The sequence below is a fragment of the Schistocerca americana genome, chromosome 3, assembly GCF_021461395.2.
Source record: "Schistocerca americana isolate TAMUIC-IGC-003095 chromosome 3, iqSchAmer2.1, whole genome shotgun sequence".
NCBI classification, from domain to species: Eukaryota; Metazoa; Arthropoda; class Insecta; order Orthoptera; family Acrididae; genus Schistocerca; species Schistocerca americana.
In genome coordinates, this window is record NC_060121.1 from 571,488,261 (window position 1) to 571,632,439 (window position 144,179).

Below are 144,179 nucleotides of genomic sequence, written 5' to 3' on the forward strand. Positions count from 1 at the left end.
TCTGGTTCACAGATTGGAGGCACAAAGCACTCGCCTTAAAGCATTTGTTAATTCAGCTACACTTTTACCTCCATTACGCAGGCGACTGCTCGTAGCGATTGACCGTGGTCAAAAGAGCATCGAGAAAGGGTTTTCCGATCACATAAACACTATTCCAATCATGAGTTATGTAAAACGTTGAGTAGCATTTATTTTCATCTTTCAGTAAATGTTGGATAATTATTTGTACTGAATTAATCTGCGTAGAACAATAACTACTTATCCACAGCTGGAGTTGTAGTCATTTTTACATATTGGTAACACAATACTAGGCCATCAAACGATACTATGTAATTATGATAATAGAGTAAACATTTTGTCTCATGTCTCAGGAAGCTTTAGGTTGTCTAATCTCTCCATATTTTTCTAGAAGTTGTCAGCGTATGGTTGCAGCGGAACGTTCTGGTACCAGAAGTCCATCCGCTCTGCGTCTTTGTTGTGAGCGAGGGAGAAGTTGGACTGCATCAGCATGTAGCTGCGGGTCACATTGTCGTACGGCTCCCAGATCACAGGATCCGCCTCCGGGGTTGGATTTCTGCGGAAAATCAAAGTTGATGTAAATCAGCTGACGCTTAGGAATTACATTTTTAAGGTACATGATTTAGGCAACTATAGTTTTAAGAAAGCGTTTAGAACGAAAAGCAGTTGCTGGAATTTTTAGCAAACAGCCGAAACTGTATTTAATGTCCTACTTCAGACTGTTCAGCTAACGACAGTGAAAGCAAAATTTGAGAAATAATTTTTTAAATCTGATTACAGAAGAAGAAAGAACTAATCATGTCTGTACATACCCATACTTAGCGAAGTTGGTCCAGTACCGAACCATATTCCTGCGCACCTGATCCTCCTCTGACTCTGGATCCAGGTTACATACAGTATCATCTCTCACAAAGAGCACGAATATGTCACCAGCGTGATTCGTCCCTGAAAGAGGAGATTATGTTAAAACAGTAGGTAGTATATTGTTAATACTGTGGGAAATTGTTGATCTGGTTCTGAGGTGGTTATGACTTTAGATAATTTAATAAAGAAGTGAAATTACCTTGTCATATTTCTGTCTCTGATATTATCTTGCATTATTTTAGTATTGTAAATACGAGTGCCTCTAGTACTACCATTACTATGATGCTTCATACAAAGTAGTTACTGGCGTCATTGTTGTATCTTTGAAACCAGGGATGGTCAAGATTTCGGCTTATGGACCATGCCTCGGCCTAATTGCCAAAGCGATCAGCCTCGCTTCACATTTCCTGCACTGCCACACTGCGCTGTCAGAATGTAAGTGGTAGTGCGGTCGCACTGCGTACTACTTGGTTTTCTATTTCACATTTCTCAAGAACATAGAGGACGAGCAAAACAAGTTTTCAGTGTTAATTAATTATTTTTGGCACGCTGAAGACATGATTTTTATCTCTTACAAACTGTCGGCATATGGACAAACGCAGACAATTTTACAAAGTTTTACACTCAAGTTGCCAAGTAATCGTGACTTACTTAGTTCGTAATTCAAAAGAAGTCTTTCACATAAATACGTCGACTGAAATATTGTAGCACTTTTGCAACCTCATTATGGAGACTTGGAAAATCCACCTGAGAAAAGCAATGAAGACATCCTGGACACTTAATATTAAAGGATTTATAATTAAAACTGGAATCGTCTTGGAGGCCAGTCAGTTACATTTGCACATGCATAGGGTTCCTTTCAACGGTAACAGATCGAGAACATATGTCATGAAAAACCTTTATGAAACTATCGCTGTAATTCTTGCTAGGTCACAATGAATTCTTCAGACAAATGGTTCAAATGGCTCTGATCACTATGGGACGTAACATCTGAGGTCATCGGTCTCCTAGAACTTAGAACTACTTAAATCTAACTAAACTAAGGACATCACACACATCCATGTCCGAGGCAGGATTCGAAGCTGCGACCTAACCGTCGCGCGGTTCCGGACTGAAGCGCCTAGAACCGCTCGGTCATCGCGAGCGGCTAATTCTTCAGATCTCGAGTTTTCTTTAAAGCCTGTGAGCTTAGGGAACTGGATTGTCTTTGTCAGACTGTGTCCATTCTACAACGCGACCTTTTTTAAACGCATCCCCATAAAATCAAGAAGGAGTTACCTCGAAATGTCTTAGTGTGAGCAGTGTGCAGTCAGATCTACTTAAGATGTGAAGACTGCAGTCTATTCCGGATGTTCTAATTTTCACTAAATGTAATCGTTGTCGCGAATATCGATAACCAACAGCTGCATAATGGAATGATGGCAATGAAAATCTGTTCCGGACCGGGACTAGAACCCGAATTTTCTGGTCATCACGAGCGGTCGCCTTACCACCTGGCTATCTGAGCACAGCTCACGGCCAGATCCTAATCTCCACATGTCGCCAACCGTTTGTCTACAACCTGTATTCATACATCCGTCATGTATATTCCCGTACAGGAGAGGAATTTTGTTTGAAAGTCATTTGCTGGTGTCGGCGGTTAAATACAATACTGCAGTGCCTGTGTTATTCCGAATTACGTTGCGGTGTACCTTCACTGCAATATCGTGTTCTAATTTTCTTTCCTGCTCTCCTTTTTCCTTCATAAATTGAAAGCCGGCCGGAGTGGCCGTGCGGTTCTAGGCGCTACAGTCTGGAGCAGAGCGACCGCTACGGTCGCAGGTTTGCATCCTGCCTCGGGCATTGATGTGTGTGATGTCCTTAGGTTAGTTAGGTTTAATTGGTTCTAAGTTCTAGGAGACTGATGACCTCAGAAGTTAAGTCGCATAGTGCTCAGAGCCATTTGAACCATAAATTCAACAGCAATATTTAAATCGAAAAATAGGCCCAGGCATGTCCCTTGTCTCAACCAACGGACTTCGCAGTAATATATGATGCCTCCATACTCTCCGTTCATTCCAAGTTAAAACTGTTGAAACTGGAAATGGAATAATGTGCGCGACTTCAGATAGTTCACTAATCGTACCGCCAATTCCTTCAAGTGCTCCACGCCTGCAAATTTAGCACAAAGTGCTTGTTAATGTGCAGAACAATGAGTCTCGTCTGTCGACCTTTCGGAGTTGTTGCTCTTTCATTGTCGTCTAAAAGTTTTAATTCTATCCGCAACGTTATAACGCCGTTTCCTAGCAAGCAAGCAGTATCCGTCGCTTATGCAAATTGAGAATTCTGGTCCCTCTCTTCAGTAATTCCCATTCATTTTAAGGGATTGAGACAACAGATTGCTAGATTGCCTCTTTTTATGCAAACAGCAAATGGACCTATGAACGTCTTCATAATACGAACAAATAGCGTGGAGTAAATAGCACCGACACCACGATTATACCGACCGCAAAATGCCGCACCGCAATGCTAAATGAAATATACTACCGATAAAGACCGAGAAAAGCCCAGTGACAGGAGGTGCCATGGTCCGCACGCAGCCCGCACAGGTTGCATACGTGAAGTTTGGCTCGCCATGGCGGGCCCTGCTTTAAACCAGGAGAGCATACACTTGTGTTCATAATCGCGATTAATACCAAAGAACAGTTTTTCGATGGCAATAGGTCTTAAGTTCTCCCCTTTGAGGGCGAATTACTAGTCTGAGTGTTTTTAGGAAATACATAAGGAAGATGCACTTTGTTTTGAATTCACAAATTATTACTTTATAGCTCTATGTGACCATGGTATAACCCTGAAATTCTCTTCTCTTTTATGGATGAAAATACATCAAGTGTCATCTACATCGTAACAGACATCATAAAGTATTGTGTGTTATTCTGGGCGATCACACTTTGATAATTTATATTGCAATGACAGGCACTAAACAAAAAATTGTAATCCCTCTAACAAGGAGATAAGAATCATTCTGATAATTACATAACTGCAGAAACCATTCCATAACGTAACTGAGCTTGCTGAATTATAAAAAGCATTCTAGACTGAATTTCTCTTCGAGCTGATCTGCATTATTTTGTTGAAACACCAAGATGGACGAGGAAAAAGCTGTTCAAATCACGCAAAGGATCTTCATAAATTCATATACTGTTATTATACGGATTGCTTCGACCGCTCAGAAAATGACGGTCTTACTTTACCTTAAAGTTTTTAAGTTTTTATTATTAATTTATTCTTCTCCTCTCATATTAATAATCATTTCACAATAATATTTCCTATCTAAAGTCTTCATACTCCTTACATTTTCCTTTTAACGAGGGCATTCATCACGAAGAAATAGTAGTCAACACTATATAGAGTGTATAAGGCTGTAGTGAAGTTACAACGAGAGGCGCTATATTGTTGTGCAGTGATAGTAATGACACAAAGCAAGATTAAAGCCACCTATTTGAGGGTGCTGCCATTTCTTCTAAATCATGAAGGATGACGCAGAGATGAATGACGTGGGATACGGATTTCGTTTATGGACGCTCTTCAGAATCCTGCGTTCGCTGTTCATGATAGCACCTTCTTGGCAGTCGATAATTTTCACTGGAGTGGCTGTATCTGAAGCCATTCTTATCAGTCCATCAGACACTCAGTACATAATTTATTTGTTCCTTTTATAGCTTTAAGTATTGTCTTGAGTTATTCAACATCCATGAGTACCATTTCATTTACGTCCTCTAGAAGGAGCATTATTACATTAGTATGGCCCTTGTTTACACATATGTTATTACTTGTTGTGGTTTTACGACACTTCCTACATTCTTCAGAGTCTCTTCTATGGATCTATGGAACAAGAGAATATCTAATGTAATTTTATCTAATCTACATATTTACAAAATTAATGACGAGGAAACAAGAACTTCAAGTGAGAAAAACGAAGTGGTAAGCAGAGACTCACAACAAGAAAAAACATTTTGAACGACAAGGACAGTATCTGCAACAAGTAGGATTGAAACAACAGCAGTAAACAGGAGAAGAAGAACACCGACATCAGTTGGTGGAACAGTTTCGTGATCAACAGCATTCGGAATTTCAGAGTTTCCATAGCCCCTAAATCTATAAAATAAACGTAGGTTTGCCTTTCTTCAACGCATCTTCTTAGATACGTCGTAGGCTCAGTATTGCCTCACGTGCTGTAACACTTTCGCAGAACCTAAACTAATTTCCGATGAGGTCGTGTTAAAGATCTACAAAAACTACGATATAGGACCTATGACGACAGCAGCAAGTCCAGCGAACTCCTGTGCTGTGTTAACAACAATTCACTCTCTCTCCACATAAGTCTGTGAGACAGAGTTCCCGTGAAACCATGGTGAGTCACTCAAGTGATCAACGTTTTCTGAAGCGTGCTCAGTGTAAGTGCTGCATGTTAAATCTGCTATACGCAATTAACGACTCCGACACAGATCGCAGAAACGAGTACGAGTGATTTAATGGTAAGGTGTGTATCAATGAAGTGTTTGCAGAGATGGTTGTGTGGGACGCAATTTAAACTCTATGGTACAATAAACCGCCAAAATTCCGTCTGCTGAACCGCCTCAAATCTATACGTTAATGTGGAGAAAGTCGTGAAGTAACTTGGAGGGAACGTGTGGTGTGAGTTACATTATCGGGGTTCGATTTGGCTGTTCTTTGATGGCACAGGTATGGGTGAGGTGTACCTAAAGAAGCTAGAGAGATTAATTTTATCTGCCATCTGTGAGATGTATGGAGACGAAAGGTTTTACTGTCAACAAGAGGACGCCCCACCACACTGCCACAATCGTTTCACGGAGTACCTCTACGAAAATGTACCGCGTGATGTGGAGGATGAATAGGTGCCGTCAATTCCACTATTTTCTCCAAATTAAGGTCTCTGAACTTTTAGCTTTGAGGAGCACCAAAGGATTTCTTTTTTTTCGACAAAAACCACGCACATTGGATTAGCCTCCAGAATGCATCGAACATTCCCGTGCAGGAATCCAGCTGGACACACTGCAGTCAGTAGCCGGTGCAGCAGTTCAGCGGCATCGCCTATGTGTGGGTATTAATGGTGGACACCTCGAACACCTGTACTGCTTTCGATAATTTGATCTTTAGGCTGCATTTTCAACGAAAATGTGACGTCAATTAATCAATTATTATCGGAGTTATGGGCAATTAAACAGTTTATGTATTTTTAGGTCCCTCTATATTCTTTCAATTTATTCATCATCTGCGGAGATAGTTGGCATATAAACCTTTACTACTGCAACAGGTGTCGGATTAGTGTCTATATTGTTCACGATAATGCTTTCACCACGGTTTTCTTAGCAGCTTATCCGCATTCCTATTTTCTTAGAGACCTAGTCCTGCATTATCCCTATTTGATTTTGTATTTATAACAACGTACTGACCTAGCAGAAGTCATGATATTCTTCCCACCGTCACTAATACTCACTATATCTATCCTTACCCTATTCGATTCCGTTTTTATATTCTGTAACTCACCTTCTCGAATAAGGGATTAAATATTCCACACTGTGGCCGACATAATACAAGCTTTGTTTTACCTGATGATTAAATACTCCTGAGTATTCCTCGCCCTGTGATCCTACTGGTGGGACTATTTCACTCACGGAGTATTTTGCTCATGAGGATGTCATCATCATTAAGCCGAACAGTAGCCTTGCATGCTCTCGGGAAGAAATAACGATTGTAATTTTCCCTTGCTTTCAGTCGTTCGCAGTACCAACACAAGAAGGGCATTACCATATCAGTCAATAATGCCGTTTGTTGCCTCTGCCACTACTGAAACCTGCGTCCCTCTTCGCACTTACCTCTCCACAGTTAAACCAACTGAATCCGCGATCATTTTATCGCACTTTATTTTTAAAGGTCGGTCTAGGTCACATAAAATCACAAGTACCGGTTTCGGTCGTCGCCATCTTCAGATCTGTTTCAAATAGTAGAAACGCTGTCTTGTAACAGCACAAGTCGTATTAACTGAAGCAGTTTCTTAAAAAGTTGGTGATAATTTAGAAAAACAAAAAAGCACTAAAATAATTAACGGCCATATGTACCAGAACAGTAGTATGATGTAGTTATCAACGTCAATCTATATGTCTAGGTGTATAGTAACTGTTGGTGATGGGATGGAGGCCTGCTGTATTTATACAAATAACTGAGGCCAGTAGAAGGCACTAATTCTAAGATGAATGAGTAACAAGTATTGTAAATTGAATGGTTAAAATACGATGTATATAGTCGTTAAACAAAATTATTTCAAATACCAAAAAGTGTTGCGTAAGGTGCCAAAAAGACTGTTATTGAACCTACTAGAAGAATTGGAAATTTATGTACGAAGGAAACAGCAACAGGTATTACTGCTGAATGAATAGAATGAGCCGGCCAATGTGGCCGAGAGGTTCTAGGCGCTTCAGTCTGGAACCGCGCGACCGCTATGGTCGCAGGTTCGAATCCTGCCTCGGGCATGGATGTGTGTGATGTCCTTTGGTTAGTTAGGTTTAAGTAGTTCTAAGTTCTAGGGGACTGATGACCTCAGATGTTAAGTCCCATAGTGCTCAGAGCCATTTGAACCATTTTTGAATAGAATGAGACTAAGCTGGATGTTTATTTCGATGTATTGGGAGCAGCGTCGCGCGCCGCAGCAGTTCTTCCTGTGGTAGAGTGCGCCGTCCACCAACGGAAGGAGACTGGGCTTCTTCCGCAAGCTCCGCCGCAGGAAAACATAAACTTCTTTCAGAGAAGCCATAAGGCGGCGCCACTGAGATTCTACTCCGAACGTCTCATCGACTATCGACATTTCAATTAATAGTCACTGTCCTGTTAATTATCTCACACTTACCGTTATACTTGCTTCTTTTGTCATACTAAATGTTTTGGGTTTATAGGTGTGATGTTTACTTTTAAATTTTTTAATCTGACTTTTATACAACTAAGTGTTATTTATTTTGCCGGACTATGAGGTCCGTATTATTATTCCTTACACTTTTTATGCGGATATTTAGTTTGCATTTTATTTCCACACATTGCATGTCAGTACATGTTTTATTGTGAGACGATTTCCTTTCGCCGCAGACATGGACTGTGCAGCTGGTCCCGGCGGAGGTTCTAGTCCTCCCTCGGGCATGGGCGTGTGTGTTTGTCCTTAGGATAATTTAGGTTAAGTGGTGAGTAAGTTTAGGAACTGATGAAAAAAAATGTTCAAATGTGTGTGACATCTTAAGGGACTTAAGTGCTAAGGTCATCAGTCCCTAAGCTTACACACTAGTTAACCTAAATTATCCTAAGGACACCCATGCCCGAGGGAGGACTCGAACCTCCGCCGGGACCAGCCGCACAGTCCATGACAGCAGTGCCTGAGACCGCTCGGCTAATCCTGCGCGGCTAGGGACTGATGACCTTAGCAGTTAAGTCCCACAGGATTCCACACACATTTGAACATTTTTTTTCCTTTCGCCATGTGAAATAATTTTAATTAATGACTATGTTTACTGCCTTTCAACTGTTGAATTTACAATTCTGGTTACTGATGTACCCTCACATGAGTGGCCTGTACTGGCCACAGTTATCTGTATAAACACAGGACGCACCCAGGCCATTAGCAGCACTAATTATGCACCTAGTTATATAGACTGACTTTGGTACTTACATCAGTATATTTTTATGATATGTATGGCTGGTAATCATGTTAGTGTCTTCTATTTTTCTGTCTTCTACTTTTCTTATGTATCACTAGACCCGTTGCACAAATTGTTTCAAAATGAGGCTGCTGCACAAATGTTTTTCTATTTTTACCAGATCTGAAGAACGCAATAGCCAAAACCGATGTTGTGCAGTTTATGTAATGAAGATGGAATTTCACAAATAAAACATACGTTGATACTAATCTGTTGTGGTTGTTATGTTTATCACCCACCTAGGCCATGTTTATTCTTAATGGGGGACTTGTCGAGTATCTGGTGACCATCATGGAGGAGCATAGTGTTTTTACTCTGTATTACTCCTACGGAACCATGACAATGAGCTGGTTTTATCAATGTAGCCTGAAAGAAATATGTTAGAAAGGCGTTTGAAACAAAATTTACTCGCAGAGTTATGATTCACATGCGTGATACGAAGACTATATTGCCCATAGCTTCGTTTGCTAATGCAGTCTTATCTTTGGTTATGCAATATACCTACAAGCAATAGTTCGAGCACCGAGCTTTGTCAGCCGATCAGGTAGCCAAGCGGTTAAATTGGAGTTCGCATGGCCATCGTGTGTTAGAGCAAATCACTTACTATTTCTTGTTTGCGCGCTTCATTCGCAGCTGGAGACGGTGTTTACATCGCACTGTTTGAGAGCAACTTAGTAAAAGTTCACGTACATTGTCTTGTGAATAATTTTACATGGCCATTACTCAGCTGCGGTTTCATGGAATTTTTGTGAGAATGTTGCATACTTGCGCTTCATTGGTGTGGTTACATCTTACACGGTTTTCCAGTGCACTTGAGTACTCAGGTGTGTTTGGATCGAGAATTTTTCAAAATGTGCAAGTATCAATATCTATCTTTCAGTAAGTCATCAGTAAGTCAGGACTTTGGTGAGACGTCACGTGTGCTGCACTGCTATTGAAATAGCTTGTTAATATTTTATAAATTTCAGACATCATTTACTTATTTTAAAGTTTATTTGTTTTAATATTTTCCGTAAAAGTAACTTATTAGTGGATTTTCATTAATCTCAGTCTTTCTTCAGTCGGCCGCGGTGGCCGTGCTCAGAGCCATTTGAACCACTTTTTCAGTCTTTCTTCCTGTGTTATTGACTCGAGTGGTCTATTATTTGTGAGTCGGCTTTCGTCGTTCGTCGAAGCCTCGTCCCTCAGTAGTGTGTTTACATTTTGCGGCGTGCACTGCAGCTGTAGCGGATATAAGCTAGGTACTGACAAACTTATTTGTGCTCTGTAATACAATTATTAAATTTAATAGATTTCAGCGGTGTTGCGTGCCGTTTGTGGCGAAATAACGACTTAATAAACTTTTGTAATCGTCGTTCGCTGTGTTTTATAGTTTTCAGTGTGTTGAACTCGTTAGTAAATTTCGTGGTTTAGTTTTCAACTGACGTTTATTATTCTTTCTAGTGAAATATTTCAGTAAAATTTTCATTTAGTGTGTTAACTTCGCTTAGTGTTACAGTGGTCGTTTTAATTTTTTTGTGTTAGCTAATAATTTTGTGAAGTTTTGCTGGTATTGGTATCGGCTGTGTTGTAGTAGTATTAATACAAGTAGCTGCTTTCTTCGTAGGCAGAGGATTTCGAGACCATTATTGTTCGTTCTTAAACAGTTCTAGTTTTTTGAGTAACTGTAAAATTTTTACCATTAGTGAAAAGTGTGTGCTCTGTCGTAGGTTTGTGAGTAGTGGATTACGGTGTGGGATTTGTTCAAAGTATTTTCATTGGGGGGAATGCAGTGGGGAAGGCAGTGGTCATTTTAGGGAGATCCTCTCCTGGGAATGTAGAATCTGTAGTAGAAACAAGTTAATAGAGGAGCAGGAGCGCAAGATCTGTGTCCTTCAGGTGCAGTTACAATGCGCAAAGGAGGAACTAGATAGGTTGAGGAGGGTGAAGGGTGGTGGGGAATGGGAACTGGCAGTTGGCAAGAAGGTAGCTAGGAAGAGGAGGTATTCAGACAGTTTTACTTTGCATACATGCAATAGATACGACCAACTGTCAGAGTTGAGTGGAGAGGAGCCTCGTGTAGCCGTAGATGTAGGTAACTTGCAGCAGTCCTCAGCAATTAGCAGGCCTAGGTTAGTTGCAAAGTCTAGCAGAAAGAAGGTGCTGCTGCTAGGTAGTTCCCACGGTAGAGGTGTGGGACAGCAGTTGCAGGAAGTGTTGGGGAGTGAGTACCAGGTCACCAGCATCGTGAAGCCCAGTGCAGGATTGGCTCAGGTGACTGAAAGCATAGGGGAGTTATGTAAGAATTTTACGAAAGAGAATCAGGTAGTGACAGTGGGTGGAGCAGGGAACAGTCTCGATAAGGACGGGGAATATGATGTCAGTGGTGACTTGGTTAAGATAGCTGCTCAAACTGGTGGCACTAATGTGCATTTCGTGCAACTGTTTCAGCGTCATGATCGGCCTCACCTTAATGCGGCTGTTAGGCGTGTTAATGTGGGGCTGGGGAGGGCACTGATGGCGGAGGGCATCGATCACCTCTCAGTGGTGCCAGTTGGGTCTATCAGTAGATGGTGTTTCACTAGGCATGGCCTGCACCTCAATAGGTATGGGAAGGGAAGGCTGGCTAAGCTTATAGGTGACAGTGTAGTGGGTGGTGGTGGTGGTGGTGGTGGTAGTGGTGTGACTCATGGAAAAATTCCTGTAGTAGTTGGTGTTAGAACTGCATCTTTTTTAGACTGAAGTCAGCTGATAGGTATACCTGCTTAAAGGAAGTGCCTCTAACTAAGGGCTCACTTCCAGAGGATGTAATGTTTCCAAGTAGAGAAGGAATTAGCATATTTCATCAAAATATAAGAGGTATTAGAGATAAAGTTAGTGAACTGCTAATAGATGTTAACTCCGAAATTATTGGTATATCAGAGCACCACTTAAATAATTTGATAGTTCAGAGGCTTCCTTTACCAGGCTACGGATTAGCTGGCTGTTTTTCAAGGAGTTCCTTGCGGGGTGGGGGAGTGACTCTGTACGTAAAAAACAGTATTTCATTTGAGTACATAGACGTATCACGACACTGCACTGAACAGATATTTGAAAGTTGTGCAGCGTTAGTTGAATTTAGTGAAAGTAAACTTCTAATTGCTGTTGTTTATAGGTCCCTTAACTCCGACTTCAGAGCATTTTTGCTTAAGCTAGAGAGGGTTCTTGATTCACTTTGTAGGAAGTACCAGAAAGTAGTTATATGTGGTGACTTCAATATTAATTTTGTACATGATTGTGCAAGGAAAAGGATGTTGGTAGATCTCCTAAATTCATATGATCTGATGCAAACTGTGTTTTTCCAACTAGGGTGCAGGGGAATGGTAGCACAGTCATAGACAATATTTTTATTCATTCTTCATTACTAGATGGGCATTCTGTTAGTAAAAGGGTCAATGGCCTTTCAGACCATGATGCACAAATTTTAACATTAAAAGGTTTTTGTACTCAAACCAACGTCGTATTTAATTACAAACTACGTAGGAAAGTTAATCCAACAGCAATAGAGAGTTTTTCAAAACTTGTCAAGGAACAAGAGTGGCAAGATGTTTATAGTGCCGATAATATAGATGATAAATACAATGCTTTCCATAACACATTTCTCATGCTCTTTGAGAGTTGCTTTCCATTAGAACATTCTAAACGGGGTACTAGCAGTAATGGACAGCCCTGTTGGCTGACTAGTGGGATAAGGATATCATGTAGAACAAAGCGGGAATTATATCAAAATGTTAGAAGTAGTCACAATCAAGCTATGGTGGCCCATTACAAACAGTATTGTAAGGTGCTTAAAAATGTTATTAGCAAGGCAAAAAGTATGTGGTATGCAAATAGAATAGCTAATTCACAGGATAAAATTAAAGCCATATGGTCAGTTGTGAAGGAAGTGTCTGGTCAGCAGCACAAGGTTGATGATATAAAGTCAGTTCGCAGTAATAATATTTCTGTTACTGATAAATCAGATATATGTACAGTATTTAACAACCATTTTCTGAGAATTGCTGGTGAATTAAATAAAAATTTAGTTTCTACAGGAAATCATATAAATTTCTTAGCAAATGCCTTTCCGAGATTGTTGTCTGAAATACTCCTCTGTGATACAGACAAGAAGGAGAATGAGTCAATAATAAAATCACTGAAGACTAAGGACTCTCATGGTTATGATGGAGTGTCTAGTAGAATATTAAAGTACTGTGCTGCACATGTTAGCCCTGTATTTAGCCATATTTGTAATTTTTCCTTTAGGCATGGTCAGTTTACTAAGCGATTAAAGTACTCAGTAGTAAAGCCGCTTTATAAAAAGGGAGAAAGGGATAATGTAGATAATTTTAGACCTATTTCTATGCCATCAGTGTTTGCAAAACTTATCGAAAAGGCTGTGTATGTAAGGTTAATTGATCATTTTATATCACACGATTTGCTATCAAATGTACAGTTAGGCTTTAGAAGTCGTTTGACAACTGAAAATGCTATATTCTCTTTTCTCTGATATACCAATAATTTCGGAGTTAACATCTATTAGCAGTTCACTAACTTTATCTCTAATACCTCTTATATTTTGATGAAATATGCTAATTCCTTCTCTACTTGGAAACATTACATCCTCTGGAAGTGAGCCCTTAGTTAGAGGCACTTCCTTTAAGCAGGTATACCTATCAGCTGACTTCAGTCTAAAAAAGATGCAGTTCTAACACCAACTACTACAGGAATTTTTCCATGCGTCATACCACTACCACCACCACCACCACCCACTACACTGTCACCTATAAGCTTAGCCAGCATTCCCTTCCCATACCTATTGAGGTGCAGGCCATGCCTAGTGAAACACCATCTACTGATAGACCCAACTGGCACCACTGAGAGGTGGTACTGGATGGGCTAAACAAAAAGTTTCGAACGCTTGGCGTATTTTTTGATTTAACCAAGGCATTTGACTGTGTTGATCTCACAAAATTGCTCCAGAAGTTGGATCATTACGGAATAAGGGGAGTAGCTCACAATTGGTTCACCTCTTACTTTAGCAACAGGCAGCAAAAGGTCATTATTCACAATGTTGATAACGGATGTGATGTGGGATCTGAGTCGGGTACTGTCAAGTGGGGGGTGCCCAAGGGATCAGTGTTGGGGCCGCTCCTGTTCAAATGGTTCAAATGGCTCTGAGCACTATGGGACTTAACTTCTAAGGTCATCGGTCCCCTAGAACTTAGAACTACTTAAACCTAACTAACCTAAGGACATCACAAACATCCATGCTCGAGGCAGGATTCGAACCTACGACCGTAGCGGCTGCGCGGTTCCAGACTGTAGCGCCTTTAACCGCTTGGCCACCATGGGGCTGCTTCTGTTCCTTATTTATATAAATGATATGCCCTCTAGTATTATGGGTAACTCTAAAATATTTCTGTTTGCTGATGACACTAGCTTGGTAGTAAAGGATGTTGTGTGCAACATTGACTCGGTTTCAAGTAGTGCAGTACATGACCTCAGTTCATGGCTTGTAGAAAATAAACTAACATTAAATCACAGTAAGACTCAGTTTTTACAATTTCTAACAAACAATTCAACAAAACCCGACGTTTTAAGATTAGTGAAACTGAACAGTTCAAATTCCTAGGTGTTCAGATAGATAGTAAGCTGTCGTGGAAAGCCCACGTTCAGGATCTTGTTCAAAGACTGAATACTGCCATTTTCACTATTCGAACGGTATCGAAAGTGAGTGATATTTCGACACGTAAATTAGTCTACTTTGCTTATTTTCATTCACGTATGTTGTATGGTATTATGTTTTGGGGGAACTCTTCCCATTCTAGAAGGATATTTTTGGCTCAGAAACGGGCGGTTCGGGCAATAAGCGGTGTGAGTCCATGAACCTCTTGTCGACCTCTGTTCACGAGTCTGGGTATTTTGACATTGGCCTCTCAATATGTATATTCCTTATTGACGTTTCTTGTTACCAATATTAGTTTATTTCCAACAACAAGCAGCTTTCACTCGGTTAATACTCGGCAGAAATGAAACCTCCATTTGGATCGGACTTCCTTAACTCTTGTGCAAAAAGGTGTGCAGTATACTGCTGCATCCATTTTCAATAAGCTGCCACTCGAATTCAAAAATCTTAGCAGTAATCCACGCGCTTTCAAATCGAAACTGAAGAGTTTCCTCATGGGTCACTCCTTCTACTCTGTCGAGGAGTTCCATGAAAAATTAAGCTGATTCTCATTGTAATGCTGATAGCATTTGCTTAAACTTATGGACTGATTTTCTTTCAGGTTCATGAACATTTATTTTTATCTGTTATTACTTTTATGTTGTAAGTTCATGTACTGACACGTTCCATGACCTTGGAGATTTTCTCCTCAATTTGGTCCTACGGAACTTGACATGTAAATAAATAAAATAAATAAATAAGCATATAGGTAGAATTAAACGTTGATTTCCCACTCATTTTATAGTATTACAGGAATATGAAAGTATATTGGGATCTTGTCTCTTTTTGTGAACGTGTGGTATTTGCGCAAACACTTTGGCCCATTGTGGACATTTGTATCTATGGTTGAAGAATTTTCATGATTTTAATAATAATTTAAATTAGTCTTAAATGTCCTATGCATTATTTTCTCCCGAGATCATTCTCAAATTTTGAGAACTATTGGAGTCAGTGACATATGTTCGATTAGCCCTTGTTCTGTAAACGATCTGCCTTCAGAAAAATCCAGGCTAATATTAACTGCCCTCAGAAGATAAAATGTGTATTAGTTTTCTAGACGATTTTCAGTTCAATTAATGTAAGTTGCGAGTTCCACAGAACTTCGGTACCGGTGGTGCACTCATGAAGATTTTGAGGCTTCCAGTTATTAATTCTTTTGGTTGTTCGCTATTAGGCCATACTAAAAGCAGTACCATTTACGCTGTACACGTCTTTTAAGTAAGGAAAGATGCATACATACTGACGGATTGTATTTGGACAGTTGAAAAGCATGTATGTAATTTTGCCTTATTTTACACAAAATAAAAGGCCCTTTTATAAAGGGTGTTAAAAAAAGTGTCGAATACTTTGCCAGGTGGCAGAACTCATCGAAATGAGAAAAATAAGTGCAATAAACATAGGTCTGGAATTGCGTAGTTTTGAGATAAGTCCAATAAACATGGGTCCGGAAATGCATACTTTGTGCGGTAAACAAGTGTTTACAGTAGATGTTCAACGTGGCGTCCATTCACGACAGTGCACCCTCTGCCCTCCGGCGTAAGGAATGACGCACCGTTTGAAGTATACCTGGTTGTTGTTGTATCCGCTGGCAAGTATTGAAGACGTGACCCTGTAGTGTCCGCACATCGTTGATCGGAGTGGCGTAGAACAATTCCGTCAAATGTCGCCATAGCCAAAAGTCTACTGGAAGCATTGAAAATTATAAAAGTCTACGGGATTGAGGTCTGGGGAAGGAGCAGGCCAAGATGTACAAGTCCAGATAATGCGCCCCAGTTTACCTTAAAAAATGGTTCAAATGGCTCTGAGCACTATGGGACTCAACTTCTGAGGTCATTAGTCCCCTAGAACTTAGAACCAGTTAAACCTATCTAACCTAAGGACATCACACACATCCATGCCCGAGGCAGGATTCGAACCTGCGACCGTAGCGGTCTCGCGGTTCCAGACTGCAGCGCCAGAACCGCGCGACCACTTCGGCCGGCCCAGTTTACCTTAGTGGTAGCACGTATGGCCATGCAATATATCGCCAAGGACGCTTGCCAATACATTGGTTAGGAATCGGTGTTGATGCCCTCTTTGCTGAGTTTCATGGGGATTTACATCTTCCCATACATGCTGGTTATGGAAATTCACATCACCATCTCTTGTAAACACTGCCTCGTAGTGAAACGTCCCCTTTCAACAATTTTACATACGACTGTGCATAAACTGACACACAATATTTTGTTAGCGCAACGCAATCTGACTTTCAAAATTCCCTACAAAAGAATGGCCCTGACTAACATTAAACTATACGTTTCACAAATCACTTACCTCACAAAAATCTTCCCTGCTCAAGCTACTGCAATACAGCGAGCGCCACTACTGCCAGCTAAATAAAAGATTCAAACTATGGAAGGCACTAACTATAAAGGCCATTGTCATTCCTTTAGAGAAAGCATCGCAAATCCGACACGCTAATTACTTGGAAACATATCGTACTTTCTGATATTTACTGAAATGCCTAATGAAATGACGAGAAATATTTTTACATCTGCACACCTGATTATGACAAGCGTCTTTCTACGAGAATTGAGAGCTACTGACTTACGAAATGCCACATAGCTATTGAATGATGTTTTTATGCTTTGGTTTGCGTAATTGCTTATTTCATTTGATATCTGGTTTCCAGCTGTGTTGCAGCATTGGTTTCATAAAATAAAATTAAATGCATTTGCTAATGTGAACACTTTCTGTCAACAGATTTATTAAATAATTATTTTCTGATCCACATTCTTCGAAAAAGGAGCTCTTGGAATGGAGAGAACAATAAGAAAGGACTAATACCAGTAACTGCATCTATAATTTTCTTTTCAAGTACATGGTAATACTTTTTTTACAATAAGTTGTTGTGGTGCACCACTTTAATTACTTAGACATTAAGATGTGATTATACATTTGCCTTATCTGCATTGTTGTTTTTACTGTAATATTTTTTCTGCTTGCGCTATGTCATGTTTAGGTATAAGTTGCTGCTGTTTGCCAGGCATAGTGTTATTGAATTTGACTTTTGCTGATTTATGCTGCTAGCTTTGCCAATTTGCATTTTTTGCATTGCTGTTTGTGATAATTTGTTATGTGATGCTGCATTGCCTCGTCCCTTAGTTTAGCATCTGAGCTCAGTAGATTTAAGTTAGCTTAAGAGGGGGTAGCCTCTAAGAGAATGAGTTGCGATGAATTGGAAGAAATGCATTGAGAAAACAGGTTTAGGTAGGATTTTCTTGGAAATAAATGTTGAGGTAAGAAATGTGTGAACATATAAATACAGAAAGCATGCTTAGATAGAATTTTTTTGGTGGAAACAAAGGATGAAATAAGAGGAAAGATATATGAAGTTTTGGGTTGGACTGCAGTACCAAATGTTACACTGAAAACGAACCCTGTCCTTTCCTATTGGTGTTATCCCACTATGTGTTTGTGTACCCTTGTGTATTTGTTTTCTTCCTGTCTCTGTGTACTGTTTCATAGAACTTTTTTCTCTTCTAATACTAAGTTACATTCACTATGATGAGGAATACTGTTATCCTCAAATATAATTTGCATTAATAATATGTTATTTACCTTGTAAATATGCTTAGACATTATTTATTCTGGTTTGTTGCTCACATGTGAAGGTGATGTTTCAAAAGTTCTTGTGATCTTTATGTATTTACTTATGTCATAATTCCTGTAACACTGACGTATATGTCTATTTCTATTCTTTTGTAACGCCTGTTTTACTACAAATGTTATCTGTATTGTTATGTTCTTTAATGATGTATTTTGTACCTTTGTAATTGTATTCTCATGTTATAATATTGTAATTGACACCAGTTCATCAAATGAAGTAACTTGTAAGCATTCCTTTCACTGCACACGTTTCTGTTGGTCATAGTATATGGACAATATGTGAGAAGTAGGGACTGTTAGTGTTTGCACGTGTGTTCATAACTCAGCAAGGGACTGGATAACAGCATTGCTGGTTCTAAGGACAATTTCAAAAATTTTGTGAGTGCACAAGTGGTGGTTTATGGACTTGCTATATTATCCGCAAGACTCTTCAATGGTGATTGTGCACCTGCACAGTCACAACAGATGGCTGCTGGCTATCTCTACAAGGACTACAGTGGGTCTGCATCTTTGATGACCCACCATGCCATTATTTCTACAAGGACTGCAGTGGGTCTGCACCTCTGGTGGCCCACCAATACCATACTCTCTACCAGGACTACAGTGGGTCTGCTCTGTGATGACCTACCTACCAATATTCTTCAAAACTTCGAGTGATTCTGCTGTGGGTTTGTTCTGTTGTGACCCATTACTTGTCTGCATGTCAAGAGTCAGCACTGTCTTTCCGTTGGAAGGACAACACTACTTCTTCAAGACTGCATGGAAATCCACTACTTCCGTATGCATTTTCTTTTACTGCTCAGACTTTGAGAAAAACACTGTTATTCTACTGTTATGTACGATCAAGACTGTCTTCATAGACTGTGAGAAAATTTTAGCTTTTGACCAACATTGTATCAATAAGTGTGTGCATTTGATATCTTTGTTATTGTAATTATGAAAAATTTTACAAATTTTTTTGGGCAGTGCCCAATAATGATTTGATAAAATTTTTCATAATTTTCGAAATGCGCTGTGTTATTATTTTGTGGCTGTTCCGTATTTCTATGTCCCTCTTCCCGTATTGGGGCGCGAGTGTCCTCTGAAACACGTAATTCTTGTACTACTTGTGCCAACTGATCTTGCACTTCCCGGATTTCTCTTTTGTGCTGTGTATTGATTTGATTTTGATTCTGTTTGAATTTTCTAATTTCTACATACTCTTCAGTGTCAGTGAAGGCTACAGGTCTTGTGTCATTCAGATCATCATCTACCTTTGTAGATAAGTTAGTAACCTGATCCAAAAGTTGTGCTACTTTATCCGATAGTGAAATTATTTGCTCTGTATGTTTTTCTGAACCAAGTTTCAGAGTATCTACTGTGTCCTTTAAGTTTTCCTGAGTTTTTGCAAGTTGCGTTACCGAATTGGTAGATGCAACTGAGTCAATTTTAGCTTGCAAGGTGTTGTGATTTTCATGAACAATAGTTTGCAGTTCTTTTATGGCTGCTTCATGATTCTGTAATGCATTTTCATGACGCGAAAAAATAGGTTGGAAATGCTCACAAATTTGTGTTTTTACGTCATTACAGACTTTTTGACATTTCGATTCAATGTGATGTAACTCAGTAGTTAAATCCTCACGTGTTTGTTCAAGAGTTTGTTCCAATGAGTCTAACTTTTGAAGATTTTGTTCCATTGCGTCTAACTTTTTAAGATTTTGTTCCATTGAGTCTAACTTTTGAAGCTTTTGCTGTGTTTGTCCCATTTGTTGTATTAATTGTAATAACAATGCATTGGTGTCTGAAACATGTTCCTCAGTGCTTTTCGGCAGTGAATTTGCACCGGAAACATTCACATTTTGACAAGCAGGAAATGTGTCTTGACTTATTTGAGAAAACGGTGAGGATCCAAAATCTGAATCTACAGTATTTGCCAGATTGTTTCCTGTCATTTCGGATTCCTGAGGCGAGCTGTTGCCGACCGATCGATCGATAATGCTTCCCTGTTCTCTAATTGTTTCACTGTCTACACCATTGTTTGCCGTCCGCTCCATTTCCCTATGCACAATTACCAAATTACTACTTTGAACATCAGTTAATTCATTACTCGGTGGCGCTAACACACTGCTTTCGTCTTCACTGTCATTTCTCAGTTTACTTTGGAGCCTAGTATTACGTTTTTTACACGCCATTATTGTCAAAATATTTCACACGACAACACAGAAAAGCACAATTTGAAGAGCAAAAATAAGAGAACACATTAACATAACACTGAAAATAATATCTAGTTAATTGCAGCTGCGAAATACTTGGTGCAAATCTACATGCATGCCACAACTGTTTTACTGTACAACAATGAAAGACTGCAACTACAAAGGAGATTCTCTCTACAGTTACGCGCTAGCAATAAACAAAATCTACACTAATTACACAAACTACAAGAAAAATCAGAAGATTCCAGTGAGGTATACTAGGCTAAGGGTCGACATATGAAACGTCCCCTTTGAACAATTATACATGACTGTGCTTAAACTGACACACAATATTTTGTTAGCGCAACGCAATCTGACTTTCAAAATTCCCTACAAAAGAATGGCCCTGACTAACATTAAACTATACCTTTCACAAATCACTTACCCCACAAAAATCTTCGCTGCTCAAGCTATTGCAATACAGCGAGCGCCACTACTGCCAGCTAAATAAAAGATTCAAACTATGGAAGGCACTAACTACTGATAGGGATAGTTAGCAAATGAAAGATATTAATAGAGAACAAACAATGTATTTACTATTTACCTTGATATCATCATATATAAATATAGCAGTTCATGACAAATTTCAAAACTCCGCCATCTCTCTCCCCACATCCACCACTGCTGGTGGCTCACCTCCAACTGCGCAACGCTACGCGCTGTTCACATCCAGCTGCCTAACACTACAATGGCGAGAATTACAACAATGCAAAGCAGCCACAGACTGCACACAGCACAGCCAGTGATTTTCATATTGAGCGCTACGTAACGTTGCCAATAAGAAAACATAAACAGCCTACTTACATAGTCCTTGTAGAAATAATGATATTGATGGATCATCAAAGATGTAGACCCACTGTAGTCCTTGTAGAGATAACCAACAGCCATCTGTTGTGACTGTGCAGGTGCACAATCACCATTGAAGAGTCTTGCAGATAATATAGCAAGTCCATAACCACCACTTGTGCGCTCACAAAGTTTTTGGAATTGTCCTTAGAACCAGCAATGCTGTTATCCAGTCCCTTGCTGAATTATTAACACACGTGCAAACACTAACAGTCCCTACTTCTCACATATTGCCCACATACTATGACCAACAGAAACGTGTGCAGTGAAATGTAACTAACAAGTTAATAATATCATGAACTGGTGACAATTACAATTTTATAACATAAGAATACAATAACAAAGGTACAAAATACATCATTAAAAACATAACAATTCAGATAACATTTGTAGTACAGGCTTTACAAAAGAATCGAACTAACATATACATCAGTGGAATTATGACATGAGTACATACATAAAAGATCACAATAACTTTTGAAACATCAACTTCACACATGAGCATTAAACAGAATAAATAATGTGTAAGCATATTTATAAGGTAAATAACATATTATTAATGCAAATTATATTTGAGGATAACAGTATTCCTCATCATAGTGAATGTAGCTTAATATTAAAAGAAGAAAAAATTCTATGAAACTACACAGAGACAGGAAGAAAACAAATACACAAGGGTACACAAACATATAGTGGGATAACACCAATATGAAAGGACAGGGTTCGTTTTCAGTGTAACATTTGGTACTGCAGTCCAACCCAAAACTTCATATATCTTTCCTCTTATTTCATCCTTTGTTTCCACCAAAAAAATTCTATCTAAGCATGCTTTCTGTATTTATATGTTCACACATTTCTTACCTCAACGTTTATTTCCAAGAAAATCCTACCTAAACCTGTTTTCTCAATGCATTTCTTCCAATTCATCGCAACTCATTCTCTTATATAGTCTACCCCCTCTTAAGCTAACTTAAATCTACTGAGCTCAGATGCTAAACTAAGGGACGAGGCAATGCAGCATCACATAACAAATTATCACAAACAGCAATGCAAAAAAATGCAAATTGGCAAAGCTAGCAGCATAAATGAGCAAAAGTCAAATTCAATAACACTATGCCTGGCAAACAGCAGCAACTTATACCTAAACATGACATAGCGCAAGCAGAAAAAATATTACAGTAAAAACAACATTGCAGATAAGGGAAATGTATATTCACATCTTAATGTCTATGTAATTAAAGTGGTGCACCACAACAACTGATTGTAAAAAGAAATATTACCATGTACTTGAAAAGAAAATTATGTGTTACTGTTACTAGTTCCTTCTTATTGTTCTTTCCTTTCCAAGTGCTCCTTTTTTAAAGAATGTGGATCATAAAATAATTATTTATTAGATCTGTTGACAGAAAGTGTTCACATTAGCAAATGCATTTAATTTTATTTTATGAAACCAATGCTGCAACACAGCTGGAAAACAGATGTCAAATGAAATAAGCAATTATGTACAAAGCATAAAAATATTGTTCAATAGCTATGTGGCATTTCGTAAGTCAGTAGCTCTCAATTCTCGTAGAAAGACACTTGTCATTATCAGGTTTGCAGATGTAAGAATGTTTCCAAGTTATTGTTAGCGTGTCGTATTGCGATGTTTTCTACAAAGGAATGTCAGAAGCGAGGTTAATGGCCTCTTTTTTTTTTTTTTTTTTCTCCACCTAATGGCTTTTTCTCCGGGCGGCTGGCCCAGCTGGGCGCCACAACGCATTACGTGCAGGTGGTCACTTAACTTTCGTACGGAAATATTTACGACAGCAGTTTCCGCTACAGTGACAGTCTCACATAGAAATATTTCACAGGTCGAAAATTTGCGTAACAAATGTGTAGAAAAAAAATCCTGTAAATATAACAGCGTCCAAAAAAAAAAAATTCGTCAGCATTGTGATACAGTCACACATTTACACACATATTTCATAACTCTTAAAGTACGTTTCTTGGTTTCCAACATCCTTTTCATAAATCAGAGTCCCTAAACACTACTCATTACTCCTTACCTTATTACACATATACGTATCCATCGACACTTCTTCAATATTTCATCGTGAGAAATACGTAGCATAATAAACATTCCTCAACAACATAATACACATCGTCGTCGTAATAATAACATCATAAAACTTCAGTCAAATCTCAAAATCGTCGTGACTTCCTCCAGTAATTTCTAAGCCTAAAAAGAATTCTCTGCTCATTTAAATAGTGTCATCTACCTCAAACATACTTTAAAAATCATGATCCCTTACCAAATATATCATTCAAAGCTCTCATAGTATCACAATGGTTCCGAAAAAATATGAACAGTTTACAAAGTACAGACAAAATACAGTTTCATAAGTGTGAAGTTACCCAACTGTGTATTGCGTAAACATGTGTCACTGATGTAGTAAAAAAAATGTTTATCTCTCAGTTAAATGATCAGATAGCTGTGTAATTTGTGTGTTAGAGAAATATGGTACCGATGTGTAAAGTTGTATAAGCAAATACCATATTAGCTAGGGTTCCTTGTGCTTGCCAAACACATGGTACACAAAGTAGGCATGTACCCCCCTGAGGATAAATGTAATTATACCCTCAGGTGTTACAAATTACAGCAATGGAATGAAATGTATCACGGAAAACTTTCTTTGTAATTAAAAAATCTTTGAAAATAAGTGTTTTAAGTATAAGATTAATCACTCAAATGCGTGTCCTGTAGCGCTAAATGCGCGTCTTGCTGTAAGATAATTCTGTGGAACTGTCGTAGTTATCGTCCTCTGTAAGCAAAGTTCTGCTAAAGTCAATGTACTTACCTCATGATACACAAAAGTGAAATGCTTTGCGTATAGATATCTTAGTTATTATGCTTATTGCCGTGATGAGGAAAGTACTGTACAGTAATGTATTGTTATGCCACGAAAAAGGCTGTCTCATTGTTGCTATACCACAAAAGTTACTACTAAAACATGTTTTTCTTCCTAGAAGAATTCAGAAAACTGTGCAGATATAAAACAGATACACTGCAAAAGCAACATTGTAAATTGTCACTCATTAGTAGCGTCATGATAAAATCGTGTGGCTGTCACATAAACTAACCACTGTGTCCTCTGGTATCTCACAGAAAGTACTTTAAACCCAGAATGTATTTTCAAGTAAACCAAAATGTTGCATTAAAATCTCATTAGCAGTACTGGTAAATGTTCTAAGTATGTAAGCCTTATAGTCGTTCCATAATCGTGCAACTAACAAGCAAGAATGTACACACACAATAACACTGTGACGTCTGTTCACTATAACAATGCATTCGTCATTTCTGTTTAAGTAAGTTCTCTTGGTTCTTGATTGGATATTTAACTTCAAACATTGTTGTATGGTAACAGTTTCTAAAGCATACTAGTAACGTGAAGTGAAACTTTTTATGCCAAAGACAAAGTTAAAAAGCAGATTATCTTTCAATAAACGGTTTTACATGTGAAATATGGTGTAAACCTTTACTCTTCCTAGTACGCAGAATTTCAACTTGAATGCAATTATCATGCGGTATTCGTCCGTAAAGAATACTGGAATTTTGCTCAAGGTTAGCGTCAATGTTATTTTTCTCTGAGCCAGCCGGCGCACGCGGCTGCCTGCGGTGTGAGTCATTGTCTATTTCTTTGTTGGCGCGCGTCGTTACTGGGATTAGGAGACCTAACTTCTACAAATTCATTCTGACGAGAAGGCCCAGCTCTGTTAGAATCCCGCCAGTTCTGATGAAATTCACGTCTGTCGTTTTGTCGGTGGTTTACATAGTTTCTTGTTTGTCGGTCATGTGGTGGAGAATTTCTCCCTGAATCGTAACTCTGCGCCGAACTGTTGCGTCTGAAGTTATTCTGCCTCCCTTGATAATACTTGTTTTGGTTCCCATATTGTCTGTTTCTCTGATTGTCTCTGTGATAGTCATTACTACGGAAATGCGATCTTTCTGTGTAACTATTATTACTCTGCCAACGGTTGTCGTACGGGTGGTGTCTATTTTGGTCACGATTTGCGATGTAAGAATAGACCTGTCGTGTCCAGTTATTGTTTCTGTCGTCACGGAATTGTGACGGATGTGACCTGTAATTGTTGTGTCCTTGTTTTCGCGTTCCGCGATTGTCAGTGTCAATTTCCAGTTCTTGTAACAGTCCCTGAAAAGCTTCAATGTCGTCTTTGCAACGTCCTGCCAAAATAATATGTCGTAAATGTTCAGGTAATTTGATTAAGCAAATGCGGATGAGTTCTGAGGGGCTGTATGGGTTTGTCAGGTACTGATTCTTGTGCAACATGTCTTCAAAATATTTCACAAGACTGGAGAATTCAGATTGTTCAAAGTGTTTCATCATCATGATGCTATGTTTTACACGGTCTTGTGTGGCTTGAGACCAATATGCTGAGAGGAAGGCATGGTAAAATTCTCCTTCACTGTGGCAATCGTGAATGACCGATCGCATTCTTACAGCTGGTTCATTCTCTAAATAGCCACACATGAATTCTAATCTGCGTTCTAACGACCAGTTGGGAGGAAAACAATGAGAGAATTGATGGAGCCATGCTTGTGGATGAATGTCGTTGCCAGAATTCTTAAATGTTTTGAATTTACGTGTAGTAATAAACAGCTTATAGTCAAAATCATCATGTCGGCAAGTCGCATGTCGGTCATTGTTACGTCGTTTCGGCGGTTCCATCTCAAAATTCGGCGTACCTTGCCAACTTCTTTCACAATTTCCGAAGTGCCCTGTGTTGTTATTTTGTGTCTGTTCCGTATTTGTATGTCCCTCTTCCCGTATTGGGGCGCGAGTGTCCTCTGAAATACGTAATTCTTGTACTACTTGTGCCAACTGATCTTGCACTTCCTGGATTTCTCTTTTGTACTGTGTATTGATTTGATTTTGATTTTGTTTGAATTTTCTAATTTGTTCATACTCTTCTGTGTCAGTGAAGGCTACAGGTGTTGTGTCATTCAGATCATCATCTACCTTTGTAGATAAATTAGTGAACTGATCTGAAAGTTCGGCTACTTTATCCGATAGTGAAATCATTTCCTCTGTATGTTTTTCTGAACCAAGTTTCAGAGTGTCCATTTGTGTTGCAATCGTGTCTACTGTGACCTTTAAGTTTTCCTGAGTTTTTGCAAGTTGCATAACCGTTTTGGTAGATGCAACTGAGTCAAATTTTGCTAGCAAGGTCTCATGATTTTCATGAACAATAGTTTGCAGTTCTTTTATGGCTGCTTCGTGATTCTGTAGTGCATTTTCATGACGCGAAAAAATAGGTTGGAAATGCTCACAAATTTGTGTTTTTACGTCATTACAGACTTTTTGACATTTCGATTCAATGTGATGTAACTCAGCAGTTAAATCTTCACATGTTCGTTCAAGAGTTTGCTCCATTGTGTCTAACTTTTGAAGCTTTTGCTGTGTTTGTCTCTGATTTTGTTCCATTGTGTCTAACTTTTGAAGCTTTTGCTGTGTTTGTCCCATTTGTTGTATTAATTGTAATAACAATGCATTGGTGTCTGAAACATGTTCCTCAGTGCTTTTTGGCAGTGAATTTGCACCGGAAACATTCACATTTTGACAAGCAGAAAATGTGTCTTGACTTATTTGAGAAAACGGTGAGGATCCAAAACCTGAATCTACAGTATTTGCGAGATAGTGTCGTGTCATTTCGGCTTCCTGAGGCGAGCTATTGCCGACCGATCGATCGATAATGCTTCCCTCTTCACTAATTGTTTCACTGTCCACGCCATTGTTTGCCACCCGCTCCATTTCCCTATGCACAATTACCAAATTACTACTTTGAACATCAGTTAATTCATTACTCGGTGGCGCTAACACACTGCTTTCATTTTCACTGTCATTTCTCAGTTTACTTTGGAGCCTAGTATTAGTTTTCCACACGCCATTATTGTCACAGTATTTCACACGACAAGACAGAAAAACACAATTTGAAGGGCAAAAATAAGAGAACATATTAACATAACACTGAAAATAATATCTAGTTAATTGCAGCTGCGAAATACTTGGTGCAAATCTACATGCATGCCACAACTGTTTTAATGTACAACAATGAAAGACTGCAACTACAAAGGAGATTTTCTCTACAATTACGCACTAGCAATAAACAAAATCTACACTAATTACACAAACTACAAGAAAAATCAGAAGATTCCAGTGAGGTATCCTGGCAGGGTCGCCATATGAAACGTCCCCTTTCAACAATTTTACATACGACTGTGCTTAAACTGACACACAATATTTTGTTAGCGCAACGCAATCTGACTTTCAAAATTCCCTACAAAAGAATGGCCCTGACTAACATTAAACTATACGTTTCACAAATCACTTACCTCACAAAAATCTTCGCTGCTCAAGCTACTGCAATACAGCGAGCGCCACTACTGCCAGCTAAATAAAAGATTCAAACTATGGAAGGCACTAACTACTGATAGGGATAGTTAGCAAGTGAAAGATATTAATAGAGAACAAACAATGTATTTACCTTGATATCATCATATATAAATATAGCAGTTCATGACAAATTACAAAACTCCGCCATCTCTCTCCCCACATCCACCACTGCTGGCGGCTCACCTCCAACTGCGCAACGCTACGCGCTGTTCACACCCAACACTACAATGGCAGACAACAATGCAAACTAGCCACAGACTGCACACAGCACAGCCAGTGATTTTCATACAGAGATGGCGTTACCAATAAAAAAAACCTAAACAGCCTACTTACATACAGAAAACATAAACAGCCTACTTAACGTTGCCAACAAGAAAACATAAACAGCCTACTTACATAGAGAAAACATGAACAGCCTACTTACAGTAGGTAATTAAAATCTTGGCTGTGGACGGTGGATCTGCAGCACACTTCTACAACAGCCACTGACAGAACCGCCGTTATGCCATGATGATCATGTGGCCTTAGGGCCTGAATGCGCTGTGGATGATATGGGTACAGCAATTGTTCATGAAGCTCCCCGTCCTGTCCAGATAAAAGAGTGAGATACGCCTTCTGCTGCCGCTAATCATCGCAAGCAGAATGTAGCATATACTCCTCCATGTCAGGCGTGAAGGCTGTACGGGACTTTCCACTGTCAGTCTTCCGAAGTGCAAAGCTATCTGTGTCCTTCAGGCGCTGGAAAAACCTTCCGCTCAGCTTCTCAGAGATCGCTCTGCGCTGTGAATATTTTTCAGCGTAGACGGCACAGGCTCTTAGCCTACGTCCATTTGCTAAACCATAGCAGAATATCATATCCACCATTTCACTTGTCGAGTAGTAGGCTTACATTGGTAACAGTGCAATAACAGTAAACACATAAATGAATCCGCCTTTAGAAGAAGGTAAAACACCACGATAGGTAGGTACCCAGGGTTGACTGTACAATAAGGCACAGAAACACGACGAAAACTAACGTAGCCTACAAGACGACTCGAGCTCCACAACTGACTGCAGATCACCTAAAGGTAGGTAGAGTACTGTAAGACATCATAATACCCTGCCAACACTTTTGACGGACCACCAATGCAACGCCTATGCAACCAAGCGTCGCGCAGCGCTTCCTGTATACACGTGTTTATCTCGGAATGTTTACGTTTTCGGACCCATGTTTATTGGACTTAGTTTTCTTGTTTCGATGAGTACTGCCACCTCTCAAGGTATTTGACACTTTCTTTTGAACACCCTGCATATTCCTTTACGCTATGAGAGTTTGCTCACAGTGACTTGTTACATTAATGGTAGTCATATCGCAATGTTTGTTAGTTTACGGGTACCAATCTTATGAAACGAGGAATATTTTCAGAGCATTAACACCAGAGTCATAACGTATTTACACTCTTATGTAGCTAAAAGCTTTGCTAAAATCTGTATTTCTAGTTGTGTCGATGGCATTATCATACTACCCCTATGTTAGTATAAATTAAAATATAACTGCCAAAAGTAATAAGAAAAGCCTTGCTCTCAGAAGCATTATCGTTTACTGTTGTGTCAGACGGTTTCATCAATCAGTTTCAGGTCATTGAAAGAAATTCTCCGAATTCTATTAAAAGACGCTTATGAAGGGGGGTCGCAACACAGGGATCCAGTCGTCATATATTGAAGCAAAGGTTGAACATCACACCAGATAATATGCCCAAATATTTTACCGTCAAAACGGAGACGTTCGCCTCACGTTGGCCTCATTCCATCCACAATAACTGCGGGCACGGTGCGCCTTTTTAAGACTTTCAAGTAGCATATGTTGAAATATTCAGCTGTAGCATCTTGTAAGTCGACTCTCATTCACTTTATGAGCACATACTGGAGAACAGCAAACAAATAACAAGAATCCTGCGTATATCTCAGATGCTCTTGTCTTTGATGGCTCACCATTTCAGAAACTTCACCTTGTGGCGGCATCCTGACACCACTATGTAGGCCAGAAGCTTTGGAATTCAACCCTGGTGGATTGCAGTCGAAGTGGAGGCTACTCACAGTTGATCAAATGTCGTCACTCACCACCAGCAAAGGCACCTTCCAGCATCACCGTAACAGTTTCTGCCCTTGCTAGTCTCATCAACCATTTCTATCATCATAACAGATCATGATCAAGCCGCACCATCGCTGACATTGCTATCGCTGCCTTCGACGTCACCAGTGGACTTTCAGCGTGTCCTGGTCTGTAGCATTCTGTTTCATGGCACACTCCCAGAGGTTATGTTTCACATTCATAAGTGTCTCTGGAATACGGACCATATCCCGACAGGTAGCTGTAGCTACCTTGGTCGGAAGGAGGTGTGATACTCTTCATCTTTCAGTTATGTCAGGAAGCTACTTGTAGGTTCTCCTCCATATTTCTGACCTGTCGCATATTTCTTGCCTTTTCTGTTAATTACTGTCTTTATTTCCGTATTTCATGTAGCTTTTGTGAACAGTATCTCTTTTATGTAAACGTGCTCTCCCTTTTGAGCCAATTTTGTCCACCTCTCTTTCTTACGGCCTAAGATCACACGCAGCACCTCAGGCAGTGTTGACCTGTACACCACTATCAGGCGAAGAAGTACACTTCTCCCCAGAAAGCCTGTGCTGTCTTTATCTTTCTGGCTCTATGGACCCTCACACTCGACCTTTAGCTCACAATACCTGTTACGATTGCGTTGTGATATGTTGTTACTGCAGTCAGAGGCTATTTTGCTGAGTATTTTAATATCTCTCTCTGGTAACTATTCCTAAGTGTGCATGTAAGTCTTGATTTTCGTCAATGTTTATGACGTGGAACTCACATTTACCTTTTGTTTTCAAAGATTGGTCATTTGTTCTGATTATGGGTTTTTCTCGAGGGTGACCACGTTCCTTTTAGTAACGTGTAAATTGTTTTGTGTGCTGCTATCCTTAATTTATTTTCTATTCACCAGTTTCTAAGAGTTACAAGAACTTCCCTATTACCTTTTCTACTTTAATCTTTGTGTTGGCTGATACTATAATTAGCAGATCATCTGTGTAGGAGGTGCCACCCTACTATTTGTCATATTACGAAGCTGGTTCAGTAATGGCTCTAAGACAACATCCCAGGCCTCTGGACCACAAATTGCGCCCTGAGGGCGTCCTTGTGTTTCTCACATATTTCTTTCCGGAGCTTTCCAATTTCACCTGTCTGACTGCAATATCTCACAGGCTATTACATAGACACCGGGGGGGGGGGGGGGGGGGGAGGGGGGGTTTCATCTGCTTTAGTCTTTTGAACAGGGCAGGCATAATAAATTATAGAATGGCCTATCTATATGAAACATTATGCTTCTCGTCTGAAGTGTTCACAGTAAGCGTTGTGTGATGTACCGCATCCTCGATGCATTTCGCTTCACTGAAACGGTACCAGAGGCCACTCATGCCAATTATCTGTCTTTGACCCCTCAGGCGGTGGCACAGACGCTTTCCCCTTAGCCTAGATCTAACAAACAAATCGGTATTTAGGACTGAGGTCTTCTTGGGTCTTTGTCTTCCCCTGGTGTCTCCTTGGAACACCTCTGTCACGCCTCCTGACGGTGAAGCTACCCCTTCTCAAACCCGTTGTGTAATTTTGGCGAAAAGGGTAAGTGATGAAGTCGGACGTTATGGAGAACGATCCTGATGAAGGCGACGAGCAGCTTCGCCATTCAGAAGGATGAAGTTTTAGTAGTCAACCGTGTTGCTCTAACACTCACAGGCGCGTAAATGAGGCTCGAACCAGGTCAGAGAGGTAGAATAAACGTCAAATGGCATAAGCTGAGCCGGCGTAACCACGTATACGCACGACATGTAAAATTTAATTTGATGATAGCAGTGTAACGGTGTACACAGGCCCGGTAAAAATTTGTATCTGTGGGTTTTAAAGTAGCAACTGTAACTAATTTCTCGACTTGTTGTGTATACACTGATCATCCAAAATATTATGACCACCGACCTACTATCGATACAAATCCGTCCAGGCGATACCAGCATCACCTGGCGAGGAATGGCTGCTAGCCAGTCACACGCACGGTGCATGTAGTATCAGTGGGCGTGCTGTCCGTGTGTAGAATGGGGAAGGCGCACGATCTATCTGAGTTTGACCGGGGGAGATTGTGATGGCCCAGAGGCTCGGTCCGACCGTTACAGAAACTGTACGACCTCTCGTATGTTCCAGGAGTGTTGTAGTGAGTGTCTTCAACACGTGGCGAAAACAAGGAGAAACCACGTCCAGAAGTCGTGGGGTTGCGCGCTCTCCACTCATTACAGTTGTCAGACGTCGTAGGTTGGGTACAAGTGTGTCTGAACACACATTGCAGTGAACGCTCCTAGCGACTGGCCTCCGCAGACGACGATCTATGCATGTGCCAATGTTAACACCACGACATTGCCAAGTATGACTGAAATGGGCACTTGACTATCAGCACTGGACGTTGGCACAGTGACAGAGCGTTGCGGGGTCTGATGAATCCCGATACCTTCTTTACCACGCCAACGGGACGGCGCGAATCCGTCGCCTTCCAGGGGAACAGCTCCTTGACACCAGTACAGCAGGACGGAGACAAGCTGGCGACAGCTCCATTATGGTCTGAGTGACATTCACTGGAGTTCGTGTAAGGCACTGTGACGGTGAAGGCGTATAGCTCGCTGTTTGCAGACCACTAACACATCTTCATGACGCCGTGCGGAGTGGCCGCGCTGTTGGAGGCGCCATGTCACTATTCGTGCGGCCCCTCCCGACGGAGGTTCGAGTCTCCCTCGGGCATGGGTGTGAGTGTTGTTCTTAGCGTTAAGGTAGTTTAAGTAGTGTGTAAGTCTAGGGACCGATGACCTCAGCAGTTCGGTCCCTTAGCAATTCACATACATTTGAGCACATACCTCTTCATGACGATCGTGTTTCCCGACGCCAGTGGCATTTTTCAGCAACATATTGTGCTATGTTATAAGGCCAAGAGTGTGATGGAGTGGTTCGAGCAACACAGTTGCGAGTTCTGATTGATGTGCTGGCCCCCTAACTCGCCAGATCTGAACCCGATCGAATGTACACTCCTGGAAATTGAAATAAGAACACCGTGAATTCATTGTCCCAGGAAGAGGAAACTTTATTGACACATTCCTGGCGTCAGATACATCACATGATCACACTGACAGAACCACAGGCACATAGACACAGGCAACAGAGCATGCACAATGTCGGCACTAGTACAGTGTATATCCACCTTTCGCAGCAATGCAGGCTGCTATTCTCCCATGGAGACGATCGTAGAGATGCTGGATGTAGTCCTGTGGAACGGCTTGCCATGCCATTTCCACCTGGCGTCTCAGTTGGACCAGCGTTCGTGCTGGACGTGCAGACTGCGTGAGACGACGCTTCATCCAGTCCCAAACATGCTCAATGGGGGTCAGATCCGGAGATCTTGCTGGCCAGGGTAGTTGACTTACACCTTCTAGAGCACGTTGGGTGGCACGGGATACATGCGGACGTGCATTGTCCTGTTGGAACAGCAAGTTCCCTTGCCGGTCTAGGAATGGTAGAACGATGGGTTCGATGACGGTTTGGATGTACCGTGCACTATTCAGTGTCCCCTCGACGATCACCAGTGGTGTACGGCCAGTGTAGGAGATCGCTCCCCACACCATGATGCCGGGTGTTGGCCGTGTGTGCCTCGGTCGTATGCAGTCCTGATTGTGGCGCTCACCTGCACGGCGCCAAACACGCATACGACCATCATTGGCACCAAGGCAGAAGCGACTCTCATCGCTGAAGACGACACGTCTCCATTCGTCCCTCCATTCACGCCTGTCGCGACACCACTGGAGGCGGGCTGCACGATGTTGGGGCGTGAGCGGAAGACGGCCTAACGGTGTGCGGGACCGTAGCCCAGCTTCATGGAGACGGTTGCGAATGGTCCTCGCCGATACCCCAGGAGCAACAGTGTCCCTAATTTGCTGGGAAGTGGCGGTGCGGTCCCCTACGGCACTGCGTAGGATCCTACGGTCTTGGCGTGCATCCGTGCGTCGCTGTGGTCCGGTTCCAGGTCGACGGGCACGTGCACCTTCCGCCGACCACTGGCGACAACATCGATGTACTGTGGAGACCTCGCGCCCCACGTGTTGAGCAATTCGGCGGTACGTCCACCCGGCCCCCCGCATGCCCACTATACGCCCTCGCTCAAAGTCCGTCAACTGCACATACGGTTCACGTCCACGCTGTCGCGGCATGCTACCAGTGTTAAAGACTGCGATGGAGCTCCGTATGCCACGGCAAACTGGCTGACACTGACGGCGGCGGTGCACAAATGCTGCGCAGCTAGCGCCATTCGACGGCCAACACCGCGGTTCCTGGTGTGTCCGCTGTGCCGTGCGTGTGATCATTGCTTGTACAGCCCTCTCGCAGTGTCCGGAGCAAGTATGGTGGGTCTGACACACCGGTGTCAATGTGTTCATTTTTCCATTTCCAGGAGTGTATGTATGATATGATTGAATGTGGGGTCAGAGCTCATAGAATCCTCCCGGAATGTACAGGAATTAGTCATCTTATGTGTGCAGATGTGGTACTAACTCCTTCCAGCGACCTACCAATGTCACGAGGCGTCCCCACTGTTATCCGTGGCAGAGATGGACATACTAGCTGTTAGGTAGGTGGTTATAATGATCTGGCTGAATTGTGTAGTTCCTACATCTGCGACTAAATAAATAAACGCTACCGTTACGGTGTATCCCATTTTCCTGCTGACGAGTCATACGTCGACGCAGAAAGAGAATACTGTTGCGGCATCGGCCACAGGCACGACATTACAACCGGCCGAAGGATGTGCAGTCTTGCCACCGGCGAGATGCTCCAGCTGGGTGCTGAAGGTGTACTGGAGTAGCATCCTGTAACACAGCCGTCTGCCGTGGCGGTGGCCTGTGTTGCTTTATGCCGAGGCGCAACGCCGCACTTCAGCTACCGTGATGGGAACCAGACTACTGTCACAACATACTCGGGACAGCCAGGTATAAATGTCCGCCCCCGCTCAGCCATTAGCAGCACTGGTGTTTTGGCTTCCAAATTCCACCATTACCGTTTTACCGCGACAGTCTCCACAACAGCTCTCAGTGCAACGTTTGGCGAACCCGCAAAAGTGTCAGTGAGAAGTGTCATCAGCTATGAAAATTTGATGGTCTTCGAGCCACTAGCTTGACTTCGGAGGTCGAACTGATACCACTGACAAGAGGAGTCGTCCTGTGTCATCGACTGATACTCTGGCCGACTGCAAATGCCTTGTGTTCAACATGGAGCACCTGCACGGCCCTGTCTACCCCGCAAGCCGCATGTAGTGTACGCCAGTCAGTTGTCTCACTACACCGCTGCAAAGCAGACAGCTGTTCAGTATCATTAAGGTCACGCACACTGTCAGTCGCTTTTTTGAGTGAGCATTTCTCACTCCGCCCTCGCTACAGTAGTGAAAGACCACCACCCGCCGAACCTACGCAAGCCTTTCTGGGGCAGAAGTGGGCATCCTGGCTGGTAAAGGTGTTGGTGTCGACTGCTACTCTGTGGCGCAGACATATTATGTGAGAAAACTGATTAGCTTTTGGACGGCATTCACAGATGAGCGCGACTGCTCTCATTTTTAGCAAACTTTACTTCGATGTCACTGCATTATTTCAGCAACATGAGATATTTGACAGCCAAGAGATTCACTTAGGTGCGTTACTTTCTTTATACTCACCCCACTTAGTTGATTCGACGATATCCCCACGATAGTCGAATTCATAATAGAACACTGGTGTGTCACTTAGCTCGGCCACTTTCTTAACCAGCGCGTCCGTTGGCTCGAAAAACATCATGTCGTTGTTGAACTATAAGAAAAGAAATGATTTGTCTGTTAATTTGATTGATGTTGCTGCAGTTTCATAATTTATGTGTCAAATTGTGATATATCACACTAGTTTAAAAGGTAGCTATATCAACCGTTATATGAATCAATATAGTAAGAAAAAATTACTTTTATCAAGTACAGTCTTTTTTCTTTGAAATTATGGAGTTATATTCTTTGAACACAATTTATCAATTCGATTTGTTGTGTAACAGTTTCCTGTACTGCTTCACAGTAACGATCGTCTACTTACTCTTCCCAAACGTAAGTGGATAAACTAATTTGCCGCTAACAAACTCTAACTCCTAGCAAGTTTCGCGGTTAAACGTTTTTTCACCTATTGACTTCACTAATTATTTCCGACATTACTTTTCCACTCAGTTGATATATGTGTCTCCAGTGCTAGATTTTCCTTTTTCATTTTTTTCGTTTCATCTTTAATTATAAATCAATGGCATCAGTACTCTTTCCATTTTCAAATATTCTGTGCGTAGTTCTTTAATGTCTTGTCTGTTATCTACACACAACTGCTTCCTTCTTTCTGTGTTAGGCTTAACTTTCTTTTTTGCATATATTATTCATTCTAGAATTTTGTACACCTTGTGTTTAATGCCCCCCTCCCACCCCCTGTACAGTATTTTCATATGTCACTACATTACAAAAAAATTACAGTTTTCACTGTGAAAGGCTCTTCTATATACCATTCAGACGAATTTTTCCAATTATTTGCTCCGGTAGTAGGCAAAATTGGAATTCCGTCGCGAGTGCTTTACTGTTTCGAAATACAAAACTGTCATGTACTATTTTGTAATCTTTCTTCTTTCTCCTTGATATATTAAAGCTGCGAACATGTTCTACAAAGAAGATCTTGAACAATAGATTTAGCTCATCGCCCGTCATTCTGTCTTTGGAATTTGATAAGTACCAGTAAAACCTTTGAAGTATTTCCAGTGGTATAAAAAGTGGTGCGGCCAGACTCAGATTCTTATAAACCGTTCTCCCTTGGACTATTATTTCATGCTTTTACATTTCAGCTTTTGTATTTTTTCTTTTTATTTTAGTTTCCTGTTCAACTTTATTTGATTAATATCCGAATGTGTATCTGTGCTGGAAGTGATTGAAGGTGGGACAAATGGTCGTTTACGCACAGTACATTAATTCTCATCTTCACATGTAGTTACGTGTATCTTGGTCTGTGTTGAAAATTAATTCTAGTGATTTTAAAGGAATGTGATTACCTCACTATCTGGAATCTGTTGCAGTACTATCCCTTTAATTCCTCACAATTCCATTCTCGGCCCGAACTATACTTACAAATAATTTAGACCACTTTTGCGTGTTATTAACAATCAAAATTATTTTACTATTTGCGCAACTAAAATTCAACGAAGTCTGCACTAAATTTCGAAGCTTGAGATACCGTCCAGAAAAGAAATGTTTCACATCTACGTTTTGGTATTGACCAGAGGGTGACATAACAGACCTGACATGTCGTCAGCTCTTTTGTACTGAGACCTGAGTTAGCAGTTGCGGTAACAATAAATCTGTTCAGCAAACAACCAGACAACGGATAAATGCTGAAAGAAGTGAAGAGAACTAACAGACTGCAGCAAAACTGTGTACTACGATTTAAAGATGCTTATACGGTCCCATTTAAAGTAATATTAGAGAAATTTTGTTGGAGCATCTCATATGAGGAATACAACGGAATGGCCGAATCCGATATGTCGAAACCTATCATGAAACTTTTTACACAAGAAGAATACACCGAAAGAAATGCATTGTCAAAATTTTAGCTGAAGTATTTAAAAAAACGTTAAGGGTACTAACTTTTGGCGCATGAAGAACCACTTAACAACAGCGATTCGTAAGTCCCTTCCTGCACAGGGCGATCGTCGAATAAGCGGAGGCAGCCGTGATACGAAACGTAGTGTCGCGTAGCGCGAAGTCCATAGTGCACACACGCAAATCTGGAGCATTCAGACCATACCGAAAGTGTATCAAATCATTAATTTTTTTGAATAACTTGCAGTTAATATCGACAGCTTGACTGTTGCAGAAAGAACAGAAAACCTAGGGAATGTACGGTGTTATATTACAGACGTCTTCCATCAGTCGGGACTTTAATTTTTGGCGTTAATTATTTTATAGCAATTCATGTAGCATAGTTCTTATGATAATTTTTGAGCAATGTATGTTTTACTGACAACAAAAACTTCCTTCCTTGTCCCCTGTAGTCTTCACAAAAGTGTGAAGTGTCTCTTGGATGATAAAAACTAACATTTTTCTTACACCACGTGCCCCAAATAAAATATTGGTTCATTCAGTGAATTCACGGTAATTATTAGACTTATTTATCAAAACTGGAATGGAGTAAGAAACCATCATATCCGTTGTTCTGCAGATTGTGCTGTGTACGAGTCATACTTGATCAAATTCGACAAATGTGGTGATGCAAACTGCAAATGCAGAAATGACTCAAGTTTAACAATACTGTCCCACCATAAACCTGAAATGACAATGAGCTATTGGAAATTATATTTCTGACAGTCTGGTGAAAAATCACCTATTATGTCGAAAAATTAATTTATTGAGAGGCTGAATCTTTTCGGCATCCTTCTAAAGACAGATGTGTTGTTATGTCCAGGTCAAGAGTCCAACAAAAGCAATGAATTATTTTCTGCAAGTGGTAAGAAGACGTTTCAGATGTAACATTACTCCCTTTTTTTTTCCTGATTTTGCTATGTAGATTACAAGATTTTGGCTAGTAAACAGTATTTTTTAAAAAATGTTGTCCTAATTTACCTTTATGTTCCTGGAGATAGATATATACTTTTTATCTTCTCGAAAAGATAAATTGAGGTCTGCTCGAAATTTCTGCATGGAACCTGATTTATACACAGCAGTTTAGGGGAATGAAGGACCTCCGTTTCGAAAACAGCTACGAATTTTTCTATAGTATTACCTATTAATGACATATCTACAGGAATACTCGAGATAAAATTCGAAATTTTGCGACTTCCATTTCGTATAATTTCCCGACTCTGTTTAACCAAGTCAAAGTAGCCTGGAAATCAGTAATATTCATCCATTTGTAATTCAGAGCGCCCACTCCTGTAGATCTTCTTCGGTAGCAGTGCACTAATTCTCAAGAGCAGTTCTAAATCTTTCGAAAAGTTTTTCTTTCGTGCTTTTGAGAGTTTTATTTTGATGGATATTACGTACTTTCCGGTAAATCTCTTTTGTATTTATAGAATTCGTGTTCAGATATTACGAAATGAAGCTGGCTACGCAAACTCCCTACGTTTAAATGTTTTCTCCCCCCACTGTGTAAGAAAAATTCACTTCCTTTAGTTTGTCATTGAAAACTATTATTGCACATGTTCACCTTCGTCTTGGAAGGGTAGTTTATTTTTGTTCGGGGGTTTTATTAGCACAACAGTCATAGTTCGAACTACAATTAACAGAATCGCCCAAGTTATGTTCCTTCTAATATTTGTATTTCCTCAATTTGTAACGAAATGTCAACAACATTCGAGAGAATTTCCAAGAAATTAACTGATAAATAACCAATACGTAGGTCTTCAGGAGAAATGGGAGATTTCGACAGCGCATCACGTTTTTCGTATTTAATCTTTGCTAGGTTGAAAACTGAATTTCATAATCCGCGAAGCTCTGGAACCTCCACAAAGACAGATGTTATTACCAATCATTGCTAATTGTTATGGATATTAAAAGAGTTTTGAATTCTCATGGTTAGTAACTGTGTAAAATTGTGACAAACTATCAACAAAAACTGAAATTCGGCTTACAAATTACAGTTGCATTGTGCCTCGTATTCTATTTGCTAATGCGCCATCAACGAAGTGTATGTGACTGCCGTGTTGCGCATGCGCTGTAAAAAAGGGATACATATTCCTCCAGCGATCTGGCGGGCTACGAATTTTCCAGTTTTCAAAATTCTATAAAAATACCTGTAGTGTGTCTTGGTAGCTAAAATTTTGACGCTGTGATTCTTTTGGTGTAATTGTCCTGTATAAAACTTCACAGCAAGTTTCGAGATGTCGGACTGCACCATTGGCTTGTGAGTCACATGAGATTCAATAGATTAAAGGCATGACTATAATATAGACACGTTTGACAACTAATTTCTAGTTTTGGACGAACGTGAAAGAAAAGGACCGTTCATTTGACACTTGAGAAGTCGAACTCCGTTTTCTTATATAAAATCCACATTTAACTTATATCTAATATACACACATCAAAAAAAGTTTTCCATCACCCCGATTCCCAGAACTCCTGAAGATAGACGTTGACTGTGGATACTGTATCACAGACACAGTCCCTTCGACTGCTCAGAGATGTCACCAAACCCGCCCAAAGATGTGAACAACCATACATGAACAGTGCCTATTAGACGGAGGGGGTCCGACAGCTCATTAATTCCAGTCATTCCACCAGAAAGGAGGTACACGGCTCGTGTTGTCTGTAGTTCAACCATATCTAGACGGTCAGTACTGCGGTTTGGTCACGCCCGCATTGTTACTTTGTGCCAGGAAGGGCACTCAACACGGGAAGTGTCCAGGCGTCTCGGAGTGAACGAAAGCGATGTTGTCCGGAAATGGAGTAGATACATGGAGACAACAACATACCGCATAGACCGCTCAGGATTGGCATCACATTCTCTTCACCGATGAGTGTTGCATATGCCTTCAACCAGACAATCTTCGGAGACGGGTCTCGAGGCAAACCGGTCAGGCTGAGCGCCTTAGACACACTGATCAGCGAGTGCAGCAAGGTGGCAGTATGTGGGGCCGACGTACGCTGCTGGTGGTCATGGAAGGCGCCGTAACATCTGTACGATACGTGACTGCCATCCTCCGACCGGTAATGCAACCATACTGGCAGTATATTGGCGAGGCGTTCGTCTTCATATACGACAATTCGCGCCCCGATCGTGCACATCATGTGAATGACTTTCTACAGGATAACGGCATTGCTCGACTAGAGTGGCCAGCGTGTTCTCCAGACATGAATCGTATCGAACATGCCTGGGATAGATTGAAAAGGGCTGTTTATGGACGACGTGACCTACCAACCCCTCTGAGGGATCTACGCCGAATTGCCGTTGAGTGGGACAATCTGGACCAACAGTGCCTTGATGTATACCGGGACGAATACAGGCTTGCATCAATCCAAGAGGAGGTGTTACAGTGTATTAGAGGTAGCAGTGTGTACATCACTGTCGACCACCACTTCTGAAGGTCTCGCTGTATGGTGGTACAACATGCAATGTGTGGTTTTCATGAGCAATAAAATGGGCGGTAATGACGTTTATGTCCCTCTCTGTTCCAATTTTCTGACCAGGTTCCGGAACTCTCGGAACCGAGGTGATGCAAACCTTTTTTTGATGTGTATAAAAATGTTAGTACTTGTTTGTTTGTTTATTAGTCTTTTGTGTGTTCCTATATCACATATTTGATAAAAAACGTTGTTGGGTGTTAGTGCACACGCCTGTGTATGGCTAAGATCGACCTAACACCCATGCATATGAGGTTGATTGGATGTCATAGAAAATTAACTCAGGAACGTCTGGAACAAATGCAACCAAATTTTTTATATCCATTATATTATTTGTAAAATTATCTGTATAAAAATATTGTGGGGTCAACATACTGTAAGCAGCCCTAGAGGCGACGTAGTAGTGAGAAAACACGACATGTAAAAATATTCGATGCTGACCGATGCTGGTCTCAAATCCATAGTTTTTGGCGTCGCTAGACTTACTAGTGAAACTCAAGACGCCTCTAGCAAGCCTACGACTGAGGTTTTGGGGTTGAAAGATGTGTAACAAACGCATAAATCAGAAACTACTGGAATCAAATTTGGTGTACACATGACCCCTCCTGCTGTTAAGGGCCGCAAGTGAGTATGAGGTGGAGTGGCGTGTAGAAACGTCCGTAAACAATCTTTCCTATAATAAAGTTGGTTCGAAGGAAACCCACATCTGAGCACCACAGCAGAGTCAGATAAATATCTGATTCATTTGTATTTACTTTTACTAGTTCAAAATCACGGCCGGTTTTCGGCTAATTATAAGTCCATCTTCAGGTGTAAAGGTACTATGAAGCTTCACGTGCGGCTGTCACCTGCCAGCAGCCCAGGGTTCACGGAGTGCGGCTGCAAGGCGTCTCACGGATCCTGAAAACCTGAATACGGACTTAACAAGTGATTTCGAACCAATAAAACTATATACAACTGAACCAGTTATTTGGCCGGCCGAAGTGGCCGTGGGGTTAAAGGCGCTGCAGTCTGGAACGGCAAGACCGCTACGGTCCTGCCTTGGGCATGGATGTTTGTGATGTCCTTAGGTTAGTTAGGTTTAACTAGTTCTAAGTTCTAGGGGACTAATGACCTCAGTAGTTGAGTCCCATAGTGATCAGAGCCATTTGAACCATTTTTTGAACCAGTTATTTATCTGACGTTCCTGCATTGATTTGGAACACTTCATAAGTATGAATCCCAATCTCATTTATGTTGTTCAGTGCACCTCTGGAGACGCTTGGTGATAAACAGAGGAGAATAGATATTTCCTTACGATAGTTTTCTTCTCGAAACGACAATTTATTACTGGCAGAATTATAAGTTTCTTCCGAATTCGAATGAAACTGCAGTAAGAAATTCATTAGAGGCGAAGTATGTGTACAGGTATGTGTGATATGTGTGTATCAAATATAATTAGATTATGCTGAAAAATAATTCTTTTGAAACTATTAATAAGTTGCGCCATTTGCAAATTAATCAACATTGAAGTTAGCCAATTATTATGGCTGTTGCGAGCGCTAATTCAAGCAGCCCGCCAGATGCAGTTTGGTGTCAGTTATTCTCTTAGCGTAGGTAATAGCGCAAGAGACTGCTCAGCCTTTGGCTCTGGTTCGATCCTAACTACCGTCCCTTGTACAATTTTTGTTTCGCTCTCTTGTTTGGGTTTAGAAAACCAAACGAAGAATCCGTTTGCCGACGCCGTGTCTGGCGGGTCGCTTGAAATCGCGCGTCGAGCCAGTTGGCGCACTGGTTAGCACTCTAGACTTGGGAGGACGACGGCTAAAACCCGCTTCCGGACTTGGCTTTTTTCGTGATTTCCCTAAATAGCTCCAGGCAAAAGCCGAGATGGTTCCTTTGAAAGGACGCAGCCGATTTCCTTCCCCATCCTATACACAATCCGAGCTCGTGCTCCATCTCTAATTACCTTGATGTCGAAGGGACGTTAAAGCCAATCTTTCGTCTTTTCTTCCTTGAAATCGCTCACTAAACGGCCTGATTGGCTAAATTCAATTATAATTTCCAAGCATACAGAGCAATGTATCGAATTTTTTCTTAACAATTATCCCTCAGCAAAGCCTACCCTGCAATACCCTTACAACCTTTTCAAACTTTTCCTGACAACACTGTACATAATTGTTAAATATAAGTCAGATATAAGTGCGCAGGCGAAGCCGCGGGTTAATAGCTAGTCTTAAACAATTGCAATCTGTAATTTACATTATATGCAGAAGAATGTATGTAGATCTCTGATGTCCTCACATTACCCCAACGTGAATTTAGGTGGTAACTCGAAACAGAAACAGATGTGAATGACTGTCGTACTTTTCGACAAGCTAAAGCGGAAATGTGAGGAGGAGGGTGATATTAATCGCGAAATTCACTGTAATTCTATATTTGTAAAACTGTTATAGGTCATGAGATTTTTATAAGTGTGTAGTATTAGCATCAACTGGTGGATGCAGTATTAAGACAACTCTCAACAAATATAACCTTACGCACACTCAAACAAATGTACATGGCTTACTCGTAGAAAGGACCTTAACACACTACATTGAAAATAGACAAGGTTTCCTTTATCAGTGAACTAGCGTTCGACTCGGGAGACTTCCCTACGAACTGAGAAAAAAGGTTCTGGATTACTTACATTCACAAGAGATTCAGCATCGTCCGTAGAGATAGTATCGTTGCCGAAGTAGAACTCCCTCAGCTTGAGAGCTGCTTCCTGTTGCTGCTCTGCAGTCGAAAGATGCAAACAGGGTGCCACCGACTCGACGAATTGGCTGTTGAGTATCTCGATTTTCTCTGTGCTGTTCAGTATTTGGTAACCTGTCGGACAACGATAGATAAGTATTTTCAGTAAAATAGCGGTAGAGATTTAACGATACTAAAATTCTCCTTATGCATCCAAATGCTGAGAAGAATAATATGTACGAGAATAGAAAAGAAAATGGAGGATGCTTTAGATGACGATCAGTTTGGCTTTAGGAAAGATAAAGGCGCGGGAGGTGAAGTGCTGACGTTGGGATCGATAATGGAAGAAAGACTAAGAAAAAATTAAGACATGTTCTACGATGTCTAAAGGTGTAAGAATTTGAAAATGGGATAAAAATAGGGGTAAGCTACAGGAAAAGGAGGGGAATATACAATATATACAAGTGCCAAGGGGGAAAAGTAAGAGTGCAAAACAAAGTACGAATTGAAAATCGTGTAAGACAGGGATGTAGTGTTTCGCCCCTGTTGCTCAATTTGTACATCGAAAAAGCAATGCCAGTAAAAAAAAAAAAAAAAAAAAAAAAAAAAGATTCAAGAGTGGATTTAAAATTTAAGGTGAAAGGATATTAGTGATAAAATACTTTGATGACATTGCTAACCTCAATGAAAGTGAAGGAGAATAAATTTTCTGAATGAAATGAACAGTCTAAAGATACAGAATGTGGACTGAGAGTAAATCGAAGAAAGACGAAAGTAGTGAGAAGTGGTAGAAACTGCGAGAAACTTAACATCAGAATTAGTGATAACGAAGGAATTATGCTGCCTAGGCAGTAAAGTAACTCATGGCAGACGGAGCATGTGGGGGACATAAAAAGCAGACAAGCACTGGCAAAAAGAGCACCCTTGGCCAAGATAAGTCTATTAATATCAAACACAGGCCTTACTCTCAGGAGAACATTTCTAAAAATTTATCTTTCGAACACGCATTGAACGGTAGCGAAACATGGACTGTGGGAAAATCGGAGCAGAAGTGAACCGACGCATTTGAGATGTGTCGCTACAGAAGAATTAGGTGAACTGATAAGATATGCAGTGAGCAGGTTCTCCGCAGAGTCGGCGAGGAAAAGAATATATAGAAAACAATGCCAAGAAGAAGAGACAGGCTGGTAGGACATCTGTTAAGAAGTCAGGGAATTTGCCGGAAGGCAAATAACACTGTTGTACACACAAAATCGAATGGAAGTCAAATGAGCTACACATCTTCAGAAAGCCAACACCAGAGAAGCAATTATACGTGCCACGTACAATCACTCAGAAAATAAAAAACCATTGCCCCTACGGGACATGTTACAAAGACTAAATAGTATCCCACTAAGCAAAGAATATTATGAAAAAGAATTACAAACCAAACAACTCATAGCCTCAAACAATGGTTATAACACATATGTAGTACAAAGACTCAACCACAGAATGAAAGTATAACTAGAGAAAATGAAAACAGTTCGAGAACACAAACGCAACCGATCCCCACAAACAATAGAGACACTACAGTACACACAGAAACACAAAAACTTATGACATGACTAACAGAATGAAATGGTGGACTTCAATATACATACACAAGCCAACACACAGAAGAGTAAATTGACTACAGAAACAAGGATTATATGGAGCTCTACGCATCTGTGCTTTTTTCACCTCTTGCATACGGCTTTGGCTTGTCTGGCAAATGGAAAACTCAACATTTACCCTCTCCCCCCATATCTACATTATTTTACTGATTGTAAACTACTAAACCTGAGATAACATCAGTCAATTTCTTTCACAAAATGAGAATTAATGATAATTCTATTAACATTTATTGCATTACGTATATTCATTCAGGTATGTTTAATAACGTCGTTTGCCAGTTGTGATGGCTTCTACCGAAACGAGAGTACAGTTGGTATGAGAAATTTCTCACACAATTCTTTTCTTCTATAAAATATGAAAAATTATGAACCTAAATTTAGGTCAGGTTACAAGGTCCAGGGTTATTGCATTCACTGCTGCGCCTGTGCGAAATTGTAGGTCATCTAAAGTTGTTGCAGTTGGAGAAAATCTTTCACAAACCTCCACAATAATTACACAGCGCAAGATACGGCCACATGGGAGCATTGGAGGTAAATGGTAAAATCTGAGAACGGTTCTCCACTTATGGCTGATCCATCGTTGAGGCTGTACTGTCGACAAAACATGCGCACCACGTATTGATTGAATTGGAGCTGTTGAAACGGATGCCGCAAAGCGGCTTTTGTTTCTTTCTAATCGCCACCTTGAATGGTCGCAGATTGAGTATGAATGCGCTAACTGCACTAGAGAGAACACCATTGTGAACAACATGAACCGGCCCTTTACAGCTGGCGCCGAGGGAAATTTATAGTTTCGCTTCAAGTTTCTATCTTCATTCATGTTGAAGATACGGTCTTGCGGAATCGGCTCAAGCTTTTTGAAGGCCCTTTATTCAGTACGCATGCAGTCACTGTGTTGGCCTCCCTGAGTCAGATGTCATACATGTTTTCCGACGGGGTCCTATAAAACGTCTGTAGTAAGCTACCCGTCCACTGCCACTGGGTTAATTAACTATCGTGAAATATGTGACAGCGTAGAGGTCAGAAAGCAATAGCTAAGTAATTCAAGACGGTTGATAGTAACTTGGCAACGCCAGGAGTTTTGTTATTTTTCTTGTGGTAATGTAATGTAATGTGGTAAGTTCATGTGGGACGAAACTGCTGAGGTTATCGGTCCCTAGGCTTACACACTACTTAATCTAACTTAAACTAACTTACGCTAAGGACAACACACACACATACACACACACACACACACACACACACACACACACACACACACACACACACACCCATGCCCGTGGGAGGACTCGAACCTCCGACGGGGGGAGCCGCGCGAACAGTGGCAAGGCGAATCTGACCGCGCGGCTTCTCTTTCTGTCAGACACTGTTTGCACAACGCTTACAGTTGCAGAGTTTAATCTCTGTCATATCAGCAACATGTAAAATCAGTTATTCTGCAGCCCACAATCCATTGTTTAGTAATTCAAAAAATGGTTCAAATGGCTCTGAGCACTATGGGACTCAACTGCTGTGGTCATAAGTCCCCTAGAACTTAGAACTACTTAAACCTAACTAACCTATGGACAGCACACAACACCCAGCCATCACGAGGCAGAGAAAATCCCTGACCCCGCCGGAAATCGAACCCGGGAACCCGGGCGTGGGAATCGAGAACGCTACCGCACGACCACGAGACGCGGGCTTTAGTAATTCAGATAGGAGAGATGAGTGAATGGCCATCGTTTAAATTACGCTTCTAGATATTAGTAAACATTAATCTAATAACCTGAACAGTTGTCTCACAGTGAAGTAATGTAGATTGCCATTGTAACATTAAAGTACGAACCCAGCTCTCCGGAGGTGACTCCTGTCATGACGGGCACCCTGTGGAAACGGCCGTCGATGAGCGTCTGGATTGAAGACTCTGTGAGGAAGGCGCCTTCGAGGTTTGGTTCGACGTGCGGTGACCACACACCGTAGCTAAATAAAACCTTCAGCTGTAACAAAAAATAGCGATTAACACAAAGTATTCTTTAATTCTTTTATTGGTGACAGGAAATATGTTTTATTTATTGGGAAACAATTTGTGGCATGAAACGTGTTTATGAAAAACGAACAGTCATTTGCGGATTAACGTTGTAAAGGAACATGGTTTTGTAACAACTTCACAATGAACAACATCACTTCGGTTTTGTTGTGGCCCGATACTATATGTTAAACGACATGAGTAGAGAAAAGCAAAGGCGCATGGCATTATTGGTTCAGAGATTCCAGGTTCAGTCGATAAGTGGGACGGTTTTTATTACTGCACATTGGCACAAATTGTGATTATTGTTCCATGTAAAAATCTCTCATAAATATCCTAGTGAATGTTCTACGTACACTTGTTGCGTTAATTCTATATGAAAGTCAGACCTTTCGCGAGTACCTACCATTCTCATCGTCAAGTGAGCAACAGACTGTCTAACAAGTAATGGAACCACATAGATGTAACCAGTGTGTAATGTGGCGCTGATCACTAGGTGTCACGGGAGGCTGATCCGAAAGTTCAAAAAGAGGCGTGACGTAATGTCTATACAGAAGCAGTTACAACAGAATAGGTAGGTCAGGAGAGCTCAGCGACACGGACTACCCACTGGATGTCACCTGAGTAGCAAATCTATAACGGACATCTGAAACCTTTTAAAGTTGTCTAAGATGACTGAGGGTGCTGCAGCTGTGAAGTGGAGATGGGAAGGAACAACCAGAGCTAAACCAACAGCAGGCAGGCTTCGTGTACTGACGAGCAAGGAGTGTCGAGCAGTGCGGACGGTGTTTGTAACACTGGTACGAAATCAGTGGAAGGAATCACTCTTGAGTTCTAAAGTGCTTGCTACCAGCGGTCCAGTTAATACAATGACTGTGCATAGGAAACTGAAAAGAGTGGGGTACACTGGTCGAGCAGCTCCACAAACCCAACATTTCTATTGTCAATGCTAAGTGACATTTTAGGCGGTGTGAAAGAGCGACGCCATTGAACAATGGATGACTCCAAACGAATGATTTGGAGTGACAAATCGCGCTGTGCCCTGCTGTAATCCGATGGTTTGGGTTTGTCGAATGTCTGGAGAACGTGGTTATAACGTGGTGCTCTTATTGTTCTTGAAGATGGTTAAATGTGGAATGATATGAATATGTTTTACAGCATTATGTACTGTGAGCCGTAGAGGTACAGTTCGAAGACGATGACTGTATTAGCATGACAGTGAACCCTGTCACGAAGCAGGATCTGTGAGGCAATGGTTTGTGGACAGTACACTCCTGAAGCAGATTAGCCGGCTCAGAGTCTAGACCTGAATCCATTTGCGACATCTTTGGGATCAGTCAGAACGTCGCCTTGGCTCTAGACCACTGTGTTCAACATAACTACCTTCTCTGGTTCCCTCTCTTTAGGAAGAATGGGGTGCCATCCGTGCAGACACCTCGCTGGAAATGTTCCATCAAAGTTCAATCCGTTTTAACTGCGAATATTGGATACACCCCATATTAATGTCCACTAACTAGCATCTGGATACTTTTGCTCGGAATGTGTTTGTAGTGAATGTTTTTATTATTGTTGTTGTTATCTTAGCGACGCAATCCTGTGGATGGGTCACCGTATACGGTCTGAAGTGTCCTCACTTCCAAGCGGCACTATGAAAGCGTTTAGGTGACAACAAACAGTATATAATCTGACAATGACGTTTATCTGTCACTTGTACTCTATTTATCGGTAAAATAGCAATGATTATAATTTTTTTACCGTTATCACTCGAATCCGTCACCTCGAATTCAGTGTTAGTATAGCGCATGCATGCACAGACTACTTTAGCTACTAAGCTGAGTTAGGATATCACGTTTTTGTTTTATCTGATATGATTTTGGCATAAATGTGTGATTAACTGTAAGAATGTGTAGACGGAGAGTCACTCATTGACAAGAATTTTTCCTGTAATACTAGTAATGATAGAAATAGTAATTTTATTCAGTTTATCTTGGATCACTCTTACAGTGATACTGAACATGTCATCTATTACAGTTTAAGCAGAAAGAAAGACGTAATTCATTCAAACACCTATTTACATTCTCACAATTTAGTGTATGGGACATGTAGTTGGTCGTCGCCTTAGGTTAGAAATATTTTTGAAATTTGTCTGAAATCATTTAAAAAAACCATGGAAAACGTAAATGAAGATGGCAGGATGGAGACTGAATCTCCAATGTCCCGAATAAAAGAGCAATTTGTTTAAAACAGCATATTTATTTACTGCCCGCATGAGAAACAACAGTAGAATGGGGGAGAAACGTAACATCAGAGCATTTGATAGCAGCCAAATGTTGAGTTGGCATGGTTTGGGACATGATATCTAACAGACTGCGCAACCATGAGGATCTACACATGCTGCTATCATCGGGAGCCATGTACCGCTGACACATGTCGCCATTGACAAGTGTAGATTTTAACAGGCGAAGAGCAGGCCACAGTGCAACGAATTACCAGCCCATTCAATATTGGACAACCACAATCCACCGAGTAGCCACACAATCCTCTTCCTAGATACGAAAGCTCCTGTCATAAGCGTGTATAATACTTCAGTATGATATATGTATCAGCGTTGTTAACATCCTCCTGGTTTATAGGCATATAATTAAAGCAATAGCCATACAGAAAATTACACCCGTAGACAAACTGTAGATTTTACACTTGAAACCTTTAACATGGAATGTTTAAAGTCTGCCCACCCCTTAGGTATTACCCATCACAACACAGAATTTCAACTGCATGTTGTGTCTTTTTATCAAAGCCCTACATTCAGAAAAAATATGTTTCCCCACCTTTAATATAGTCGCTAATATAGCCGCTCTGTGAAACCACCAAGTGTTAGATTAATGTAGGAATTCTGATACCATCTAAGCAGAAGTCTTCGCGCAAGCAAGGTAAAGATGTTAAATTTTTATGACTCTCCTTTTGCTAACGCGTTAGTGTAGATGAGCTGACAGATAATTTGTAATTGTTGAGTAACCCAAAAATGTAAATAAACAAATTTGATGAAAAGGCTAGGTAGATATTTGCCTTCAGGTCATCGGTCCACGCTATGGACAACACTCACAGCCATGCCCGAGGGAGGACTCGATCCTCCGACGGGGAGAGCCGCGCGGACCCTGACAAAACACCCTAGACCGCGCGGCTATCCCGCACGGCGAAAGCGCTATGAATGAGAAATACATAGAGTTGAGTTACAAAGTTTTTAACAGCGCATTGAAGGAAACGCTCCAGTGGAATAGGAATACTGAATAGTCAGTGGATGTTTTTGGTGTGAATGACTTTCTACAACGCCAGAATCATCAAAGTGAATGCATTCAATACAGCAACTTATGTTTTCCATTGTTTGAAGATGAAAAATTAAGTTCTTTTACGATCTCTTATATTTACTGGAATGGAGATTACAAGTGGCGTACCGTGGCACGACGAAATTTTAGGATTTAATAATCTCTGAAAGGGACTGTATTGAATCATGCAAGGCAAGAATATGGTATGTACCACATGTACACTGGTGTCTAAAATTAAAGCAAGAAATCGCTATTTCCCCGTCCTGTGTCTATTTCACGATATAATCATACAAACTGTCAACCAGGTGTCCATACGATCGTGTTCTGCACCCCGGTCGACCATGTCAATGATGACGTCAGAGCACCTATGAAACGATGTAGTGTTGGCCGGGCAGCCCCACATCCAAAATCGCTGTGTACACAGTCACAGTCGATGCAATATAGTACAGAGATTTCTACCAGACTCTTTGCGGTGGAGGGACAGCAAAGAAAGGAAGCAGGACAGTCACAGAATGATTTGGCCAGATGGCTTAGTGTGAATCGTTCTGTTGTTTCTCAGATATGGAGAGTGTACACAGACGGAAACTGTGTCCTGAAGACCAGGGCAGAGCCGACCACGTGTGACTTCAGAAGAGAGGGCCGTTATTTGGCGGTAAGGGCAAGGCAGTACCGCCTTTGTACTGCACGGCAACTGGCATGTGAGTTCGCAGTATCCACTGGACGTGTTATATAGAGGCAAACGGTCTTGAGAAGGCTTCAGCAGAGTGGTCTTTATTGTCGGAGACATTCTGCATGTCTTCCTTTGACGGGTATTCACGGAGGGGTACGTCTAGAGTAGAGTGATCAACATGCCACCTGGGCGCTCGAACACTGGGCCAATTTTGTTTTCATAGATGAGTTCTGATTTAGTCTGGAGAGTGATTATCAATGGATTCGCATCTGGAGGGAACGTGGAACACATTGCCTAAAGAGACTGAATATTGTGGGCAAGGATTACGTCAACCTCTGGGCCCTTTCTTCGTGAAATTGTATGGGTGAATGGGCAAGGTTTAACTACTGACACCTATGGTGACAAGATCTTGGGACCTCATTTGCGGTCGTTACGAAGTGTTTTGGGCCCAGACATCGTATTGATGGATGGTAATGCTCGACCTCATAGAACACGGGTGGCTGATGTTTTCTTGGAAACGGGATATATTTGCACGCATGGCGTGGCCTGCTCACTCTCTCGATTTGAAACTCGTAGACCATGTCTGGGGTGCACTAGGGAGACAGCTTGCATTACGTCAGTATCCACCAAAAACTCTCCAAGACTGCCAGCAGTTCTGCAGGAAGAATGGGCGTTATTGCCTCAACATGAGACTGATGACACAATTCACAAAATGCCCCTGACAAGACTACAATGCTGCCAGAGGTAGTCACTCCACACACTGATCACATTAACCAGTTGTCGGAATGTGTGTGCAAACCCATTAAGTAGGAAAGAAACGAAGAACATTTTTGAGCACCGTTTTGCTTTCTACTTTACTATTACCTGTTTATACTATTTCGTGGAAAAATAAACACAACTTTGCAAAATTTCCTTTTGTTGCTTTAATTCTGGAGATCAGTGTACGAATTACAACTGAGGTGGAAATCGCGAAGGTCAAGACGGAATTAACAAAGGCTGCTGGCACTGTGGGAACTAGCAGCAATAACTAGGGTGACTTCGTGATAGATACCTTAGAGAAAGAAGCGACGACCCTCAATACACCCCGAGTAAACAAAATAGTACTAATTAGTTTGGTCTAAGTAAAAGCTTTCGACAGGGATTGGTACAGATTCCGACAGGAAAGAAGACTGCATCCATTGGCGTTTTTTCACTGGCTGAAATGGCCAGACATAGAAAAGATAGATTTTGCATGGAGGCAGATGGAAGAAGGAGCAGCCAGCTGGGTAGATTCCCTGAATTTAGGGTGACATACGACGAGTTTGAAAGTGCTTTCATAAAGAAATATTGGTCACAGGAAAGCAACAAGAGGTGAACCATGAACTGAAACTACGAACATACAATAAACAGACGTTAACACACAGTGCTAACTACCAAAGCCGATTCTTTTATGCACTAAAACACCATACAGATGAACGTATAGTGATTCTTACAAAACCTGTTACCATTGGATTGTTCCTCTTAAAGAAGTAGTGTGACTATTTCTTTCACTCTCCTACTTCTTTCCTGTTAGTATTTCGCCTCTACCGAGCACGATGACGACTAGACGTTGAATTACATACCAGTTCACTTGTTTACTATATTAGTTCGAAATTTCACTAGTCATTTGAAATTTTTGGTAAGGAAAACTTTCTTTCAGCTGTTGAAGCAAGTCTGTCGCTGTTGTGCCAAGTTGACGCTTTTCAGACTTTCAGCTTTCAATGTATTTGAGTAATGTGAGCGTGTGCGCATCTGTACATGTGTGCGTACGTGTGTGTGTGTGTGTGTGTGTGTGTGTGTGTGTGTGGGTTATCGCTTGTGCCAATATGATACGTACCTCATCCGTCAAGAAGACGGAGTGATCAACGCCCAGGTCCGCTGCGTCGCGAGAACGCAGGAATTCAACCAGCTCCTGTGAGTCATTCGTTTCCAAGCCAAGTATGGATCCCAGTCTGAAAGCGTTCCAGCGGGCCTGCTCCAAGGTATTTGGACGTCCGATGAAGTTGCCGCTCTGAATAATGATCCTTGAGAAGAGTCCTGTACGAATTCAGGCCTATGTCAAACAATATTCATGAAAATCTTAAAATGAGAAGTAGGAGATAGGTACAAGGTGAATGATTGTTACATCTTATCATCATCGTCATTGTCATCATTATCAAACCGTCCTTAAGGATTAGGCCGTTTTGTCTCTTCTGCGTTAGAATTGTTGACCCCATGTCTTTAAGGGACGTCTAACGTTTTTCTTTCCTACTCGGACACATTGTTTTGCAGGTTTCTTATTCTATTATTAGACATGGGTTGGACATGGTATTTCCAAAGTTGTCTCGTGTTTCTCATTTTTAGCTGGAATGGGATCAACATTTAGTTCTTATCTGATCCAGTAACGAATATCACACACCAAGCGTAGGAACATCATCTCTGATGATACGATTCGTCGTAATTTATCACCAAGCAACAGCAAAGGCAAAGCTATTACTTTCTAACATTTAATTACTATTTATTTTAGTGCGTTATGTTTCAATGTAAGTTGTGTTGCTAAATAAATATCTGAGCAATTTTAGTTCTCCATACTTTTACTTGGGAATTCTAAAATTGCCACATACGTATTTAACCTCTGTTACTCGTTCAATTATTTGTTTAGCTATAATAATTTTAGTTCTTATGGGCTCCAGTTCTTGAAATTCCATCACATTTTTCACATTTTTTTATCTGTCGATATTCTCATTCCTTATTTAGTGGCTATTTCATTCAAATTATGCACCGTAATTTAAACCTTTTCTTCAGAGTCTTCCGTTGTAAACTGATTATAAACAGTAGCAGCGCAAATTAAAATTATTGCCTCTTAATGTGTCAATATAATGAGCCATTTACGAATGAATTGCCAATGTAAACACTGAAAAAGATGTGGGCAGTGGGCAGCCTTTTTCAACTACTTTATTTCTATTGGCAGATTCTGTCCTAGTTCTTACAGTGAGGATCCTCATTTTCGTATTTTTTTTTTTAATGGCTGAATTACTGTAATCAGATGCGCAGAGATTTCGATAACATTTTCAGTCTAACCTTGTCAAACACCTTTTCATAATCGATAAAAATATAATGTTGGTAATCTAAATTCTGTTCTTTCTACAGTTACCTGCGTCAAAGTGAATAGACAGTAGATGATCTGCCTTGTGTAAAACCATGTTACGTCTCAGATATACGTACTTCTACGAAAGGTATTAATCGCTTTTCATAATTTCAGTGTACAGTTTGTAACAGAACGTTTTTGGACTTACTTCTCGGTAATTTGCGCATTGTGATTTATTGCCTTTGTTGTAAGCGCATATCAAAGCTCCATTTCTTTCGTCCACGATGTATTCGCGAAGCCAGCGAACATTCATAAAGTTTTAAGGTCAGTCCTTTAGTTGATCAGGTGCATATTCACCTAGTTAAATGTTTATACTACCAGTGCGCAATGACTTTTTGTTTTTTGCTTCTTCGGTCAGTTTGTGAAGTTTTTTCATTAATATCGTACTTAAAGAGTCGTTGACATTGGTGGTTTTTTTCCTGAAACTTGTTCAGTATCAGTTCACAAGCATTCAAAGTATTACAAACTTTCTTTTCCGAATATTGTAGTTAAAGTTTGGCTCTGAGCACTATGGGACTTAACATTTGAGGTCATTAGTCCCCTAGAACTTAGAACTACTTAAACCTAACAAACCTAAGGACATCACACACATCCATGCCCGAGGCAGGATTCGAACCTGCGACCGAAACAGTCGCGCGGTTCCAGACTGAAGCGCCTAGAACCACTCGACCACACCAGCCGGTACGTGAGCCAGTGTGACCAAAAATTTCATTTTCTGATTTTGTTTATATTCAGTAGTAAAATTTACTGACAGCTATTTCCCAAAATTTCGTTTTCGAAAAAACGTGGGAAGTGATGGAAAAAATATATGTTGTTTAGTGTTTTCTGCCCACGTTTCCTTTCCCAACTCTTTGATGAATAAAAGTTTCTACACCGACAAGAAAAGGGTTCCTGAATGTTATCTTGCCCCAAGAAAACATTTTCATCATCAGTTGTAAAACTTGAAACGTAGACGCCGTAACATATGACTGGCGCATTGACTCTAACAATTATTGAGAGAATTGATCTATGTTGTGTGTCTAGAGCTGAAATGTTCAGGACCTAGAAAAGGAAGATCTTGAGAGAAAATTATGAGCACAATTTTGGAGTATTATGAGAAGGTGTAATTGAATGAAATATGGGGTTAAGCTTTAAATTATTTTCTCGGAAACTACTTTTTCTGACCCTTCTGTACTTTTCCACAGAACATTTGTGCTATAATGGTTTAATATTTGCCCCATACGCTTCCAATGTGCAACAAACAAACACACAGAGCTAAGATTTATAATGTTTTGTTTAAGACAAATTGTGTAAATGAAGGTGCTGAACTTGTACCGATTCCCATCAAAAATATACATAGATGTATTGTACACCATCAGCCATTTGAATGGGATCGCATTGTGGGCTTCCGGGAAGCAGACTGGAAGTATTGACGGAATGCTGCACATGCTGGACGTAATGTATTGGTGGAGATTAGCTGCCCTCATCAGTGCCCTGTGGAACATTCCCACACATGTAGACAACATTCTGGACGTCCGCATAGTACAGGTGCAGGTCAATATCGACGCAGAATTCGAGATGTGGCCGACCGAACATCATTCACGGTCGAAATAGGGGCCCGTATAGCACCTGCTGTGCCACTAGGGATCATTGGGAAGCGTCGACTTGCAGCAGGGTTTCGATCACACGTCGCTCTGGCTAGGCTACCATCGACACGACGACGCCGCCAGACATGGCACTCTGGTGCCATGAAAGAGTTAACTGGAGAGTGGAATAGCTCTCCATTGTCTCTAGTGATGAGAGTAGGTTATGTCTGTGAGCGAGTGACAGACATTTAAGGGTATGGTGGAAACCTAGTGAGCTACACATTACAGAGTGCATTCAGCCACGATGCTCTGGTCCAATTTCAGGGTTCGTGTGGGTGGAGTCATCACTTGTGACTGGTGGTCACATTTTTTGTTTCTGCAGGGTAAAGTAACCAGTGCGAAGTCTCTTCTCTCCCTGCTACTGCCATTTATTCGACAGTACAGTAATATACTTTCTCATTAGGACAGTGCAATTCCCCACATTGCTGATGCGACATAACGTGTTCTTCACGGTGTAAAACTATTACCCTGGCCAGGAAGATCACCAGATCTCTCGCCAATTGAAAACGTAGGGCCTGCAAGAATCATTACCGAATTTCAAGAAAAGGAACAGGATGCTTGGACAATCTATATCAGGCTACCATTCGGGACGTGTATGTGTATACGAAAATGCACGCCGGCTTTGCCGCTAAAAAGGAGTACACTTCGTATTGATGCGACTATCTGGGAACCATTTACTGTGACTTATGTCCTTCATTTGGTGCGAACGGAATTAGTTCGTGCCTCAAGATAGGTAGCCCAATGAACAGAATTCCAAATAGGGTTTCTGTCCCTCTCTCCCAGGAAGTTCATGTGTGCGACTTCTATGAATCACACACTCTTATTGACGTTTGTCGATTGATAGCCTGAGCGTGGTGAGATGCCCCATCCACCGATGTGTCTACTTTCTGTATGTCTTACGGTTTTCACACACAAGGTACTAACAAATAACCCTATGTTTAAGAATGAACTGCAGTAGTTGAATAAAATCAAAATTTTTTGGTGGACGTACTCTGTTGGCCGAGTAGGTTGACTGTAATTACTTGAAAGGCCTCATCAACACATACATTCACGTTGCATACCTTTCTTATGTAAGTAATAACGCTGATTAGTTTTACTTTTAGATACGTGTATTGTCGTATTGCATGAAATAATGGCAACAAGTAATTTCAGGTACCAAAAAATTAACCTCTGTTCTAGCTTTTGTACTAAATTTTCTTTTCAATAAAATTATATATTTTCAGTTTCATAATTTCATAAAAAATATACCAATTTGCTTCTGATTTTTAAAATTTTATACTGTACAATTAATGTAGTATTATTTATAAAATGTTGAAGCCCACAGTGGAGGCAGTGGAAAACTATTAACCCTCTTTCTAAGTTCTTTCAAAACGGGATAAAATTAATACAGTGACTTGGACTGAAAAGGTAAAGCACTTTTTTTACATTTATTTAAATAAGGAAGTAGTAACTAGTTGATGAGGAAGAGCTAGCTAGACCTTTCCAGTGAATTATTTGTTCTAATCAGACCCTCGAAAACAATCTTTCTGCCCATCTCCAGCAGGAACTATTCAGCACTGCGTCGTCGTGCCCCTCTTTTATCGCATTTGATGAACAAATTGATGAAGGAACATACGAGATTTAAATCGGCCAAATATTCATCACCAAACGTATCTTTACTGCCCAACTAACACTGCCAGAACAAGAAACCCAAGATGAAATCGAGTAGTACTGAATGCAAGCTTCAAGGCGAACATTACTGCTGTAAACAGCAATTACCCTGAGTGAATGGAATACATTTGTTTCCAAACAAGACACTCAGGACATATCGCCAATATTTCGAAGGTTGTGCAGGTACGGCGTTAAGAGATCGAACGATATGCAATTACTTTGTAGCGAACCGCCGAAAATCACTGGCTCCTTGTACCAAAATTCTCAGAAAACATACGTGAATACCCTCCGAAACTTCGTCGAAGCATTACCTGTTCGCTCCGTATACTGGTGTGCCAGATCTTCCGGCACAATGTAAACTGTCACTCGCGCACAGACCACTGCGCTGTCATGGCCGTGTGGATGCGCCGTCTAGTGTGGCTGAGACGTCTTCAGGAAAACCCTAGGTGGGGGGATCTGGATTCGGCGGCAGTGCAATAAGAAGAACCATTTGAAATTGCTAAACTTGTAACTTACCTCTGATAGGCCATCTGACCAAATAAGCAAAGAACGCAGAAGGGGAGAAGGAACCGCAATGATACTTCATGGGTTAAGAGGATATGTGTTGTTATTTCAGTGGTCTTGGCATCGAGTTGAATTTACAAAGAACTTACCAGGATGTTGCACCCCATCTGGCCAGGATGCATTCATTGGCTCGGATGACATGGGCGTCAAAAAGGTATTGTATCCTAACCCAAGGCAAGTTGGCCAACAGCTACTGTAACAGGTCCCTGATATCCTGGATGCTGGCAGTCGGATGGAGTTGACACTGGATCTGCTCCCACACACGTATTCTTTTGGGAATAAATGTGAGGTTTTTTCTGACCTCAGGAGTGTCTCAAGGTCACACGCGGCTCAACATTATCCTGTTGATATTGCAGTCCGATACTGTCGTGTAAGGGACGAGGACTGTGACGGTGCAACAGTACGACACAGACATCTTATTTCCTGGTGAGCTACCCGGCTCACCAGGAAGTAAGATGTCTGTGACGTACTGTTGTGCCGTCACAGTCCTCAGCCATGACATGAAGTTATACCACAGAGCTTCTCACGCCATAACGCCAGGAGTAATATCACTACACCTTTCCAAAACATTGTAAGAATGGGACTTCTATCTAGGCCACTACCACTCTGACAGTGGTCATATGGCGTAGTTCAGAGCTGTGATTCATCACTGAATACAATGCGACACCACCCATAGTCGGTCTATGGTTCTATAACGCCATGGCTCCAAGTGTACGCGTTTGTGTTGTGGTGACAACGCCGACCTAAGGTTGGCGTGGTAATTCAGTACGCAGGCTGCTGGTAGTCTCCGAGCAACGGTGAGGGATGACACAGAAAGTCGCAGGGATTCCATCACTTATTCTGGGATGGTAGGTTCAAACGCGAAGCGGTTAAAATGTGCTGGTCATATGGGGTCGATCGGAAGTTAGACGAATGAGTCTGCCCTCACGTTCCGAAGTAGTCTAACATCGGGGCATTGTCCCATCGAATGCCCCACAGATTTAGATATTACGTGATTTGACCAGCTGGCCCAATGAAAACCCACGATGGGCGTCGTTTAAAAATTTCCAGGAGTGAAAACGCTGTCTCGCCCGAGTAACTGACACCTACGTGGTCTCCAAAGTGATCACTCGATATCTGATACTGTTCGCGCCCCTTATATACCCAACCTGAACTGGTAACAACACTAAACACGAACAACAGTAATTCACATGGTGGCCGTTCTGTCACAGAGAACTGCAGCTCTGTTGTCTACACACTTCCTGATAGTGTGTACTATACGAACTTACAGTGATATCCAACCATGTCTTCCGTGTTATTTGCGTTCTTTCACGCAGTGTATTTCTCCGTTGTTTTTTAACGCAATGCTGTTATATGATTGGTGATTGCAAGACTGATTTTTGGAACCTATTTTGTGAGTAAGTGGATGTTTGAACAATATAAAACGGTATTGCTATTGCACTCCTTCACACAGATATTGCTCTGTTTGAAACATAGATATTATTTTTCCTTAGCATATTGTGCTGTATTCACAACTTCTGAAGCTGTAACCCACACCAAGTGTATTGTATTTTTTTTTAAATGTTTCAGATCTTGGATTGGTTGTTAAATTATAGAAATTATATATTTAACAGGTTTTATTATAATCTTATAAATATTACGGATCCAAATAGAGAACTTGTTTTCCTTGTTTAATAACGACTACTGTCTTAATTTTGATACCTGAGATTATTAAATCACTAAGAGCGGTCTCCAGCTAATGCATCCATCAAGTCAACCAGTCTCTCTTTCCTTGCAAGTAAAATGCCATCAGTTTCGCTACCAGAGTCGCTATGTACAGCACATTCAAAGCCTTGATGGTGTTTAAAGTGAGTGAAAGGCGATACGTAACGATGATTTATCGATGAATCTCTCTCAGCAACAAAATAACATGCTTTCAATAACTGGGAGCGGTTTCTGAAAAATCTTTTCGCTATTTGATTCCGTAACGTTCATTAACCGTCAATGTCTTAAACAATAATACTTAATTCATTACAGTACTGCTTCGTATTATGTTCTAGTTTTCTCAGAAGACACGCATTGCTTTAGGGGGGACGAAAGTTCGAATTCCTGGCCAGACATTCAGATTTATGATTTCCGAGATTTCTGTAAATTGCTACAGGCAAATTCTGGGATGGTTCCTCTGAAAGAGCACAACCGATTTCCTTCCCCATCCTTGACACAGTCCTAGCTTGTGCTCAGTCTCTGATAATACATGATGGAGTTACATTTTCCTGGAGACACATTGTCTCAACTTTACCTTCGATAAGGGTAGAAGATGTAGCATAGAATTAAAACTTGTGTCAAGGACAGGACCTGAACGCAGATCTCTTGCTTACCAGGCAGATGTGTATGAAGTGCAGTAGCCTGGCATTGTGGTTGACACAGCTGCATGGACTATCCTACTCCAATGCTCTCCCTCCACCTCCATAATGTGTGAACTGAAGTTTGTGTTACAGAGTGCACTGGACTAGTGCCTGGGTGGTGTAGTGCATAGGCATCCGCCCAGTAAGCACAAGGCTCAGATTCGATTCTTGGCCTTGATTCATTGCTTCAGTTTCTGTACTTGTCTCATGATATCGATGTAGACGCGGTGTTAAACTATAGTCTTCATACCTTCCTTCCTTACCACACAGGAGTTTTCATGAAGGGAAACATTCCGTCATTTTCTTTTATTTGACATTTTTTCATGCTTTTGAGGGGAAATAGTAGGAAAAATGTAGGTGTAGAAAATAAAACAGAAATTAAAACGCATCATCAAATCAGATAATAGGAAACTAGCTACAGATGTTCAAAGATCAATAGGCAACGACTTGGGCTGGATTAGAAGAAATTGTGTTCCTTTTAATGCCTCAAGCGAGTAAATGTTCTTAGAGCGAAGCGCTTTTTCTACGGTCAGTTTCTTTAACGTCCTTTGTATCCTTATAAATGCCAACATGTCATCAACCTGATATGTTCTAGTCCTTCTACACAGACTCTTTTCTATTAGAGAATAATGTATACATGCCACAGTTTTAATAGACTGATTTGACTTGTGGACCAATTGGAAAAGAAACCTAGTAGGGCTTTCTGGAGTCGCAGAATTGTAATTATCTTCTTTCCTGGTGTGTTAAACACCCACGTAGACGCATGCCTTACCAGTGATGGTGTTCAGTTTAAAGCACTTTCTGTGATTTCGACGACCATTGTAATATGTGCAAACGATCAGTGGTGTAAGAGGTAGAGTTTGGTGTGAACACCAGTGCGTACTGACCTGCAGACAGCGGTGACACCAGGTGGAAGGACGCACACATGGCACCAGCACTCTCCCCAAACAGCGTGACCAGCTGAGGGTCGCCGCCGAAGCTGGCGATGTTCCTCTGCACCCAGGTCAGCGCCAGCTGTTGGTCCTTGTTGCCTGCGTTACCGGGAACCACCTCGTCTCCCGTACCCAGGAACCCTGTGAAACATGCAGCTTTACGGTATGTTCTCTACTTGAATCTCGCGTCAGGCTGTAGCAGATGTCCACTAAGTGTTAGCTGGGCGAACACGAGCACAGCTGAGGAGGGGTGCACAAACAGCTGACACGCTGTCACTCCCACCACAGGAGATGCAGGGGCCGAGCGCATGCGGGCATGGGTGACGAAGCAGCTGGTGCATAAGCAGAATGCATGCATTATAGCTGTTAAGACGGTAGCTTACTTTGCCCATGAGTAATTTGAGGAGTGAGAAGGGCGCCCCTGTCGCATGAGGTAGCATTGTAAATACCAGCATATCTCGCCCTATTCGGATGTAGAAGTTCATGTTTCTTATTCGGTAAAACATTACGATTTCTAAAAGAAACTAGGAAATGGTCACATGAACCATAACATTCTCTGTCCTTCCTTCATCACCCCCTGTCTCCTGTAGGGTTGCTAAGGAAATGACTTTTGACTGCAACAAAATCTGTGTTTCCTCAATATTAATCCTCGCAGTACCGAGGGGAGAAGGGAGGGAGGACTTTATGCTCATCATCTGAAAATATTGTAACGTTATCAGTCACTCTATATTTTAAAATTCTGAAAAATATTTATCGTTTGTAATGAGTACTTCTACCAAACTGCGCAACTGTTTAAAGTTTTCAGTTAAACTTAAACCAAAAATTTAAGTTTTCGTGGTAGACCTTACTTTTCCCAATGAATGTCACATTCAATATTCTCAGATCCGGAACATTAGTTAAACGTCAGTATCTCTTTAAAAATTGTGTTGTGACTAAACAACAGTTAACGAAATTCGAATTTTTATGGTGGGCATTAAAGTATCCACCTCCCTCCCGGTACTACACGTTACTGAAAGTGTGTTGATATTGCTAAGAGTGTGCTAAAAGATATTTTCAGATTTTTATTATCTATATTTTATTTTTTTGGGGTGAGCATAAAGTACCTCCCTCCCCCCCCCCCCCCCCCAATGGTAATGAGTGTTATGGAAGATACGTTGGTATTGTTAGAGGTGAAACAAAACCAAATCATCGAAAGTGGAAGAGTGCAGGATCTGTCCTCCAAATTGATTGAAAATTCCTAAATTTGTGATTAACTTCTCATGATTAGGGTGCACAGTGATGCAGATTTTTTTTAAGCTGTAATGTTCACCGTTGACTCTAGAAAATTATTTATTTCTCCAATCAGCAGCGAACATAATGATTTTAAAGAAAATTCTTAACATGTATCAATGTAGCCTCGTTCATTCCTGTAAATAAATCCTGTATTTTGGAAGTTTTAAGTCACTTAAGAAGTAACAGGGAAAAGAAAGATTTTTTCATTACTTTTTCGTAGCCCTCTGTGATATATTTGGCCTAATCTGCTTTACTATTTAATACGCATAGCAAGTTGTATAGTCTCTTACAGAAAAAAAATTTGAGGATGTATGTTATTGTTGTGCTCCTCAAGGTGAAGAATGGGTTGATTTAGCTCTCGATGTTAGTTTTCCAGGTGTAAGTCTCTTCATTTCTGTGTAACTGTTGCAGACTACATGCATTTGAGCTTGCCTTCCTCACATAATTTTTACCCGTATACCATCAGTGCCCACCAACCCCACGCAGACTCACACACTTGTTTCTATTACCAAACTAGCTATCATTAATATCTAACGTTGTGTCCTGCCAACCTATCTCTTTTTCTAGTCAGATCATTTCTCTCGACTTGATTCAGAACCTCTTCACTGGTTAGCCTATCTCTCCACCTATCTTCAGCATTCTTCTGCAACATTACATTTCAAAAGCCAGTAAACTCTTCGTGCACGGATGTTTGACTTGCATATAAGGTTACAACATAGGCAAAAACTTTCAGAAAATACTTCCTAACATCTTGGATATGATACAGTTCTATTTTTAGGAAAAGCTTTCTTCCCTGTTGCCAGTCTGCATTTTATACCCTGTTTATTTCACGTTGTTTGCTGCTCAAAACAACAAAGTCATCTACTATATTTATGGTCTCAATAACTAATTTACTCTTTTCAAGAGAATATCCATTCTATTTACCCGATCTTTCAAACCCTTTTCCGTCTCTACCAGAATTACAATGTCATTAGCAGACCTTAATTTGATCCATTTTTTCTCTGAATTTTATTTCGTTGCCCAAATTTCCGCAAAATTTACTGCTAGATAAGTTTACAAATTGAGCAACGTGAGGGACATGCTACAACATTTACTCTCTTCTCATCCACTGCCTTATTAGATTTCCTTCAAGTTTTATGACATCGATACAAGCTAGGGGCAACGTTTCGGTCCCTATATCTTATCCACGATAACTTAAGGGTTCCAATGAGTGTGTTTCAGTCAACATTGCCAAAGATTTTTCTAAATTTGTGAATCCCATAAATATGGGTTTCCGCTCCTTCAAACTATCTTGTAAGGTATGTCATAGAGTCAATATGGACTCTCGTATTCGTACATTTTTCCAGAATTGAACCTGAACCTGTCGCAGACTAAAATAATGTACAAACATACCGAAAAGAAAATACTTCCGTTTAAAAGAAAAGATATAATTTTTTGCGCTGAAGCCAGTTTCAAACAAGAGCAAATTGGATAGGAAAATGAACAAACAGAGAAGTAAATGAGGTCAGGAGTGCTTCTACTGAACTAAAGACTGTTTTGAAAACGAAGATTGTGGTGTTTCTGAAATGGAGATCATAATACCAGCATATACGGCGTATTTTGATGTGGACAGATGGAAGTGGTGTCCTAATGTGACAGCCATTAAAAATCTGAAAACTACTCAGCGATTAAAAGAGAGATGTGTATTGCAAATTTAGCTTCTCGTAAGTTCATACTTTCGTATTTTACTCTGTGTCACTGAGGAGTGCACTGTGGAACAGTGTGGTTTCCAACGGGACACTTGAGGAATCTTTCTTACCAAGACTCTGTCTGTCAGTTGACAGTTATCCTTAAACATATATTTCGTTCCTGAATTCAAGATTACTTTGATCCTAAATGTATGATTACAGGTGGTTATTACGAAAAAATGGGACTGAATTAGGACGATGTTTGACGTAGCTGAACACTTGAAGGGAAAACGCTTCGATGACTGACGTCATTTATTACTTTACACAAAGTACACCCCCTTAGCTGAGTGGTCAGCTCGTCTGACTACGCTGCAGTGGTAACAGGTCCCATTCCCGGCCGGGTCGGAGATTTTTTCTGGTCAGGGACTGGGTGTTGTGTTGCCCTCATCATTTTCATTATCACCGACATGTAAGGTGCCCAATGTGGCGTCAACTAAAAGGACTTGCTACTCGGTGCTCGAACCTCTCCAAGTGGGGTCTCCCGATTTCTCAGTGTCATACGATCACTTCATTTCACTAAACACATATAGTATGAAATAGTTATAACTACCAGATTTGGTTGATTATTGTTGTTAACTGTTTCCAGACAACGCAAATACTAACTAACTCGCTCTATCGGAAGGTCCTTGAGATGATTCACTTTTAGTATCTCTGTAGGTGCTGAAATCATTTCCCTACCTCCTTTCACTGTTCAATTATCATGAGCCTATTAACTTCGCCCTATAGAGCAGAGCTGTTGGTAAGACAGGCGCACTATCTAAACAGGTGTCCGGACAACTGTAAGTGTGCCCACCCATCGCCTTTATGATGTCTTGAACTCTGCTGGGGACAATCTCAATGAGGTTTCTGAGTGAATTTGGAGGCATTGTAGCCCGTTTCTCCCAAGAACCGAAACCAAGGAAGAAGTGATGTTGGACGCTTGGATTCAAAGAGAAGTCGGCGTTGTAAATCAGTCTAAAAGTGTTCCACTGTGCTTAAGTCGGGACGCTAGTCCACTTCAAAAATGTGGTTGTTTACATACAACTGTGTCACAGACGCTGCTTTAAGACAGGGTGCATTGTCACGCTGATACAAAAAATCAAAGTTTCCGAACTGTGCCTCTACTACACAAAGTGTATAATGTTTCAAAATGTGTTCGTATCCTCCCGGAAATAGCGTTTTCTTAAGTACATTAAGGAGACCACACCCTACCACGAAGAGCGCTCCCGTACGTAAAGCCACCTCCTCCATACTTCCCGGTTGACACTACACATGTCAGATAACGTCCTGAAGCAATTCGTCCAACCGAAACCCTTCCATGGCATTGCCCAGAGTGCAGCCTCATTTATCACCAGAATTCACTCGTTTCCTGCCATTCATTGCCCAGTGCAGTCGCTCTTTATATCACCAAAAGAATGGCACTTAACTTTGGTTACAGATATGGGTGATTTGTGATGAACTGCTCGACTATCGTACCCCGTTTTCCATAATTCCCTACGCATAGTGATTGTGTTGGGTTAAGTGCTGTTAGCACTAAGTGGTGTCGTCCGAAGAACGACGGAACTACAAGTAAGGACATTCGCTGCCTGACGAAGCAGTGAATGAGAGACGTCGGCGTAGACACCACCGCTACCGGAAGATTACGTACGTCAGAGAGCAGCACCACTCAGACAACTCCGCAATCCTCGCTTACGACGACAGGAACATTTTACAAGGAATCCCCTTGAGTGGGAGGTCGCAGAAGACCGGTGATGTTTACGGCATTTGAGGCCCCACTCATTGTATACCACGCACCTACAATACTGGCTGCCAATGGCAGCAGGGGGCGGGACTGGAGGTATACAGTGGTGAGCACAGTATCAGGCTAGGGAGCGTAGTTGAACTGCTTAGTTGCCGAGTAACTGACAACAGTGCTAAAGTACTAGAGGTGTTGACACAAAGTAGAGCAATGGCGACAGTAAACAAAGCAGACGTTGCATAATATCTACAACAAAAATCACCGAATTTAACATTTCATTAAAAATAAACCCAAAATATGTACATGGGGAGTAGAATGATGACGATATGTGCTTAACAAGTGAAAGTCAGACTGAAACAGGTGTCGAGCCATACAGTTCATCATCCTTGTCGGACAGGGAGCCACAAATCCCGTCTCCAGTGAAACGCACTAAAGGACAATCGTTGTTCAAGAAGCGGGTGCTAAACAAAATTATGTACATCAAAGATAATTCGCAGTATATAAAGGAAGTAATTACGAAAGGATTTCGTATAAATACGCAGCAATATTACCATGTAGTTCATAAGAGAACTGGTGTTTGCATATTTCGAGGATGCTCGATGTACTTTGTGCGATGTGCATGACAGCGATGTGTATCAAATTTGGTGCGAATTAGATTACATTTTATAGGGATGCAATGGATGGTTGCACAACTTTAAACGGTGCTACAGAATTGGAAGATGTCAGATAATGAAATTTCAAACAAAGTGTCAACTTGACGATGCACAGAAAACTGCGGAATCGGCCAGAAAATTTGTAGGTGACATAAGAAAATGTATCCCATCGTTCTATAAGGTATTGTTTTCAACACTGACTACTTGTGATCAGAAGAGGAAATGCTTATGAAAGGGACCCTGGAAATTAGAGATACAAAGAGAGTTGTATCAAGATCAACTAACATAAAGTCTCAAAGTATTCGTATACAATTTCGTCGACAGTTAATCTGGGTAGTAGATTGGCTGGAAAGTTGTTTATTGTGCTGTGAGAAGCTGGAGGTGCTCTGCCCCTTTACTATTCTTTCTCCTGTTTGTAATCTTGCAAGGATAGTAGGGAATTTTTACGTCACAGCAAATAAGAATTGGAAAATGGGCGTAAGAGAATTATAACCGGGTTACGAGCACTGATTTTGGCCAATAGTTGTTAAAAAAACTTGCTTTTGCTTCATTACTGATCTGCGTACAAGAATCATACTCCTTCAGAGCAAGCTATCCCTCGCGATAAGTGTGTGACATTGCATATCATACCACCCGGAACCACTGGTAAATACAGCTTCTGGATGTTTATTTTTTCTGTGCCTATAAAACATACACTAAAGAGCCAAAGAAACTGGGACACCTGCCTAATGTCCGCCTAGTTAGCTGGGTGGTAACGTGATTGCCTCCCATGCACTGGGTCAGGGTTCGATTCTCGGCCGGGTTGGAGATTTTTCTCCGCTCGTGGACTCTACTCATAATCATTTCATTCTCATCAATAGCCGCAAGTCGCCTAATGTGGCGCCGAATGAAATAAGACTTGCACTTGGCGTCCGAAACCAAATGGGACATTCCGGCCAACAATATCATACGATCATTTCATTTCATACCTGCCTAATATCGTGTAGGGCCCCTACGAGCATGCAGAAGTGCCGCAACACGACGTAACATGGACTCGACTAATGTCTGAAGTAATGCTGGACGGAAGTGACACCATGAATCCTGCAGGGTGAATCTTGCAGGGTGAATCCTGCAGGGTTGGCAATAAATCCGTAAGAGTACGAGGGTGTGAAAATATCTTCTATGAACAGCACGTTGCAAGGCATCCCAGATATGCTCAATAATGTTCATGTCTGGGAAGTTTGGCGGCCAGCGGAATTGTTTAAACTCAGAAGAGTGTTCCTCGAGCAGCTCTGCAGCAATTCTGGACATGTGAAGTGTCGCATTGCCCTACTGGAATTGCCTAAGTCCATCGCAATGCACAATGGACTTGAATGGATGCTGGTGATCAGACAGGATGCTTACGTACATGTCACCTTTCAGTCTTATGTAGACTTATCAGGGGTCCCATACCAGTCCAACTGCATACGCCCCACACAATTACAGAGCCTCCACGAGCCTGAACAACCCCTGCTGACATGCGGTGTCCATGTATTCATGAGGTTGTCTCCCTACTCGTACACACCCATCCACTCAATACAACTTGAAACGAGACTCGTCCGACCAGGCAACATGTTTCCAGTCATCAACAGTTCAATATCAGTGTTGACCGGCCCATGCAAGGCATAAAGTTTTGTGTCGTGGAGTCATCAAGGGTACATGGGTGGACCTTCGGCTTCGAAAGCCCATATCGATGATGCTTCGTTGAATGGTTCTCACTCTGGCACTTCTTGATGCCCCAGCAATGAAATCTGTAGCAATTTGCGGAATGGTTGCATTTCTGTCCCATTGAACGATTCTCTTCAGTCGTCGTTGGTCCCATTCTTGCAGGATCTTTCTCCGGCCACAGCGAAGTCGGAGATTTCATGTTTTACCGGATTCCTGATAAACACGACTTCATCGCTACCTCAGAGGTGCTGTATCCCATCGCTGGTGCACTGACTACAACAGTGCGTTTAAACGCACTTAAATCCTGATAATTTGCCATTGTAGCAGCAGTAACCGATCTAACTATTGCGCCAGACCCTTCTTGTTGCCGACAGCAGCGCCGTATTCTTCCTGTTTACAATTGTCTGTATTTGAATACGCGTGTCTATACAAGTTTTTTTTGGCGATTCAGTGTATTACCGCACTATCTCCAGCTATACCTTAAAGGATAGCCAGAATTACTTTAAGTTCCACAGTACATTGTTTCACATTCTGTTGCATGCCGTCACATTACATCAGATCATCACCTATATGATTCTATACGCATTCTTTAAGAGTGGATACCTACCTGAACGTCCTGCAAGGTTTGTAACTCCCAAGCAGTTCGCCTTCGATCTTCTTGGTGCGGACGTCTGTGATCACTGTGGCTCGCCATTTTTCATTTGGTTTTCGCGGTGCAAGTTAGTGGTTTGTTTTGTATATTTATTGAATGTCGAAGATGTCCACGTTGTGTAGTGTGATGCATACATCCCATAGAAGATTGATCTCTGCATCTCTTATATACTCGTTTTCTGTCACCCTCCTGGTGCAGCATGGTGAGTCATCAGCAGCTAACATTTTTACTATCATAATTATTTATACTGCACCTTCAGATGGGCATTACTGAAGACTAAACTTGCGACCTCGCAATCAAAGGGTTGCTTGTTAGTCAGATCCAACTGCACTATTTGTAGTAGAAGCCAGAACAGTAAACCGAAGTTTAGAGTCAACTGAATATTGAGATATGACTATCATTCTGTCTTGTGTCCAAAGTGGCAAGTTACAGAGTTCAACGATGTAATATATACGAGTACGTAGTCATTTTTGTGCACATTGACTGCTTCAAAGTTAAGTATTTTATATTGTTCAAATTTTAATAAAGTGATTTAATATTTTGTGTGTGCTGCTGATCGATCTCTTCCAGACGTGCATCATGTCTGACATGACCTTCTACAGTGCCACCGCAAATGTCTCCAGCGCTTCTCCGTCCGGCACTACACTTTAGTGCGGCTCCTTCGGCTGACTGCACGCGATTTCTTACAACCACCTTCTGCAGTGCTCGAAGGTCCCAGTCTGTCAGTACGTGAGGTCTGCCTGGTGTTGATGTAACTGTGGTCGTTTTTTCCCATTTCCATTTCACGATGACTTCGTCTACAGTCGACTTGGACAGCGTCCAAGGGTTGAAACGTCCTTGATGCCTTCGCCACCCAGTGACTAGTCCGCATCAGTGAGCTCTCCTAGCTGACCAAATCTGCTGTTAATCTTTCACTACAAAACACACCCCGACTGCTTCTGTAGTGCGGGTCCGCCTCTTTTGATATGTGTAGGTCAATTCTGCGTTAGCCGTCGGCACACGGATCGTGCTGTCGAACGTTAACGTGCAGCGTGGCAAGTTCAACGTGCTGCTCAACGTTGAGGAACGATGCGACTTGGCATATGGTACGTGGGCCCCAACGTGGTATACGCGATCGCAACGCACTCCAGCGGCAGTTGAGGGATGCTTCTAGTTCGTAATCACACAGTTTACTCAACGGTCGCGCGTAAAATTCTCAAGCTAGCTCTATTAAAACGCAAGTTTCCTCCATCGTCCACGAAAAGGAAAGTACCATGTCCAATTAATAAGGAAACAGGCTTATAAAAGTTCCATTACAAACAGTGCATTACAAATTTGGAATACTTCTCTGCATAAGATAAACATTATTTCATCATTACCACATTTTAGTAAAACCCCAAGGTCAGTATTACTTGATCACTGTTCCTACGCAGTAGCAGAATCTTTGCAACATGTGAACTACGAGGCGTAAAAGAAAAAGGAGCAAAACATCTTCATACAAGTAGCGAAAGCTGTCCTGTAGATTAAGCCAATCCAACAAAGTCAACCCTAAAAAAATGGTGAACTGCATAAGATAAACATTATTTCATCATTCCCACATTTTAGTAACACCCCAAGGTCAATCTTACTTGATCACTGTTCCTACGCAGTAGCAGAATCTTTGCAACATGTGAACTACGAGGCGTAAAAGAAAAAGGAGCAAAATGTCTTCATACAAGTAGCGCAAGCTGTCCTGTAGATTAAGCCAATCCAACAAAGTCAAACGTCAAAAAAACGGTGAATTTATATTTACATAACATCAGATATTATAGTATATGCTTATATTAAACTAATAATAAAGTATCAGAACCTAATAAAAACACGAATGTTAGGGAAAAATTTCAGTAGGTTCAAGACCCAAACCACTGCCTCGCTATAAAACTCTTCACTGGTCAGTGACTCTACTCATTACGCTTTTTTTTGATCGTTACAGTTTGTTCTACGTGTTCGAGGCGGACATCCTATGACGTCTGTTCAAGTTATTCGTTGATCCATTAACTCAGTTTTTTTATTATTATTATTGCAGAGGGCAGCTAACCCTCTGACCGAGCATGCTGAGCTACTGTGCCAGCAGCTAAACCAACATCACACCCTTTACAAGTAATCAGGTTATGTTACCCGTTGCTGAAACCCTTAATCGTAGATATGTTACTAACTGAAATTTAATTATAACAAATTGTACCAAGAACAATACGTTTTGGGTGGATCTTCAGTGTGTCGCTGCCTTCAAATAGCCTACTCTCATAATACACAAGGTAAAATAATTCTTTTGCCACGAATATGACGTTTCTCATCATTTTATTGTAACGAATCACACAGATAACAACTGGTTTTCCTGTGATTCTCAATTTGCTGGTGCTCAGAAACAGCATATATACACATAGGCTTGAAATAAATGCCAATATGGCGCCTCACAACTCTGTACTGAAGGGAGACGGAGTGCGTGTGACGTAGGTGGCGTTGTGCCATCTCATTGGTCAACGCTCAGACGCACGCTCAAAATATCTGACATGCTAGATATTGCTCTGCACTTTCGGAAAGACTCCCGAGCGTGCAATTCCACGCTATGACGTCAGAAACTCGGCACGCTCAATCCTTAACGTTAGGATGCACGGTCCGTGTGCCGACGGCTTTACATAGAGATAGTTTTGGTCAGGTGGTATGATGATATAGTGTGTCGCGATCTGGTTGCAGACGGTATTTGTGTAAGGCATTGAAAATATGACCTCCATCAGGATAACAGCACATACCTAAAGCCCCCAGCCGGTAGTTTATGGTGACGAGTATGACACCGTAGGAGACGAGGAAGTCTGGTCCGTACTCGCGGTCCGAGCCCCCACCACGTACGAACCCCCCACCATGCACCCAGAACATGACGGGCAGCTTGGCACCCTCTTCTGGAACGCCCGGCACGTACACGTTCAGGTAGAGGCAGTCCTCCGAGCCGCTGCCGTCCTCTTGGACGCAGTCGCTGCCGTACTGGGTGGCGTTCCGCACTCCAACCCAGCCTGCTGCTGGCTGCGGCGCCTGAGACAAGGGAGAAAAATCGTATCGTGATAAACGAATGTACTAGGCGATTTATGGAACCTGCACTAACTATCTTCTTAGAGACAGTCCCTAAAACAGGAAGAAATCTGAATATTTTGTGGAAATGCACCAGATGATAATGATTACTTCAACAAATATGTCTTTGTTGTTTTGACATAAAATCATTAGCGTGTTATAACATTATATGAAATTAAAATCGGTGTCATATAAAGCTTTATTTTCCAATCAGTCATAAAGCAAAAAATACGTTGAGATTGACGAAAGACCGACCAAAGCCACTGCAGATTGTAGTAGTATACGAAATTAGGGGCCAGTATGATATAGCAGAGATTTCGTGCAGTTAAAGGATGTTTATAACAGCATGAACAACCTGTACGCCTGAATAACGCAACACTCAGCCGTAAATGAATGTAGTGAAATGCGCGATCAAGATATGGGCTTTGTTAATTTTCGCATTTCGGTAAGCGCATCGTACCAGTGAAAAGAGGAACTAGAGCGCTAGAAGAGATTGTTAAACACACGAACCGTTTTAATTGTGGCGACGTACTGTGGTTCCCGGCGTCTTGGCTGACTGTCAGCGCTACGAGGACACACGCTACGCTCTCCTGCACGTGTTGCACCGATAAACTCTTCAGCCTATCAGAGCAACGTCACTGAATAGCCCTGATGAACATTCGTGGCGATAAACATGGAAATTCCTTAAATATACGAAAGCTTGACAGTTCGCAACAGCTTTCAGCCTGTTCCCGGAAGAAAGACGCAGCAAGAGGGCGAAAACGCCGGTCCCGAAGATTCTGGACATGAAGACCCAGTACCAAGTCCCAAGAACTTTGATCACCATCTGATGTACTGCTTGTACTCCATTATCTGACATTAGATACATCGTGCCTTGGACACGTGGTCCAGGGGTAGTGTCTTTCATTCATAATCAAACACGCCTTCGGTCCCGGATTCAATCCCCGCCACTGCCTAAATTTTGATAAATAATCAGCATTGGCGGCCGAAGACTTCCGGCATAAGAAGTCAGCCACATTTTGCCAACGGCCTTGTCAAAGAGGGCGGAGGAGCGGATAGAGGTTCAGGGCACTCTCTTGTCCTAGGGGTGGGAAATTGCCCCTAAAGGCGGAAGAATCAGCAATGATCAACGACATGAGTATGCAGAAGGCAATGGAAACCACTGCATTAAAGACTCGTAACGTGTATCCACAGGACATGTGGCCTGTAATTGAAGAAGTGTCATGATGATTTCTCCATTGGCAAAAGATTCCGGAATAGTCCCCCATTCGGATCTCTGGGAGGGGACTGACAAGGGGGAGGCTACCATGAGAAAAAGATTGAATAATCTACGAAAGGATAACGTTCTACGAGTCGGGGCGTGGAATGTCAGAAGCTTGAACGTGGTAGGGAAACTAGAAAATCTGAAAAGGGAAATGCAAAGGCTCAATCTAGATATAGTAGGGGTCAATGAAGTGAAGTGGAAGGAGGACAAGGATTTTTGGTCAGATGAGTATCGGGTAATATCAACAGCAGCAGAAAATGGTATAACAGGTGTAGGATTCGTTATGAATAGGAAGGTAGTATGAGGATATTGAAAGGGTAATGCAGTATGTAAAGGGGGACGAAAATCTGATAGTCATGGGCGACTGAAATGCAGTTGTAGGGGAAGGAGTAGAAGAAAAGGTCACAGGAGAATATGGCCTTGGGACAAGGAATGAAAGAGGAGAAAGACTAATTGAGTTGTGTAACAAGTTTCAGTTAATAATAGCGAATACCCTGTTCAAGAATAACAAGAGGAGGAGGTATACTTGGAAAAGGCCGGGAGATACGGGAAGATTTCAATTAGATTACATCATGGTCAGACAGAGATTCTGAAATCAGATACTGGATTGTAAGGCGTACCCAGGAGCAGATATAGACTCAGATCACAATATAGTAGTGATGAAGAGTAGGCTGAAGTTCAAGACATTAGTCAGGAAGAATCAATACGCAAAGAAGTGGGATACGGAAGTACTAAGGAATGACGAGATACGTTTGAAGTTCTATAACGCTTTAGATACAGCAATAAGAAATAGCGCAGTAGGCAGTACAGTTGAAGAGGAATGGAAATCTCTATAAAGGGCCATCACAGAAGTTGGGAAGGAAAACATACGTACAAAGAAGGTAGCTACGAGGAAACCATGGGTAACAGAAGAAATACTTCAGTTGATTGATGAAAGGAGGAAGCACAAACACGTTCCGGGAAAATCATGAATACGGAAATACAAGTCGCTGAGGAATGAAATAAATAGGAAGTGCAGGGAAGCTAAGACGAAATGGCTGCAGGAAAAATGTGAAGACATCGAAAAAGATATGATAATCGGAAGGACAGACTCAGCATACAGGAAAGTCAAAACAACCTTTGGTAACATTAAAAGCAACGGTGGTAACATTAAGAATGCAACGGGAATTCCACTGTTAAACGCAGAGGAGAGAGCAGATAGGTGGAAAGAATACATTTAAAGCCTCTATGAGGGTGAAGATTTGTCTGATGTGATAGAAGAAGGAACAGGAGGCGATTTAGAAGAGATAGGGGATCCAGTATTAGAATCGGAATTTAAAAGAGATTTGGAGGATTTACGGTCAAATAAGGCAGAAGGGATAGATAAAATTCCATCAGAATTTCTAAAATCATTGGGGGAAGTGGCAACAAAACGACTATTCACATTGGTGTGTAGAATATATGAGTTTGGTGACATACCATCTGACTTTCGGAAAAGCATCATCCACACAATTCCGAAGACGGCAAGAGCTGATAAGTGTGAGAATTATCGCACAATCAGCTTAACAGCTCATGCATCGAAGCTGCTTACAAGAATAATATACAGAAGAATGGAAAAGAAAATTGAGAATGCGCTAGGTGACGATCAGTCTGGCTTTAGGAAAAGTAAAGGGACGAGAGAGGCAATTCTGACGTTACGGCTAATAATGGAAGCAAGGCAAAAAAAAAAAAAATCAAGACACTTTCATAGGATTTGTTGACCTGGAAATAGCGTTCGACAATATAAAATGGTGCAACTGTTCGAGATTCTGAAAAAAGTAGGGGTAAGCTATAGGGAGAGACGGGTCATATACAATATGTACAACAACCAAGAGGGAATAATAAGAGTGGACGATCAAGAACGAAGTGCTCGTATTAAGAAGGGTGTAAGACAAGGCTGTAGCCTTTCGCCCCTACTCTTCAATCTGTACATCGAGGAAGCAATGATGGAAATAAAAGAAAGGTTCAGGAGTGGAATTAAAATACAAGGTGAAAGGATATCAATGATACGATTCGCTGATGACATTGCTATCCTGAGTGAAAGTGAAGAAGAATTAAATGATCTGCTGAACGGAATGAACAGTCTAATGAGTACACAGTATGGCCAATGACGCTGTCGGTCCCCAGCTACTACTAACCAGGGCCTAAAGCCTGGCCAAAGAACTAGTTTCATCGCCACTCTTTTGCAGAATCGCAGGTTCTTCGTCGGCTACCAAGAACAGCATAGTCGATGGAGAGTACCGGAAAGCGGGCTTTCGCAGGGAACTCTGCTGGCTCCAATTCATATCAGTGTGTACACGAATGGCAAACGCATAGCACTCAAAAGGAGGAGTTTCTTGTATTTCGCTGCCCTTGCTCTAGCCATCCAGTGGATTTTGAATTAGTGGAGAACACCCTCAAGAATGGCCTTAAACAATTTTCCATATACTGCAACACAAACCAGCTGAAACCAAAGCTCACAAAGGCCCAAGTAAGTGCTTTTCATTTGAGAAGTAGGGTAAGTTGCTGCAAATTAAAGATAGTACAGTCAGGTGCCAAACTGAAAGACTATGAGACCTCAAAACACCATGGAGAGCTGCATGAACTGCAAGTCAAATGTTTCCACTTGGAACAATCTTCTACAGAGACTGGCCGGATCACATTGGGTAGTTAACCTGAAACTCAACGAATTTCTGCTATAGCACTATGCTCCTCTGTGACAGAGTATGCTTGTCTTGTTTGGTACAGTTCAATACATACCAAACAGGTGGACATGGCTGCCAATGACACCAGCATAATCATAACACATTGCTTAAAATCCACTCCACGCGAATGACTTTACCACATCGCAGCAATAGCACGACCTCCTGTTCGGAGAGAAGTACCTGCAAATGAGGAAAGGAAGGAAGTGGAGCAGGAGAGAACGCATTCTCTGTACTGGTGCGAACCGCACTCGCAACTCCTGGAGTCAAGGAGGAGTTTCCCTGGAACATCGGGCTCTTAGAGCAAGTGCTGCAAAACTTAGGTTGGAGCTATGGAGCGCTTCGACCTACCTTGTCCCTTGCTGGAAAAAGAGTTTCAGAAGCTCTGTCTCCTGACTATCGGAAGAACATGAATAGACTGAAATCTGGAGTTGGCAGATAAAAGGTTAATTTGGCACGATGGGGCTACGATGGTCAATATGATATTCAGTCTACTGTGGAGAAGACCAGAATGTTCATCACATGCTTCAGTGCCTACTGCATCCAGCCTCCAACAAGAAGATGATCTTAATCAACGAACAGAAAATGCATTGGAAGAGGCCAAGTTTTGGCCAAAAATAATATAGTCATAAATGTCTGTACTATGTAAGTTTTTAGTGCGAGAATAAATAATTCGTGTTGTAATGGGTTTCAAATTCAGCATGTTCATAGATCAGTTCGGTTACGTTTCTAGCATAAGAAATTCCATTAATTACACTCTCACTGTCCACTGAGTTCCTCTTAGTTTGTGGATCTGCGCCAGGTGGTTTAAAGGAACACACTAAACCAGTGCAGAAGTGAAAAGCGGACGTTCTTTCCGCTAAACGCTATTGAAAATGTTTAGACAAATGGCATTTTCATCAGACTGCAGAAACACTCTACTGCCACTAACGAACATCTCGCGTAAGGGCTGTAAAGACAAGAAATTTTTTCCCTCACTCCATCTGCTAGGAAGAGGAAAAGTAACATCTAACAGTGGTACATGGTATCTTTAGTCAAGCACAGTACTGTGGCCTATGGCATATGTACGTAAATGTAAACGCCACCTCAATTTAGATTTTCCTTTTTTTCCCCCTGAGTCGATTCGGATGATCCTTCGGAAAAGAAGAGCTATATTTCCTTCTAATGCTTATCTTATCGAGCCTGTGCTCCATAGCTAATGACTCACACGGAGCCCCTTGTGTGCGAGGTCGCAAGTTGAACTTTTAGTAAGGCCCATCAGGAGGGCGACAGGAAATGTGTGTCTGGGAGGTGCAAAGCTCAACCTTCTGTAGGATGTATGTATTACACTTCACAACATGAACATCGTCGATATTCAAGAAATGTCCATTAAGTTGCATCATGAAAACCGAATGAAAAACGGCGCACCACAGTGTTCAGAAAGATTCGCATCATCAAGATCGAAGACGAACTCCATGGGAGTTGCAAATGGGAGTTACAAACTGTGCACGACGTCCAGCTCGGTATCCACTCTTTTTTTAAAAAAATAAATAAATAAAAAAAAGGCTCTGAGCACTATGGGACTTAACTTCTAATGTCATCAGTCCCCTACAACTTAGAACTACTTAAATCTAACTAACCTAAGGACATCACACACATCCATGCCAGAGGCAGGATTCGAACCTGCGACCGTAGCGGTCGCGCGGTTCCAGACTATAGCGCCTAGAATCGCTCGACCAACCCGGCCGGCTCCACTCCTAAGGAACGCATGCAGAATCATATCGCTATGACTGACAAGGTGATGAGAACTTATGGAATGCGATGGAATGCAACAGAATGCGTAAGAGTCAGTTGTAGAGCTTGTCGTGAAGCTATCAGGCCTGTAAGGCTTATTTGCAGACAGTGGGATAATAATAATAATTATTATTATTATTAGTCGTAAAGCTCCCAACATGGAAGACGCTAAGTAAAGATGGTTCACTTCTGGGGCTTCTTATTCTTCTTGTTTGCCCACCAGGTCTTCATTCTTTGCGAGAATTCAGCTTTTCTTTCTTCGCTCCATTTTGTTCCAGTTCTCGGCGCTTTTGTCTCTGGTTTGACCTCCCATTTGTCAACTTTAAGTTTGAAATTGTTTCTTTTGTTCATGTCTTCAGTAGTAATGTTGGCTAATTCCAGATCTTTCTTTACATTTTTGATCCATTCTCCTCCATTAACAAGGGATGCTACGTATCTTACTATTTTTTTTGTAAGTCTGTGATCGGGAAGTCTCATTATGTGGCCATAGAATTTTAGACGCCTCTTCCTCATGTCTATCTCTATGTTAGAATATTCTTCAATTTTAGAATTTTTCTGTAATCTATACCCCTCTTTGGTCCATCTTGGTCCCAGAATTTTCCTAATGATTTTCCTTTCCTCTTTCTTCAGGTTTTCCATATCTGTTTTCCTTTTAAGTGTCAAGGTTTCGCTGGCATATAGCATTACTGGTTTAATTACCGACTTATAATGTTTAATTTTTGTATTTATAGATAGACATTTTTTATTGTAAATGTTTTGGACCAGCCCTAGACCCCTACGAGCTTTTAATATTCTTTCATGTTGTGAGTATTTTTCAGAAATTATCTCTTCTAAATATTTAAAGTATGGTACCCTCTTAATTTCTCCATATTTGGTTTGTAACTTAGAAATTTTTAGATTTGTTGTTGTAAACACCGTTTTCTCAAAAGATATTTGTAGGCCAACTTTTCCTGCACACTCTTTTAAGGTTTCTATCTGTTTGACTGCCATTTCACTAGAATCTGCCATTATTGCAAGATCGTCTGCGTAGGCTAAGTAGGGGATTTGTAGGTCATCTTTTTTGGTTCCCAGTGATATTGGTTTCCAGTACTTTTCTTTTTTGAGTTCTTTTTCCCATTCTGCCATGACTCTATCCAGAACTAAGTTAAATAACAGAGGTGATAATCCATCACCTTGTCTAACCCCAGTTTTTATCTCAAATGATTTTGAAAGTTTTCCCATGAATTTCACTTTGCATTTTGTATTTGTTAATGTCTGCTCTATGATGTTCCGTGTCTTCTTATCCAGTCCTTGTTCTTCAAGAATTTTAAATAGTGTGGGTCTGTGAATTGAATCATATGCCTTTTTAAAGTCGACAAAGACATATACTGTAGGCTTCCTTCGCATTTGTCTCATCCTTGTAATCAATTTCAAGTTTAAAATTTGTTCTGGACATGATCTGTTTGGTCTGAAACCAGCTTGGAAATCTGAGATTTTGGGTTCTAGCAGTTTTTGTGTTCTTTCAAGAAGACAAGCTGATAATATCTTGTATGTGACGGCAAGTAAGGAGATTCCTCTATAGTTGTTCACATCCGATTTATCCCCTTTTTTATGTAACGGATGTATTAGGGCACATTTCCAATCTTCTGGTATTTCTTCAGTAACCCATATGTTTTGAATAATTTTAACTAGCTCATTTCTTGAGTCAGACCCTAGACTTTTGAGAAATTCGGCTACAATTCCATCTTCTCCTGATGCTTTGTTATTTTTGAGTTTGTTTATGTGTTTGATAATTTCTTCTTCAGTTGGCGGTACAGAGTCTTGCTGTTGCGGGGCTTTAGTGCTGGATATTGGAAGAGCTTCTGTTGGTTCTGGACAGTTTAGTAGCGTTTCAAAATATTTGGCTAATTCTTCACAGTTTTCTTCGTCGCTTAGTGCCAGATTCCCATCTGATTTCCGAAAACAGACATTTTGAGGGATATACCCTTTAATTTGGTTTGCAAAAGTTGTGTAGAATCCATGCGTATTATAATTTTTAAAATCTGCTTCTATTGATTCCAGTTGCTGAGTTACATACTTTCTCTTCTCTTGTCTAATAAGTTTATTTGAAAGTTTCCGTGTTTCTAAAAAGTTTTGAAGAGTTTTCTCATTTTTATTTGAACTGCACAGTGCGATAATATATATTACAGGCACAGAAAAACATCCAGATGCTGAATTGGTCCAGTGGTTCCAGGTGGTACGAACTGAAGAGTCAAACACTTTTCTATGAGGGCAGTTTATTCTAGTTTTACACGCATACCATTCATGGAGAACAATCAAGTCATTGCGTGTGTTAACTAGTGAAAAGTTACATCATAATAATATTGGTCATGATCAATGGACAACGCATTTTAAGGATTTGTTCTAGGAAAATCGGCCTGAATTTTCGTATAAATATGAGGTCAGGATGGAATAGAACGGATTATGGTGTTTAGATATAAAAATTCATTAACAGGATATGAGGTGCAGTATGATAAAGGAGGCCTCAGGTAAGGATTAATATATCCAGAGCTGGCAAAGTTTGGTCCACCGAAATTGTCTGAGATGCTAAGGAGTCTGCTTAAAAGTGTATTAAATGGAGAAGATGTTCCATCGGAATGGAAAACCAGTGAATAATGTAGGGTCACGTAATGATCCAAATAATTATTGGGGATTGGCAGTGTTACCTCCCGTTTGAAGACTACTCGAAGGTACTGACAGATCTGATAGAGAAAGAAACAAGTCACAGACAGCAAGAAGAGCTGGAAGATGGGTGATGGACAACATCTTCACGATTGGACTAATGTATGAAAACGCACGAAGGCTGGACTGGAGACATATGTTGCATTGACTAATTTACAATAATCGACCCATCAGAAAACTGTGGGGGTTGTTGAAAGAGATAAGGTCAGATCAAAGATTACTGAAGGTTGTTAAGAAATTGTATGATAATAACATATCGAGAGTAAGGATGGGAATAGTTGAACAGAGGTTAATAAGAGTTTGCGACGGGCATGTGGGCTGTCATCGACTGTATTTAAGCTGCTTCTAAGAGCAATCCTGCAGTTTTGGCATGGAAAATGCCACGTTGTAACAGTGACAGCAAGACATTTAGTCTTTATTTTGCAGATGTACTAGCAAAAGATAAGGATTATCTAAGCTATATGATAAGAAAACTTTAAGATGAATACAATAAGGCTGGCCTGTGGATGAACATGCAGAAGTATGAATACTTGACTCTTGGAACGAAAAAATAAAAAACTTCGAGGTAGATGGAGCAGTAATTGTAGATGTATAAAAGGCAAGGTATTTTGGGGTATTATTTAATAAACAGGGCACAAGAAATGACGATATTACTAGTAAGATTAGTAAAGGACGAGCTGTAACAAGGGCAATGAACTCCGTTTTATGGAACAAAAAGATAAAAAGAACATCAAGAAGATACTGTATAAGACTACAGTCAGAGGGCAGTTTTGTACGGATCGGAAGGCTGGGATGCTAGAGGGGAAAAAATCTGCTTCTCATTCAGATGAATCACAAGCTATACTAGGATGGATGGGCTAAGAAATGACGTAATATGACAGAAGATGAAAATGGTTAGGGATATCTGTGGCAACATTTAACAGAAACAGCTGATGTGATTTGGCCCTCTGAATAGAATGAAGCAAGATAAAATAGCAAATAGGGTACTACGATAGATACCATCCCAGCGGAAGAAAAGGGGTCACCTATGACGCAACTGGCACTATAATGCAATGCAAGCGATAAGTATGAATGTTGAGGAAAGTCAAGACATAAGGAAATGGTGAATTGGGCGAAGAAGCGGCGCCAGCCGTAGATATCCGCAAGAAGAACAAAAAGAAGAACACAAATAATACTAAAGCAAATTATTCTGACCAGTCACTGGCAAAAAGCAGTGCTCATACCATAGTTGTAGTTGTCTTACGCCAATTTTCCCACTCTTGCTTGCTGTGAAGTAAACATTCCCTACTGCCCTAGCTAGACGACGCAAACGAGAAAGAATAGTACGGGGTGGAGCACCTCCAACTTCTCACTGTACAATAAATAACCTTCCAGCCAATTTGCTATCCAGATCAACTGTCGGCATATTTGTTTAAGAATACGCTGAGTAACTGATGTCAATTGATCTTGGTACAACTTGAAAGTTTACCGTCTTACCTCCTTGCCTAGGGACGCCAGATGAAAGTTGATGTCGTCAAGCCCTGAATCTAAATTGCGCAACGGATAACTCGGGAGAGGAGCTTGAGAGCGCTACCTAGAGAGCGTGTCCTTTCCGTACGATACTAGGCAAGGGGCTGGAGGGCTCACACGCTGATGTGTGGGTCCCTGCATTCTATAGCTTTTATTTTAAATAAATTCCATTAACTTGACTTCTTTGTGATTTTTTAAGGTATGTTAAAGATTGATGAAAGTTGATTTCCTATTTATTTTAAACATTATCACTCGACTTTACAGCGATAGCAGCAATTGTTTCAGTTTACAGATATTACAATTTTACAACTTATAGCTCGCTTATATTATATACTAATCTGCACGCACATTTCTACGGGTAAGACGGAATTGCGTTGGCCAAATGTATACCACCAAAGTCTCCCAATATTTTACATAGGACATTCACTATGTGAGGAGGATAACGGGCAAACTGGGGACCAGATGCTTTAACACAGGGGGTCAAATTTCCGGAATTAAACGAGCACATTCATTACCTTACACAATCCGAAGCTGGAAATAAAAGAATTAGCACAAACATTCAAATACCTCTCTTCCATGCGTGAACATTAAGACAGACGCACTGAGGGCACGTCTGCTCACTTACCCGTCTTCTGTAACACTCTTGGAATATGGCGGGCACCCGGAGGTCTTCCCGGGCCCCGGTGGAGGGGGTGGTCGAACCACTTGGCCGTGACCAACCTCTCCACCCCAAAATCTTGTGCCACTGGAAAGTCTTTGACTTTTACCTGCCTGTGCTGTCTCTCTGATACCCTACCCAGGAGTAAGGTTGGCACTACTATGCTACAGAAGTACTTCCCAACAAAGATTTGGCCACGCTTTACGGAAAGGTGTGAGGAGGATTAGGAAAGTTAATGTGCAGATTCACATCCACGTACAAGAAATGCACAATACACGACACATATAAATACGTATTATGAAGCCTGACACATTTCTTTCCACCCGTCCACATGGGTTCTGTTGGACCCGCGGCCGGCCGCGTCGTGTAATAAAATTGGCTGCGGTGCCGCCTCTGTTTCTGTTTCCTGGTGCGAGCGAGCAGCGAAACCTGCTGCTTATAGAGCGGAAACTACTGTACCGTTTCAAACTCTCTTCGTATTTCTAATTTCCAAGTTTCCTTTCATATGAATTTCCTTTTCAAATCCCGGATGGAAGGAGTTTAAAAGAAGTTTCTTAGTGAACGATGAGAAAGGTTTGTTTATCTCATTTAAAAATTTTCCGGCAGATTCCGAAATCTGATATGCGTCGTCAAGTTGACGCTTTCAGATTTCGTTATCTTACGTCTTCCAATTCTCTAGCATTGTTTGAAGCTGTCTAACCATCTTCTGCTTACCTTTATATCACTGTAAGCTATATCACGCGCGGTTTCATGTGCATCATTATCATGCACATTGAATTGAGAAACCTTGAAACACTCAACCACTAGTTTTTGCAACAAGTGCGCTTTGTCCTCCCTTGACTATCCGTAGTGTTTCTTTAGCACTGCATGGTCATATTGCTGCGGACTTATTCAAAATTTGTTCATAATTGGGTTCTTACTGTACTGCAGATGATCTGCCATGTATGTAGTTTTGTTTAGTACCCTCGCTTTGGACAACGACTGTCCTTTACTGCGTTTCACTGGCGACGGGATTTGTGACTCCCTGTCTGATAAGGATGATGAACTACATAGCTCGACACCTGTTTCAGTATCACTTTCACTTGTTAAGCAGGTATCGTCATCACTGAACTCCTCATGTACATTGTCCGCACAGTTGAGCATATACGACATCACACATTCTTGCAGAGACGCTAATGTTTCATCTGCTACGCATTTCTCACTCTGCGAAATTCTTTTGGTTCCCTTCTAGTAAAATGTCAACTTCGGCAGTTGATGTTGTAGATATAATGGAATGTCTGCTTTGTTTACCGTTGCTATCGCTCTGCTTTATATCAACACCACTAACATCGTAACACTGTTGTGAGTTACCCTCCGACCAGTTTAACCATGCTCATAAACGTTATTGGCCTTTTGCGACCTCACACTCAGGGGGGTTCCTTGGTAGTTCTCAACAGTACGTTGAAACATAATCTTCCTCCATTACTCGCTGATTCATACAATACGTTCCTCGTGGACACTTTCCTCATCAACTAAGCTGTAACCGCATGTCAACTAGACACAGTATCAGTGAACAGGTTGTTACTGTCTGCTGGCAGTAAACTCACAGCGAAACGCATCGCTCCAAGCGGCGGCGCAGCGTATGGGATGCTGAGGAAGGCCGCGTACGTCGTGTTGTAGAGGCTGGTTTTTGTGGTTCCCAGCAGCGTGCCCTCGTTCACGGTCACCAGTATGTCCTCAGCCTGTAGAGAAATTACATATTTACTACAACTTATATAGGTGATTTACCAACAGCATCATTTTAATGAGATTTTCACTCTGCAGCGGAGTGTGCGCTGATATGAAACTTCCTGGCAGATTAAAACTGTGTGCCGGACCGAGACTCGAACTCGGGAACTTTGCCTTTCGCGGGCAAGTGCTCTACCAACTGAGCTGCCCAAGCACGACTCACGCCCCGTCCCCACAGCTTCACTTCTGCCAGTACCTCGTTTCTCACCTTCCAAACTTTGCAGAAGCTCTCCTGCGAACCTTGCAGAACTAGCACTCCCGAAAGAAACGATATTGTGGAGGCATGGCTCAGCCACAGCCTGGGGCATGTTTCCAGAATGAGATTTTCACTCTGCAGCGGAGTGTGCGCTGATATGAAACTTCCTGGCAAATTAAAACTGTGTGCCGGACCGAGTTCGAGTCTCGGTCCGGCACACAGTTTTAATCTGCCAGGAAGTTTTAGCATCATCATCTTCCATCAATGATGTAATTTTGATTACCGAAAATAGCTTCTTGTACATTATGGTCTCTATACCTTTGTACCAAGTTCATGAATCATCAACGATAATCAGATAATATCTGTTGGGTATAAAAGGATGAAGAATTTCGCTGAATCCTTAATATACAAGGTGGAAATGATTTAAACCACCAAACTTCGCGAGGTCGCATGGGATATTGAGACAAATATATTTCTCTAATGTCATATTTTTCTGTGACAAGTTTTTAAACCAGTAGAGGTTGTTTTCTTTGATTAATAATTAATTAAAGCAGTCAATTCTGGGAGGTTGTTGGGGATCATGGAAACACTTTTCTAAAGTGTTTTCTTGTGAGGCACCGTTTTAAGAGGATATTAATCCTACTTGCAGTAGACAAAAACTACCACAAACAATTTTTGATTCTTTATTACCTAGAAACAACAATATTAACACAACAAAATTACTTCAAAAGCCTCCAGTGACTTGTAAACAAAGATTACTCTGGCAGGTCATGTTCTGTCTAATACAATCAAAGACTGCAGGATTGTTCTTAATTTCTCCTGCTGCTGCTAGAACTGTCGGCACAACTAGTCCTCTTCCTATTCAACAGGATTTTTTTAAACTAAGTTGCACATCTCTTCCCAGACCAAACATTCAGAGGGATCAAATCGGGGAATCAAGTAGGACATGGTAGTAGATCACGATAATGGACCACCTCTGCCAACCAACTTTTCTGATAAACAGGACGACTGAAATGTGCGGGCGCCACATCGTACTCGAACCGCACGTGCTGTCTTGTAGAGAGTGCCACGTCACCCGGCAATTCCGGCAATGCTCTGGCGAGGAAATTGTAATAAAGCCGGCTGGTTAATGGCCTAGGTAGGAGATAAATGGGCAAATTAAACAGTCACCAACAATACCTGCCCATACATTCACGCACTTGAAGAGCGCGAGTAAATGTGACATGTGTGTTAAGCTCACAAGAAATATGCACATTGTGGAAGTTGAAGAACCGATCACACCCAAACGTTGCTGCATCTGTAAACACAGCAGAGGTTGGAAATTCAGTATGCATTTGATACTGTTCCAGGTACGACTGCGAAAATTGTGCTCTAAGTGGATAATCATCTGGTTCCACATTGTACACACGCCATAAGTGTAATGGATGTAACAATATTGATCATGAAGGACGTTTCTGACATTCGTCTTATTGGTCCCCACGTTGCCCGCAGTTGAACAAGTGATGGCGGAATGATCTTGCTCCACGCTCGGAGGACAGATTCCTCAAATTGGCGAGTCCACACTGTACGACTTAGTACCTGTCCACGTACTCTGCTAAATGACCCAGCCTCACTCAGCTATTGCTACGCAGCAGTATACCTCAGATATTGTGCGGTACGGCAACTAGGATATTGTTATTGATAAACTCTCTGTTCGAACATTGTAGCTCACTATGTAATTAACACCAACCACGTCAGTGTAGTCATTCAAAATGTATCGGTCCATTAGTAAACAAGTGCTGTGCTGGGCCAGAACGTACAACTTTTAAATGTGAATGTGAGACAGCTATTACAACTGAAGAGTGACGTAGGACTTCTACCATTACAGCAAGAATCGTTCCAACAACAAATCCGACGTTTCAACTGAACAGCGAATAGACCGTCTACTGAATTAAAAAAATGCTCACAGGAAATTACGACAGCAGGCAAAAATATTTGTTTTGGTGTCCCGTGCAACCTCCAAAAGGTTGTCATTTTAAGTAACTTTCACCCTATAGAATACATTACAAATATGAGTGGCTTACAAGAAGTGCATCATATAATAAATTGTTAGACGTGTATGTAAAGTTCTATGGGTAATCTTACAAAGTTTGTGATGTGAACTGAAAGAAAGAAATACTAAATTCTCACAGACATCACTCATAATGTAATGAAATATTCAAACTAGAGTTATTTTGTAGAAAACTGTCATTTCGAGACTGTGGTTGTATATGAATATTGAGAAGCACCCTTCACCATTGCAGACGCAGTTTATGGATCAACATTCTTTGTTGCAACAGGATTTCATGGTCTACATGTAATTATCGGAACAATTTTCTTATCAACATGTCTACTTCGACATTCAATAAACCAATCCTCACCAAGACACCACTTTGGATTTGAAGCAGCAGTTGACTCGTTTTTGACATTACTGTCACATATGCTATGTGATGTTGTTTCATTCTATGCCTATGCTTCAGGGTTATTATACTGTGCATACTTCATTCCGTTTGCTTTGGAGAAAACTTTGCATTTTTCGCAATGGAATGGGGCACTAATGGTGTGGTCTCAAGGCCTTGTTGTCCTTACAAGGCAGTCAGTGAATATAACTAGGAGAGGCACGCCTCCCCTGGGAGATGGGCAGTTTTCGTGGAACGTGGAAGTGAGGCTGTTTTCTGCTTCATGGTATTACGGACAGAGTTGGCGCCCAGGACTAGCTCTGGGCAGGGGTACTGCACTGTCACTGTCACACCTGATTTGCACATTTTTCCCTTTTCTACATGAACTACAAAGGTCAATATACTGAGGCCTGCTTGAGGAGGAAAGTTGCTTTTGCTTCTAAATTTTGGTTATCCAATCAAACTGAGTTACCCTCCCATCACAGTAGGTGCAAATGGCCCGACCAGTGGAGCAAACACTGCTCCTGGCTGGTACCAAACTCATCTTTCTCAATGAGCGTTTTGAATGCAAAGACCAGGAAGTTTCTGTGTGTGTTCCCCCGTTTCACTGTGAAATAAACAATATACTCGTCCTCCAAATCGGAAACAGCATTGAGTCATCTCCTCCATGTAAAGTACTTGAAAGTAGAAATTGGAGGGCCGTAAACTTAGATTCTGAGCATTCCTCTCCTGGCTATCTTTGAGAGAAAGTCACCTCTGTGGACCATCTGGTGCTTATTGGCAGAAGCTAGCTGATTTGGAGAAATGTAACCACCACAGATTGGTTGTAATTTGTGGCATTTTGTTGTTTCTTTAAGTTTGATTTCGTGAGCTGTTCAGATGAGCAGTTCATGTTGCGCTTTCTCCATACAATATTCCACGATTGCTGGTGCCTCCCCATGGTGTTAGTGTGGTTTTGTAATTTGGTCTGAGTTTTAGAGACCTTTGCTCTTTGTTAGGTTTAGTATGGTTTACGACCATTACTGGAGAAAAAAATAATAATCGTTCACCTTAGTCTTGATTTAAATTTCACGATCTCTCACGGTACAACGACTTTTTCCACGGTCAGGTTGTCCACAAGTGACAAATATAATCTGTTATATACTCCATTTGTTGTTTTGACTGTGCCAGTGTTTTCACAGTGCACAGTGGCCAAACTCTGCAGTCAGTTATATTACAAATTTAGAGAAAACAAAGAGCATGTCACTCACTTGTCTTGTATGATCAAAAATTTCTTGTTATACACAGATCAAAAAAAGTTTTGCATCACGGCAGTTTCCAGAAATCCTGAAGATAGACGTTGACTGTGGATATTGTATCACAGACACAGTCCCTTTGACTGTTCAGAGATGTCACGAAACCTGCCCAAAGATGTAAACAACCATGCATGAGCAGCACCTATTAGACGGAGGGGGTCCGATAGCCCATCAGTTAAAGTTATTCCACAAGGAAGGAGGTACACGGCTCGTGTTGTCTGTAGTTCAACCATGCCTAGACGGTCAGTACTGCGGTTCGATCGCGTCCTCTTTGTTACTTGGGCCAGGAACGGCTCTCAACAAGGGAAATTTGCAGACGTCCCGGTGTGAACCAAAGTGATGTTGTTAGGACATGGAAGAGATACAGAGAGACAGGAACTGTCGATGACATGCCTCGCTCAGGCCGTCCAAGGGCTACTACTGCAGTTGAATGATCCCTACCTACAGATTATGGCTCGAAGGAACCCTGACAGCAACGCCATCATGTTGAATAATGTCTTTCATGGAGCCGTAGGACGTCGTGTTACGACTCAAACTGTGCGCAATAGGCTGCATGATGCGTAACTTCACTCCCGACGTCCATGGCGAGATCCATCTTTGCAACACGACATCATGCAGCGCGGTACAGAAGGGCCCAACAACATGCCGCATGGACCGCTCAGGATTGGCATCTCGTTCTCTTCACCGATGAGTGTCGCATATGCTTTCAACCAGACAATCGTCGGAGACGTGTTTGGAGGCAACCCGGTCAGGCTGAACGCCTTAGACACACTGTCCAGCGAGTGCAGCAAGGTGGGGATTCCCTGCTGTTTTGGGGTGGTATTATGTGGGGCCAACGTACGCCACTGGTAATCATGGAAGGCGACGTAACGGCTGTGCGGTACGTGAATGCCATCCTCCTACCGATAGATTGGCGGGGCATTCGTCTTCATGGACGACAAGTCGCGCCCCCAACGTGCACATCTTGTGAAAGACTTCCTTCAGGATAACGACATCGCTCGACTAGAGTGGCCAGCATGTTCTCCAGACATGAGCCCTATCGAACTTGCCTCGGATAGATTGAAAAGAGCTGTTTATGGACGACGTGACCCACGAACCACTCTGAGGAATCTACGAAGAATCGCCGTTGAGGAGAGGGACAGTCTGGACCAACAGTGCCTTGATGAACTTGTGGATAGTATGCCACGACGAATACAGGCATGCATCAATGCAAGAGGACGTCCTACTGGTTATTAGTGGTACCGGTGTCTACAGCAATCTGACCACCACCTCTAAAGGTCTCGCTGTATGGTGGTACAAATTGCAATTTGTGGTTTTCATGAACAATAAAAAGGATGGAAGTGATGTTTGTGTTGATCTCTATTCCAATTTTCTGTTCAGATTTCGGAACTCTGGGAACCGAGGTGATGCAATAGTTTTTTTGATGTGTGTATATAACGAACCAGGATCTCACTAGATACTACTTTTACTTGAAAAGAAGGAAACAGCTACCAGCATTTTTAACAACGCTATTTTTTCGATAATATTGTCGTCACCGGTTTTCGAATAGACAGGTTCATCTTCAGATGGCTCTTCACATATATATTTCATTTTGTTGTTGTTTCAACAAACAAGCAATGTCAACAACAGTAAAAGCAGTACGAAGATGAAACTGTCGGTTCGAAATCGGTGAAACTCTTACCACCACTGCAGTTGAAAGTGCTTACTTAAATCATATACTTTTAGCCGGCACGGTATCTCAGCGTGTTCGGACAGAGAGCCGGTTGGCCTCTGTAATAAAAAGAAAAAAAAAACTGAATGGAAGGATCAACAAACGAACTTGAACGGATGTCATTGTGACGTCCGCAACGACCAAACACAACGATCAACGATGAACAAAATGAATTTAAAAAAAATAAAAAAAAGTGGTCAGCGCGACAGACTGTCAATCCGATTCCCGGCTGGGTCGGAGATTTTCTCCGCTCAGGGACTGGGTGTTGTGTTGTCCTAATCATCATCATTTCATCCCCATCGATACGGAGGTCGCCGAAGTGGCGTCAAATCGAAAGACTTGCACCAGGCGAGCGGTCTACCCGACGGGAGGCCCTCGTCACACGCCATTATTATTATTAACGTCTTATAGACAACTGCATCATCTGCCAACAGCTTTATGGAACTTTCAACGTTATCTTCTAGATCATTTATAGATAACGTAAACAGGTATGGCCCTGTCACAGTTCCTTGCGATACTCCTGAAACTACCCTTACTTTTGACTATTTTACCTCATTAAGAGCGACGTGTTGAGTTCTATCTGTAAGGAAGTCTTTCCAATCGCAAATCTCTTCCGATACAGGGTAAACTCGTGGTTTTTTTCCCAAAAAGCGACAATTCAGAACTGTTTCAAACGCCTTCCTGAAGTCGTGGGTCATGACATTAACGGTGCGCCGATATCTGCAATGCTGCGGATCTCATGGAGGAACAGAGAGAGTTGAGTTTCGCAAAATCTCTGCTTGCAGAATCCATGTTAATTTTGATAGAGGATGTTTCTGTTCTTCAAAAACGTCACGATACCTGAGCTTGAAACGTGTTCCACAATTCTAAACAGACTGACGTTAGTGATGTAGATCCATAATTAAGTCAATCTGTCCTAAGCCCTTCTTGAAAATGGCACTTACTTGCGCTTTTTTTCCAGTCGCCAGCCACCTAGCAATTCCTTTCGCATAATCTCTGTACAATCTCACTGGTCTAGAAGCCTTTCCACTACTAATCTGTTATAGTACTGTTTTCCACGATGAAACGGATTCGGAAGACCAAATTCAGTATTTCGGACTCCTGTCTGTCATCTTCCGTTTTCTTCTGAGTACAGCCAAAGAGTGACTGAATAGATTATTTACATACGCTTGCTGATTTTGTAAAAGACCAGAATTTCGTAGAGTTTTAAGTCAGATCAATTGGCAAAATTTTGCTTTCGAAGTCACTGAACGATTCTTTTCGTTGCTCTCCTAATTTTCGTTGTCGCTTTGTTCGGCTTTTTTTTGTCCGCTTGGTTTTGACTTGTCTTTGCGATAAAGCTTTCTTCTGTGTTATTACACGGCTATTAAACCATGGTGGATCTTTCCCATCCATTAAAATCCTTTTCGAAACATGCTTGTCTAAGGCATACGGAACGATACTTTTCCATTTTATCTATTTGTGCTCCACATTTTCATCCCCGTCAGTGAACACGTGATGTTGACTGCTAACAATATCAGGAAAACGATAGATTGCTAGTGACTCTACAGACAATTTGTTGAGATGCAGATAGCCACAACGAAAAGACTGTTACTCATTTAGCATTCACCAGAAAGGAAAATACAGATGCACATTCATACAAGCAAGCACACCTCACGCACACATTAGTGCCATCTCCAGCAGTTTGTACCGGAATACAGTTGTCACAGTGAACGAAAGTAGCAACGTGGAGTGTGGCAGGTAAGTATGTGGGGTATCAGGGCAGGGGTTAGGGGGAGGGAAGAGCGCTGTGTGGTCGAGAGTTAACGGAGCAGATGGAGGCTTAACAAGGCGCAGCGTCGAAGGAGGCCCGGTGGTGGGGGACCGGCGGAAGGACACCTGAAAAGGAGAGTTGCAGGGAATGGGAAAGATGGGCAGATGTGTAGGTATAAGGCAGTACAAAATGAAAGTGAGTGGACGTGAACAGGAAGCTAGTGGTAGGATAGATGGGGCAGAGACGGTTGTGTGGAGGGTGTGAGGACAGTAAGTTACTGCAGGTGAAGGACAGGATAATTTGAGGAACAGAGAATGTTTTGTAAGAATAATTCCCAGCTGTGCAATTCCGAAAAGCTGATGGCAGAGGGGAGGATCCAGCTGGATCTGGTTGTGAAAAAGACATTGAAATTGAGCATGTAATATTCAGCTACATGTGTCACAGAGTGGTCTACCACACTTCTGGCCAAAGATTGACGTTGGTCATTCGTCATGGTGGACAACTAGTTGGTAGTCATACCAAGATAAGAAGCTCTGCAATGATTGCTGCTACATGACATGGCTGCTTTCATAGGGGGCCTAGTCTCTGATGCGGGTAGGATAAGCCAGTGACAGGAATGGGATAGAAAGGGCTGGATGCATGGATTGGGCAGGTCTTGCACCTGGGTCTTCCACAGGGATATCAGTCCCTGTGGCATGGTGCTGAAGTTGGGACTCAGTGACGTTGGGTTGGCAATGGGACACCACCTTACAAGGGGTGGGGACGCTCTTGGGTAGGATGTGTTTCAATTCAGGGCGCAGTGGCAGGTGTTTGTATGCCTTCCCTTCAAAGGGGAATTAGTTGTAAGCTAGGATAAAGTTGGTAAGATGTATGAGGAATCAGGTTGTGGGTTCAGAGTCTGAGGGATGTTTGGGAAGGTAGTTTTCAGTAAAAGCAAGACCATGAACGTGAGAGATACTGATGTACAGGGAAGTGACGTCAATAGTAAAAGTGGCAGGAATGGTGGAAGTCAGTGAAGGAAGAGGTGGTATTTTTGACGTGGGAAGCTAGATAACAGGCGACTGGTTAGATTCCTGTTGGTCAACGAGGACCGAAATTCTTTTATTGGGGACAGAACAATCTGTAACAATGAGTTGCCAATGACTGTAAGATTTGTGGATTTTGCGGAGAATGTAGAAGTTGGATGTGTGGGGTGTCTTGGGGGTTCTGGGAAGGACCAAATTCTAAAAGGAGGGATTTCTACTAAATTTACTTTCATGTAAACCTGTAGTCACAAATGGCTCTGAGCACTATGGGACTTAACATCTATTGTCATCAATCCCCTAGAACTTAGAACTACTTAAACCTAACTAACCTAAGGACACCCCACAACACCAAGTCATCACGAGGCAGAGAAAATCCCTGACCCCGCCCGGAATCGAACCCGGGAACCCGGCGTGGGAAGCGAGAACGCTACCGCACGACCACGAGCTGCGGACTGTAGTCACAACTTCACTCACAGTGCTCACTGGAAGCAAAAGTAGCGCAAGTAGTTACAAAAGGCAATGCTGTTTGACAAAGGTTTTTGCCATCATCTCCGTTGTCATGTTGGAAATTGATACCAAAACCAGTTAGCCCAAAAAACTATGCTCACAGACCAAGAACAAGTTTTATGTCTGCTTTATTTGTTCAAAAAAATGTTCAAATGTGTGTGAAACCTTATGGGACTTAACTGCTGAGGTCATCAATCCCTAAGCTTACACACTACATAACCTAAATTAACCTAAGGACAAACACACGCACACATGCCCGAGGGAGGACTCGAACCTCCGCTGGGACCAGCCCCACAGTCCATGACTGCAGCGCCTAAGACCGCTCGGCTAACCCCGCGCGGCACTGCATTTCACATGTTGTACCAGAAATAATAACATTTTCACCAATACAATCTTTTAAATATGCTACAGAAATAATGGCAAGAGCATCTCTTCATCTAGAAACTAATAACACTTCGTGAGTTTGTATCTGTATCTATTTTCCATTTGTATTCCATTTTATCAGATATGAATGTATCGTGTAACATTGCTATTGCACTTTAATTCCTACCATTGGAAATCGTATTTCAGTGTACAATGTAGCTTGGTTAGTATTCACTCTTACATCAGATATGTCATAAATTAAAGCTACATTCTTACTGGTTGTAAGCACGACGCGTCCTAATTCCTCTGGTGTGGATTTAATAACATTGCACTCACTTGCCCAGAGCATCTTGATGGACTGCCTCATACATAGTTTAGATCTCAGTCCTTGCGTAAAAATTTAAAAAAAATAATTATGTAGCAAGTACTGTCTTTTCTTGTGGACTCCTGTGAAGAGAGGTAACCTGACTTTCAAATCTTGTGTGTATGGTGTAAGTGAAATATGTCAGACGTTCGTGTGTCATGTGAATAAAGGTCACTTGACATTCTATAATTCCCATGACGTATTGTATTTCGTGTGTAAGGTACTACGAGAAAATCTTATAAAAGGTTTCTAAACTACATTCTCCGCAAAACTCTAAAACACATATACTACCGACGACCCTGAATGAAGTGAATTGCCTGATGACCTAGCTGTAAGATTCAAGTATGTATTTGTTTATTAGTATGCACGTTAGTGCCAGTACTCAAGTTGATCCCACAGGGGTAGCAAACGACCTTAGTTTTGTATACGGTTGTGGGGACTTTCGTCTCAGAGAGACAAAACATGGTGGTGTGGTAGATCTTTGGGACAGTCTTCGGTGTGAGCTGGAATGTGATAGACGAGACGGCCTGTTCTAATGCTCAGCTTAATAAAGAGTATTCTTATCATCGACGGTGGCTTACTACTGCCGTAGTATCCCAATTTGCACACTGGAGACCTAACATCAACCACGAATACACTCAAGTTCTTCTCTGAAGTCCATCGTGTTTGCTGTGTAGTGATAACGTGGCCATCATGCACCAGCTATTCTACGTAGATCAACAGATGCTGCTCGCAAGAATACAGTGTACGATCGGTTTGGACAGTGTGTGAAACCGACTTTGAATACTGTATGTTTTCGTTACCAATAGTCAACAGTGGCATGATGCCGCATCAACAATGGCGGATACTGTGAACCTATTAACTGATTTATATCCAGTGAATTACGTAGAGCCCTTTGAGGGTCTCCTCGATTCTAACCATGTCTGCAACACTACGTTTTATTTACAAAGAATGAAAAACGAAAATTGTAAGATGTACGATCTGTTTTAAACATCAGGTAACAGGTCTATAATTTGGCAATAAATAAATAAATAAACACTACGCTCATATCACCTGTGTCTTCCACACATCACACAACGTATTTCAACATTCGCAATTCGCCATCCTACAACCAACTACACATGAACAATCGGCAGCCATCTTGCCCACATACTTCACGAACATAATGCGACCACTGGTAAACCGAGATGTTCATGTAGCGTTCAGCTCAAACTGCCACTTTTCGACGCCAAGAATCTGAGCATGTGGTTAACGAACATCGAGTATTTTCTTCAGACAAACAGCATTTTCGACGACCAGTCAAAGTATATGCATACGTTCAGTGACCTGGACAGCCACTCTGAACTATGATATCATCAAGCTGCCTCCTGCTGGGAATAGACATGAGACACCCAAGGCAGTGCTGTTACAGAAGATAGTCCTGTATGTGGGAACAGCAACTCTCGAAATGTCATGTACGAGATCAGACATGGTGATTGTACAATCTTCCATTTCTGGCTCTGCCTCCACACCGCAGCTGATTCACCTTTTATATCGCATGCCACGCTGTGAACCTTGTTGTTGATCAACCTACCAAGAGACCTACAGCTCAGTTTAATTGCGAATGAGACAGAGCCAAACAGATGGCGCTTGGCTATGGCTGACAGAATGTTCAGTATCTTTAGTCATAGGCAAAAAGTAACAGCATCCCAAGATTAGACTCAGTGTCACTTGCGGTGGAACCCCCCTGCACTCTGTTGCATGGACACAAACGGTCACAATCACAGTAGACAAACTCCTTGATGTGTGCACATTGCAACAGTGTCACACATCTCGTACTGGTTCCAGGTACTGCTTCTTGCTGGCATCTTACGCAATTCGGCGATGCTGCACACTAATTTTGGTACCATTGTCGGTACCCAAACTCCATAAGCATGTCACAAGAGGCGCTCCAGCCCGTGACGCATAACTATGTCTCCTCCAAACCACCAGAATATCTAATCTACAAACACCCGCCTCAGCAGTTGTTCATGGATGTCGCTGAGGGTGGCTCTCTCTTATTCAATTTTATGCCAGTTATGTGTGTGTGTGCATAATTATCTTAGACTTTCAAGTGAAAAGGTAGCGACAGAAGTGTGTATTTGTTCACAATTTTAAGTACACACCATGGAAATAATGCATATATTTTACCTTTATATTATTATATTATATTGTATCATTTTAGTACTACACAGTTTTATGTATATTCACGGAAATGATGCATATCTTTGAGTTCGGCATCGCTTTAATACTATGTACCGATTGGCATGAAATAACGAGTAAGGGGAGTGTACAGAGCCCAATTCAGGTAGTCAGGTATTTTAAATTTATTTTATTTATTTATTGGTGTCTCACTTTAATATTTCGCTGTGATTGAGTGGAAAGGAGTGGAGGTGGGTGGAGCATAATGCACAACTGGGCTATATAGTTCGCCGTGTTCGATTTTTCATTGGATCTTTCTTTTTTATTACTGCACTGTGACTGGTTGGAAACAGTTGGGGGGAGGGAAAAAGTTGATGGAGCTAGAGGGAAGAGTGGGGAAAGACCATATGTCAGATGACAGACATGGGGGAGGTGCGTGGCTGCCGCCATCTTGGATTGTGTTCGTTGCATTTCACATTGGTAACGTAAATCCATTCCTTGCATTGAATCACAGAGATCATTACTTACTACTGGTACTTCATCTCGTATTGGAGAATACTTGGAAGCATAAGCTATCTCCTTTTCGGCAGCTTCCTGAATTCGTACTAGAACTGCAGCTATCTTATAACCGCTAGCGTCAATGTGAATTACTTTCTTGGCATTCTATTCATACAATGCTTTAACTGAAGGATATGTTAGCGCCTCATTAAGGACAATGAAGGATTCCCTTGCACCTTGTTCCTAGGAATGTTGGTGTCTCCCTGCACATTAATAGAGGACACTTACATGAATTGACGGTAGGGTGAGCATATTACAGGAGAGCTTCTCACATCACAATTGTGTTGGGGACTCGAAAATTCTGTGACTGTTCTTATCTTCTCTGGAGCAGGACGGGTTATGGCCAGTCACTAGATGCCCCAAGATTTTCATTGGTTGATGAAGAGGCACTTTTTCGGATTTAGGTGGAGACCTGAATTCTGAACACACTTCAGCACATTTTGCAGGCAGCTTATATGTTCTTAAAAGGTTTCAAAAGAAAAAAAAGAAAAAAAGACATAGTCATCCAAATTGCAAAGACAGTTTGTCCATTTAAGTTGTCGGCACAGGTTGTCCATCATACGTTCGAAGATGTCTCGAGTGTTAACAGAGTACAAACGGCCTACTTTGAACTCATAGAGGCCTTCACGAGTTTTTATCTTTTCCCAGTCAGTCTCATGAACCTGTTTGCGTGTCCGAGGTTGATAAATACACACATCAAAACAAGTTTTGCGTCACCTCGGTTCCCATAGTTATGGAACCCGAACAGACAATTGGAATACAGATCAATGTAAACATCATTGCAGCCGTTTTATTGCTCATGAAAACCAGGCATTGCATATTGTACTACCATAGAGCGAGACCTCCAGTGGTGGTGGTCCAGATTGCTGTATGCACAGGTACCTCTGATACCCAGTTGCACGTCGTCTTGCATTGATGCATTTCTGTATTCGTCGTGGCATACGATTCACAAGTTCATCAAGGCACTGTTGGTCCAGATTGTCCCACTCCTCAACGGCAATTCAGTGTGTATCCCTCAGAGTGGTTGGTGGGTCACGTCGTCCATAAACAGCCCTTTTCAATCTATCCCAGGCTTGTTCACGTCTGGGGAACATGCTGGCCGCTCTAGCCGAGCGATATCGTTATCCTGAAGGACGTTATTCACAAGATGTGCACGATGGGGGAATGAATTGTCCTCCATGAAGACGAATGCCTCACCAATATGCTGTCGATGAGGTTGCACTATCGGTAGGGGGATGACATTCACGTATCGTCCAGCCGTTACGGCGCCTTCCGTGACCACCAGCGCCGTACGTCGGCCCCACAGAATGCCATCCCGAAACAGCAGGGAACCTCCACTTGTTACACTTGCTGGGCAGTGTGTCTAAGGCGTTCAGCCTGACCAGGTTGCCTCCAAACACGTCTCTGACGATTGTCTGGTTGAGGACATATGCGACACTCATCGGTGAAGAGAACGTGATTCCAATCCTGTGCGGTCCATTCGGCATGTTTTTGGGCCCATCTGTACCGCGATGCATGGTGTGGTTGCAAAGATGGACCTCGATATGCTTGCGCATCAAGCAAACTATTGCGCACAGTTTAAACATGGTGGCGTTGTTGTCAGGGTTCCTCCACGCCATAATCCGTAGGTAGGGGTCATCCACTGCAGCAGTAGCCGTTGGGCTGCGTGAGCGAGGCATGTCATCGACAGATCCTGTCTCTCTGTATCTCTTCCATGTCCGAACAGCGTCTCTTTGGTTCTCTCCCAGACGCCTGGACACTTCCCTTGTTGAAAGCCCTTCCTGGCACCAAGTAACAATGAGGACGCGATCGAACCATGGTCCTGACCGTCTAGGTATAGTTGAACTACAGACAACGCGAGCCGTGTACCTCCTTCCTTATAGGATGACTGGAACTGATCGGCTGTCGGACCACCTCCGTCTAATAAGCGCTGCTCATGCATGGTTGTTTACGTCTTTGGCCGGTTTTAGTGACATCTCTGAACAATCAAAGGGACTGTGTCTGTGATACAATATCCATATTCATCGTCTATCTCCAGGAGTTCTGGGAACCAGGGTGATGCAAAACCTTTTTTGATGTGTGTATTTGGCTTTCTTCTGTCAGACTAGGTTATCGTCAGTATGCGGGAATCGGTAGATGATCTTTTTTGTGATTTTGTACTGTGGCTGGGACTCGGCGCAGAATCGCCTTGTGCCGTTCTTTTTGCTCACTAGAAGTCTGTGAACTCTGAGAGTTCAATAATATCATCTTGAAGCATTTTTTCCACATCGCCTCTAATTGTACGTCGTTGAGCAGGCGACACTTTGTTTCAAATCTGGATTATTGGTAGATGTTTCTCGGTTCTTTACCATGAGCCATAACATTACCAATGTTATCCATTGTTGATTTGAACGCATCCGAAAATTTGTTGAGAATGGATAACTATCATCCTCATTGGTCCTTGGTGAGGCCAATTCCCATTTTCAGTTAGACAGTAGCTTCCTCTACTGCGTCGTTTGCAGTGGTAGTAGAGCACTGCTCTACTACTAGTCGCTAACTTGCCATTCTCGGACTGGTTCAGCTGTCCCTACGAATATCCTTTCAGGACAGAATCGTGGCCTCTCGTTATAGTTAGTAACATGAAGTTATTCTTGTCTCTCTGCAATGCTTATAATAATAACACTAGCATGTAGATTTCTTTTGTGAGACTGAGTATCTTTTTGCAATCTATAAAACCCTCACAGTTAACTGAATACCTAGACTGAGGACCGGAACTCGTCTCGTTGATTGCGGAGGGATAGCAAAAATCTACAACGGCAAACAACCACCGTAAATCTAGAGCTCTGTTTATCCATAGTCTATGATTGCTTTTGATGCCCGTATCTGAGAACAGCATTATGACTACGTTTTGTCAAAACCACGAATTCGAAGGGCTGTGTTCTGTCATTGATAGTTATTCTTGCAGTACATGTTCTGGTCTGCTGGACATATTTCCCTTTTGCAACTTTTACTGCAGTCGCTTTCGTATCACGAAACATATCTGTATTTAGCTGGTGACATAAACATTTTAGGTTACTGAAAGAGAAGTCCCAGAGTCGCCCAGCGACCAAACAGGTTGGTCGTTGATGATGGCGTCAGGGTGATTTACTGACACCTTGGGATCGAAAGAGATAGCGCACCGGTTAGCACACTAGACTAACATTCAGATGGATGACGCTTCAAATCCACATCCGGCGATCCTGATTTAGGTTCTCCATGATTTTCCTAAATCGTTTAAGGCAAATGCCAGGATGGTTCCTTCGAATAGACACAGCTGACTTCCTACCACATCTTGCGCCCCATCTCTAACGTTCTCATCGTCGACGTGATGTTAAACAGTAATGTTAAACTTTTTCTGGTATCTTTGTGATTGTCGTCCATGGCGGATTTTCATCCCTGTCGGGCCCACTTACGCGCGCGGTCGCTTCGCGTCCGGTAGTTTTCCTGAATTCGGCGGTCAGACGAGATGCTGGTACGTCTGTACGACGACGGGGAACAGCTACGACGTGTTTGGGAGTAACTTGTTCAAGACACAGCAGAGAGCTTCTTTTACCGGTCAACTATTAATACTCTGCATTTGATGGGCTTCAATAAAGTTGTTGTAATGTTTGATGTCTAACGGCGTAGTAATGGTCAAAAACTTGTCACATTTCTCTGCAGCAGTATACAACGTGTCCAGTGCATCATCAGTAGAAACGTAACGGTGCGTATTCTCTGTCCTCGAAATACCTGTTCATCTGTTGGGCGTTACACTGGGCAGAGGAGTTGGCTGTATCTGCGTTTTTAGGATGCTGGGTTGTTCTGTGGTGCAGGTTCGAGTTGGTGAAGTCCATTCATCTCTTCTCTTATTAATGGCATATAAGAGGGACGAGGACTCGGAGATCTTCAATAACTGCCACAGGGACCCTTCGTAGCATTTGCTCGATGAGTTGGTACCACCTAATAAATTCTTCAGTAGTTGTGACATCCTTTACCGGAAGAGCTTGGTACATGCATTTGTGACTCCTGGTATGAAGACCTTGATTTTGCCAGCTTCTGTCGTATACTGATTCATAACGTGGCATGGGGAAAAATGGTATTGCATCGCTTCCCATTGTCATTGGATCTGGTTCTTCAATTTTCGTCTGATAAGCGGACTTGTTGCTGGTTGTGACCAAACGTTTTCTTCAGTTCGACCTGGAATTAATCCCAGCTTCTCTTCATTGCTCTCGAATCGATGTCGGGCTGTGGCATAGGAGTACAAATTTGCCCAAAAATATCCTGTTATCCTACCTATTGTGGATGGCGACTTAGTCGAGTACTTTCAGCCATTACGACAAGTCATGGCCAGTATTTCCGGAAAACAGTTATGGATACCTGGTATGGTACTGACATACTGCTGGTTTGTAATCCACTGATCTTTTGCATTCTTCTGTATATTACTATTGTCAGGAACATGGATGCATGAACTGTTAAGCTGATTGTATGACAGTTCTAGCACTTGTCTACCATTTCTATCTTAGGGATTGTATGGGTGATACTTTTCCAAAAGTCTGTATATATGTTCTGATACTCGTAGACAGTTTCAATAGTTGCTTCGTTGTCAACTTTCCCCAGTGGTTCCAGATATTACTTTATTTTCAAATACATAATACGGACACGACGAGAACCACACAGCAAACCAGTTGCATGTCAGAAGTTGATTAAAACCTTTACTTAGGTGCAACTAGTTGGATGTGTGGTCCCATTGTATCCATAATTCTACTGTTGCTGATTGCTGCATGTTCAAGATTTTAAATACACAATATGTTACTAATTTGCAACAGTTTCAATTCACTGCCAACTTGCATCTTTTGTCTCCATTTTCTCCACTGTCTTATCCCCCCCTCATATATTCGTCTTCTGAAATGGTTTCACATTTTAATTCTACTTATGCTTGTTCAGAGATGCTTTCACATTACAGCCATGCAGTATAGCAACAAAATTGTGAAATACAGTAAATTAAAGAACCAAGTTTCAGCAGTTCATTATACTTAACATAAATATAGCCACAGCTCTCTTGTGTATAATGTGTAATAAGTGGAGAACCAGAACAACGTCTCATGTGTAAGTATAGCCCCATTCTACAGTAAGTGGTGGGTAGTGTCTATTTGCTCCTTCTTTCGTTCAGAAGGCGATTTCTATGCTCCCCACTAATACCAGCAATGTAACCCAGTGGGCTTTCAAAACCATTCTGTAAATAAATCCTCTTTAAGACCATTCTCAATGTAACGGGTTATCTTTCGGCGTTGATAACATACCAGTAACCATTCAGAAAAGTTTAGAAGAAACTAATACAAACAGTCCACAATGCATCAGTTATCTGGAAGATATCCCACTTTCATTATAGAAACTCACAATTACGACAAATCTGTCGACTTTTTCTCAAATCACGACATATTCATTATACACTCCTGGAAATTGAAATAAGAACACCGTGAATTCATTGTCCCAGGAAGGGGAAACTTTATTGACACATTCCTGGGGTCAGATACGTCACATGATCACACTGACAGAACCACAGGCACATAGACACAGGCAACAGAGCATGCACAATGTCGGCACTAGTACAGTGTATATCCACCTTTCGCAGCAATGCAGGCTGCTATTCTCCCATGGAGACGATCGTAGAGATGCTGGATGTAGTCCTGTGGAACGGCTTGCCATGCCATTTCCACCTGGCGCCTCAGTTGGACCAGCGTTCGTGCTGGACGTGCAGACCGCGTGAGACGACGCTTCATCCAGTCCCAAACATGCTCAATGGGGCACAGATCCGGAGATCTTGCTGGCCAGGGTAGTTGACTTACACCTTCTAGAGCACGTTGGGTGGCACGGGATACATGCGGACGTGCATTGTCCTGTTGGAACAGCAAGTTCCCTTGCCGGTCTAGGAATGGTAGAACGATGGGTTCGATGACGGTTTGGATGTACCGTGCACTATTCAGTATCCTCTCGACGATCACCAGTGGTGTACGGCCAGTGTAGGAGATCGCTCCCCACACCATGATGCCGGGTGTTGGCCCTGTGTGCCTCGGTCGTATGCAGTCCTGATTGTGGCGCTCACCTGCACGGCGCCAAACACGCATACGACCATCATTGGCACCAAGGCAGAAGCGACTCTCATCGCTGAAGACGACACGTCTCCATTCGTCCCTCCATTCACGCCTGTCGCGACACCACTGGAGGCGGGCTGCACGATGTTGGGGCGTGAGCGGAAGACGGCCTAACGGTGTGCGGGACCGTAGCCCAGCTTCATGGAGACGGTTGCGAATGGTCCTCGCCGATACCCCAGGAGCAACAGTGTCCCTAATTTGCTGGGAAGTGGCGGTGCGGTCCCCTACGGCACTGCGTAGGATCCTACGGTCTTGGCGTGCATCCGTGCATCGCTGCGGTCCGGTCCCAGGTCGACGGGCACGTGCACCTTCCGCCGACCACTGGCGACAACATCGATGTACTGTGGAGACCTCACGCCCCACGTGTTGAGCAATTCGGCGGTGCGTCCACCCGGCCTCCCGCATGCCCACTATACGCCCTCGCTCAAAGTCCGTCAACTGCACATACGGTTCACGTCCACGCTGTCGCGGCATGCTACCAGTGTTAAAGACTGCGATGGAGCTCCGTATGCCACGGCAAACTGGCTGACACTGACGGCGGCGGTGCACAAATGCTGCGCAGCTAGCGCCATTCGACGGCCAACACCGCGGTTCCTGGTGTGTCCGCTGTGCCGTGCGTGTGATCATTGCTTGTACAGCCCTCTCGCAGTGTCCGGAGCAAGTATGGTGGGTCTGACACACCGGTGTCAATGTGTTCTTTTTTCCATTTCCAGGAGTGTATTTCCTAAATTCTATTTTACAGCACTAGAACTACTATTCTAGGTCTCTAAAGCTACAGCACTAGTCATTATGAACTACTACCATTTCAGTACACAAATATGACGTCTTCTTTCCTTAAGTTTGCGGTTAACTAATGTGTTCCAAAAATTTCTCGAGTCTAAACGTTACCTGGCCATAGGTGATGAACTGAAGAAGGAGAATGCCAAACAATTTTCTGACGTTCAGCAGCATGGCAATAGGTTCGTCAGCTTCGCGAGCAGAACCCGAGTGACGCTTTTGCGTATTACGGCTGATCCTTTAAATGTGCCTCGGCCTTCACTCAAGGTTTTCAAGCTGCTGAAATTTCTCGGTAGCCTGTTGTCGATACAGCTGCTGCACAGGTGTGTTCCATTTTGAAAGAGTAAAACACAGTCACGTGAATTCATGCATTGTCTCTTGGCTGTGTTTTTGTGTTAGTGGCTGAAAGAAGCTTGTAAACAAAGTTTTGAACGTTGGTGCCTGTGCTCCCTTGTTTCTCGTAAAGTGAACGAAAGCTGACGTCTTTTCCATTGTTAACGAAGAGAAGTGCTTACTTTATCTTCTTCATCCAGCCCTTACTTCGCAAAACTATTGTCAATTAGGCATCAAGATAAAGAATGTTCATTCTACACGCTAGAATCACAACCGTTTTGTTTCTTACAGATCGATCACTGGAAAAATATTGAGGCACAACATAATAATGAATTAATTAACTAGATTAATGGAATGTGAGAAGTCTCAACGTGGTAAGGAACCAAGAAAATCTGAATACTCAGTCTAGATGCAGTGGGAGTCAGTGATACGAAAAAAATTGCTTGGCCGTAAAGTGAAATGGAAAGACCGTAAGGATTTCTGGTCATAAAATCATAGGGTAGTATAAACAGCATCAAAACATGGTATAACAGGAGCAGGATTCGTTATGAATGAGAAATCAGGGTAGAGCGAGCACTATGAACACGTTAGTGGTACGGTTTGCTTCTGTCCGAATCGATAGTAAATCAACGTTAGCAAAATTAGTTCAGGTGTACATGCTGACGTCACAAACGAAAGACGAATAGCACTATGAACACGTTAGTGGTAGGGTTTGCTTCTGTCCGAATCGATAGTAAATCAACGTTAGCAAAATTATTTCAGGTGTACATGCTGACGTCACAAACGAAAGACGAATAGGTAGAAAAAATATATGAGACAATGAATGGGTAATTCAGTATGTAAAAGGAGATGATAATCTAATAACTATTGGTGACTGGAACGCGGTAGTGGGGGGAAGCCTAGAAGAAAGATTTATTGGAGAATATGGGCTAGGTAGCAGAAATGAGAGAAGAAAAAGACTGAGCTATGCAATAAATTTCACTTAGTAATTGTGAATACAGCGCCCAAAAATCAGAAGAGAAGCAGATATACTTGGAAACGGCCTGGAAATACGGGAGATTCGAATCGGATATCATCATGGGAGAGATTGCGTAATCAAATATTGGGTTGTAAAGCGTCCTGTGGAGCTCACAATTAAGTTATGATAAAGAGCAGGCTGAAGTTTAAGAAACTAGTCCAGAAGAATAACTGGGCAATGAGGTAAGATATTGAATTACTTAGGAATAAAGAGATACGACTGAAGTTGTCTGTGGCTGTAGATGTTGCGCTAATGCGCACCATAAGAGGCAGTTTAGTTCTAGAACGTACACTTCTAAGAAGGACAGTTACAGAAGAGGAAAAATAACGAGATGTACACGAAATGTTTAAGTAATATCTTTTTATTTAACTTGACTGATAGAGGCCCAGAATACAATCACTTCCCTTTTCTTCAGGTAGACTGGTTTGTCAGTCGCAAGAATAACAGAGGTGCCCGTGACGCTTCGAGGGCCCAGGCAGAACTCAACGAACACACGGAGACTGTCCAGCGGTATATGCACCGTCTTCTTAATTCGGCTCCGTGGTGACGCTGACCACACATGCTACACGGGGTGTTTCTGAGAGCCTGCCACAGACTTTTGGTGCAGTCACACGGTTACTGCCAACACCTCCACATGGACTGCATGGCGTGGTATCGACAGTGGGTGATACCAGAAATGGCTGCAGGAAAAATGCGAAGAAATCGAAAATGGTCGTCTGGAGGATTTATTTAGCTTATAGAAAACTCAAAATAACCTTCAGGAAATTAAAAGCGAGATCGTCAGCATTAAGAATGCAACAGAAATTACATTGGGGAGGGAAGTGCGAATTGGTGGAAAGAGAAACCTAGAGGTCACTATGAGGAAGACGACTTGTTTGATGACATGACTGAGGAAGAAATGCGAGTCGACATGAATGACACAGAGGATTTAGTATTGGAGTTTAATAGAGTTCTTTTGGACTTGCAATCACATAAGGCAGAAGAAATAGGTAACACTCATTCGGAATACCTGAAATCATTGGGGAAAGGGGCAGCGAAGCAACTATTCAAATTAGTATGTACAGGCTGTGAGTCTGGAGACATACCTCAAGACTTTCGGAAAAATATCGACCACAGAATACCGAAGATAGCAATGGCAGACAATCAGCACAGCTGCTCATGCATCCAAGTTGCTGACAAGAGTAATATACAGAAGAATGGAATAGAAAATTGAGGGTCTGTTAGATGACGGTCAGTTTGGCTTTAGGAAAGGTAAAGGCCCCAGAGAGGGTGGTGGAAGGAAGATTGAAGTAAATCCGAAACGCGTTAATGGGATTTGTCTACCTGGAGAAAGTAGTTGACGATATAAAGTGTTGCAAGATGTTAGAAATTGTGAAGAAAATAGTCGTGAACTATAGGGGTATAAGGACAGTATGTATTGTATGCAATAACCAAGAGTGGAAAAATAAATTATGAGTGCGCAGTTGGAATGTGAATGTGAATAAATTTTGTTAAGCACGGAAATTCCGCATTCATTCATCAATGGACCAGGGAGAAGAAACTTAAGTAACATCCAACATGAATCTTTACAAGACGACCAAACGAAAGGACACAACATGAACCCTCTTATTTCAGAGTTACACCCCCCTTTAATCCCCTTAACACATGCAAGACCTGAGACAAATAGCATGGAAATTTATCCACTTCTTGCAGCTCATAATTCTTTACTCTTACATGCAGGCCCTAATAACAAGCATAAAGTTTGCATAACAAGCATAAAGCCTGCCGAACCAAGAGTATAAAAACGCATAATATAAGACACCAAAGTCACATCCCCTTCAAACGGAGACCACAGAAAAAATCATAAGATACTCAAGTAACATTACAAGCACACTTAACACCAAACATGGCCCGCACACTATCCTAGAATGACTCCTGCAGCCTTTACTCCACTCATGCTTAGTGCTCCAGTCGCTGAACAGTGTTTTACACTCTTAACACACTACTCAACATACAATGTAACCAAGAGTGAATTTCTTATTACCACTACGGTGGGGATAATGACATATCCGGCTGTGATCACAAATTACGATCCGATTGATCACAAAATACAACTTCAAAGAAATAGCAGACACCGACTGTTAGCAGCAACAAACGACGAGAATCCACATATCATACATAGGCATCCAGTATCAGGTAGTGCAATACACATTTGCTAGTGCATTGGAGGTCATCACCACCAGCCCGCCGCCGACACACTCCTCAAATCATAACACTGCACCAGTAGCAACCGGCGTTCCTCCATAACGGTCACTCCAAGACTCGTCGAGACAACGTATGCCCAAGCAACGGGCAAGTACGACCACTAGGACCCCGGAGGGGAAAACCAAGAGAACCGTAGCTGGAAGCATCGCACTTAAACAGCGTCCAGAAGAGGAAAACCAAGAAGAAAACGCCTATGCCAGAACGAGTAGGAGTATAGTCCCCTGTAGATAAGAGAATCACTGGCGCTGCGACTCTCCCACGGCTTACCCTCCGCCACACAAACACGTACAAGTGCCTAACTCCCTGAGGAGCCCCTTAGTTGGTCCTGCTCCCCGCCCTTCACCTCAAAATTCATTGGGCTAAGAATTTTTACAATACCACAGGGGCTTCGCAAGAGTGGTTTCAATTTACCCCTATCTTGGCTGGAATTAACAGCAAAGTTTTTAATAAAGGCCATGTCCCCTCTTTTCCTCTGAAATGGACCCCGACCTCTGTTATATCTGATGGCCTGTCTTTGGTGAGCCAAGTGAATATTGTTCTTCGCCTATGCCAAATTGTCCCCAAGAGTCGCCGGAATAATCGCTGTGGTTGAGATAGCATGGATTGAATAACGGAGATTTCAGGGTATAGGCAAACATGAGAGAGCTCAGAGCTGACGACGTAGCCTCATGTCTGGCCGGATTAAAGGCCTGATTAAGCCAAGGCAAGGTAGCATCCCACAGTGTGAGCGTCCTTGCACTATAGATGCACAGGGCGGCCTTGAGGTTTCTGTTAGTATGCTTGGCAAAAGATGACTTGTGGTAGTATGTGACGGTTGTAATATGTTTAATCCCATTGTTGAAGCAAAACCCTTTAAAGGTCTTTGAGGGAAAAGCCGGATCGTTATCGCTCACCAGGCTCTTCGGAGGACCATACCAACAAATGATCTTACATAGTCGCTGGACCATGATGTTGGCAGTGGCTCCTCGCATATGCAGCAGCCACGTGAAACGAGAAGAGGCGTCCACAGCTACAAGGATATACTTATTGCCCCTTTTGGTACGAGGCAACAGACCGATATAATCGATAAACATATGATCCAGAGGGTATTGTTCCCGTTCGGATTGCTTGAGCCCTCGACCTGTTCCCGAACCGGGTTTGGCGTGCTAGCACTGATTACAATTACTGACAAAGCGCCGAACGTCCCAGTACAATGTAGGCCAGAATAATGTCTCACCGACAGGGTTCAAAGTCTTATACAGGCCCAGATGTCCACCCACTGCTGAATTATGGAAACAGCGGAGTACCATCCCGACCAATTCCCTGGGGAGGCACATCTTCCACTCTTGACTGGACCCAACTTGCTTACAAATAACACCCTTCTTGAGACAAAATCCGGAACCACCTCTCCATCCAACTGATAACGGAGCGGCCCCCGAATAGGATCCTAGGATTGTTGGTACTAAGGTAGCGGAAGAGCCCGAGCATTTCGCAGAGAATAGCGCTAAATCGGAGGTCCGGCTCTGTATTACTTTCCTCTTCCTCCGACTCTTCTGCATACATGCGACTGAGCCCATCGGCGGCATAATTATCAGTTGACGCACTCCAAAACGAAAGGCTGAAATACATACCGCCCAGTGAGCAATACGACGCTCTTGCGGGACCTGGCCGAGACCCAACTCAGAGCGTGCTTAACCGTTTCGTGTATGATTTCTTGGTGTTCGAGATAAGAACTGAAGGGCAAATAGGACCGCAAGAGTTTCACATTCGTAGGTGGTTTAATTACGCTCGGGGTTGGTAAGGCGCTAGGAAGCTTAGGCGACTGGGTGTCTCTCGTTGTTCTTGCGGGAGAACGGCAGCAATGCCAGTATGTGAGGCACCCGTTTGGACAATAAAGTCGAGAACAGCCAGGACCAGGGTATTAGCAATGGCAGTTTTCAGAGTCTGAAAGGCCTCCTGCTGCTTCTGTCCCCAAACAAACTGCAGGTGCTTCTTATCTAGTCATTAAGAGGAGCCGCTACTTGTGCAAAATTTGGAATGAACTTCCGAAAAAATTTTCCATTCCAACAAAACGGGCAATACTACGCTTATCTCACGGAGGAGGAAATTCTCTAAGATCCTTGGTCCTGTTCTGATATTACCCCACCGGCCGAAATAAAATGACACAAGAATGAAGTACGTGGTCTACACAAGGTGATCTTCGATGGTTTGACCGTAAGACCTACCGAGCGCAACCGAGCAAAAACCTCGTCCAAATGCTCCAGATGATCGGAGAAGAAATGACTGAAAATAACCGGGTCGTCGACTTAACTGTGAACACAGGCAAATTTAAGGTCACCTAACACATTATCCAAAGGACGAGACAGGACCGCCGCCCCGGTGGCCAAACCAATTGGATCGCGGTTATATTCAAACAAGTTTCAGTCCGTAGAAAGGGCGGTGACCGGCTTTGACATCTTTGCGAGAGGAATCTGATAATAGGCCTGGTTTAAATTCAGCACAGTAAACACCGTAGCTCGGAGAACGACGTAAAGCAATTCTGGAGATCAGGTAAGGGCGCAGATTTTAAGACAACCTTCTTGTTGAGGACGGTAATCCATCACATTTCGAAAATCCCCACACTTTCCCTTTGGGGACGAGAAATGCCGGGGAGGCGTAAGGAGAAGCGGACCGCTTAGTGACTCGGTCCTGCAGCATCTGATCAATCATAGCACGCAGTACCTTCACCTTTGGAGGAGAGAGCCTGTATGGAGCGTGACGGACCGGAATGTTATCAGTTAACTGGATGTTTTACTCCACCAGATGCGTAACCCACAGCCTATCCGACAGAACGTCAGGATAGCGGTTAAGTAGTCGTCTAACTTGCCTGGCCTATTCAGAACTGAGGCGACTCACAACCTGCATCCCTTCCTCAGATACAGCGTTAATTCCAACCGAAAGCTTACAGGAGCAGAAGGAAAAGTTCTTGGCAGCACAGAACTTTAAACAAAAACTCCCTCCCTCATAGTGTCAAATGAGACCGGTACGATGCATAAAATCAAATCACAGAATGAGGGGAGTATCCAACCTCCTAGCTATAATCAAAGAAACTGGCCATGAAAAGTCTCGAGATACTGCCCGCACCTGCCCTAGCAGAGGTAACCATTGCCTATCAGCGAGCCGACGTCTCCGCTCAACAAGATGCGGGGCATACAGTGTACATAAATGGCAAAATTCAAGATACCAGTGTTGGTCAATCAGGGAGACAGAACTACCTGCATCAAGTAAAACATAGCTGGGTTCTTGACCTAAGTGGGAGCAGATATAGGCGATGGAAGTAGTCTCAGGTACACAGACCGCCTTACAATCCGCCAGCCGTTTCCTAGGGCGTCGCCTCTTGCCCCTGCCCTTTTCCTGGTGTCAACTATTAGGACGAGGAGGCCGGTGTACCTGACACTGTTTAGCAAAATGACCTGGAGAGCCAGAACGGTAACACGGACGTGGTTGCGCCCTGCGTTCACTAACCTGGGCAACTGCTGAGTGATTCCTTCCCCAGGAACTTGCCTGCAAGACAACCCCTCACGCTGTTCGTCGACAAAAGCTAAAGCTTCAGCCGAGTTATTGAGTTCTTGAAATTGCTGTAACGACTCGGGCCGACTCGAAAAAAATGAAACGCGACGAGTCCTGGGGCTCATTCCTTGAATCATGCACTCCATGCAACTCTCTTCTGACACCTACATATCAAAAGTCACCACTTATGTGCGTATACGGTCGAAGTACTGAGCTAGTGTTTTGTCTTGTGCCTGCATGTGCCAATAGAAATCCAGTTCTAATTTCACACGAATCCGCGCGGACAGTTTTGTCCCCACTACTCGCTGGCGAAGTTGCCTCAAAAAGCACTGAGATTTTAAAACTTTAGAAACAATGATACTGAGCACCACTTTAGTTAGCTGATAGATAAAAGCCTCTGTATGTGGCACCTGGAGAGAATCCTCAAATTTGCAATTGAACGAGCAACCACAAAACAGATCTAATTTGACTTAACGTCTCCGACAACTTCCACTTCATTGAGCAACGCGACAAGAGGATTAAGCAGTTTAGGAAATTGCTTCGATAATGCAACTCCGGATGGAGACGCGACCACGGTCGCTGACACAGAGGCGCCGGGTTCAGAACCCAAGCCTACCCCTCTAAACTTAACGCCCTCAGCGATTCTGTCCGTTTTAATTATTCGGGAGTTGACGCTCTGGTTTTAAACTTTCTTTGCTTTTTGCGTTTAATTTGACTGGGAAACCGTTGAGATTGAACTTAACATATACATGGATGGACACGAGAAATGAAAGGTTGCAATAAATTTTTCATCTGTGATTATTACTTTACGTATGAAATATTTTGTTGCAGATTAATAAAAATGAATTTCTTTGAATACTCCAAAACAATTATTCAAGTTTTACTTTTATTCAAGTACTAAAGCCGTTTGTGCAAGAATGAAAATATTATTGTCCGTCGAACTTGGCAAACATTTTCACGTTGCAGTGGATTTTTGTTTTACTGTATATACCCCGACTAGCTTTGAAGCATAAGACTATCTTTACTATATGAAAATGTTTTCTTTTTTATATTTCTAAGCTCTCATGAAAATTATTCACTTTTGTATACACTTTACGATATGTCCAGAATTTATCACTTTTTTTGAATGAACATTTACAATTTACAAAAGCTGCGGCTTGCATCCACCTGTGAATGCACAAGATAAAATTTACTATCTCCTTTTATTCTGCGCCTGTAGTGCTGTGAAAAGAAACACGTTATTATTTTCGTTCACCTCTACCTGCACCCTTTTTAGGATGTGGTCGTTATTGCGATCGTATATTTATATCTGCCGCTGCTGCAGATTGCTCGCTCGCGGCGCAGCTCCGCACCGCCAGCGATATCCAATAAAATGGTGAAATTTCTTAAATGAAATGGGTAATGTCCGGTGTGAACTTTGCAGTAATTGAGACAAACTGATTTTACTAGATAAATATATTTTAACAGAAACAATTAAAATCTTTACACACCTTTTACAATCCTAGCTACAAATGGCGTCGGTCATCGACTTATGACAAATGAAGACTACATAAGAGCCTAATGCAACGTCACGGGTTCCTCTCCCATTGAGTCCGTGCAGAAGACAAGCGATTCTATTACAATATACTGGCTATTTATATCTTAAGTAATTCTTCTACAGTCTTTGTCATTTCTTGTTGCATATCATTTCTTCTGTAGCGGTTTTCACATCCTCCGCCACAGATAGTATTTCACACTCTTTGAATAATCATTTATAATAGCAAAATTCGTAATTATACTTTTCCTCACAAAATTAAGTGTCCTTTTGAAATTCAGTTAACAGAAATACATATAAATTGTTTGTTACAGTAAGCATCATACATCGGAATGTTCTTTTAACTTCCAGTTTGGATGCGTGCTGCCAGAGAACGTTACAACTAGAAAACACACGGTGTCCGTTAAGCGGGCTTGAGTTTCTACAGTGGGCTCTGGCAAGCCAAGTGAGGCGATATCAGATAAACAATGCCTATAATGCTTAAAATGTGCTTGAACACGACAAATTTGTCACTGAGTGGGTTGAGCGGATTCTAAGGTTACAGTATGAGAGAGCTCATCGATAGCAGAAGGAAGACGAGATAGGAATTCACTATCAGTGAAGACGTCAGCTGATATGGTTACAGGAGCGTTGGCTGATGCACGGAGACAGGCCACAAGGTCCATCACATTTCCATCACACGATTGGCCGCGCAAGCGCAGCTCATACAACACATGTTGGCGATGTAGATACGCTGTTCCCGGGCATGTGCTGCTAGCCATGGCAGGAATGGTCTCCTGTGAACAAAGAACAGATCAATATCTTTGGAATAACCAGTAATATTACGACGAAAACACAATGGAAATACCGCTACAATCCATGCGGAAACGTAGGAGGGCCCCCCACCCCCACCGTAGATAAAACTCTGCTACCAGTTGCGACGTGAAATTTACAATCCTCAAATCAGTCACAAAGGACAATCACAAGAAAATGCAATCTCAGGCTTGTAATTCACAAAGGTTTATTACACATATCCCAAAAAAAAAAAAAGTTTTACAAAATCTTTTACAAGACCGACCTTCTACTAGTCACCAATAACAAACATAATTAAAAACCCTACACAGTCTTTACAAGAGTAAATGGAATGAAACAAGTAAAGTAAAGATCCTTCTTTCAACTAGATAATATATAGCACCAGATAAATATAGATGACAAGCATAATTGCCCACAAACTTGACAGAATTTTACCGGAACTAAATCCCCATTGGTGAAACAAGCAACAGTTCAGAATATTAGACAGCAAATTTTAAGTAAAAGAGCAAATTAACGAACGGGAAGCTTAGACCAATAAAAATATCGTAGAGCAACGGAATTCTATGAACTGTATAGTGATTTATTTCACTGAATACACTCGTGAAATCCCTTTGAAGTATAACAATTTAGGCACAAAAGAGTTACCTTTATAGATAGTTTAAGTTCCACGCAGCAGTGGGCACACCCCAACGGCTGAAACCACCCTAATACAAGAGTGACCAGACTACTAGGAACAAGGGAGGCACCTTGGCACAACCCGAACACATTCGCGAGAGGAATCTCAAAACAATTACAAGAGAGAATACTCAATTTCTGTCAACTACTGAGGCGAGCAGCGACTGACAGGGTACAGCCAAGTAGCGCGGAGCGTCACCAAAACGTAGACGGCCGAGCTAACGGTGTCCGAACATATATTTCAATCAATTCGCCGCCCCCTGTATTGGTCAACCCGGAACTGATTGTGAACGCCGCTCTCCTGAAGTAGCACTGTGCAAACTTGTCTTTTATCAATTCGACATGGAGCTGTAGAGAAATGGTACGAAGAAACCAATTACCCGACGTACGTTTCGATCAGAAAGAACTGATAAGGATTTGCCAAACCAAGCTGCCGAGTGCGGTCCAAAGGGAGATAGTTCTTTCAGAGCGTGGTATGAACGAAGTTAGTGCTTTTCTGCAATTATTGAGTGATCTGGGACATGACAGTGAAGTGTAAGAGAGCCATACACTTGTTGCAAATACGTTATGAACAGCCATGCAATGATTCCAGAAATCCAATCTGGCGAGACCGAAATTCGCCGGGCAAAAGAGGAACCAATGGAACCGAAATAACTCGCCTAATTCTAGTCACGCCAGTCTGAAGACAGGCAACGTCATGCAAATCACAATAACAGAAATGATCGTCACAATGACAGGAGTCAGTCAGTTCGACAACACAACAGAGAACCGTGCATACCCTACCACTGACATTACCTTATGGGAAACGACCGTACCCCGAAGTCTTGGCTCTGGGAGGCAAGTTTCGGTCTAGATAGGGAAACATATGAACAGTGCGACAGGAACAGACAATGGCGGAACTTCTGCGTGCACAGCATGAGAGCCTGTTGGGCAATGATGGGAAATGCGCAGAAGCGAAGGAACAGCTAAGAGCGCACTTCTGTGTAGGTCGCACATCCTGAGCGGAAATTTTGTGATTTTGGGGACTCTGATGGTCAGGCCTATACTGGGTATCGATTTGCTAAACTTTTATAAGGTAATCATGTATCTAGAATAGCTATGCGGTGGTATGCACCGGATGGTGGGAATTTAAATTGTTGTTCAGGGACAAACTGACTATCGAACACTTTGGCATGCCAGGTACAGCGATCGTCACTGTCGCAGTCTAAAGTGTACACGTTGTAGAGATAGAGGACAATGTGTCAATGGACGAACAAAATGAGAGCCAACAAAACCTGTTCGTGAATGTTCAACCAACCGCCGTAACGGCCGAAAAGAGTGACCTTGTCGATAGGTCGAGCACAGCGCAATAGTCAGATGAAAGTGACGAATGCGAAGACGTGTGGACAAGCGAGGAGGCAATAATGAATACTTAGGGTGCGGCAGCTTTGCCGATACCAGCAAGACATATGTTTTTGTGTTTTTGCAGTTGATAAATGTGTTCCAGACTCGAAAAAGCCAACCCTTCTGCTTGTGTGCAAGGAGAGAGAGGCGCAACTTGAACTACTTCAACGCAATGTTACTTGAGGTTGACAATTAGTGCGTGGTCTCAATGATATTGTAGGATAAGCTAGATTAGTTTTGTACATATTTGCTTGGAAGAGAAAAGACAGTATTAGCCAGTATGAGTTTACTGTCAATAGAGGAATGTGTTATCCTGTGAAAGGATGTGAGGGGAAGCCACATAACAAAGTGTGTTGGAGAAATTTTGATCTATCATACGTCTGAACATACTAACCAACGCACGGAATAAATAGACTACCGTGAGGAATAGGAGACAGCTCTCCCTATAAGACATAATAAGAAATGTGTAAAGATTTCAGGTCGATAAAAATGAATAAATTTAAGTTGAATAAGCAGTATATTCGTTCGCTGTGTATTGGTTCCAAATTAAAGGAAATTGTATGCGTTGTATTTCGAAGTGAACGTAAGCCATATGATTGTGCAGTTGCCAAAGATGTCTCTATGAAGTCATAGTACTGTAAAAGTTATTGAACAGTTAAGTTTATGCAATGACTCCATTTCATCACGTAAAGAATCGTGGTCAAAGGTAAAAAAAAAAAATATTTCTTGAAGGAAAAGGATCTATTAGAAGAGTCCTGGTAGAATTTTGTTATGACTTTGGGTGTATGGTAGAGTGATCAGGCGATTGCAACGGTATTTTTTGTGGTGAGTGAATGTGCCGTATAGAATGGTTTTGTGTACGTCGTTTGGTTACGACTCAATTTTGCAGACCCATTGATTGGTGTATTTTTATTTATTGGTTGCCAACAGAGCTCTAATATGACGATTTTACAGCGGCCGAGGAAGCGCCGTTAATGATGATGTTTCTCTGACGTGTCGACAATCGCAAAGGGGCGCTGTCCAGTTATGATAGGTTTTTATTGTCTTTATAAGCCATTTTGACGCAGGAACATAGTTCGCCGAAATTAATACATGTATTTAAATAGCATATACTGTTGACAGGAAGAAAATCTTTACTCCAGGCAATGCTTGAGGCAAGGAAACTTGTAGAGAGAGAATGTCCATGTTTTGTTTAACTGGGTCTCTATGAAAGGCAATACGTTGGTACGTAACGAGAAAGCGGAAACGATCAGGCACAATTTAGACAAGTACGGAATGGTATGAGATACCTTTCTCCATCTTTTACGATTTTGCTTAGGTAAAGATGCTTCTAACCTATTCGTGGCCTCATTACGTATTCATATCTTTCATTTTGTAGTTTGAACATGTTGCTTGTTGCACCAAAGAAATTGTTCCAACAATAAATGTGAGAGGTATAATAAAGCAAATAGACGACAAATGGTTCAAATGGCTCTGAGCACTATGCGACTCAACTTCTGAGGTCATCAGTCGCCTAGAACTTAGAACTAATTAAACCTAACTAACCTAAGGACATCACACACATCCATGCCCGAGGCAGGATTCGAACCTGCGACCGTAGCGGTCACGCGGTTCCAGACTGAAGCGCCTTTAACCGCACGGCCACACCGGCCGGACAAATAGACGACAGAATGTCGTATTTTTCGCAGGTCGAGACAAAGAGCAGGAACTAGAGATCAACAAAGCCATCATATAAGGTTACTACGGAGTGCAGATCTTTGTATTATGTTGCGTCAGGCGTAAATGGCACGCCAGTAATGAAAATTTGGTATGGTTTGTAAGAGTAAAGCGCCAATTAAATTATTTTTTTTTACTAATGTGTCCTATCTATTAAGAATGTTATTGTCTTGACTACATGTAAATGAGCTTATTCCACCGGTAGTTAGCATTTTACTAACACTAATGTGGTCGGAAGTTTTAGTGCTCACAAGATCATTTAATTGCTTGAACGGAAGATTTAAAAATAAATGTTTACTTTACAGTTATTCAATTTAATTCAACGAATAAAAGTTATTTCCTGTTTGTAAAAGCATTAATTTACCTCGTTATAAGGAAATTGTTTCCTTTTTAAAGAATTTTTGTCGTTTTCGTCATAAATTCGAATTTAGAGTACTCAAAATGTAAAATGGTTATTTTGTGTGTAAACACCCTTGCATCCCTGGAGTTAACTTTCTGTGGCGTTCACATTCAACGGAGCCCACCTGGGAGGACCCACAACACTACTCCAGGGGGCGATGCTTCTCTGCAGCGAGCCGGGCGACACGAAAAGAACAGGAGCGGGTGGACTGCCGCGAAGCAGCCAGCCTTCCGCCGGCGACGAACGAAGGATCATCATCTGTATTATGTCACCAGCAGCTTATAGACTTTCATTACAACCACCAACCCAAAAGCCTTCTTCGCTAGAAGCTAAATAATGGAATTTTCCGTATGTAGATGAGGATGTGCACTGAACGGTAAAATTTCGTGCAAACTTCCAGTGTAATGAATTGCTCCAGCACCCAAGTTGCGATATGCAGAAACTCAACTATTTTCAGAGACAGCCTTACAAAATGTATCTGTGAGTAACGACCATTCAAACAAATGACAGATCACCTTGCACATTGACTCCGCCAAAACGGCACATCATAAACTGTATTCAACTGTCACAGTCATATTTTTAACAGCATGAACAATCGACAGTCATCCAAATGAAAATTTAACGGGCCCTAAACTTGCCACGAAATAGGTCACGCCTGTCCACTGAAATCTTAAACCGTATCGCGCATCCCCGAGAAGATTTCTGCACGTTTTCTCTCTTGCTGTGTGCTGTCTCGTGTTCAAAACTCAATTGAAGCTGCGCAATGTGCATAAGGCTTAGCGTGTGCTGAACAGTTTCTCGCTCCATACCTAGTGTTTTTCTATGTATAATTGTTTTCTTTTCTTTTTATATATTACAGGGACATTAAACATGTGTAATGACAATTGTCAATGCAGAATAAATTTTATATAATTAACTTTTATTGTAGCATACATACATTTTTAACTGCCATGTTTAACAATGCGTATACATCTTCACCTCATAGAAACTCGATTGTTTGTGAAAGAGACGATGATTTTTGATCTGCTGTCTCAAAGCTAGAAAATGTTAGGAAACCCATTACGGTCGCAGGTTCCAATCCTGCCGTGGGCATGGAAGTGTGTGACGTCCTTAGGTTAGTTAGGTTTAAGTAGTTCTAAGTTCTAGGGGACTGATGATCTCAGATGTTAAGTCCCATAATGCTCAGAACCATTTTTTTTTGTTAGGAAACGACACGTTATTTTGGATATTCCTTCCTTGTTTACCAGTGTCATCTTTTGTTGTTATTTAAAGTTGATCTGAATTTATGAACAAGGTTGTAACTTAGCATATGAGAATCTTTGTAACATCATTTCTTTCATTTTGCGACTATAATGTTGTGCTTTATGTCTATGTTGACCCTACTCTGTATGTTTCGTATTGTGATGTCATGTCATATGTCCTCATCTTAAAATATTGTCCTGATTGAAATAATGGTTGTTGATTTATTGTAATCTCGCTTCTCTTGTGCTCATGTGAATGTATGTTCCACGACAAAATAATTACTTTGATCTACATGATGTTTCACAGTTTATTTTTGTATTTTATATGGCCATTCCATACGTAACGTTTCATGTATTTCGGGTAGCCAGAGAGGTGTTAAAATGTGTCATCTTTGTAAAACAAATAGTATGGATAGGTTCAGTTAACTGTAAAGTATTCACGTGTGCGAATCGGGGCCGCAACAAGAAGTCATCTGCGTGTGAGTCGCAATGAAGTTCTCCTTCCAAGCAGACCGTTTTTGTGTAATGTACATTGGTATGAAAGAGTTTAAAAGACTGCTTACTAAAATGAGTGCATGAGGTTCATTTCTGGCTGGCGATTTGCTTTTCTGATTATGCCAATAAGAAAAAAAATAGTGTAATCGTTCATCACCCGCTTAATTGAATGAATGGAGGAGAACTGACTTTGAGTTTGAGTGACGATAGTTAGAATGTATTTTGGTACTCGTTCTCAGTTCAAAAAAGGCCACAAAAATTACGTTCCTGCCATCGCATTAAAATAGTAAGATGAAATGTCCTTGTTGAACTTGTGCCTTGTTTAAATCTCGGACAACTTCACCTGCAGGTATTTCTAAACAATGATTGTGTCCGGTACTGTGTGGTGTATTAATTAATGTGGTAGCGCCACGCCACATCTTCAGATCATATTCCTATGCTCTAATAATACTCCCCAGCTATATTAACATAATGAAATAGCAATGTTCTTTTCATAATACGTATTACTATTTGCAAAATGCATGTATAGTTCTGTAGGTTGCTTGCGGACAAGCTGGGAATTGATTCAGCTGTTCACTTCAGCTTGTGAGAAGTTGTATTTTTTCGTTTATTCGTACAGCAGCCTAGCAGATAGAGACGGTAGAGGGATGCAAGCACTCAACCTTCGCCACAGCCATAAACATATTGCTTTAAGTTGTCTTCAGGGCTGGTGCAGCTTCAACTCTCGCGCTTCCTCCGACTTGGGACTGGCCATGTCAACGCTGCAGGAGTTAATGAGCCGGGCGGCTTGAAAGCACTCGTGGAAAGACGCAATGACAACATGAATGTCCCCATAGTTGAATTCTTCTCGGGTTATCAGCCGAGTGGTGGCGTCGTCTTGTCGCAACGTTTCAATGAGTTTCGGTTGATAACCCGAGTAGAATTCATCAGTGGAATACGCCGAGAAAGACTGAAATCGCATATATCCCCCACAGGTACAGAAAGTGGCAATTGGAAGTTTTCCATGCATACCGCAAGACACAGTGTTTCAACGGCTGCTCTAGGACGTGGATACAACGACAGCCAGCTTCTGCCCTATCCCCCATCCACAGAATAAACAAAAAGTCTCACTGCGAAGAAATCTTGAAATTTCATTGGAGCGGTGGTCACAATCTCGGCAAAAGAGGTTCGAGAACGCTAAGAATCATTGTGGTCGTTCGTTGATGACTCGGAGCTTTCCCAAAACTTTAGGGAGAAATCAGAATTTCTGTTTGGGCACACGCTGTCTTCTGGCTTTACGAGTCAAGCAGCACCTCAAGAGCCAAACACGCGAAGATGGGACCAGCACGCTCTTAACTGCCGCTCACAGGCGGCGCGCATGCAGTAGAATACTGCAAGTTTATTTGGCGACAGTTGGTCGATACTGCTTTTCCGAGGAGTCATTCAAGAGACGTGGTATTGCTGTAATCGATAACTGCACATAATTGCTTGATTTGTAGGATGCACTTTGCATCTGTGAATAGTTTTTGTTCTTCCGAGTTCACTTTTCAGACGCATTTCGTTATATGCTCATCGCTTGATCATCATTATTACGTGTTCCCAAAATTGGTACCAAGATCAGAATTAGACATAACTGTCTCTTTAAATTTCCTTTCATTTTTTATTGTTGAAGTTTTTCCCTAGTCAGTGCATGTTAAGAGGAATTAATAGCGTCTTTTCTAAGCGTGCATTTTCATTTCAATAGTTAGCTGCCTCCTTTAACTGAAATGAGGTGTCACGTGATGTTTGACGTACGTATTTCAGGGATCACTACTAACTTTTAAAGGAGGACCTACCCACTTTAAATTCAGATTTAATGAGACTTGTTTCATTACCTTTTGAAAGTAAATTTATATGACTGCACAGATAGCTTCATTCAGCTTTCTGATCATGAGGACTTCCATATTGCGTGTCAGGGGTATGCGCAACTACTACCACAACAACCACACCTCACAGTTTCAACCTCATAATTTTCACCATTACTCAAAACCAGCACATGTTTGTTGAGCTCATTGGCGAACGACCAACCATCGTCAGACTTTCTACGGCTCCAGACTGTAAGCCCGCTCGAAACATAATGTGCGTCAAGTATCTTGTTTCTGACTGACTGTTCCAAAGTAGCTAATCAGATCGTGGTTTTGACCTATACAATACCGCGTTTCCTAATTTGAGCGAATCATGTTCTAAAGTTACCTCAGACCAAGCTATTGAATAATACGTTTGTGCCCTGCTGTCCTCCCTCGCACGAATCCACTTACCCTCCGCAGCGCTGCCTGTCGAAGTGACGTTCCCTATCGACTGCTGTCGCGATATGGCACGTTGCAGCAGCCAGGGAGGAGGTCTTCCCTCTCGTGACCTTCTGGAGTGCGGGACTAGCAACTAGGAATGGCAGCCTGTAGAGGTTGGGATGGTAGATCATCGTCACTGTATGACTGAGACATGTACTTATATGAAATTACAGTGGAATTCAGATTCTTAGCTGCTTACAGGTGTTGATACATATCAACGGGGACAGTTGAAAATGTGTGCCGCGCCTGGGACTCGAACCTGGGGTCTCCTGCTTACATGGCAGACACTCTGTCCGATCGAGCCATCGAGGACACAGAGGATAGTGCGATTGCTGGGGCTTATCTCCGGCACGCTCCCCTTGAGACCCACATTTCCGACTTACTGTCCACACACTACGTTTGTGGTGCCCCTGCCCATTATGCTGATTACTCGAGAAAGTCATCTGCCGATTCCCGTAAGAGTTCGGGCAATGCGAGTGCATCTGCACTGAAGAAGATTATTGGCCGTTGAGCCTTATCTATATGAGACGGTATCTGTTGTTTCGGACATTAATCGCGCATTCTCAAATACGTGGCCTCAATTGTGAGTGATTTAACAAGCTACGCGTGGATAGTGATCAAGGATACATGTCGTTTGAGTGGTGTGCGAATCGCGTGCAGGAATAGTTAATATCTGTCTGTATTTTTTTCGAGTGACACCACTGAGCGTGTTTTTTGCCGGCAGATTTAGGCTTGGCGTCTAGTGAAGTCATTTTGGACCGCTTTGCGAGGTTTCCACTGTGACGTGCTGTCAATAGTGGATTATTTAAATTTACCATGCAAGCGAAAAGTTAGGAGATTTAGTTCTCGAAAGTTTGTTCCACATGCTTAGTACTGTGAACTTTAGATCTGAGATGCGCAATCCTATTGAAATCCTTTATTCGAATTGCATAGTCGTCATGCACCGTTCGTGCAGTCAGTTCACTCATGTGCAACTAAACACCCAAGAGTTAGATGCTAAGCGCTTTGCCTCAACGTGGGACTGTTTTTGAATTGTTTTGTCCGCTCTTACGTGGCTTAGTTACTTGCTGATGAAAGGTGAAGGTAATGGCTACTTTCGGTCATGTTCCATCACTAGCATGTTTGGTTTCGTTTCTTGTGGTACACAACGACCTACACTACTGGCCATTAAAATTGCTACACCAAGAATAAATGCAGATGATAAAAGGGTATTCATTGGACAAATACATTATACTAGAACTGACATGTGATTACATTTTCACGGAATTTGGGTGCATAGATCCTGAGAAATCAGTACCCAGAACAACCACTCCTGGCCGTAATAACGGCCTTGACACGCCTGGGCATTGAGTCAAACAGAACTTGGATGGCATGTACAGGTACAGCTGTCCATGCAGCTTCAACACGATACCACAGTTGATCAAGAATAGTGACTGGCGTATTGTGACGAGACAGTTGCTCGGCCACAATCGACCAGACGTTTTCAATTGGTGAGAGATCTGGAGAATTTTCTGGCCAGGGCAGCAGTCGAACATTTTCTGTATCCAGAAAGGCCCGTACAGGACCTGCAACATGCAGTCGTGCATTATACTGCGGAAATGTAGGGTTTCGCATGTATCGAATGAAGGGTAGAGCCACAGGTCGTACACATCTGAAGTGTAACGTCCACTGTTCAAAGTGCCGTCAGTGCGAACAAGAGGTGACCGAGACGTCTAGCCAATGGCACCCCATATCATCACGCTGGGTGATACGCCAGTATGGCGATGACGAATACACGCTTCCAATGTGCGTTCACCGCGATGTCGCCAAACACGGATGCGACCATCATGATGCTGTAAACAGGACCATGCGGATAAGACGCCTGTCATATCGACTGCTAGTGATACGAGGCCGTTGGGATCCAGCATGGCGTTACGTATCACCCTCCTGAAACCACCGATTCCATATTCTGCTAACCATCATTGGATCTTGACCAACGCGAGCAGCAATGTCGCGATACGATAAACCGCGATCGCGATAGGCTGCAATCCGACCTTTTTCAAAGTCGGAAACGTGATGGTATGCATTTCTCCTCCTTACACGAGGCATCACAACAACGTTTCACCAGGCAACGCCGGTCAACTGCTGTTTGTGTATGAGAAATTGGTTGGAAACTTTCCTCATGTCAGCACGTTGTAGGTGTCGCTACCGGCGCCAACCTTGTGTGAATGATATGAAAAGCTAATCATTTGCATATCACAGCATCTTCTTCCTGTTGGTGAAATTTCGCGTCTGTAGCACGTCATCTTCGTGGTGTAGCAATTTTAATGGCCAGTAGTGTAGACGTCATCGAAGTGGCTTTATAGCGAGCTTGGTTGACGCATTTGTTCCTAATTTCTCATATATCATGCGTTCGGGAATCGCTTTTAGCTCCTCTCTGAGTGATTCTGCTATGAAGTGTGATATGTGGCTACGCACACATGTACCGTGCGTGTTTTTGGTAGAGAAACTATGTAAAAGATTAGTGGCTTGGCTTACAGTTTGTCTGGTGTTTTGTGTTATCTGTTATGAGATCTTTGTGGGACGTACTTGAAATCTGACTTGTTCCGCATCTCAGTGGTATGATACTAGTAGTGAATTTATTGGCGAGGAAATAAGCTTTGGGTGAAATTTAATAGAAATGCGTAGAAAGTCTCTTGTGTTTTCTGTATCGAACATTTAGCAATTAAAGTAAGACTGTACGCACATCCGTTTGAGATGTGACACTGTGACGGTGGTCGATGTCATGTGGTTTGAGAGAAGAGTACTGCCACCGTTTTAATGTTAGCCAGGCTGGAGCCCGTCTAGTTATAAACAGGTTAGCTGCCTTCTTTAATCCTGTTATTAGTAACCTCTATTATTAACTGTGCATTTGGAAAAACTTTAAGTGTATAACTGCTTAACAGAGCATCCGTCTTTCTTAACCACTGTGCATGCTGCTTTCATATTTAAGTTCAGAAGTTTTCTTTAATGCATTTCCAGTTGAGTTTCAGAGTATTGCTTAGCTGAAAGTTTTGGTGTGATTTCAAATGTTGACAGCCTGTGGTGATGTTTGGTTTGTGGGGCGCTCAACAGCGCGGCCATCAGCACCCGTACAGTGTCCCAATTTTTTCAGAGTCCAATTTTTTGACACAGTCCGATATAGCCACTGTCACGAATGATGATGATGGTGATGAAATGATGAGGGCAACACAAACATCCAGTTCCCGGGAGATAAAATCCCCAAACCAGCCGGGAATCGAACCGGGACGCCGTGATCCAAAGGCAGCAACGCTAGCCACTAGACCACGAGCTGCGGATACAGCCTGTGGTATTGTTTCCTGAGTTGAGATGAAGTTATTTACTCATACCTCTGCTTCAGAACAAGAGTATTCAGTCTGCTATTGGTCTGACACTGTCAGCACTTGAGAGGTGTGCACCATCATTTCCACTGATGCTGTGTTGTTCCAGATGAGTCAGGAACTCACATCTCTCATTTCAGTTTTTCAGATAAACAAATAAGAGAAATAAATTGGATTCTTAAAATTCACGGCTTCCTCCAGTATTATTCTCGTGTCAGAAACACGCATAAAACACAGTTTGTACAATTGTTGAAAAATGAGCACACTTTATATAATCTTCGACCAAAATTTGGCCATATCCAGTGCATTTTCCGTTGCCTAGTGAAGGTAATCTTCTATACAGGTACCTGGACACAGTATACACTGAAGCATATGTTGAGAAGTCTGTTCTTTCTGCAGCCACATTGTGTTTTGTTTTCTTCAATGTATCCCCATTTCTCCAGGTTAACCCGTGATCTGCCCAGTCCTGACCTTAACCTATTCAAGGACTTCTAGATTGGCCCATTCTCATCATGACCATGGGCTAAAGATTCTGAAAATATTTTCCAACCAGGAGGGCGGGATTTCTCAGCCCTCCATAGTTGCCTCTATAGTGGTTTCGTCATCAGTGGTTATTAGTTTCTCCGATGTTCTGAGGAAACTTTTCTTTGAACTTAGTCATTGTTGTAGGGTTGTTGCCTATGAATGGGATGCATTTTTTCCTGCTCTAGTTTCGTTCTTTCCATGTTTGCTGGTATTGCTCTTCGAACAGGAGGTGGTGCAATTCCTACAGGGTATTAGAGCCATTAAACTCGAGTTGACTTCAAGCAGCCTGTTATAGCCCTGCATGTGTCGTTTATGGCAGTATCCACCTGTCTGGCACGTGTTGACTTTTACCAAACAGGACAGGCATACACTGCAGCGGAACGGCAGAATGCCATTGCAGAAGTTCGGACTGTTTCAGCTTGACTTCCCCACTGTGATCCGACCAGTTTTCTCAGTAGGTTGTTCCTGGTGGGAACTTTTGGTTTGAAATTCATGCAGTGTTTTTTGATCGTTAGAGATCTGTCAAGTGTCATTCCTAGGTATTTTGAAATGTCACAGTGTTCCAATTTAACCCCTGACCATAATATCTTTAACTTGCTGGAGATTTTCCTATTTCTCAGATGGAAAGTACACACTTGTGTCTTTCATGGGTTTAATTTAAACTGGTTTATTGTGTAGTATTTTGACAGATCTTCAAGAGCATCTTTAGGGTGTTTTCTATTGAATCGAAGATTGTGCTTTCAGTAGCCATTGCTACTCCTACAGTTGGGGACTACGTGTCGGTCTTTAGTATATATATTGAACACAACGGAGCCAACACGCTTCCCCGGGGGAAGCTATTTTTCTGTAGCCTCCATCGGCTATGCTGTCCTTGGAGGTCAACGAAGAATCTTCGATTCTGCAGAAGATTAGCGATGAGTCTGGTGAAGTCCCTGGATGGGTTGTAGACCTCGTTTAATAGTAATGGGTGGTTGACGGTGTCGTACGCTGCTGTCAAATCCACTAATACTACTCCTGTCATATTACAGGCTTCAAAACTATCTTCTATGAACTGAGTAAGACTGAGTTCTTGTCCTGTACAGCTTTTAACAGAGCGCAATCCAGCTTGCTGAGGTATAAGCAAGGGGTCGAAAACATTTGAGAGACGATTTAAAATTATTCTCTCTAGCAGTTCGTGAAGGTGACACAGTAGTGCGATTGGTCAAAAAATTCTTTGGACTTTTTCGTTGTTTACCAGGTTTCAGTATATCGATTACTCGGCTATTCCGCCATATATTTCGGATTTGACATCTATCTGTATATTTACTGAAGAGTTGGAGAATACATTCCTTTGTTGCTCATCTAAAGAGATTAATTTGCTGAGTTCGTGCATCGTACAAGGGGGTTGACTTACCTGCTTTACTCTGATTAATAGCTTTCTATAATTCATCCATCATGAATGGGAGTGAAAAGTTATTATTCTCCTCTTGCTCCTTCTTCTCATTTAGCAGTAGCTGGTGTGCTGTTTGGTTGGCGGTATTATTTTGGTGTGTAGTGGTCTTAGTTGGATCACTGCACAAGAGTCGCAGAAGTCTCCTAGCCCTACAACTGTCTCTTTTCAGATCCAGGTTTTCTATTGTTTTAATCCATTTTAATCTTTTTGACTCTCTTAAAGAGGAAGTGAGTTTGTTTCCTGTTTCTCGGTTGTTTCACTGAAAGGCTTTTCTCTAAATAAGTTGCTATTAATAATAAATCAAAAGCACCAGTTTGCTTTTGCAAAATGGTACTTTTCATTTATTATTATAATGTTGTTCTACCAAGAACCGACGGAAGATTCTGTTAATATGAAGTTGCTATATTCTGTAAATACGGCTGCCTGGTCTGATGTGAGCCAAGGTGTGTAAGGTGTTCGGCAGTCACGGCCGTGGAGAAGGTGTCGTGCTGTTGTTTCCATACAAGTGACTTTGACGTCCAGTAAATCTGCAAATGTTGATCAGTCAGCCTTTCTAAAGTTAAACCTCCTCCGAAACGGGATTGTTTCAGGTATAACAACAGCGTATATTGGCAGGTTTTGTGGTCTATGTTGTGAATTTGGTATTGGAGAACAGACAGACTTATGTACCGTTGGCTAACGCTGTTGGTGGTGAATATGAGGTCGGGACTTTACCCTGCCTCCACCTGCTGCTGTTGAATGATGCAGGTAGTTTTGCATTATGGATTAGGGTAAGGTGATTAATTTCTGCCCACTCTAGTACTGCCTCCCCATTTGTATCTTCATTATAATAGCATTAAAAGATACTATGGCTGTTTAAATTGCCTGTCACAATCTGCAGTGTATTTTTGGTAATTTGTTGGTTTATTAACAGTGACTTTGTAGAGAGACAAAATGGTGCAATTAGCTGTTTCTATAGTAAGAATTTCGACGTAATTTTCCTCTCGGAAGGCTGTGAATAGAATTAGGACGTCTGTACGAACGAATATAGTGCTTCCATTTTTATCATGTGGTCTTCAGATGGCAAGGCGCACTCCATTTATCATCGGTCTATGTATTTCGCAGGTGCTGTGCGTTTCCTGTATGCACACTAAATGACGTTGGTGCTTTCTGGAAAGTCCTTGTAGCAGTTCTTCTTTGGCTGATATTATTTCTTCTCTGTTGATTGAGACAATGGTTAACTGTGGCGCTAAAGGGCTTGTACATGGGTGTTCCTACATGAATCTTACTCATATACGCGATACGGATGCACAGTCCCATTCTCTTATACATTCAGTTACTTACAACTACAAAAAGTCACACGTCACATACATGCAACACTTACTCATTCATTTACTCAAGTAATAAAACAAATGAATTTTCGATTATTAACCCTTTCATGTACATGGGACACATTTGTCCTACATATAAATCAACTTACTAATTGGACTGTAATCACAGTTGATGTGCTGCAGATGCTCCAGAGATATTTGTTTTCTTTAATATCGTACATCTTTGGTGGCAACAATTACTATAACTACAATTAGTCGTCGGTTATTGTTGGTGGTTCTCACTTCGAGCAGACACACAAATTTAGTCACTTATTGTGTGCGTATTGTGTTCTCTGCTTTACTGTCAAAGCTTGAAAGTATATTCACGTAAGTTTCTTTTTTACTTTAGACCATTCATTTAGAAAATAACTGTATTTCACCAGTGGAAATATTTATTTTCATTCTTTGGGACATAGTTGTCCCAATGTACCACAATGGTAATTTATGTACTTGTTTTTGAATGTCATAAAATCGTTAGCATTACGTAAAAAAACGAGCAGAATGGTATTTAAAATTCGGTTGAAAATATATTATCTTTCATTTTATTAAATAAGCGGAAAAATTTGTACTGGTATAATTTCAAATCTGCTTTTAGGTCATGTGCTCCAGAAAAAGAGAATTTTTCATCACTGATGAAAGCGTTATGCAGATTTTGGAGGCTAGCAGTAGTGATGACGAAGATAATCTGTTCCTGGATGAAGAAGATAAAATTTTCCTTGAAGGAGATATGGAAGATGAAAGAGAACATGTTATTATAGAAGACCCTGAAAAAAAAATGCGTAGCCCACCTAGCAAAAGAAGGCATACAGACGAAATATCAGAACCAAATGCTGAGGTACCTGATTCCCCTCCAGATTTACCAGAATTTAAATGGTTCAGAACTCACCAACCAAAACAGTTCAGTGATAACACGAATCATGAATTTGAGAACGTGCTTTTGTTTAGCGACAGTGAAAATCGTGAAATGCCACAGCCATTTGAAATTTTGTCTTCCACTATTGGCCTAAAAGATTTGGTCCATGATGTATTAATTCCTGAAAGCATTCGGTGTGGAGAACAATCAGGCAACGCATTCAGCACAAATGAAGATGAAATCAAGGCATTTCTTGGTATGAACCTGGTAATGGGGTACCATATTTTGCCTACATTTAGAAGCTGCTGGCCAACTGAACCCGATTTAGGTGTTCCTTATATAGCTCAGATTATGCCACTACATCGGTTTGAAGAGATTCGAAAGTACTTACATTTTTCCAACAATGCAGATCAGTCAATAAAGGAAGACCGCACATATACAGTGAGACCTGTAATTACCCATTTGAACAAAACCTTCCAGGAATCTCTTAGTGCAACTAGGGCTCAATCTGTCGATGAGCATATGATCAGATTCAAAGGAAATAATATTATGCGACAGTATCCCAAAAGTAAGCCAGTCAAATGGGGTTTCAAAATTTGGTGCAGTTGTGGTTCAGAAACTGGCTACCTATTTGAGTGTGATTTATACACTGGCAAAGAAAAAAAAAAACTCGGGTCCTGAAGTAGGGCTTGGTGAGTCAGTAGTTCTGCACTATCTGGACTGGGATGTGAAATTTACATAGATAACTTTTTTAACTCTTCAGCTTTGCAGTATTACCTTGGTTTACAAAATATCAGATCATATGGAACAGTGCGCATCAATCGTAAAAACATCCCAAAGACATTCCCTCCAGACAAGAAAATGAAAAGAGGTGATTCATACAGTCTCAGTAGCAATGGTCTGACAATCCTCAAATGGATGGATAACAAGCCAGTATTTCTACTGATTAATTTCGACAGTGAAGAGGCGTCAGTCTGATTCTTTTGAAGAGATCAATATTCAGTGTCCTCTTATGATAAGAAAGTACAACAAGTGGATGGGAGGGGTGGACCTTATGGACCAAAAGAAAGTGACATGAGATCGACAGGAAGGCACTGATTTGGTCCATGATGTATTAATTCCTGAAAGCATTCGGTGTGGAGAACAATCAGGCAACGCATTCAGCACAAATGAAGATGAAATCAAGGCATTTCTTGGTATGAACCTGGTAATGGGGTACCATATTTTGCCTACATTTAGAAGCTGCTGGCCAACTGAACCCGATTTAGGTGTTCCTTATATAGCTCAGATTATGCCACTACATCGGTTTGAAGAGATTCGAAAGTACTTACATTTTTCCAACAATGCAGATCAGTCAATAAAGGAAGACCGCACATATACAGTGAGACCTGTAATTACCCATTTGAACAAAACCTTCCAGGAATCTCTTAGTGCAACTAGGGCTCAATCTGTCGATGAGCATATGATCAGATTCAAAGGAAATAATATTATGCGACAGTATCCCAAAAGTAAGCCAGTCAAATGGGGTTTCAAAATTTGGTGCAGTTGTGGTTCAGAAACTGGCTACCTATTTGAGTGTGATTTATACACTGGCAAAGAAAAAAAAAAACTCGGGTCCTGAAGTAGGGCTTGGTGAGTCAGTAGTTCTGCACTATCTGGACTGGGATGTGAAATTTACATAGATAACTTTTTTAACTCTTCAGCTTTGCAGTATTACCTTGGTTTACAAAATATCAGATCATATGGAACAGTGCGCATCAATCGTAAAAACATCCCAAAGACATTCCCTCCAGACAAGAAAATGAAAAGAGGTGATTCATACAGTCTCAGTAGCAATGGTCTGACAATCCTCAAATGGATGGATAACAAGCCAGTATTTCTACTGATTAATTTCGACAGTGAAGAGGCGTCAGTCTGATTCTTTTGAAGAGATCAATATTCAGTGTCCTCTTATGATAAGAAAGTACAACAAGTGGATGGGAGGGGTGGACCTTATGGACCAAAAGAAAGTGACATGAGATCGACAGGAAGGCACTGATTTGGTCCATGATGTATTAATTCCTGAAAGCATTCGGTGTGGAGAACAATCAGGCAACGCATTCAGCACAAATGAAGATGAAATCAAGGCATTTCTTGGTATGAACCTGGTAATGGGGTACCATATTTTGCCTACATTTAGAAGCTGCTGGCCAACTGAACCCGATTTAGGTGTTCCTTATATAGCTCAGATTATGCCACTACATCGGTTTGAAGAGATTCGAAAGTACTTACATTTTTCCAACAATGCAGATCAGTCAATAAAGGAAGACCGCACATATACAGTGAGACCTGTAATTACCCATTTGAACAAAACCTTCCAGGAATCTCTTAGTGCAACTAGGGCTCAATCTGTCGATGAGCATATGATCAGATTCAAAGGAAATAATATTATGCGACAGTATCCCAAAAGTAAGCCAGTCAAATGGGGTTTCAAAATTTGGTGCAGTTGTGGTTCAGAAACTGGCTACCTATTTGAGTGTGATTTATACACTGGCAAAGAAAAAAAAAAACTCGGGTCCTGAAGTAGGGCTTGGTGAGTCAGTAGTTCTGCACTATCTGGACTGGGATGTGAAATTTACATAGATAACTTTTTTAACTCTTCAGCTTTGCAGTATTACCTTGGTTTACAAAATATCAGATCATATGGAACAGTGCGCATCAATCGTAAAAACATCCCAAAGACATTCCCTCCAGACAAGAAAATGAAAAGAGGTGATTCATACAGTCTCAGTAGCAATGGTCTGACAATCCTCAAATGGATGGATAACAAGCCAGTATTTCTACTGATTAATTTCGACAGTGAAGAGGCGTCAGTCTGATTCTTTTGAAGAGATCAATATTCAGTGTCCTCTTATGATAAGAAAGTACAACAAGTGGATGGGAGGGGTGGACCTTATGGACCAAAAGAAAGTGACATGAGATCGACAGGAAGGCACTGATTATTACCTGAGAATTTTCTGTGATCTTCTTGACATTGGTGTAAACAATGCGTATGTAATATATTCAAACTTGGCAGAAGAATCAGGATTCAAATCAACACTATCTTGGCGGCTCGATCCCTCCCCAGCTGGGCCACATTCATGACAGCCGCCTCAAGGGATACTGCAGGACCTGCCTTCCCCAGCCTCCTGGCCTACTGCGAGAGTTTTGACATGAAAAGGCGCCAAGCCATGTGTGCTAACTCTCAGGTTGCCTTAAATGACATAACCGCTACACATGTGCCACTTGCATAGGTGTCTGACGGTCTACTGATAACCACTTCTCTGCCTCCCTAACAGTCCCCTGGCCCTCGACTTACACGCCGCAAGGGGGGCTGCAGCCAACAGTTGAAAATCGGCATATGATTGTAATGTACAGTAATGCTCTCAAGGCGCTCTTTGTTGGGCATCTAACACGAATAATAAGTTTTTTTCGAAGGTTTGCTTCCCCCAAAGCTATGTCCTAACAAAACCAGCAACATATATTTCGAGGAATGCAGCTGTTACAGGATGTGCCAGACTATCAATCTCTCTCAGAATGAATGCAGGGTGTTTTTCTAAAGATAGCAGATGTGTCCAATTTTCCATCCACTTGCTGGGAAACAAAGGATGTTCTCAGAAGGGACTTGTATCTGTTTCACAGAATATTTTGTCTCCCACAGCAACCACCTGTACCAAGCCTGGTTGAAGAAGAAAAAGAAGGCGACGTTAGTGCCCTCATCCCACAGCTATACTCTGAATAACAATAACATTTCGATGGATCCAGCTGATGTCAGAAATATCAAGCTATCTGTTTGCGGAAGAATGAAGAAAGAGTGTTTTTGTAAAGCTAGCAGCTGTCTCCAATTTTCCAGCCACTTGCCAGCAAACAACGGATGTTTGAGAATTTTTTTTTCTGCCCAACAGATGCGATGTTTTCCTCAAACACCTGCACCGCGCTGGCTGTCAGTTTACGAGACCAGAGCCGGTACTTCTCAATCAAGTAGCTCCTCAGTTTGCCTCATAAGGTTTGAGTGAACCCTGCTTCCCAACAGCGCTTGGCAGACCGCATGGTCATCCATCCAAGTGCTATCCCAGCATGACAGTGCTCAACTTCGGTGATCTGAAGTGAACCGGTGTCGCTACTGCGGCAAGGTGGTAGGGTTACAGAAGACAATAAGTTCATTAAATTCAAGAATGCTCACCACCAAGAACAGTGTCCTTTTGTTGTATATGCAGACTTCGAATGTCTCCTTACCTCTGTCACCCACTGTGAAGGAAACCCCACAGGCTCACATACCACCTTCACACAAAAACACGTACTGTATGTGGCGATGTAACAACTTGCAAGTCCATATGATTCAAGTCTTAACTGCTATGAATCTTATGTTGGGGGATAATCCTGCAGTTTGGCTGCTCACTGAGCTTGAAAAAGTGTCGTGGGTTATTAACAGGCTTTACAGCACCAGCATCCCCATGACCAAATCGGAAGAAGATAAAAAATTATACAATTATTCCATTAACTGTCATATTTGTAGGCTGCAGTTAGACAGAAAAGCTGAATCTCCCCATGGGGACCACTGTCACCTTACAGGGAAGCTCCGCAATGCAGCTCACAATGTATGCAATTTGAATTATAAGTTACCACGACACATACCCGTTTTCTTCCATTATTGAGCAACTGGTTAATTTCGGCTCGGAGGAAAATCAGATTAGTGTCTCGCCTGAGAGTGTTGAGAAGTATACTTCATTCTCCAGACAAAGGATACAAAAAATGTCGCTCCGCTCCCTTGACACACTACGTTTTATGCAGGCGCCACTCTAGAAACTCGTTGAAACCCTACCTCTGGAGGACATACATATCACCTGATCTGCGTACCATGACGAGGAAAAGTTTCATCTTGTGAGTAGGAAAGGAATGTTCCCTGATGAGTATCTGGACAGTAAGACGAAACTCGACGAAATCAGGCTACCTGACATATTGGCAGTTACCAATACTCTCACAAGCGATGCCATAACTAGGGAAAATTATGATCAGGCCGTGAATGTCTGGCGTTGATTCCACACTCCAAATTTGTGTGAATACGCAGGAGTGTACATGGACACCGACGTGCGCTTGCTTACGGATGTTTTTGAAAAGTTCTGGAGTGTATGCATGGCCACGTACTCTCTGGACCCTGTCCCTAAGTGGGCAATGGTTAATCACACTGTCATGCAGTACCAGAGCATAGAAACCAGTGTGTTCTGGGAAATTTGATGAGGATTACAATTCGATTCGTACATCTATTTGCCCTGTTTTAACTATCTTATTCTGCTTAGAACAGTCTATTACGATGATTGGTGCCAGCTCCTTGAAATTCAGTGGACTGGGTAGGCATCCTTTCTTGTCAACACCTTCATAGTGAGAAGCACAGAACCTTGCATACATGTCAAATGCTAGACTGTATACATTCTGATCCCACTGCAGCAGTAACTTGTCACATGGATAGAATTTTGAATTCAGGTAGTTTCTGGCATTAGTTAAATTACAGTTGTCAAATACGGTGGAATCATTTGCTAAATTCTCCCTTCCGTTGGTCTGAAATGCAAGTATGATGAATTTAGGTGTTTCAAGCTGCATAGAGGTTTTAATAGCCCATGTTTGTCTGCTCACATTAAGTAGTACCAGGTACTCAAATACCACCAATGCGCGGAAAGTTAACGGCAGACATGTACTGGTATTCAGAACCATTAAAAGCTTCAAACGCCCCTTGTCTGCTCAGAGATCTGTGGCATTTTCCATATAATTTTATTGATGATGATCTGATTCTCCTTTAGAGATCGTTGAATGTATTAGTTGCTATCTGTTACACTCTATACCAGAATAAGATCCTGTTTAGCATTTATAATACTTCGCTGCATTTTCTCACCCCATAAGTATTTTTAAAAGCATGCATGCAGTAAATCGGCGGTACTCTTTTCCTGTTCTGCCCACAGGCTCGTCTATGAACAATCCTACATTTTCTAAACCATTCAAATCCAAGGGTGATGATGAGACACATTTTTAAGGGTTGATGCTATGCTGACATTACATGTACGATCAATCTACTCTCCATTAAGTGCATAAATATTTCCTTGAACAAGAATGCCAGAGCATTACGTGTAAGCTTTGATCCCACTGAATGACTGCCATCCTTCTTCTTAAATGATCCATCCAACTATACGAAACTCTTGAAAGGAGAAGTTAAAGCGTCTTGGTGCTGGATGACAATCTTAATTTCAGCATTCTTGTTAAATGTCGTTGAAGCATAAGGTTTATGCGAGAAGTATTGCTGGCATATGGTTCGCTCATCATATTCCACTGGATGAGATGTATTGAGCGACAACGTCATTGCGAAGTTTTATTTGATTTAAGAAACTCGTTGTGCGCACCTGTTATCACCTTGCAGCTGTGCTGCGGAGTGCTGTGCTGTGCGCTGTGTGCGCTGGTTTTAATACCTTACGCCCATCTAGCTTGGATGTAGTCGTATAATGATTTCCTCATCGTGAAAGTCAACAAGTTGGTTATTCTGATCCACAATAAACAGCTCCAGTTAGTCCATTGTATGAATTGCCACTGGAAGGTATATAGAGTCGGTATGAGTCTCAACAATCTTATACCCTGTTTCAATTGATGGGAAGAATCCATAAGTTGATTGAACCGATCAGTCGTTGAGATATGAGTTCGTTGCAACAGGGATTGTACTGAAAGGGAGATTATCTACTGTCTGATCAGATTTGTAAAATTTGCTGGGATCCATCTTCAGAACCCTCCCTTTGTGAAACCCATTAGTGGGTCGATTGAACCTTTCTGCTTAAAGTCAATCGATGCAGTCATCGTCATTTTCAGATTTAAGGTCACGTCTGTCCGGAGCTCAATCCCTTTTCCAGACTGTTTTAAAACTTAAATAGTCAATATTGTATGCACCAGGTTCAGTTTCCACAATTTCGTTTTTACCATTACTTTCCAGGTGCAGTTTTTTGTTAGTCTCTTTGATATTTGGGATGGTGTTGTACGTCTCCAGTCCAGTCAGCGCGATACTCCGGTGTCCAATGCGTTAATCAATTGGTGGGAAGTAATTCGCACGTAGTACGGATGATCGCTCTTTTAAAATAAGAGTGTACGACATTGCATCTAAAGATCAGCTGGTGAATGGATGCTTTACACCAGTGAGGAGGAACTAGATGCATAGACGACCACACATGTATGTATTAAAGGTTTGGTAGCGTTGAAAATTGTAGCACACCTGCCTTCTGCCTGTGAAGTGTCGTAATTCTTCTGGGGGTTGAAAGTCGCTGAAAGAGTCTAAATAGTACACGTTATTTGTATTTCTTTGTTTAACATACGCTCCCCAGTGAGTTCCAGGTTCTCCTGCTACATCCAGATTCACGATTTCACATTTTCCCGATTTCCACATAGCCTTCGGTAATGTGCTCCCATAAACACATCTCGGAATGTTGAATTTCTTCTTAGCAAACTTAAGCAGATCTGTATTTGTAAGCGCACTCTCTAGTAGGACTGCTAGTTTTTTTCCAAGTATAGCATATCTTTTTTCCCCACTCCTTTCAGCTTCAGGAAGCTTTTAGCTGCATACAAAGCTGTCAGAATACAGTTTTTCATACACCCTTTAGTTGTCATCTTCGTCCTACATGCAGCGCTCATTACTTGGCTAACCTTTTTCACACACAAGCCCAACTTAACGACGCATAGTTTTTTTCAACTGCAAATGCTGCAATGCTTTGACCTATTCCCCTATGCCTTCTCGCACGTATTGTCTTAGCTTTATTAGATAAAATTCGATCGGCGATGTGACGGACGATCTTTATTTACTGCGTATGCAATGTCGGGTTCCATACACGCTTCGAAGAGCAGATTTATCCCCTTATCACTGCCTGTCGACCTCTTTGAAGTACTGATCAAGTTCCATAGTAGTTATGTCCAGGAATGTATGATTCGATTGATAGTTTGTCAAGAACACCGCCTTCTCCTGTAATGTGTCTCCCCCTCACGCATGTAATGCTACTGAGGTGGCTGTGGTCTGCGTACCCTGTTACGAACCAAATAGTCAGCGTCGATCCAGCTGTTTTGTGATGCGGAAAGCCAAGCCATTTAACTAATTCTCTATTCCCTTGATGCCGTATCACATTCTCTACGAGATACACATCTGGTTCCGAGCTCTTCTCTATCTCTTCCGTGTAAAAGCATGCCGCAATTTCAGTGCCACTGCTGTGCTTTAAGATGTAGGTCCTAGGAATCGTTCTCTGCAATTTGGAAACTGTGAATACCTGGGTTGGCCTGTTTGGCACGTATGACTTCTCAAATGCTGTTTTTTGGTTTGAAATACGTACTAAATCACCTACATTAAATAGCTGTTTGCGCGGATCTAGCATTATAATGTGATTGTATACCGTATCTAAAGGTCACTATCATGAACATCGATTGGTCTCATTTTTATTATCCAATGTTTGTGTAGATTATATTGTACAATTATTTGCTGGAGGATATTGGTCCATTTGTTAAGCCACGAAGATTGAATTGCATCCACATTTGGGTTTTTACTGTTCTGTTCAGACTCTTCACGATACTCGCCTTCAGGTGGGTGAACGTGAATTAGCGTTGTATTCCATACAACTCCATCACACTCTTGAAATATCTACCTCGATTTGTTTGAAGGTTGTCTGGGCTTCGGTTCGTCCCCGTCCGGAGCAATCCTTCAGACATATGCGTCACATCCTTCCCAGTTGTCACTTTCATGGGTAATGCCCAGGCTTATTTAGAATACATATCAATGACCGTTAAAATATATTTGAATCCATTATTCACACCTGAATATTCCCTCATGTCGACAAGACCCGCCTGCCACAATTCGTCCAAACCTTTAATCATAACATATCTTCGAACATATGTTTTACGTGCTGGTTTGTGCAATTCTCAAGCTACTGTCCCCATACTTATTCGATGATACCTTTCTCTCTAAGCTCAAAAATTACTAAACAGCGTCACTGAAATGAGCTGTATTACCAGCGGCAGCTGATGCCATGAGCGGTCGTAGCCGGTGTATTGGCTCAGTGGGGCCGTCGTTATATACGTACTGTGGGAGTCGATTGCTCATTATTTTATGCCGGATGTGATTACCATCACCACTGCTTTTTTTTACCATCCAATATATGTTTTATAATGGATTTCTATTTCACATTGCTTCGGTTTTCATGATGCATTTGCAGACCTTTAGGCGAATAATTTTCAATTTTTGGGTCTTAGAAAAATCAGGTTCAGTAGACAGGGTGTTCTTTGAAACTGTTTATCGCCGATCTGTATAGTTATTTCATTTCAAGTTATAGCCTGTCTGCTCAACAGATATCGTTTTTCACCACTGACACCGAATGTTTTGTCTATCCTAACCTCACTGTGACGGTTACTGAAATCGGCAATAGCGTCATCGTCGTCGTTGCGGAATTTCGCTGAAAGTTTATCGAGAAATTCAGCTACTGGTTTAAAAGTTTCTCGCAGTGTCTGCTCTCGCTTCAGATGCCCTAACCTCAGTAACCGTAACTTCTCGCGAACAATCTTCTCGGCCTTCATGACTTTATGCTTAGTCGACATCTCGGTGTATACTAATCGAACTTCTGTGCAGCGTGAGGTTTTATATATCCGGTCTTCTTCTTCTTATGCTACTGCCCCTTCTCGGTAACAGTTATTTTCCCTTAAGTCGCCTATTTTCTTTTCGACTACCTCCATAAACCGCACTTTAACACTTGTTGCTGCATTATCGATTTCTAGCTCAACACGCCAGTCTCTGTCTGCAGTTGCTTCAATACCAATACGTAAACCTTCGCACATCCATATTTAAATTGGATAAAGGTGGGACACAGCTGGTATAATTTTTTTAATTAAAAATGAATCTCCGCCAGCTGTACTTAAAAGTAAATATAAAATCTTAAGTACGGCTGGAGGAATTTCATTTTTAATAAAAAAAAAACAAATATGTAAACGCTTCCAACCAATAGAGGTTAAATTATACACTGAAGTGAACAGTACTGGTGCAAAGGGCTTAGTTGGTATCTTCTCATCCACTACATCCTCACTTTGTCCATGCAGTATCACCGGAATATTCTGCGATGGTGCATATGATGGGGTCCAGTACCTACCTGCGTGATGCTGATTAGGACTCCCAGTGCACTTTAGTGAGTCAGGGGCTGGCAAGGCGACTTCAACCGACAGAAACAGTTGATTTTCCAGCCCCATTGAGCTGTCCAGATATGCAACAAGGTCCTAGGGGGCTGCCGGTACTGTGGGCCCTGACGGGGTGGGACACATCACTGTTGCAGACCCAGACAGGCTGGAGGACATTACAAGCGATAATAGAAGCACGATGACTTCATATTCCTCACACAACAGTAAACACAGACGTTAAGCAAGGGGTACTCACTCTTCCACGGCTTCTTCCTATCCTTCTGCTGCTGCAGCTGGGTGTTGCTGGACTATTACGGCTGGCGCTTCATGCTGACTAACTGACTGGCTGACTGTAATAGAGGCTGCAGTGCTGCTGAGCCCGCCTTTAGCCCTGATGCGATTCGATGCTGCCTACTATTGGATACTGCCAATTTCAAGCGCCTCCAGTGGTACAGTTGCGTTAGGGGGGGGGGGGGGGGGGTTGCTCTCAAGCTTTTGTTCCAGGAGGACGGGGTTGAGAGTCCCAGAAAGGACACTGTCATTCATAATTTCCCACCAAATCCCGGGTAGGAGGTGGAATGGGACGTCAGCACAGCTCTGCGACAAAGAAATTCCCGCCAAAATTCGAAATTACCGCCAATAGGGCAGGTGGGGTAGGGGAATGGTGGGGGTGACGGGGAGAGACTGAGACCAACGTACAGGCTGACGAAAACACATTACATCATGCGGGGATGGGGGTGGGCGTGGTCTGCGGAGGGGATTAATTGATCAATTTAATTAATTTGCATATCAATGTGGTATCAATTTGATACCAAAAATGGGCTCATGCCCTCACTACCCTACTGCTGCAGGTGTATGGTGCATTACCTGCAGTGACTGCTGTATGTAATATATCACGCAAACAGGTAGGTTATTTTGAATAAGAGTTCAGGAACACCTTAACGTAAATAATCCCCAATCTGCATTAACAGCTCTCTCACACAAAGAGGGATACCGCATCACAATGCCTACAGAAAATTTAAGAAAGCCATGTTTTGATGGAGCTAGATACATAGGACATTCAATTTCGGAAACCGTTGTGATATTCTCGACACATCATTGACACTGTGGATAGTGGAATATCGAATTTCATATTTCAGGCGTTATCTCTCACCACAGATATTGCAGTGGCAGACGGCCTTCATTTAACGACCGAGAGCAGCACCATTTACGTAGAGTTGTCAGTGGTAACTAGACAACCTACACTGCATGAAATAACCACAGAAATCAATGTGCGACATACAACGAACGTATCCGTTAGGACAGCGCTGCAAAATTTGTCGTTAATGGGCTTGGTAGCAGAAGGCCCACACAAGTGCCTTTGCTAACAGCACAACATCTCCTGCGATGCCTCTCCTGGGTTCGTGACCATATCGATTGGAGCCTAGACGACTGGAAAACCTTCTCCTAGTTAGATGAGCCCCGATTTCAGTTGGTAAGACGTGATAATACGATTCTAGTGTGGTGCAGACCCCACAAAGCCATGGACCTAAGTTGTCTATAAGGCACTCTGGAAGGTGGTGGTGGCTCTACAGTAGTGATGGCTTTCTTTACGTGAGACGGACTGGGTTTTCTGGATGTTCAGGTAATTCGAAATCTTTTGCAGCGATTCGTGGATGACATGTTAAACATCGATGGAATCGTTATGGATGACAATGCGCCATGTCACCGGGATGGTAGTGTTCGCAGTTGGTATTAAGAACATTGTGGAGAATTCGAGCCAATGATTTGGCCACACAGATCGCCAGATATGAATTCCATCGAACATTTATGGGACGTAATCGAGAGGTGACTCTATATTTCTGCAGTAGACTTCCAACGACTTGGTGAACCGACATCAGGCCGAGTTGCTGCATTACGTGGGGGAAAAGGATGTGCGGCGTGACACTAGGAGGTATCCCGTGACTTCCGTCACCTCAGCGTACTCGCTGAATAGTAAATTGTGACTAGGAGCGATGGATATGGATATGATCTTTCAACGTTGTGGTTATATTTTAGACATTTGTTTATTAATTTTAATATCCACAAAATGTCGTGCCACTGTACTTTACTTTTTACCACGTAGGTTGCACCTGATGATGCGGCTTTACGCCGCGAAACCGGCTGTGTTTTCAATAAACAACAAATTTGTCAGCTTTTAGAGTAATTCTTCCTAACATCATGCCTTTCAAGAGCACGGATGCCCTGAATATGAAATAGCCTGTGATAAAATGCCGTGCGCGGTGAGAGAGATTATTATAAGTTTTTAAATTTAAGCAAGACAATAGTGATTCTAAAAGCTAATATAAAATGTAACAAGGAACGACTCAAATGACGTTGGATCCCAAACTATGTTAACGATATGCTGAGCCGTAAATATACGGTTTTTTTTTCAGCGTGTACAACTTCCAGCAGGGGAGGCAAAGTCATCCACAAAAAACATCGATAGTTCCGGCATGTCAGGCGAGATGGAAGACTGGTCTCAAAATACGGTCTCTAGTTATCCCGGCCCACACACTCCTGCTGCACCGATGCTGATGATTCGCTGCCGCTATACCACCATCTAGGACGAAGCTATGCACACTGTAACTACGGCTGCACATAAAGCGCCTTCTAGACCGCAGTCTCTGTAACAAAGTATGATTGAATAAATGGTACCTAACATGGAAACCATGATTTCTGGACATAATTTCATTAGAACTTTTTTGTTACGTGTCCTCTCATTGATCAGTCCTGGAAAATACACGGTGGAAAAAAATCACCCTGTAGAATCACTGGTAGTAGCCTCAAGCGGATTATGCGTTTTTGTATTACTGAATGAGGTCAGGGCCTTCTATATTAAGAAAGATTTCATTAATAGGAAACTACATTTGGCCCATCTGGCTTTGGCCAAGCACGTTACTGGTGTTCAGTTTGACATGGCCTGCGAGCATGTGGCTTTATCATACATTTCAGATGAAGCTGAAGTTATCATCCATAGATCAAAGGAAACTGGAAGGGCTATGCCGAAAATGCGGGCTGGTTAGGAAGCTGAAACCCCCAAAAACTCATTTTCATTTTGCACCTAGATTTCGTAACCTAGCGAGCATTATATTCGATGAAAAAGAGGAGAAGTTCTTACAAAAAGGTTTATCTTACAATTTACAAACAGCATGCTCTCGGGAGCAAACGGTGGGCGCTTTGGATGGAGCTCAGCTATCTACTGCAGTGCGTAATGAAGCTGTGGGCAAAAGTAATCAGTTTATATCTACCCAAGAAAAGGAAGGAAAACCAAAAGCAGGGAATGACAGGTATCAGAACATCAGGTGCTTGTAATACAGGCTAACAATAGTAAGTCAGCGACAGTAATCTTAGAGGCGGATTACAGAAGTAAATTTCAATTTTTTTTGAGCTGAGGAATATAATTAAAATAAGATATGATTTAACTGCAAAATATGTAACAAACTTAAAAATATATTTTAGTAAATTGGAGATGTTTCTTACTAAAATTCAAAAGGAACAACTTTTACTACTGGACCCGACTGCACCCAAAATTATCTGGTACTGTAATTCTATAGAAAATAGGTAGACACCGAAAGCCAAGTTCAGCCGCCTGAATTGTTGAAGTGTTTTATCTTTGCACAGGTAGTCATCTTTCCTTCTTGAACGGTGAGCGTTTTATGTTGTATAGGTCTTGCTAATAATAGTTGGTGACTGCAATGGGTCGGCGTCATTTATGTATCGGATGATGATGAGAGAAGTTGGAAGGTGAAACCCTAGTGTAGGCACATGGCCTACTCCTCTCTAATAACAACAAAATCGCGCCGAGCTCGAAGACCACATTACGGGCCAGACCTGATGGTGCATGACTTCAGTGAACTGAGGGGAATCGGTGTGTCCATTACGGCATAACCATTGACAATACGTGAATTAAATGCAGGGCAAACGTAATTCATCATGTATGACTATCTAATTACACGAAATCCTGATACTTTATTTCAAGATAAATCACGTTTAATGTCATATTCATTTACGTATGCGTAAAAGTTTCAATGACAGATTTTTTAGACATGAATTCCTGTTATCTGGTGGGATTAATTTTCTGAAAGCTTTGCAATTATATTATTAGTCTTCGTTGTAATGTTGAAAATGCACTTACGAGAGGAAGTATCATTTTGAAAAGATATAGTTTATTAGCTGTATGAGCATAAAACAACATTTATACCACCAGGTAGTTTAAGTGGTAATAATTACGATGGATAACTTGCTTGGACATTTGTGTAACATTTTGTTCCATGTACCAATATAAGTGAGGCTTGAGTTGTATGATGCTTAATCAAAGAGAACTTCATCAGCAGAGCAGTCACACATCCAAGTTAAATTATACTTTTCTTCTATAATTTTTTTTCGGGAGGTCATTTGATGAATAATTTCAACAAGCAGAATAGGTGCTGCCAGATTGTTTCTCGTTAAACCATGATTTCTAGCATAATTCGTATTATTGGACGTTAGTCTTTAAGTTAAATATAATTAGAATTACGTTTTTAAAGTGAGACAGTGGTTATTTAATTTTTGAAAATTTTTAAATTCCTCTATGGGAATCGCTAACGCTAATATGGCAGTTATGGAGCCAAATGCGGCTAATATGAATGAGTCACATACTGTAGAGGCTGGAACAGTGCAGTGCCCAGCATAGGGTCCAAGTTTACTAGAATGTTTTCTCCTGTCTAATGTACGGAACCTGTCTTTAAAGACTGTGAAGGGAATTTAGTTACACCTTTTATAAATGTAAGATAATAGTCACGTGAATCATACTGATTATCGATGTACGCAGACTCCTAGACCATCTTTGTTCAGCTGGTCAAGAGTGATCAACTGTGCAGCAGACAGTACATAAAATGCTTACGTTCGTAATGTTAGAGCTGACTGTTGATATAGCATGAAGCAGTACA

General features: G+C 41.9%; 1 protein-coding gene across 1 annotated transcript; it reads right to left on the reverse strand.

The window, feature by feature from the left end:
* Positions 1-219: 219 nt before the first annotated feature.
* Positions 220-104,086, reverse strand: LOC124607159 (pyrethroid hydrolase Ces2e-like). The gene is made up of 10 exons (XM_047139372.1): positions 103,971-104,086; positions 84,404-84,538; positions 71,902-72,178; positions 61,382-61,567; positions 52,982-53,181; positions 46,954-47,104; positions 43,427-43,608; positions 35,311-35,440; positions 831-963; positions 220-574 (listed from the first exon to the last, which is right to left on the reverse strand). The coding sequence occupies exons 1-10, from the start codon at positions 104,031-104,033 to the stop codon at positions 406-408; spliced, it is 1,626 nt and encodes a 541-aa protein (XP_046995328.1). The 5' UTR covers positions 104,034-104,086; the 3' UTR covers positions 220-405.
* Positions 104,087-144,179: the final 40,093 nt, after the last annotated feature.

What these genes read in the sequence shown, in the direction of transcription:
- LOC124607159 (XM_047139372.1), bottom strand. Translation starts at nt 104,033, where the DNA reads ATGCTGCTGAACGTCAGAAAATTGTTTGGCATTCTCCTTCTTCAGTTC. An exon ending in AGTTCATCACCTATGGCCAG is followed by an intron (nt 84,539 to 103,970) that starts GTAACGTTTAGA and finishes ATTTCTCTACAG; the next exon opens with GCTGAGGACATACTGGTGAC. An exon ending in TTGGAGCGATGCGTTTCGCT is followed by an intron (nt 72,179 to 84,403) that starts GTGAGTTTACTG and finishes CCCTTGTCTCAG; the next exon opens with GCGCCGCAGCCAGCAGCAGG.